At 51.4% G+C, this 130,579-nt stretch overlaps 3 protein-coding genes across 4 annotated transcripts; 2 read left to right on the top strand and 1 right to left on the bottom strand.

Annotated features, from left to right (window-relative positions):
- Positions 1 to 33,772: 33,772 nt before the first annotated feature.
- Positions 33,773 to 88,799, top strand: SYNPO (synaptopodin). 2 transcript variants are annotated; one of them, XM_043597818.1, is made up of 4 exons: positions 33,773 to 33,881; positions 51,225 to 51,875; positions 78,397 to 80,759; positions 86,008 to 88,799. In XM_043597818.1, the coding sequence occupies exons 2-4, from the start codon at positions 51,470 to 51,472 to the stop codon at positions 86,710 to 86,712; spliced, it is 3,474 nt and encodes a 1,157-aa protein (XP_043453753.1). In that variant the 5' UTR covers positions 33,773 to 33,881; positions 51,225 to 51,469; the 3' UTR covers positions 86,713 to 88,799. The 2 variants fall into 2 exon arrangements, with proteins under 2 accessions (XP_043453753.1, XP_043453762.1); XM_043597827.1 differs by lacking the exons at positions 33,773 to 33,881; positions 51,225 to 51,875 and adding an exon at positions 72,794 to 72,973.
- Positions 88,800 to 90,667: 1,868 nt separating this feature from the next.
- MYOZ3 (myozenin 3) lies at positions 90,668 to 106,544 on the top strand. The gene is made up of 8 exons (XM_043597841.1): positions 90,668 to 90,887; positions 91,088 to 91,241; positions 92,739 to 92,800; positions 99,221 to 99,375; positions 100,344 to 100,424; positions 100,527 to 100,662; positions 101,081 to 101,243; positions 104,261 to 106,544. The coding sequence occupies exons 3-8, from the start codon at positions 92,740 to 92,742 to the stop codon at positions 104,427 to 104,429; spliced, it is 765 nt and encodes a 254-aa protein (XP_043453776.1). The 5' UTR covers positions 90,668 to 90,887; positions 91,088 to 91,241; position 92,739; the 3' UTR covers positions 104,430 to 106,544.
- A 9,478-nt stretch (positions 106,545 to 116,022) lies between these two features.
- On the bottom strand, positions 116,023 to 126,562 carry RBM22 (RNA binding motif protein 22). The gene is made up of 11 exons (XM_043597806.1): positions 126,391 to 126,562; positions 125,894 to 125,947; positions 124,902 to 124,931; positions 123,932 to 124,064; positions 122,592 to 122,692; positions 122,318 to 122,490; positions 120,832 to 121,032; positions 119,217 to 119,381; positions 118,337 to 118,425; positions 117,997 to 118,128; positions 116,023 to 117,146 (listed from the first exon to the last, which is right to left on the bottom strand). Exons 1-11 carry the CDS (start codon positions 126,442 to 126,444, stop codon positions 117,016 to 117,018), a joined length of 1,263 nt encoding a protein of 420 aa, XP_043453741.1. The 5' UTR covers positions 126,445 to 126,562; the 3' UTR covers positions 116,023 to 117,015.
- Between the last annotated feature and the right edge of the window lie 4,017 nt (positions 126,563 to 130,579).

Below are 130,579 nucleotides of genomic sequence, written 5' to 3'. Positions count from 1 at the left end.
CCCCGCCACAGACCATGGGATCTCGGGGCTGTTTTCTGGTTAGGGTCTGCTCCTACCCCCTTCTTTAACAATGTGAAGTGACGAAGGCTGGGCGCCTGTCCCCAGCCCCTCCCACTGCCAGGTTAGCTTCCAGCCCACCTCCAGGAATCCCTTTCTGGAGAGCCTCGTCCTGTTCGGAAGACTCTAGCATCTTGGGGCTGGAAGGGTCCTTTGACGGGTATGGAAACAGGTCCAGAAAGGGGAAGCGGCCTCCTTGGCCGATGTCTCAGAACTGGGTGCACGCGGAGCTGAGAACTGAATCTGAGGCTCCTGATTCTGGGTCCAGTGCTCTTCTTCCAATGCCACACTGCCTCTGAGCCCATCCTTGGGACCCTACTCTGTGCCAGGTTCCTGTCCCTCCCTCAGTCACACCCGTGGTCATTCCAGGATAGGGGACAAACCACTCCTTCCCAGCCAGGGTGCCTTTGAGCCTTCTCAGTTCCTGATCTGCATTTGCAGTCCTGCCTTGCTCTCCCCAAGAGGTCCTTCCCCAGTGTGCGGGGGGCCGGGTCTGGCTGAGCTCTGAACCCGTCCCCTCTTTTCAAGTTCTTCCCTGGGTGGATACTCAGCAGAACAGCTGCGTGTGGGTCCACTGTCCTGCAAGAGAAGCCTTCCCATCATGCTTCTCCTCGGGGCCTTTGAGCCTGGGAACCCTGGGCAGTGTCGACCCCGCCGGGGATGAGGAACAGAGTGTCTGAGGACAGGGTGGCGTGCCTGCTTGACGCCCGTGAACGCTTGCTGGTGCCACGGCCCAGACTCGCAGGACGGGGTCTTCCGTAGTGCAGACCCCAGCATCGTCCCCCACCTTCGAGCTCCGTGGCCTGTGAAGAGCTTGCAGCTCCCACCTGTTGAAATGTACCCTCTGTGTCTGGACGCCTGCTCCCACCTCCGGGAGCTCAGAAGGCCTGGAGGGCAGGCAGCTCCATTTCTCTCCGCCTCTGGCTCCAGGAAGGAGCGGGCAGTTTTGAGACCCTGTGGGACCCTGTGGGAGCAGAGGAAATATTGGAGCATTTTGTCCAGGCCCTTCTGGGAGGCTAGGGACTTGACCTGCCCCATGTTCTAGGTCTATCTGGTCACTGCGACTTCCTTGCCCACTGATGAATCTTTCTTGTGGACCCACTGCCAGGACCTGTGGATATTGGGGAGGGGGACAGATAAATCCCTCTAGGGGCTCTCAGCTACTGCGCACACAGATCCTCCACACGAGAGGTGCAAATGGGTACAGCATCGCAGCATCTTTAATGTTCGCTAATTCACTGTGTTTGGCCAAAAAATAAAAGAGAGAGAGAGAGAGGGAGAAAGAGAAATAGCTTAAGTCATGTAGCTGACTCCACCATCCATTCTGCCATCTTTTCCACGAGCCTTTGCTGGGGGAGGGCACAGGTGTCATGGTCACCTGCAGCTGCCTGAGTCACCTGGAGTTCTAGAGCCGCCCGTAGTGCAGGCGTCTTGTGCTCGGAGGGTGAGCCTGAAGTTTAAAGATGGGCCTCTTCCAAGCCTGTGCGTCGGAGGGCCAGCACCTCCGGGGCCCAGATGAGGGAGCAGTGGTCTGTTTCCAGTGGAGGAAAACTAGGCTGACCCCCCCCCAGAGATTGGTGGTCTCAGTGGGGAGGGGTCCCCCATGGGTTTGTTGGTAAAGGAGCAAGTGAAAACATGTTTTACCAATTCTTTTATTTTGAACACCCAGTACCCTCCATCTAGATTTCAAATGAACACGTTGTCGCATTTGTTTTCTCTCTCTCTCGCTCTCTGTGCGTGTATATTTTTTTTCTGAATTAGTTTAAAAGTAAGTTGCTGCAAATATCATGAGACTTTACCAAAACGCTTCCGCCTGGGTCCCCGAAGAGTTAGGACGTTGTCCTCCATAATTGGCCTGTAGCACACCCAAGACCGCAGTGATTTCCTAAGAACATCCGCTGTTCAGTCTATATTCACTTGTCCCCCAGGTAACTCATACCTGGTTTGGGAATCAGGATCCTGTCAAGGTGCATATATGGTACCTTATAACTGTGGTTGTCGCTCAGTCTCTTGAAATGCTGAAAAATCCTCTCTCCGCTCACTTTGATTTTTTTAAATGACGTTATTTCTGAGGAGAGCAGGCCTGCTGTCCTGTCCGAGTCCCACATGCTGGGTCTGTCTGATCATTTCTTCATGGTGTCATAGAATATGTTCCTCCAGCCCCTGTCTTGTCAAGGGGAATTCAGGCCGTATGAATTTTTGCCTTTTGTGCTGACTCGACAACTTCATCCCGGCCTGAGATGCCCCTCTGCCGTCACCTGTACCAAGTGCCAAACCGGCAGAAGGGCTGGATGGGGTTCCAGGAGCTCAGGGGAGGGCAAGGGGGTGGCCGTTGCAGCTGGCCCTGGGTGCCCCCTAGGGGGAGGAGGCTGGGCCCTCTGGGAAGGAGATGCCTCTGGCTCAGAAAACCCTGGGCTACCCGCTCTGATCCTGGCGATGGACCACACGGCACCAAATAGAGCCTCTCTCTCTCTCTCTCTCTCTGTCTCCCTCTTTCTCTGTTTTGTGGCCTCCTGGTTTTTACTTCCCGGAGGCCCATGGTCTGTGTGCACTGGAGCAGAGCCAGGCCCCTGGGATGCACCAGGGAAGGGCCTAGCTGGGGAACTGCCTCCCCCAAGCTGTGGTGTGAGGAGAAGAGCACTGGGCTGGAGGCAGGAGATGTGAAATTTCGTCCCAACTGGGTACATTTAGTAGCTGCGTGACAGTTTTCCTCCCAGGGCCTCAATTTCTCCACTTGTAGCATGAGCAGATGGGGCTAAAGCAGGGGTTTTCAAATGTCAAAGAAGGAAGCGGGTCTGCTCTAGGTGAAGTGAGGGTGGAGGGCCCAGGCCCCCGCCCTCAAGGCAATGCTGGGTGCCTGGTTTGCAGCCCCGGGCTGGCTACCTGCCCCCCCCCCCCCCCCCCCAGGGCTTGCCCTTGCCAGCTCCGACAGCCAGAGATGTTTTTAGTTCCCACAGGGGACGGGCATGGGCTTTGTGAAGGGTCATCGTCAAGGGCCTGGGGAGACTCTGGCTGTGTTTTATCCTAATGAGTTCATCCCTCCCTCTTTCCTTCCTCTCTCTGGCCCTTGAGGAGAATGAAGGAGGAGAGGGTTTTCTATGACTGTGCTAGCTTTTATTATAAGCAAGAGGGCTCCTTTTGTAATTTGTGCATGAAATTCATGTCATTTCCTAGGGAGAGGAGAGGGCTGACTGGAGAGGGTGGGGGGCACACTAGGGGAGCAGACAGAGGTTTCCTTCCCTTGTGTGGGGTGGGGAGAGGGGGGAGAGGGGATGCTACCCAGCTCACCCGATCAGGGCTCTCGAACCAGCCGTTTTGGGTTGTGTTAAAAGTGGGAACCTTCCTCCATTAATGTACAATCTCGAACTAACTGCTAATAAAGTGGGGTTCTATTTGTATGCACTGGTCATGTCTGTCTTGTCTCTCTGAACTTTTTGAAAGGCCTGCAGGGGAGGGGTGGAGATCCAGGGGGTCTGCACCACAGCCAGTGTGGCCACCCTGTGGATGGTGACGGGGGGGGGGGGGGGCGGGAGAAGGCATTTTACTCTTTGATGCTGTTTCCCTCGTCTCTGAGGGATATGGAGGAAGTTGGGCTCACTGGCTGTTCCTGGAGAACTGGCTTAAAATGCAGATCCCCAGGCCACACTTCCCGAGAAGTGGCACATCTCTGGCAGATGTGGAGTGGGGCCCAGCCATCTGCATTGTAACCTCCAGCACCCTGAGGCACCCCTGGCTTTGATCGATGAGTCCTGTGGATTCTAATTAATTTGGAGAGTCCCACTGTCTGAGCAACCAAACTGTGGTTAAAACACATGATTGTCTAGCCTTCCCAGCCTGATTGAGGGCCAAGCTTGACAGAGGCCCCGGCCCACCATCTACAACACAGGGCTCTGGACCTGCTCCCTCAGATCCCCCTGCGAAGCTTTAAAACAATGTACATTCCCGGGCACCCCAAAATCCACTCTTTCAGAACCTTTGGGAGTGGGACCCAGCGAAGTGCATTTTAACCCCCTGATACACAGGAAGATTCGAGAACACTGAACCAGGCCACTGAGTGCGAGCCAGAGAAGGTCCACCGGAACGTGGATGGCTGTCGAGGGGCGAACAAGGGCACACCTGGGAACATAACAAAATGCCAGCCTCTGGGCACGAGGGCAGCACCTGCAGGGACCCTTGAAGTTTGTCAGCTGGGAGCTCGGTACAGGTCGTGTGGTGTCACCAACAGTTTGTGGCTGGAGGCCGCACTAATGGGAGCAGTTCCAGAAGGTATGCTACAGAAAGGAGTCCTGTGCCAGTTAAGGGGGTCAGGCTGCATCAGAGGTTTTTGAATTTTAAAATAGCTAATACTAATTTTTAAAAGAGAAAATTGGAAACCAGGTAAAGGCAGGGGTGCTCCGGTTGGAGTGGGGTCAGGGTCCAGACTCTCACCAGCTAATTCCTCCTCTCTGTCCCCCATACTATCTTGGAACCCTAAAACTCCTTGAAACACATTGTGAAAATCCAACCCAGCTGCTCTCAGAGGCCCCAAGATGCTGCATTTCTTTATTATTTATTTTTTTCATTTTATACATATGGAGAGAGAGCATGAGTTGGGGAGAGGGGCAGAGGGAGAGAGAGAGACAGAGAGACAGAGAGACAGAGAGACAGAGAGAGAGAGAATCTTAAGCAGGCTCCATGCTCAGCACGGAGCCCAATGCAGGGCTCGATCCCATGACCCTGGGATCATGACCTGAGCCGAAATCATGAGTTGGACACTCAGCCAATGGAGCCACCCAGGCACCCCTCAAGATTCTGCATTTCCAATAGGTCGGGTGAATAAAGGCATATTAGACTCTCCTCCCCTAATTGAGGAAGAGTCCAGGGAATCTGATACAGTCTAGGCTCCCCAGAGTAGGCATTTCCCTCAGTGAAGCCCTGGGTCATGTGCATAGAGCAGTGTGTTTCATAATCGTAAAATACTGGAAACAACCTAGGTGTCCATCCACAGGGGATCAGCTAAGTAGCCTAGTGTCGCCACAGGCTGGAACGTGATGATGCAGTTGAAAATAATTAGCTCCGTCTTCAAGTCCTGCCAGGAAAATTTCTATGAGACTGGCCTATAGTGTGACCATTTTTGGAAAGAATGCTACATAGTGTATGTTTTTCCTGGGACTGGAGCCTGCTTGGGATTCTCTCTCCCTCTCTCTTCCCTTTCCATATGCACATGCTCTTTTGCTCTCTCAAAATAAATAAATTAAAAATATAAAGATAGGATATTTGTGTATCATTTTTGGAATGAAAATGGGTTCATAGAAAGGGGGCTTGTAAGGATGATGCCATGAAGGCCACACAGCTGGCCTTGACCCAGCAGTTCGCCGTTCGGCCCCCATCAGAGCCCCAGGCAGTGGGGGGAAGTTCTCGCTTTGCCACAGCTATCCTGAGCACCCGTCAAGATCCTGAGCGGAGGATCCTGACCAGCTGTGAGACTTGCCGACAGTCTCTGGCCCTCGGAGCCCAGCGCCCACATGCTAACATATGGGGGGGTTAGAGCCCACATCAGCAGTCCTGGACAACCCGACACAGTATGAGACGGAGGCAGCTGAACACCTGTGAGATTTCTGACAAAAGCATAACACGGATCTAGCCAGCAGATACATCTCTGTTGAGAGACAATTTGCAAAATAACTGGCCTGACCTCTAAAAATGTCATGGTCGTGAAAGATAAAGGCTGAGAAATGGTTCAGAATGAAGGGAACTAAAGACACCTGGCAATCGCATGTCATGGGTGACCCTGGAGGGGCCCCAGACCAGGAAACAATTAGCTATAAAGGACCCTATAGGGACAAGTGGCAAAACGTGAACGTGAACTGTGTGGATTGGATGGTAGTATTGTATCAGTATTAAATTTCCTAATTTTAATTATTGTTAAGAGTCTGTAATTTTTCTCAAGAAGTTCACGCCGAAGTACTTACAGATAAGGGGGGAGAAATGGAGTTTGTAGTTTGACTCACCCTCTAGTGGGTGGTTTATCCGGTGCAGTCTAGACTGTGTCCACCTAGGGGCAGTCTCACCCCAGCTTCTCACAGCTAGAGTGTGGGAAAGTCTCCACCAAAGGTTGGGCTGGTGGTTAACGGAGGTGGGGTAATAATATTATAAATAATAACATCAATAAATTATGTGAATACTACAAAGCATTTCTCAGTGTGTCAGGCAGGCCCTCTGCTTGTTAAGGACTACCTCTTTTAACCCTCGCAACAGCCCTCGGAGGTAAGTATTAGCATCATCCCCATTATATAGATGAGGAATCTGAGGTTCAGGAAGGTTAAGTAGCTCTGCCAGGATCACACAGCTGGAGTCGTTGGTCTGTGAGGCCCCACAGCCTGAAGCCCACGGGGCTCTATTGTGCAAGCTCAGGCACGGAGCAGGGTAGAATCTACCTCTACCCCACATTCGGTCCCCAGCCACTAGGAACTCTGGACCCTGGGTTCCCAAACATCCACCTGTGCCAGACAGGGACACTTCCTGCCTCAGCATCAACCGAGCGGTTCCTGAAATTCAAACACCTGGCCCTGCTGCTCCAGATTCTGATTCAGGAACTCTGGGAAGAGACCAGGAATCTGTGCTCTACCAAGTTCCCCTGGGGTTCTGTCGTATCATCAGAGGCCGGTGTGAGAAGTGAGATGATTCATTTTCAGAAATACCAAATAAAAACTGTGCTGATTACCAACAGGTTTACAACCTATTGGAAATATGCATGAATGCCCCCCCCCGCCCCTGCCCGCAGCCGATCACACACACACACACACACACACACACAATGGAGCCCCAAAGCCTTAGACACTTCATTTCCTGGTTCTTCTTCCCCTCTCCATTTCGAGGGGTTATTTTTTGCAGGCTTTGCAATGAGCATGCACCAAAGAACTGAAGTCTTCGCATCACTTCAAGGAATGTTCATTTGTTCCCATCAGACTACTTGTTGCCTTACATGGGCATAAGCCACTTCCAGTAAGGCTGTAACCTCTGTAGTGCTCAGCCAATGAGGAATCAGGGGAGGGACTTGCACGCTAGGAGATAAATTGCCTGCTGTAACCACCGAGTGTGCTTCTTTGTCAGACACCTGCTCTTAAAGGAACGTTCATTGAAGCCTCGCTTCACTGTGCTCCGAGGCTCCGTGTCCCCCCATTGATTGGGGCGGTGGGCTTATTTCTCACAACCAGCAAGTCTTGGTCATTTCCATCCAGCATATTTTCTTCCTGCTCTCTACAGCCCCAGGCTGTGTGCTTCTAGGGTAGGAGATAGGCATGGATCCATCCCTGCCCCAGATGATGTCGAAAAAGTACCGTAAATCTCTTCTCTTTCAAGACTCTCCCTTCCCCTCCATTATGACTTTTTTGGAGGCTTGTTTTTCCTGCCTGTCAAATCCACAGCCCTTAAATCTCTCTTCATACAGGAAGTCTTCCTGGCTTGCCTCTCTATACTCTCTGATCACAGATATCCGTAGATGGTCATTAAAAAAAACAGAAATACAAGATTGAAGAGTATGATGCAATAATATATAATATGATGTTTAGGTTACAGTGCAGATAATTTTATTGTAGCATATGTTTATATTATCACATGGTATATATTTTTATTATATTAGTTAGGTATATCATAGGCATTTAGTTCCAGTATATACATTTAGGCATGATGTGGTAGAGCTAAGAAGGCCCATTTAGTCTCTTAGTTCCTCTCTTCCCCATTTTACAGATAGGTAAGTTGAGGCCCCGGGGCAGGTAATGGGGCTCAGGGGACCTTGAAGATCCTTGGTCCCCAAACCCCCTGCCCATGTGGATATAAGCTCACCTAAGACTAACGCACCAATATTCTAACTGCCTGGCTCATAGCAGCTTGTGGTCTAAGGAGGGGAGGCGGAGGCACGTCCTCAATGGCTAGCCCAGCCCCCACCCAGCCGTTAGTGTGAAGGAGGGCCAGGCCCATCTGCACAAGCTGGAGTCAGTTACCCAGCTGTTTATGGGTCTTTGCCTCTGGTGTTTATAGTTCCGCCTTTGGGTCTGCTTAGCGTCCCCGCTAATTAGAACAGTACTCCAGGAGGCGGCGTGGGGTGCCGGGGGACCACTGATGGGGAGCAGCGGGCTGGACCTGGGCCCTGGCTTCTGCCTCGCCTTGCTCCCACAAGGATTTCGGGCCTTTTTCAGGGACACGGAAAGGACAGCACGATGGCGCCAATTAAAATCAGGTGAGAAAACAGGCCTGTGGGGGAGGGGAGAAAGTGGAGGCAAGACAAAGGCTACAAATTCGGGCCAAATCTTGGGCCAAATCTTTCCTTTTAAGAAAGTACCCTTTTTTTTTTTTTTAAATCACTAAAGTTATAGATGTCAATTGTGGAAAACTGAAAACATACAGACAAATGAGAAAATGAAAATGTGTCCCACCACTCGGGAAAACCACAGTTCACGTTTCAGGACTTTGCCCTTCTGTCGGACGTGTAAAGTTGTTTTTGTAGAAATGAGAAAACACTGGCATTCTGTTTCTCAAACCTCTTCTTAACCGTAACAAGTTGTCCACATTTTTACGTGTTATTAAGCGTTTCTCTACTGTAGCCGATCATGTCATTTCCATTTTTTTATTGTGATATGAGATTGTTTGAAAGAATTGCAAGCACCAGGGAAGTAAACAGAATCTGAAGCATGTGTCCTCTTGGTCTGGTCGGTGGGGTCACGCTTCTAACTCTTTGGTGGGACTCCTTCACACATTGTCCTCCACACGCTGTATCGCTGGGTCACAGTGGATTTCAATGATCCCCCCTCACTGGACATTGAGGTTAGGCACCCCGCTGTGGCTCGAAGCCTCCAGGCAGCCGGGGTGTTCAGAGAAACCTGACACCAAAAGCAGATCAGTTTCTCCCAGAAAAATCTCATCGGTGCATCGTCGGGAGTGACGTCCTCAGCAACACGCTGGTGGGAAACCAGCTGCTTCCTTGTGCGGGTCGTGCTTGTTTCTATGTTTGAAATTAATACAAGGAATTCACATTTGTTTCAGAAAGTTTTAAAAATACAAATCAGCCAATCCTAAGACAATTGAAATCACTCCACACAGCAAGTACTGCCCACATTTTGGTGTATACAATCATAAAAGCTGCAATGTTTATTGGATGCTTGGTCTGTGCTAGTCTCACTGTGCTAAGTGCCTGAGACGTCACAGGACCAGAGTCCTTCCTATTTGATAGATGATGCAAGTCTAGCGTTTAGGTTTGGAGACTTGTCCATTGTCTCCTGGCTCTAGTGTGCCAAGTCTGCCCTTGGACCCAGGCTTTCTAGCTTCCAAGTCTATACACCTACCCTACAACCCTACTTCTTCTTCTTTTTTTAATGGTTACTTACTTATTTTTGAGAGAGAGTGAGCGAGTGGAGGAGGGGCAGAGAGAGCGGGAGACAGAGAATCCCAAGAAGGCTCCACACTGCCAGTGCAGAGCCCAATGCGGAGCTCGAACTCACAAACCCTGAGATTGTGACCTGAGCCGAAATCAAGAGTCGATGCTCACCCAACTGAGCCACCCGGGTGCCCCCCCTCCCCCACTGCTTTTACATATCTGCCCAGAGGCTGGTTTCCCTCTTCCCACATTAATGTTTCATAATCTGCTGGTTTTTTCTCTTAGTGATAAATTATGACGATCTTCTGGTGTCATTAAAAATTCCTCCTTATGGGGTTCAGTTTGTGAATGTACCATACTGTATTTGATGGCTGAATATGTGCATTGTGTTAGATTTTTAGTACCATAAACAAAGCCACGCTGAATATTTATGCGGCTTAACCCTTGAAGACTGTCCATAGTTATTTCTACGAGGCTGCTTTCTCTAATGGCCCTTACTGACCCATCACACCAGAGGGCAAGGGCGTCAGGGTGGCCAGGGGGCACCCGGTGAGCTGTGCACACCCAGCTTCTGGCTGAGCTGGTGCTACTTGAGATGGATATTCTGTCCATACAGAAAGCAGCAGGAAAGTCTTGCTCTTTAAACTGTGCTCCTGAAATGGTTTCTCAGTGGAGCGCAGGGAACCACTAAAGGGCTGAGAGCTAGAAATGAACTGCTCAGCAAATGACCCCCTTTTCTCCACAGGAGGGCAGCCCACTTGACTCCATAGATGGCTGAGTCAGAAAAGGAATAAGAGGGGCGCCTGGGTGGCTCAGTGGGTTGAGCATCTGACTTTGGCTCAAGTCGGGTCATGATCTCGCAGTTTGTGGGTTCCATCCAGCCCTGCATCGGGCTCAGCCCTGCAGAGCCAGCTTGGGAGTCTCTCTCTCTCCCTCCCTCTCTCTCTGCCCCTCCCCAACTTGCGCATGTACTCTCTCTCTCCCTGACTCTCTCTCAAAATAATAAATAAAAGAAAAGGATAAGAGAAAACCAGTCTGAAAAGGTGGCATCCCATCTCCAACAGAGGGGATTCATTTCCTTCCCCTGCAGATCTAGATTAGATTCTGAATTTGGGGCCAATCCCACAGGAGGTCCACAAGGACCCAGGGCTCTGCTCCCAGAAACACCTGAGGGGATGCCCTGGAGCCCGGTGCGGCAGATCGGGCATCCTCGTGCACAGAGTGCTCGGTTGGCTGGGATTTGGGGGACTGGCTAGCCAGGGTGGGGCAGGAGAGGGTTCCAGGCAGGTGAAATTCTGGGCAAAGCCTGGAGGAGAGGGCTGGATAGCCACGGGCTGCCAGCATCCGAAGGGTCTTAGCCTGGAGAGTGGAGGCGGCGGGGTGGTGAGGAAGGAGGGGTGATGAAGCTTGAGGCTTTTGTGGGGTCCACGGGGCCTTGTCCACGGGGTAAGGGGTCTGCCTGTTATCCCAGTGCTGACAGGACCCGCATACCGGTTCAGCGCAAAGAAACATGATGAGGTTTTTTTTGCCCCTGCCTCCCTCCCACCTCTCTATTCTCAGATGCCCAGAGGCCTCCACTCCGCACCGGACTCTGCCTGGTGGTGGGCGGGAGGCAGGGCAGAGGACGTGGGTCATTGCGCACCCCAGACTGGGTCACTGGAAGCTCTGTGGACGGGAAAAGAGGCTGAGCGGGGACGCCAGGAAGCACGGCCCCCACCCGCCCCGTCCACGAGAGACCCTCAGAAAATGAGCTCTCATCTCCGTTGGTGGTGGGTGGGGGGGTGCCCCGTGCCGGCCACCCATCGCACGGTCTCACATCCCAGCTCTGCGTCTCGCCAGCTGTGTGGCTGTAGCCTGGTCACCTTCTCCTTCTGAGTCATAGTTTTATTGTGTGTAAAATGGAAACATCCACAGAAGGAGGCACGGAGGGCAGCCTCCACTCAGTACTCAGTAAACATTACTTATGACTTGTGCCGGCTACCCTCAAGCTCTCCTCTCCAACAGGGCTGGGGTGCGGCGTCTCCCCCCTTCACGGACCTGGGGCCTGCTTCTAGAGCTCCCTGTGGGAGGCCCCTTGGCCGTGTGGAGGCGGCTGGCGGAAGCAGCTGATGGCAGCCTCCCCCCTTCACAAATGAAGTCGCCTCCTCTCCCTTCCCCATTAAATCGAGTTTGTGAGCCTCCTGCTCCCGGTTCCCTGACAGGTGGGACGCCAGGTACAGAGCACCTATTGTGTGCCAGCCCCTCACGGCGTGCTGGGCATCATCTCCCTGAATGCTCACAACTCCCTGATGGGGCTCGTTGCTCCCCTTTACCCGGAGACCTGAGTCGAGGCCTAGAGATGTCTGGCGAGTTGTGGGTGGCCGGGCTGGGACCTCACCCCGTCTGACCACAAGGTCCTGGCTCCTCCCTCTGTGCTGTCCTGCACCCCCGACTCGTCCCCCACCTGACGTCCCCTTGCACTCCTGCCTCCCCAAGGGTGCCCCACCTGGCTGTTGTGTGCGAGGTGAGCCCCGTGGAGCTCTCACAAGGCACCATTCATCCCGCAGGCTGCTGATTGAAACCATGTGTGGTGTAGCCGGCCAAGGTGGCGGCAGCTCCGGAAGCCAAGCCTGGCCCGGGGCCTGTGGGCCCTGGGAGGATTGGGGGAGGAGGTCCAGCTGACCTGCAGGCCTGCAGGGCTGAGGGGAGCTCCAGGGCAGGACTGGCCTCCTCCTCCACCTGTGTAGCCACCAAGGGGACCCTGACTCCTGGACCCAGACTGGGGACTTGGGAGGCTCAGAGGCCCCCTCCATGTGAGCGGTGGGGGACTGGGCCCCGAGGCTTTCCAAGACTCTCTTTGGCAGGGTTGGGCGCTAAGGAAGGTGTGCGTGTGTGTGCGCGCATGTGTGTGTCCGCGTGCTGAGGTCTGTGCAGGGTACCCTGCGCCCTGGGACTCATGGTCACTTCAGGATTTCAAAAGGACGGTTTGGTGCAGTGATTAAGACCACAGGCTCTGGAGACTCACAGACCTGGGTCTGAGTTCCATTTCTGCTGCTTCCTAGCTGCAGAGGCAGCTGCTTAGCCTCTCTGAGCCCTTCTCATTCACCAGATGAGGCCTGAGGCCTGATCAAAGGGTCTGAGCAAAGATGGAGCCACATTGGTTGGGGTGGGGTTTTGGGTGGCCGTGGCTGGCTCTGCTGAGATGCCATCCCTAGATCGTGGGACCTAGGACCTCTAAAGGCATTTTGGCTCTAACTCCTGACCTCTGAGTCGTGGCCTGTCTGGGAGTTGGGAGGGTGCTAAGTGTGGGGTGTCTGTGTTTCCTCCGGGGCCTGAAGGCTCCAGTTAGTGGAGGTGAGCAGGGGAGCATTGGATCCCCCGCTGGGGTGAGGTGCGGCTAAACTAACCATCCCCTCCCACGCCAGGAACAGAGCAGGGCATTGTTCGCAGGGCCGCCTCCCTGGCACTGAGGCCCCCACAGGAAGGGGTGTGCAGGCCAGACTATGGCCAGCACTGACCACAGTCTTGGCTAAGCCAGGACTCTTCGGGGGCCTGGTGTCTCAGAAGACGCTCTGGTTTCCCGAGGAAAGCACGTTCTACTGGGCAACTCAGGCCTTGTCCAGCCTGAGGCTGGTGACAGAGATACTTTGAGGGCCTGTGGTCCTGGGTGGGTGTCTCCCACAGGATGGCCCTGGGACATCCCCAGGGGTGGGACTAGCCCCAGAATAGGAGCTCCCTGGAGACAGGCATCCCTGGGCCCCACCCTGTGCTCCAAGGCATGCAGGCCCTCCAATGTCCAATCCAAAAGAGCCCTGCCCCTCCTTACACAGCACAATGCTGAAGCCAGGAGGAAGAGGGTGTCCATGAGACACAGGGCGTTCAGGGGCAGAAGGTCAGCGTTTTGGGGCACCCGGGTGGCTCAGTCGGGTAAGCGTCCGACTTCAGCTCAGGTCATGATCTCACGCTCCATGAGTTCGAGCCCCGCGTCGGGCTCTGTGCTGACCGCTCAGAGCCCGGATCCTGCTTCCGATTCTGTGTCTCCCTCTCTCTCTGCCCCTCCCCTGCTCGCTCTCTGTCTCTCTCAAAAATAAGTAAACATAAAAAATAAATCAATACAATTAAAAAGGAAAAGAGGGTCCGCGGTTTCCTTTGGGGGCGGACAGCTGAGGTAAGGGGAGGCGAGAAGATGGCTGTTGCGAGGAGGGGAATCTGAGCGGATGTGAAACAGCTCTCCACTTCCTGGCTGAGCGACCAGGATGCCCACCAGCCCTCTGTGAGCCTCCACCTGCTTCTAAAGCAGAGGGGAGAATCTACCACAGGGGGCTGGCTGTGTGAGGGCTGAGGAGGATCGGGTAGGGATGCAGGACCTGGGGGTGGTGAACAGCATGTGGGGGGGGGCAACCTGGGTTCAAACGTCAGCTCCTTCCCTCGCCACGGTGTGACCTCGGGCCAGTCACTTTCTTCTAGAAAAAAAAGTTAAAAAAAAAATCTTCCTCATGGGACTGTTAGAGAAACCAATTAGCTGACATGTGGCCATGGGCTTGGCATCCCATTTGGCCCATGCTGTGTTGGTCCATTTAGTATGCCAGCTTGGCCAGGCTACCGTGCCCAGCTATCCAGTCAGGCACGAACCTAGCTGTTGCTGGGAAGGTATCTTATAGGTGTAACTGTAGTCCATAAACGGTTGACGTTTGGTGAGGGAGATTATCCTAGATAATCTGGATGGGCCTTAACTGAATCAGGCAGAAGACCTTCAGAGCAGAGCCTATGTGTCCCTGAAGAAGAGATTCCACCTGGGCCTGACAGCTGTATGAGGTAAGGTTCTCCAGAAAAACAGAACCAAGGGAATGTATTTGTGTGTATGTATACACACATTCTATTGATTATGTATATATGTGGTGTGGTGGCAAGCTGATGGTGTAGTTCCAAGGCCTGAGGTCCAGGACAGCTAATGTTTCAGTTCAAGTCCAATGGCAGGAAGAAGCCAATGTCTCAGCTCAAAGGCATTCAGGCAGAAAGAATTCTCCCTTACATCTAGGACGGTCTGCCTTTTTGTTCTTCAAGCCCTTCAACTGTTTGATGAGATCCACCCGCATTAGGGAGGGGAATCTGCTTTACTCAGTCTACGGATACAAATGTTAATCTCATTCAAAAGCATCCTCAGGGAAGTTCCCAGAATAATGTTTGGCCAGGTATCTAGGCACTCCAGGGCCCAGATAAATTGACATAAAGTTAGCCATCCCATACAGATTTCCAACTTGCTAACCAGCCCCTTCCATTGTATAAGCCAATTGCTTGCAATAAATCTTTTGGTGTGTTCCTCCTACTGATTGTGGTTCTCTGGCTGAGCCCTGATTGATACATATAGTAAGCTACAATAAGAATAATAACCATTATTGTCATCTTTGAGAAGTCCCCAGCAGTGGGCCTGGACACAGTAAGCCCTTGGCAAACACCATGGAACAGAAGTCATGTCAGTTTCTTCCATGACTCAAAGGGATCCAAGCACCAAGGACAAGTCCATTCCCAAGACCCCAGCATGGGCAGCCTCATCACCCACCCCCCCTCCCCACCCCCAGCTTCCCACACAACTAGGCTGGTGTCTGTGTGTGTCAAACACACAGAAGAGCAACCAGTCACATAGCTTCATTACACACCTCTACTAAACACTTCACATATTAACTACTTTAATCCTCACAACAGCCCTCTGAAGTAGCTACCAGAATTCTCCCCATTCTACAGAAGGGTAAATTAAGTCACAGGGATGCTCATTGTGCACCCAAGATCCTTTTGCCGTAGCAAAGGAGCAGGGGCCCAGCCGGAATCAGAGTCTTTATCCTGCTGCTCTTGTGACAGCTCTTAGCCTGCTACTTTCTAGAAACTGAAAGAGGTTTTCCTGTGACAGTAAACAGGTCCTTTTATGTTTTTCCTCGTTATAAGATAAGTGTGTGTCTCCTTGAATTTTGATCTCAGGTTGAATTCCAGCTTTGAGCCTTCATTGTCTGATTCCTCTGTGTACCCTGGGTATCTGGAACATAGTAGGTATATAATAAGTGTTAGTTGTTTTATCTTTTTTCTGAGCTTCAATTCCCTCTGTTATATAGTGGGGTTCCTGATGTATTTCCTCCTTGAGCTTTCAGTTGTCCAATATGTTGATTTCCTTCTTTCTCATGGGATTCTTGCCACTTACCTTGTGTGTGTGTGTGTGTGTGTGTGTGTGTGTGTGTATTCTCTCCTGATAGCCCCTACCCTCACCCACGGTTTGGGTTAGAAGGTGAAGAAAAGGAAGCAGGGGAAAGGAAGGGGCGAGATGTAGGACAGGAAGAAGAGAAGTGCCAAGACAAGGGTGTCTGCTCTGGCTTCTTCCCTCAACACTGTAATGGAGATTGTAGTCAGAATTACAAAGCAAGAGGGGAAAAAAAATTAAAAAGAGATCTGGATTGGACGGAGGGAAGTAAAACTAATCTTTATTTACAGGTGACATGATCCTGTACACGGAAAACCCTAAGGAACTCATTAACGAACTATTAGACCTAATAAATGAGTTCATCAAGGTGGCAGTTTACAAGAGCAATATGCCAGAATCTGTTGTGCTTCGGTACATTTGCAACGAGCAATCCAAAACTGAAATTAAGAAAACAATTCTTTCACAGTCGTTTCAAAAAGAACAAAATGCATACAAATAAATTTATCAAAATAAGTGCAAAAGTTGTCTCTGAAAAGTAGAAAACATTGTTGGAAGAGACTGAAGAAGCTCTAAATAAATGGAAAAATATCAGATACTCATAAATTGGAAGATTCCACTAATATTACTAAGATGGCAATACTCTCCAAACTGATCTACAGAGTCCATACAATCTCCGTCAAAACCCCAGCTGACTTCTTTGCACAAACGGATAAGCTAATTCCAGAGTTCATATGGAATTTCAAGGGACCCAGAATAGCCAGAATGATCCTGAAAAAGGAGAATAAAGTAGGAGGATTCACATTTCCCAATTTCAAAACTCACTGCAGAGCAGCACTAAGCAAGACAATATGGTACCAGCGTAGGGCTAGCCATTTAGATCAATGGAATAGAACTGAGAGTCCAGAATTAAATCCACATCTCTGTGGTCAATCGATTTTCAACAAGGCTGCCAAGACCATTCAATGGAGAAAGAACAGTATTTTCAGCAAGAAAAGCAAGGAATGAGCTTGGGTTTGGAGATCAGGCAGACTCTGACTTGCTGTGTCATTCTGAGCAAGTGAGTTAACTTCTCTGAGCCTGAGTTTTTTCATTTGTTAACATGAAGATGGTGAGAAAGTGCTCATCTCCCCGGTCAGGACACATAAAATGTGTGAATTGCTTAGCTCAGATCTGGTCCCTTGAGCAAATGCACGGGCAGGGCGGGAAGAACAGGGCGGGACATACCAGTGAGGGTTAGGGTCAGTGCTCCTCCCAGGTAGCCCCTGGGGAACCCCTTCCCCCAGGAAAAGTCAGGGCCGGTGGGGTTTGAATCTGCAGACTGAGCTTGGCGGAGCTCTGTGGGTTGGTAATAGACAGGAAAGGAGATTCCATTACGCAGGAATGTCTGGGGAGGGGGTGGGGAAGGAATCGGCTTCCCTCCTAGCACCAGCCAGCCCTGCAGCCTTGATTGATGTGCCTTGCACCACAGCAGCAGGGCCTGGCGGAAGGAGGCCCCTCAGCCGCCACTCACCCCTCCTGGAATGAGGCCAGCAGCCAGATGTTCCTGGCCTTTGCGGAGCTGGGATGGGGGCAGGGAAGACCGGCAGTGGGCCAGGGGGCAGCCGCCCAGATGTTGAGCCTCTGCCTCCTTTTCCTCAGCAGCTGGGCTCAGGTGGCTTTTGGTTCTGTTGACCTTTGGCCAGTGGCCGCGTCTCCCTGGGCCTTGACCCTGTTCAGAATTGGGGATGCTGGTCCTCACCCACCCTGTCCTGCTGGGTGAGGCACGCAGCTGCCAAAAAAGAGCTTTAAACTCCAAAGAGGAAAATGTCCCACCTGCCCAAGGCTCTTGGGATATTCTGGCCAGAGCCACAGGCAGAGGTGTGACCTGGGCCTGGGCCCTCCACAGGGTGGGGAGATCTGGGTGAGGCCCCTGGATTTGTGGTTTGAGGAGTGGGTCTGAAGGCAGATTCTGGGTAGGATGGTGGTGTTCCATCAGCAGGTGCTAAGATCCATCCAGGATTTATTGCCTCACGTGCTCCCCTCAAGAACCATGATTGTAGCAAAGGGCACACCATCGTCTCTGGCCTTCTAATGATTTTGGTTTTAAATACATAATAATTGGGGCGCCTGGGTGGCTTGGTCTGTTGAGCGGCCAACTTCGGCTCAGGTCATGATCTCGCGGTCCGTGAGTTCGAGCCCTGCGTCGGGCTCTGTGCTGACAGCTCCGAGCCTGGAGCCTACTTGGGATTCTGTGTCTCCCTCTCTCTCTGCCCCTCCCCTGTTCATGCTCTGTCTCTCCCTGTCTCAAAAATAAATACACGTTAAAAAAAAATTAAATACATAATAATTAAAACAGGAAAAAAATACGTAAGGAGCAACAATAAAAGAGAACTAAACATTCCCCCCAAGATTCACCATGTATGATTATTAACTACTAACACGGTGCAAATTCTTCTTTATTTATATTCTGTGTCTGTGGATATAAATATTTATGTATGCATATTTTTCAATAAATGGGCTCATCACACACGTCTAGCTCTGCAACCTGCCTTCCTCCACTCAGCAGCACGCTGTGAACATCTGCCCACGTTCAGAAACGTGGATCCACATCGACCTTGCGGCTGCCTTTTCATTATGCAGCTGCCTCATGTCGTTGGCTTTGGGGAAATTTCCAGAATGTCTCTCAAATGGACAGTGTCGCACTGAGTCTGTCTGTACCTACACCTTTGTTCGCATGTAGTTTATTTCCTTAGGATGAATTCCAAGAAGTAAACTCGGTTGACGAATATGTCCTGTGGGGGCTTTGAGGGACATACAATCAAACTGACCTTCTGAAAGCCTGGCCCCATTTAATTTGCACGCGTGAGCCCTCGTTCCCCCAACTCACCTCATGTGTTTCATGCTGGAGGCTGCCTTCCACGTCCACCCTGGCCTGGCCCCACCTTTGGAGGAAGGTGGTGGTACCTGCGGGGACACTTGGCTGTCACTGCCGGCCCAGGGACACATCTTTCCCTAATGTTCTCTAAAGGACACCAAGGAGTGGGGACGTCCTGGACTGGAACTGAGGAGAACTTGGCTAAGTCCTGTCTGGTCCTCACTTTGCCCACCTGCGAACTGGGAGAACCCCGTATCACAGTTCTCTCCAGTGCATATAGTCCGTGGATGACAGCACCCTCTTTTGTAATCCCACCTGGCCGGCAGCAACTTCCATGACTTCGTGTAGGGACTGTGGCAGGCACAAAGGCAGACGTCACTCCTGAGCACTTACCACAGGCACAGTGCTGTGCAGTGATGGGTCTGCTTACCGCCAGACAGCAGCGGCTGGGGTCTTAGAGGACCCGCCTCCTTGGTCCCCGGGGAGAAGGAGGTGTGACACAGCCTGAGGGGTGACCTCTTGGAGAAGTGTCGGGGGGGAGGGGAATGGACTTAAAGGTGACCTCTCAAGGGTTCCTGGAACCCAAGAATCCCGTGAACTGCATGGAACCGGCAGCTTTCACGACGTTCACGTGTACGCACTCTCATCCAACTTCACACGCAAACCCACACATCAGCTACTCGGGACAACATTCCAGCATTCTCTTCCCTTTCACAAACACACACACGCAAACTGAAGCCTACGCTCCTCTGCCTCACACTCAGATACACCGTAGTAACAACAGGATAACAGTGATTTTAATAACACATTCATTGAGCATTTCCTACGTGGTGGGCACTTCCCGCCCATCATTTAATGCCCCCAGTAGCGGGCACGATCATTAGCTCCACCGCACAGAGGAGGGGGAGTAGGTCACCTGCCTAAGGTCACAGAGGTGGGGAGTGAAGGAGCCCCGCCCTCGGCACACAGTGGCAGCCCCCCTCCCCGCCACTGGATGCACCCTGACCCACCCCAGCTCCCTGCAGGCTGCCTTCCCGCCCAGGCTGCTGGTGGCCTGGCCGAGGGAGCGCTTGCCGCATGAGTGCCTCCAAGGCTCACCCAGCCCTTGGTACACAGTCGAACAGACCAGGCTTGTCCAGACTCCGGCAGCTGGAGACACAGTAAACCCAGTCTGTAAACCACCTTCTTGGCTTCTCACGTAGAACCAGAGCTTCCCCCAGACCTGCGTTTCTGAACTACAAGGGCAGCGGCACCCTCCCTTCCTCCCTTTACCCTCCTCCCCTGCCCCGGCTTCATCTCCCTTGATCTCCTTCCTTGCCCTCTCAAGCCAGCCTTGAGGACTTACCTGTGCCTGGCCCCGAGGTCAACACTGGACTGTAGCAGGGAGAGCAGCCCGGGTTCCATCCTCCAGGGACTGACGACGGCTCAGCCGGTCGGTCGTATGAGGCCCAGAGGACGGGCTCGCTCAAGGTCACACGAGGAGTGGGCGGCAGAGTCAGACTTAACAGCCACGTCTCCCACGCCAAGGCCACGGCTTTTCTTGGGGAGACAAGCCCACCGGGAGGACTAATGGTGCTGTGCTCTGTATACGTGGCAGGAGCTCAGAGCAGTCTGAACCCTAACTGTAGCAACAATGGCACCAGGCATTTTATATGCCTTCTCTTATTTACTCCTCCTGATAGCCCAATAAGGCGGGTATTATCATTACCATCTTTCCCCCTTTTAACAGGCAAGAGAACCAAGACTCACAGCTGGTCAGAACTCAAACCCAGGCATGATTCTCCAAAGTTCAAGCTCTCTCATGAGTCTGCACTGCCTTGGGTGATGAAGGGGCTGTGGCACCCGACACGTGAAGGCTTTGGCAAGCTGGGATTTGAGCAGGCTTTTAAAAGGATGGGAGGAGGGCGATGGCTAAATGGGCAAGGGGCACTGAGGAAGACACTTGTTGGGATGAGCACTGGGTGTTATACACAGGCGATGAATCACTGGAATCTACCCCTGAAATCTTTTTTCCCCACTACATGCCAACTAACTTGGACGTAAAGTAAAACATAAAAATAAACAATAAAAAAATAAATCAAAGGATGGGAGGAGAGAGGGGAGCATCCTGGGAAGTAGGCCCAGCTTGAAGTCAAGGTACCCGTGAGCCCTAGCTCACAAGGGGACAGACAGATCAATCTGAAGGGAGCCCAGCAAGCTCTTGACCTCAGATCCTTTCTTGAAGAAGGAACTAATAGATGAGCCTGGCCCTCGACCTTGGTGTGGAGTGCTCCTGGGGACTGTGCGGCGTTGGCCCCAGAGAAACCACAGGAAGCCCTGAGCTGGGCAAAGTTCTCCCTGGTGTCATTAACCAGGTGCCATGGAAGGAGGAGCCAAGAGGCCCCTAGTGACTGTGCCACCCCTTGGAGAGGGACACTGCCGGGTCAGGTGCAGGAACCAGGCTCCGAAGCTCCTTGGGACCCACTGGCATCAGGCTTCCCGGTGTCCGGGGCAGCTGCAGGCCAGCGTGCCAGGCTGGCAGAGGTGAGTCCTGGGCAGAGGCTGGAAAGTGGAGAAGGGAGAAGGGGAATGCTACTTCCGCCATTCGTTTCTCTCTAGGGTGGGCAGGCAGCTGAGCCCAGCGCTGTGATGTGCTCAGTCAGATCCCCAAACCATAGGATTTAGAACCCAGTGCACTATGATAGAGCCAGTGGGTGATTAAGTCAGGAACCTTCTAGCCCACAACCCTTCACTTCCCACCGTGATTACTGGTTAACCGACTCCTCCTCCTTTAGGTCTCGGCTCAAGTGGCCTCTCCTTGGGGAAGCTGCCCTGGTATATCTGCCCTCTGGCCCCCACCACACACCGGAGGTGCGGTCAAACTCCTTTGGAATAGCACTTCTAGAACTGGGGCTTTTCCTAGCAGAGTTTGTAATTATGTTCTCATTTGTGGGATTCTTTGATTGATATTGTGCCCCTTCTAGCTGTAAGCTCTGAGAGGGCAGGAGGTGAGTGATTCATGGTCACCAGAATGTCCACAGGCTCTGGCATATAGTAAAAACACACGAGCTATTTGTTGAACAAATGGGTAAGTGGGCAGGTGTGTGTGTGTGTGTGTGTGTGTGCATGGATAGGTGAGCAGAAGGGTGAATGTGTGGAAGGACATGTTAATGAATGGCTGCTGGATGGTGAGTCGATGAATGGATGGGTAGAGGGACAGATACATGAACGAAAGCATAGGTGGGCAGAAGTTTGGAATGTTAGACTCTAAGAATATTAATAATCATGAAACTCCAGGTTGCTAAAGTCCGATACTTTTAAAAACTGCATTATACACTTGGAGTAAAACGGCTCAGCATCAAAATTAGAAGGAGAAATTACAGAACTCAACTCCCTGTGATAAGAGATGAGCAGACAGATTCAGAAAAGTGAAGTAGATTTGCCCAAGATCACCAGTTAGGTGACCCCAAGTCCCTGTTTTCTGACCATTGTGCAAAAGAGCCTCTGGGAAAGGGGTCAAAGTCCCAGGTTCCAGTCCTGTCGCTTCCGCAGTTTCTGTGTGACCTGGGACAAGTCAATGGGCCTCTCTGTTTCCTCTTTAGAAGAAAAGGTTACAAAATCTAGGGTTTTCTTTGCATTCTTGGGAAGACCAGCCTCCCTGGGCTTGGCCAGACCTGGGTACAGATACCCTCCCCCCACACCTTTCGGAAAGCCCAGTGGAGCTCTCGGAGTGGATGCCAGGCCCCTGGGGCAGAGGGCACTTGAGGCTCCAGATCTGGAGGGGCAAGACCAGCCTCCATGTCCCTTTGAGCTGGCCTGACCATCAGCTGTATCTCAGTGCGTGCTTTTGCACTCTCAGGGAGGGGGCCATGGGGCCCCTCGGTGGGTTTCTGGCTCCACATGCCTTGTGTGGAAGTTCTTCACCGACCTGGACCCCTGTAAGCCCAGCCCCCGAAGCTGAGGAGAGGTGTGTTTAGTTGGGGAGAAACCCCCACCAGAGTCAGCCTTGGGCTGTCGGTCCCAACCTTGAGGAAAAGGGATTGTACGTGTTGTCTAGGAAGGGGGCTTTCTGCCCCGGAAGAAAGCAGGCATTAAGTGTACTCTCAGGCCCCAGACACAGGGCTGTGCAGTCAGAAGAGGAAGGGATTCTGGTGTGTGTGTGTGTGTGTGTGTGTGTGTGACAGAAACAAGAGATAGACCCGGTGGCAGAGGTATGGGGTGGGGTGCAGGAAGGGGGCAAAGGACAGAAGAGGAGGCCAGGGTGGCAGTCACAGCGACTCCTGGGGCCATAAAGCCAGGCTGAAGCCTTTGGACTTTATCCTCTAGAAAGTAGAGAAACTTTTTTGGCTGTTGTTAAGGCTTTCACGTTTTGGGGTTTTTTTTGACACTAAAAAATTCATGTTGCACGCTCATTGTAAAAAAAAAGGAAAGAGTACCACCAAATGCTCAGTAAAATCTAAGTTTCCCTTCCCCTCCCCCAGAAGTGACCCCGACTGCAGGGCCTTTTGTATCTTTGAAGCAATATTCCAGGCTATATTTATTCAATGTATCCATCCCTCCTTTTGACACAGCGGAAGCATATCACACACACCATTCTGCCGCAACGTACCCATTCGGGTCATTTCCTCGCCTGGATTTTACTGCCGCGTGCTGCTCCACTGTGTGACCACTCTGCCCTTCGTTCCCCAGTCCCTACTAGGGACAATTTTGTTGAGGCTTTTGGTTCCACAAACCATCCTGGGATGAATATATTCTTGTGCATATCCACTTGTGGGCACATGGACTGGTACCCACTGGATAGGTTCCTAGCGGTGGTATCACTGGGCCTAAGGGTACAAGTACTTGGCACTCAGCAGACATCACCAAACTGCCCCCTGCAAGTTTTGATCAGGGGGATGACAGGCTTCCAGCATCCGGTCAGTGGTTTCTGAGGTAGGGGGCGGAATGAGCAAGGGATCTGATTATGAGCCACAAGGTCTCAAGGTTGAGGGGACCGTTTAAAAAAAATTTTTTTTAATGTTTGTTTTTGAGAGAGAAAGAGAGAGAGAGAGAGACAGAGTGTGAGCAGGGGAGGGGCAGAGAGAGAGGGAGACATCGAATCCGAAGCAGCTTCCAGGCTCAGAGCCGTCAGCACGGAGCCCAATGCGGGGCTCGAACTCATGAACCGTGAGATCATGACCTGAGCAGACGCTCAACAGACTAAGCCACCCAGGTGTCCCAGGGGGGCCTTTAAGATCTTAAAGGATCTTCAAGTGTGCATTCCCTTGGAGCCCCTGTGAGCTCCAGGCTGGGCTCGGTGGCTCCCTGCAATGCCTCGAGGAACTTGGGAGGAAGGGGCCCCACTGGATGTGTTCCTTTGCCGTGGGGAGACGTTCCCAGGCCCACAGCCCTGCACAGGACCCGCATCCCCCACGGCGGCCGCAAGCAGCCTAGTGGGGAGAGGACAGGCTGTCGGCAGCTGTGAGGGGCCCGAGTTCAGCCAAAACCCGTGCAGAAGGCTGCCAAGAGTTTCTTCTTTTCATTTCTCCAAGTCTTGTGCTTTGGGCCGGGGCACAGTGTCATCCTCATGTTTCCTATTACTTTACAAGACTCCCATCAAAGCGCCAGCCGTGCAGGCCCTTTGATGTCTGGGCCGATCCTGCCTCCGCCTCGGGGAGAAGCATCTTTGCTGAGGATCAAGAGGGGAGTCAAGCTGCGATGGTCCCCAGGCCTTCCCTACCTCATGTGCTCCCCCAGCTCCACTCCTGCTGGGACCCCAGGCTCCTGGGGTGGGGGTGGGGTGGGGGTGGAGTGGGTGGAGAGACCAAGGCCCCTGTGATAGAGCCCAGAAGGGGATTCAGGGGCCCAGAGAGGCCAAGGGGCCACCCCAGGCCACACAACAAATTGGTGAAGTGCTCCCTCTCAGATGGTGTCCAGACATGGGGGGGAGGCCATGAAGGGGATTTCTACTGTGATCGAGCAGAACCTGGCAGCCTTTGCTTGTTGGTCTCTCAGTCCCCCATCCCCCCACCATCCCCCCACCCCCCTCTTATTTCCTAGAACCCTCCTGGTGCCGACACCCCGTAACTGAGGCTGGAGGGGCAGTGTGGTATACTGTGTCACCTTGTTGGGGTTCAGATCCTGGGATCTGTCCCTTTGAGCTGTGTGACCTTGGTCAAGTTACTTAACACCTCTGAGCTTCAACTTTTTCCTCGGTAAAACAAGATGATGACAATTCCAACCTCAGAGAGTCCTTGTGAAGGGAACTGAGAAGATTCCTGAAAGGACTCAGCATAGTGCCTGATACGGAGACTCAAAAAGAATACTCCTACCATGGTTGTTGTTGATGATGGTGACAACCAAGGAGTGGGAAAGGGGTTTCTAAGCAGAGGGGGCTGGTGTGGAGTAACCCTGCTAATCCAAGACCCCACCACTGTCTAGTCAGGCTCCAAGGAGGGGCTGGGGCCATCACTGCCTCCAGGGAATGAGATCCTCCTCTGCTCCTCCCCTAAATCCCCACCTCAGATTCCAAGGAGGGTGTGGGGACGGATGGAAACAGGGTGCCAGGCTTAGGGTGGGGGCACTGATGAGGTCTGGACCAGGAGGCTCAAGAGGAGACAGGGGAGAACTGTCTGGGAGGACATGGCCCTGTAGCCCCGACTCGGGAGGCAGCCAGGGTGGGAAAGGGGGGTTGGTTTTCTGGCAAAGCTGAAAAGCTTTGGATTTGACTTGGAAACACATTGAGAAGTCCCTGGCGGCTGCCTCCGCCGAAACGGCCCCTCTGAAGTTGAGCCCAGGCTGGGGAGGCTGTTTTATATAAAGGGGCTCAGGGGACCTCAGTGATGGAGGACAGGCTAAAACCTCTCCCTCAGAATTGCAACACATGCCCCCTCCACTGAGCTCCCACATCTCCCGAGGGCCTGCCCTGGAGGCTGGATAATTCTCGGGGCCAGGGGCCAGGGGGACCAAGTCAAGAAGGAGTCAAGTCAGGGCGCCTGTGTGTCCTAGGAGCTCACAGGGGGGGAAGGGGGGAAGCCCCTCTCAGATAGTCCCTTGGGTTCTACCTTGGTTTTGTGTCATATCTGTGTTTAGCCTGTGATTTTACTCATATGACGTTTTTCTTTAAATTGACTCCTTTTTAAAACTTGAATACGTTTCTTTGAAAAGGAACTGTATATTGCTACTGTAAATGGAAGACTTCTAGCACTTGCCATGCAGAGCAACCGTATTAAATAAAACAAAAACAATGTCGTTCAATTCTAGCTAGCCTGAGACTTGCTCTCTCTCTGATAAAAACGAACAAATGAGTTTAGCAAATGCGACAGGAAGACAGGCTAGCATCCAACTAAGACTGCCTCCTTGAGTAGAGGAGAAAATGTCTGAAAAAAATGTTAGATGCCCAGTTAAATTTGAATTTCAGATAAACAATGAATAATATTTTTAGTATAAGTGTATCCTAAATGTTGCATAGGCTATACTTACACCGGAAAAAAAAAATGAAATTCAAATTTAACTGGGAATCCTGTATTTTATTTGCTAAATTCCATTCTCTCCTTGATGAATGGAAGACAGTTTTTAACGGAATAACTTCCTCACTGCTAAGAGATTAGATATTTCCATGCAGTATCCTTATGCCACCAAAAATAATCTGGAGAAAACCTGTCCTGATTCAAGTTGGAATTAGAGCAGGCAGCAGCAAAGTAGTGTGGGGATTTGAAGGTGGCTGTGCACTTGAGTGAAATTCTGAACAGCTCCATGAGGAAGAGAGGTGTGGGGTTTGGGTCCTAGTCAGGGACCAGTGAGTGCAGGGCCGCACCTTTCCCCCACTGACCCCAGGACTTGCGGGACAGAGGACACCCCGCAGGGATGCAGTCAACCCTGCTCTTAGGGGACAGAGGGGCATGTGTTTGAGGAAATGTGGCTTGTGAGCATGAGTGGCCCTATGTGTTTGCTCAAATCACACCTACTTAGGACACAAAAGAGCTTTTGAGGGCATCTCCTCCATCACCTCCCCCAGCCCCTGCCCATCCCACGGGGAGATCTAAAACTTACTTGCACTTCTCCAGTGACGGGGTGCTCACTACCTCTTAAGGCATCTCTCTCCATAGTTAGGTGGTATTGACCGTCAGAAAACCCTTCCTTAGCCTGAACAGAAATCTGCCTTCCCGCTGAGTCTGTGTAGATTCACTTCGGCCCTCTGAACAAAGTCTTCCTTTTGCCCCAGGACAGTCCTTCAGAGATCTGTAAGTCATGAGGGTAGCCCGCTGGAGTCTACTCAGACCCAGCTCTCAGACTATACCTCTTAAGGCTTGACTTCTGACTTCCTCACTTGCAGGGGCACGTCTTAGGGCTGGGACAGGGTTGTTGCTTGGGGTGGCCCTACTTATGTACTATCCTTAGGAAGAGGTTGTGCGTGGAGAATGCTGGGAATGGAGATGAGGCTAGCACCAGGGTGGCAGGGAAGTGTCTTTCTTGCGGAACTGCAGGGAGATCTGGGGACACGGGGCTCTGTTCCCTGCTCAGCACCTAATCCACTGTGCGGCTTCAGGCAAGCCCCCTCTCCTTCCTGGGCCTTAGCTCTGCTTTATGCACTGCAAGCGACTTGATCTATTCTTATGGGTAAAACCCCTTGTGCCTGTTCTGAGTGATTGGTGCCCTGGCCGTTGGAGTTCCCTGAGGGAAGGGTGTTAGGCAGGGTGTGGGGTCAGCGTGGAAAATGGGCAGCGTAATGGACAAACACAATGGCATTCTGGGAACTGCCTGTGTGCCAATCGTGGCCTAAGGGGCCTGCCCGCTCTGGCAGTACGTGGCTCTGGAATGACAAAGCAGGACAACACAAGTGATCAGTGAGGTCCCATATGGGGGAGGGGCCATCCCTGCTGGGAGGAAGGAGGTGTCTTCCCCCCCCCCCCCCCCCCGCACGGTTGAGCTGGCCCTGGCCTTGTGTCACTCCATCCTGCAGACTTTCACACGTGTGTCAGCCCACACCCTGCCACCCGGACGGCCAGAGGACAGAGGTGCTCTGTGGAGTCCTGCGAGCAGGCCAAGGCTCATGGCCTGAGGCTGGTGTAGAAGGCAGTGGGGGAGGCTGGCTGGGCGGGGCTGGGGGTGCAAATGGGGCTTCTCTGCCAGGGAGAAGGTCTTTAGGAAACAAAAACTCGAGTCAGAGCTGGGGCCTGGCTGCTACACAAAGGGGCTTTCTCCTGGCCCTGCCCTTCAGGGCCCGGAGGCTGAGTGAGGGGGAAAGCTCAGAGGGCTCATACTGAATCTTCAAGCTGGGCAAGGTCTCCAAAAACCAACAAGTCCGCCCCCTGGCCTTCGGAGAGGCCTTCCTCACAGATGGCAGATGGTCAGAGAAGGCGGGCGTCCTGCCACCTCCCGGGCTCTCCCCTCTGGTCCCTGTTTCTGCTGCTATCTCACTGCGTGACCTTGGCCAAGTCCCTGCCCATCTCTCTTGGCCTCAGTTTCCCCAGCCTCGTGAGGAAAGACCTGGATAAATGGTCTCCCTGAGCCCTCCTGGTCTCTGAGACTCCCAAGTTCTCAACAATAAGAAGCTCTAAGAGTTTACAGAGCACTGTCCTATTTCCTGCTTAGTGTATCTCTTAACAACCTGGTGGTTAGTGAGGTGGATGTGGTGAGCTCTACCCCTCCAATTTTTTTTAGATGATCAAATGGAGGCTCAGAGAGAGGAAGGGGTCCTCCAAATTCACACAGTGAGGAGGCGGCTGAGCCAGTCTCCTGTGGCGGTGTCCAGACCTCCGTCTGCCACCCTGGCGGTTTGTACCCTCTCGGGGTGCAGGGAATGAGGGCACAGGTCAGACCAGGCATGATTGCTTCCCTTACCTGTTTTCCACATGGATTTCTATGTAGGAAGTATTTTGTGGGAAAAAATCGTTGTATATAAAAGCAAAACAAAACAAAAAAACCCAGAAAGCCTTATGCCCTCCTTGGACTTCTCAGGTGGAGTTGAGAGGGACCCCTCCTTCTCGGAGGCACAGGCCACAGGACCCCTTCTCAGTGGCACAAGCTCAGGCAAGAGCTTCCCATGGCTAATGGAAATGAAAGGGATTTGCATTAAAAAAATTTTTTTTAATGTTTATTTATTTTTGAGAGAGAGAGAGAGAGAGAGAGAGAGACAGGGTGCGAGTGGGGGAGGGGCAGAGAGAGAGGGAGACACAGAATCTGAAGCAGACTCCAGGCTCTGGGCTGTCAGCACAGAGCCCAAGGCAGGGGCTTGAACTCACGAACAGTGAAATCATGACCTGACCTGAAGTTGGAGACTTAACCGACTGAGCCACCCAGGCGCTCCTGCACTTTTTTTTTTTTTTTTTTTTTTTTTATCAGAGACATTTAGCATGATGGCGTTCGGGTGGAGGTTGGGAATTTTCATAACACATAGAACCACAAAGAATGAGGATGTCAGTGTCACAAAGTGTTCATGATGGAAGGCTCTTTAGAAACCATCTAGTCCACCCCTCCCTCCCTGCCCTTTACTAAAGGGAAACAGAGGCCCAGAGAGATGAAGGTATCTGGCCCAGGTCACACAGCATCAGTGGCAGAGATGGACTAGAACTTGGGTCTCCTGACTTCCCCCACAGTTTCAGCACAGGCCATTTGCTGAGGAAGCAACAGGGTAGAGGGCCAGGGAGGGGGAAGAAGAAGAGGGGGCTAGGGGCCTGGAGACAGTCAGACAAAAGGTATGTGGGGTCCAGCCGCCTGCTGATAAGAGACCCACAATGCCACGCCAAAGGGATATTTTATCAAGATGTAATTTTTCCCGCTGCAGACACTATTTTCTTTCTCGTGCAGACTATGCTGGCCTTTGCGATAAGGCGCCTAGACATGCTCACACTAAGGCAGCCAAAACATGAGGCAGGAGGAAAAAAATTCCCTTCTTAATCTCCCCCCCCCAGCCCACTCCCCCCCCTCGTTTCCTCTCATTCTCTCCAAGTTCTCATGCCCCCCCCCCACCCCCTCTACCGCCAACCCACCCGCCTGGCTGGCCTCTTCCTGCCTTCCAGTAAGCCAGCCCAAAGGAGCCAGGAAGGTATGTAGCCCAGAGGAGGTCAAAGGAGAGAAGTGTGGAGGGGCTTCCCCTGGGAAAAGAGGGCCAGGCCACAGGCTCTCCCACCACCAGTGAGGACCAGGCAGGGTGTGGCATGGGGTGGTGCATGTTATTTATGGGTTTGTCACTGGAGCCTTCTCCCTCCAAGCTCCCCACCCCCTCAATCCCTGCAAATGGAACACACAACTCTCTCTGGTTGGGTGGTTTAAGATGGAGGTGATTAGAGTTTTCCCCATCTGAAGATTCCCTACTCCGTCAGCACCCTGGGTGCTGACCTCCTAATCTAAGGACTGATGGGAAACTCTAAGGAAAAGGCTGCCCTACCTCCTTCCATCTAAAAACTCCCAGACTTAAGAGATCTGACTAGACAGGAGATCTGGGACCAACTAGTCACTGATGGACCAGTCTCTTCTGCTCTCTAGGCTCTCCAGGCCTCAGTTTCCCCAACTACCTGCTAAGGGGGGGGGCGTGGTTTGGATTCATATTCTGACACTAAAATTCTACTGCTGTATTGTTCACAAGATGATGTTCTAACCCAGGCCTCCTGGGTGCTTGGCACATTGGCTGCATGGCCCCCATGTATCAGTACCCCGCCCCTGCTCTGCTCAGGAAGTCTACCCCGCCCTGCACATCTGGATGGAATTTACCCCCCAAAGCAACTCAATTACCGGTGATCTGATCAGGACGGCTCATGTGTCAGAGGGGGCCCTGGTGAAGGTTGCTCTCCCAGAGATGAGGGTTCCTGGATGTATCGTCCACCCTTCTCACAGCCTGGGTGTCCTCCTGGGGCTGCTGGAGGGACAGGGCCTGGCGGGGGGGGCAGTGTCCTGATGAACAGGGAGTTGGGGATCCAGAAGGGGTATCACCTCCTGCTCTGTCTCAGGCTCCCTATCCATTCAAGACCTGAATCAGCATATAAAGGCTAGAGGGTGAAGAAAGATGGTGTTTGAATTTTAGACCAGCTGGTCTGGCTAAGTGTCCAGCCATGGAATCTTTAAGGGTGGTAACCCTTATGGCTTCTCTTTACCTTCCGATCCCTAGCAGGGAGCCTGGGTGGTAAAGGCTGGTGCTTACTTGCAAGGTTGCAGTAGTGAGGGTTGGGGGTACAGTGCTGTGTCTTAGCAATCCCTCCTTGGGAAATTAAGGTGATTCCTGCCGTCTTCCTGTGGCTTCTACTAAGTTGGTAAGTGGGGTGCAGTGGGCTTTGGAGTTTCCTATTTCTTCAAGTCTGCATTTAAAACCTCTTATGCTGAGCCCGTCGCTAAAGAACTGTTTTCCTGTACTTTGAGCCTCCCTCCCCCTCACCATCCACATACACAGGAGGGTCACCCAGCCCAAGAGATCTGGGCTTCGGCGTGCTGTGCCTATCAATACTATAGTAACCTCCTGGGAGCCGGGGGCCACCAGATTGCCAAAAGGATTGGAAACAGAGTGAGTCATGCTTATCGGCAGTGGAATCGCGACTCAGAGTGCCTACTGCCCGCCAGGTGACCCACCATGGTCATAGCTCCGCAGGAACTAGGCTGGGCTCGCCAGTCTGAGGAAACGGTGCACGCACGCACACACACCCATGCCTTGCCTCCTTCCATCACTGAATCTCACCGGAATCTCAATCCGGCAACTATTCCCTGATGCCAATTAAGAACAAAGCGCTGAGCTTAGCTCTGCTCTGCGGAGAATGAAAAGTCTGAGGCCAGATCTCACTCCCCCAAGGGCTCACCCTGTCGATGGGGATAGAAAACAAGCCAGTTAAGAGCATAAGCTGGAGCTGGGCAGGCCACGCTTGAATACCAGCTCTGCCATGGACAGGTGGGGGGCTTCAGGCAGAGACTTTAGCCTCCCCACCAGCCTCAAAACGTTGTTCGGTTGTCAGGAACGAGCAGGCAATGCACGGAGCACACAGTGCCTGACACAAAGTGCTCCATGAATGGCCGCTTCATTATTATCTTGTGAAATAATTAGCATTAAGACAATAACCTCTCAGTTACCTGGAAACCTTCTTCCCTTGCAGAACCCAGCCTAGAACTCACATGAAGCTTCCCTTCTGAAAAGTCCTCTGAGCTGTCACCAAAGCTCGCAGGCCCTTCTCGTCAGTAAGCTGATGACAGAAGTGAGGGTAGTGCTAGTTTGGATCACTCGGGGGCAGGAAAGCTTCCCGAGGCCTGAGGATGCCGGGCTGACATGGGTGGAGGGTCTGGGCTGGGAAAGAGTGGGGAGGCTCAGGTGGGGACCAGGTTCCCAGGGGTCTTGAATGCACCTCTAACTCACTGGCTGCCTTGGGGCAATGGGGGAGCTGCTGTGGGGTCACTGTGGGTGGGGGAGATGGCAAGATACAAGGCCTTCTTCAGGAAGCTGACTCTGGGGACTAATGCAGGTTATGGTGAGGGCCACCGGCTGGCAAGGAGGCCAGTCGGGGCCCGCTGGAACCCAGACAGGATTTAGTGCCAGGACCTATCCACAGCACGAAATTCCAGACAGGAAAATCACCACGTACTTGGCAAAGCCCCCCCGCCCTTCACATCCTTTATATCATGTGATCTTCATAATTCAGTGAAATGGTTATCTCCACTTTACAGCGGAGAAAAGCTGTGTCCTTAAAGAAGGGACCTCACTTAGCTATTAGTGGCACAGTGAGGCCAAAACCCCAGGCCACCAGCTCCTGCATCAATTCTCCATTCCCATGGAGGGTTTGAGGGTGCACTGCCTGCCGATTCTTATTAAATGCAGAGACATTCAAGAACAACATAGCACTGCACAGTCTTGGGGCCAGGGTGGGGTTCAGGCGATGAGTGAGCCCCTAGAGGGTTCTAAGCACTGACTCTGGAGTCAGGGAATCCTGGTTGGAGGCCCAGCCCCATTACTTACCACTAGTGTGGCCTGGAGAAGCATCCAAACCTCCCTGGGCCTCAGTTTCCCCTGAATGTGGAGCTGTCTGCCACAGGGGATGCTCTTTCTTTTCCACAAGCCCTGGGAGGGAGGAAACTTGTCTCATAGTAACTGTCAGAGCCCCCATGCCTGGCGCGGGCCTCAGAGCATCACATAAACTGTCAGTGTCATCATGATCCATCATCCACATTTATTCTGGGCACTTGCTATGTGTAGATTGCTCAGCTAAACGGATGGTGAGACCGTTGGTGAACCCTCACAGGAGTGGGGAGCAGAGGCCACCGCTGAGGGTGAATAAACATCAGTGGGGGTGCTGCAGCCCAGGAGGAAGGGGCCCTGAGTAGGGGGAGCTGGGGAAGAGCTCACCAGCAAAGCATGCCAACAAGCACAGGGTCTGAAGACCCGGTTCAATTTTCCACTCGGCTGTCATCTTGCCATGTGATTTCTGGCCAAGGCCTGGCCCCTGTTTTTCCTCCGGGAGAACAGATGGAGGGCACAAGGGACTGGGAGCCGAGCTGTCAGGGAAGGAGTCTCCCTCACCTGAGGCCTCCAGGCCTGTTGGGATCTGCCGGCCTGAAGGGGATTTCCTGGGGCCGGCCCAGTTCCCAGCCCTGCTGACGTCTGCTCTGGATGAGTGCCCAGAGTTGGGGGGGGGGGGGGGGGTTGCCCAGAACAGCACTCCAGTGGGAAAGGCAGGCGGGCACTCTCCCAGCCCATACCTTGGCCCTCCCTCTGGGGCACTGGGGTCTCCCCACCCCCAGCCTGAGGTGGGGAAGCTGGGGATCCCTTCCATTGAAAGAAGAAGGCACTGCCCCTTGGCTCAAGATCCTGATTTGCTGTGTGACCTCAGGCAAGTCTCTGCCCCTTTCTGGGCCTTGGTATCCTTTCTCTGAAACGAAAAGGACAAAGATTTCCAAGCTTTTTTGGAACTCTGACACACTGGGATCCTGCTGGGGGTTGGCGGGCGGGGGGCTAGGGGGTCCTGGGAAAGAGAACCAGGATGGAGGCGGGATTCCAGGGCCTTGCTTCCCTACTCCGAAGTAGAAGGTAGAGAGGATGCGGGGAGGGTGACAGGAGGAAAGGAGCCCCACGGCCTCCAGGTGGCTGTAAGAGGGGCAAGGCGAGCTGGAGGTTTTGGAAACATATTTATTTTTAAGTGTCCGGTGTCACTGGGGGCTTTCTCTTTGGGTTTTGAAATGCTCCAGAAGCGAGCACTCTGCATGTGCGTGTTTGCAGAGTGGAATATGGGCTGTATTTATTCATCCTTTAGCCGGAGCCCTTAAAAATATAGACGGCTAATGTCTTCAGTATGTATGAAATATCCCATATGCTCGGAAACAAAAGGGGCTCTGTTATTAAAGTTTCATTTCCACACGCCCCCTCCCCTCCCTCCCGCCCGCCCCCCTGACACCCTGCCCTCCTTCCATCCAGCTCAGCCTCTGCTCCGAGACAGAGCGAGAGCGAGGAGGCAGGCTGGCAGTCGTGGCCGGAGGCCCCGGGCATAGCTGGTCCCTGAGCGAGTGGGTGCGGATTCTGGCTCCAGGTGAGGGGGAGACCTTGGGAGAGGAAAACAGGGTCTTCCTGGGGAGAGGGCCCTCTGGGGTCGCTGGTGTGGCCAGTGGAGGAGTGGGGGTCGAAGTGGTCCTTCTTGGGGGCGCCTGTGGGGCCGGGGCCCTGGCAGGGCCCGGCTGTCTGGGACGGAAATGCCCGTTCTGCTGCTAACTGAAACCACATGTGTCTCCCAGGCAGCGGGACAGAGACGCCGCCAGGCCTGGGGCTTGGGACTGGGGGGGAGGAAAGAGGAAGGCTGGCCCCGCTGTGTGCCCAGGGTGAGTGGGGGGTAGGAAGGGTTGGGGTCATTTGCATCTGCGCAAATGAGCGTGCGTCAAAAACCGCGCGTGAATGTCTGAGTTGTGTGTGTGTGCATGTTGTGTGGATGAGTGTGTGCGTGTGAGCGTGTCTGCAGGTCAGTGGTGGCCCTGTTCACAGGGCTAGATTGGCCTCCCTCTTCGCCTCCTCTGGCCTGCCTTGGCCAGAGGCCTGGGTAGACTTCTACCTATCTCCCTGAGCCTGGGAGCCTGCTGGCTACCTCCCAGGAGGGTCTTCGGGGGGTGAGAAGGCACCCCAGCTAAGTTGGTGCCGGTCCTTCCATGCGGGGACACCCCCGTGGCCACCATCCTCCTTCGCGCCTTTCCCTCTAGCCCAGTTCAGCCTTCTTACACCCGCAAACCTGTACCTATTTCCCAGAGAGAAAGGCTGAGGCATGGAGCAAGGAGCTAACAGCCCCCTCTCCCATATCTGTCATCATCTTTTTTCAGAGCGCTCATGCCCAGGAGCATGGCATCTTCGCTGTAGCCATGGAAGATAAGGAAACCAATCCCAAGGAAAAGGCCAGCTTTCCCATACCGTCAGGGAGGCGGCTTGGGGGCTGTCAGCTCCAGGAGGGGTCAGAGAATAACTGGGACAAGGGCGAGGCCTTGGAGAAAAGGCTGGAGCCTGCACTCCGATTCTCTGGCAAACAGGGGCACCTGGGGGCCTCAGTGACCTGAGTCTGGGGTCTTCTCTCCCTAAGGAGTGAGACTCTCTGGGAACAGAGCTCTGGGATCTGGTGGTGGCCCTGTCACTAACTTGCTGTGGATGTCGGACAGGTCTCCTCCCTTCTCTGGGCCTCAGTTTTCCCCATCTCTACAATGGCAAGTTTGGGCCAAGGTAGTATTTCCCAAAGCGGTATGTGCCACCCTGGGAGCTGGTGAGATGGGGCCACGTGGACTAGTAATCTTCATTTTGACGAGGCTTGTGTGTTATTTTCACCGACATTAGGGAAAAATACATAAAGATACATTAGATGAAAGTTACAAACTGCTCAAATGAATGAAGGCTGGGGACTGCCAGATGGTCCCTGGGGTCCTGTCCATTTTGGCCACAGGCTTTCTTGACGCTTTTACCATTTTAAATGCTCAGAAGAATGTTGGTTCCGGCTGTCTGGGACCCAGTGTGGTCTGCTTATAAACCATTTTTTGGCCCCCGCAAATGAGCAGTTCTGTAATTCTGTGATTACAGCAAAAAGTCCAGTTGTCACAGTGCGTGCTTGTGCGTGCGTGCATGCGTGTGTGTGTGTGAAGGGACTGGGGATGGAGTCAGCAGAGCTGAGAAAAAGATCAGCCTGTCCCAAGGTCAGGGCTGGGTGCCCAAGGTCAAAGGCAGGGAGTTTGGGAAAGAGATTGTTCCCTGACTGACATTTTCAAGTGCTTTATCCGGCCTCAGCCTTGCTTTGAATCGCTGGGTTGGGCGGGTAGGTGAGGGGCCACCCTGGCTTCAGCCTTTCCTGCCATTCAGCCTTGGCTCCCTGGCTACTTGGCTGTGTTTAATGTGCCAACCCAGGACCACCCCCTGGGAGGGGCGCACCAGGAGGATGCAGGGGGTGGGGCTTCTGAGACTGTGTTGCTTGTCTCATCCTGCAACAGGCAGAGGGCACCACACATTGGCTCGACGATGTGAGCAGCCTCCTTGGGTGGGAGGGTGGTGGGGGCCAAATCAAGACCCCTTCTTGGGGAGGCAGCAGGTGAAGAGGAAGGAGCCCAGGGTAAGCTCCTTGCCCCCCCAAGGCTTCAGTGTCCACACCAGGCTCTGGAGGCATTGTTCTTAGCGAGGCTGCAGTAATTATCTAGCTCTGTCCGAGGAGGGAGCAACATCCTTCTACCTCTAGAAGGTTCTTGTTCCTCTAGAGGTGTGCTTTCCAGGGTGTGGGGAGGACCTTGAGAGTTTTGGGCTTGGGCTTCTTGGAGTAGGGGTGGGCCACATGGAGTTAGCCACCGTCCTTGGGACCAGGTTCCTTTGCGGCCTAGACCAGCTGTTTCAAATCCTGGAGAAGCAGCTGGCCAGGGTCAGGGGCACAGTCCCTGCTTACAGAACTTATCACATTTCAATTGGCCTTCAGCGGCCTTGTGCGTCCTATGGAACTGCTAGAGGCTACACCCAAGGCCAAGGGCAAACAGAGGACTGCTTTATGCTGCACTGGCCAGCTTTCTGGGCATCGTCATAGAGAGGTCTGCCTGAGCAGAGAGTGGGCGTTGGCATTGCTTAGTTGGGAGGAATGGGCTTTAAGGAGCAACCCCTTCCTAAAGAAACATTCCCATTTAGCAGATGGAACTTTTCATACGACCAGGGTCCACTTACGTGCGTAACCCTTGTTGTGCTAAACGGTGGGTTCCAATGAAGGCAGAGGATTCGAGTTAAACCCAGCCGCAGTGATGCCCTGGGCGCCCCCCTTCCTTAGATTTCACCTTGATTTCCCTTTCCTGGGTTTGCTAGAGGCAGAACGTGGAGGGGCAGCATGTTCCCCATAGAGTCACACATAGGTCTACCGGTGATGATATCGACTTCAGGCAAAGGAAAGCTGGAGCTTGCTGTGGGGTTAGGAAAAAAGAGAAGGAAGAAAAGTGGTCAGGTGGACCTGTGCTTCGTTCTTGCTGCGGCTGTGGGACCTCGCCGGGTTACTGCACCTCTCTCAGCTCTACTTTCCTGGTCTGTAAAATGGGTTGTCATGAAGACGCCTGAGACGATGGGACAGAAGCCACGGCACACACTGCACCCAATAAGTGGAAGCTCAAAGGTGTCGGGCCTGGCAGTGACTCTGCTGACTTAAGAGCAGGGTGTCATCACCACTTCACGAGGGGGAGGACGAGACCGAGAGCGATTGCCCTGAGATGAGGGGAGAGTGCTAACTCTTTCCCAGCCTTGGGCTCCAGGCCCGGCCCTGCTCCTACTGGCCCTGTAACTTCAAGCTGGCCACTTAACTCTTCTGTCAGTTTCCTCATCTGTAAAACTGGGGCAGGGATCGCACCTACTTCGTGGGGCGTCAGTGGGGGTCAAGTGAGCCAACCTAAGTAAGTGTTCAGTGGATACTCACCTGGCTGAATGGAACCCTGGAGGCCTGAGGCCTGGGAATGGCTGGCCTCAGGGTCCCTTGCCCCTCAAATGCTCTCAAATAGTCCTTCTGGTCCCTCGGTGGCATCACAGCCCTTATAGGTAGTAGGGCCAGGTGGTCAGAAGCTTAGGGAGCCTCAAGAAGACTCCTCTCTGGGGGCTGGTTTCAGATCTCCCAAAACCACCTCCTGGAGGAACCCTGGGCCCCAGTCCCGGGCAGTGGGTGGGTTGGTAACAGTGCTCTCCGTTGGCATTGCCAGCAGGAGAGTAGGGCGGCTTCCTACAGGAGGGAACCGGGAAACTGAGGCTCAGACAGGAAAGGGGCCTGTATGGGGCTGTGGCAGGGAAGCAGGGTCTAGAAAACCTCCTGCGGAGGGGGAGGGGAGGGCCCAGTACCTACCCTGCCAGGGCCTCCCTCCGGCTCTGCTCACTGGAAGCAGGAACCAGTTAAAGGGGAACCGGAAAGGAGAGAAAGAAAGCAAACAGAGTCAGAGAAAAGCCTGGAGCTTGAAGCACTGGGGTTGTTTGGTCTGGCGGAGCCACCTCCTAGGCCACTCCCAGCAGCACTGCACAGACTCCAACAGCCGCCCCACACGCGTGCGCACCCACACATACACACAGACACACGCAGATACAGACACACATGCAGACACACACATGCACAGATACACACACAGATAGATATGCACACACACACACACACACACACACAAGACAGACATACACACACACGCACGCACATGGTGCGGCAGCTCTGGCTGGAGGGCAGGTGCTGAGCTGGAGGGTTTCTAGAACCCCTGGCTCAGCCCTTCACTGCAACCACAATAACACTTACCGGGTACTTACTGTTGAGCTCAAAGCCCTTTACTTACATGAACTGGTTTAATCCACACAGCAGCCGGATGAGGTGGGCGCCGTAATTAGCCCTGGTTTGCATATGGGAAACCAGTCTCAGAGAGGCAAAGTAACTCAGCCAATGACACGCAGTTTGTGCACCGCTGCCCCCTCCCCCCGCCCCCGCCAAAGCAGGTCCCCGGAGCACAGGGCCCATCAGCCAAGTGCTGCCCCACTGGGGGGGGGGGGGGGGGCACTGGGCTGTGGCTCTGCTCCAGGCACCGCGTTCAGCACTTTCACCCCCACCGTGCCTGCCGTGTGAAGCAGCACCCCGAGGCTGCCCTTTCCTCCGGCCCAGGGAAGGGAAGCGTCCTGCCCTTGGCGACAGAGCGTAGAGGCAGCAGGGCTGGGATGCCTCCATGTGTGCGAGCCAAGGCGTCAGCGGAGAGGAGAGGGGGGGGTCGGAGACGGACAAAGAATCACATCCGCAGCGTTAGCAGCGTTAGAGCCTCCTCCTTCAGCACCTTCTGCCCAAGCTCCCCTTCCCCCACCCGCCCCAACCCCCAAGACTGGACCTCCATCCTCTCTCTAGACCTGGGATTCCAATGCCCCACACCTCATGCTTGTTCAGCCCGCCAGCCCTTGCCTCAGTGTGTTCTGAGTTTCCTTAATGATAGCTTTGGATAACTGTTGACAAAACACGTTTCCCGTCCATTATTTGATTTCATCCTGTATGTGCGTGTATGTGCCGGACGGGGTGGGGGGAGGCGTCGGTGGTGACTATGATTTTCTTGTATCTTGACTCCATCCCTCCCTGAGAACCCTTTCCACAGAGGGTCAAACTAACCGAAATACATATCGGAGTCCTCCCCTGGGCTCGAAATGCCCACAGCACAGGTACAGGATGCGGGAGATGTGGTATGAAAGTGGAAGAGGTCTCTGGGATCCCTGGGGACAGTACGACCCAGCAGAGATACCACTGTTGAAAGAGGGCGAAAGGGCTACTTTGATGCTAGGCTGCACTGATCATGATAGAGTATCCGAAGTGGAGGTGGTGATGGGCTTGCCATGGTTTGTGCTGCTTTGGTTTTCCTGGAATATCGGGGTCTGTTCCCTTTGGAGAGTCTGACAGACCGGACTGACAGTAGAGGAGGGTGAACAGGATGGGGCGGGGGCGGGGTGCCGTGTGGAATAGTGTGAAGGGACTGATTTAGCTTGAGGGAAGGGATAGAAAACAGGGCTGAACTTGTTCTGTCATACTCAAGACGATGGGGCTGAGCTCCATGGGGTGGGGTGGAGGGGCTACTAGAAGGAAGATGTACCCTCTATAGAAAAGGGGTGCTCAAGACAGACTGAATGAGCCGTCCCTGGGGAAAGGGAGGCCCCCGATACCAGAAGTGAACAAGCTGAGGCTCAGGGCCCTGAGGGAAAGGCAATTCAAGAATCCGATGGGGGCTTTAGCCCTCTCCCAGTCCCACTATTCGGCCAATGCGTACCAGTGTCTCCTGCCTTTGGCTCCTTCCACAGGTGAGCTGAAGTTAAGGGGTCCCCAGGGAGGCCTGGGCACACTCCCTTAGCCAGGTCTCTCCATGCTTCATGGCCTCAACCCCTCCCCCACCCCCTGCCCTCCAGGATCAAGACACAGAATCTTTCTCTTTTTTAAATGTTTATTTATGTGTGAAAGAGAGAGAGAGAGAAATTGAGTGGGAGAGGGGCAGAGAGAGAGGGAGACAGAGAATCCCAAGCAGGCTCCGCACTGTCGGCTCAGAGCCTGGTGCGGGGCTCGATCTCACGAGTCGTGAGATCATGACCTGAGCCGAAATGAAGAGTCAGGCCTTTAACGGAATGAGCCACCCAGGCGCCCCCAAGACACAGAATCTTGGTAAGATAGATCCACAGACTTACCAGAGTTGAAGGAACTCTTGGCAAGTGTCTTGTTCAACCTCTTCACTTGACAGAGGGGTAAACTGAGGCAAGAGAGGAGAAACAGCTTGCCTGAAGTCGGTGGCTCACAGGAGATGGCAGATCATAACTTTAGCTTGAACCCAGGTCTCCAACCCTAGGTGCCCACCTCCCTGTACTGCCAGGTCGCTGATGAACTGACAATCTGATTCCCCACCCCCGTCAGAGAAAGTTTCCAGGCGGAACCAGTCCACCCCTTTCCCACACCCTATCGTGTCTCTCATTTGAGATCTGTGCTACATGCATTTAGTGAGCACCTACTAGGTGCCAGGCATTACAGTAGGTCCTAGGGATGATAGCTCCTGCACTAGAGCAGGGAGCGTGCCTCGTCCCTCTATCCCTTACAGAGTGCTTTCCATGATCTGCAATTACCTGGCTTATTTATTCAACTACTACTTTGTCGTGTGTCCTACCATGCCCTGCCCTCAACATTTCCAAGTCCAGGAGACTTGTCCCCGCTGTACTCCCAGCTCCCAGAGCAGCCCTGGCTCACAGCACATGTTTAAAAACTGCTTGCTGAATGAATGATTGAATGAATGGCAGTGAGCAAAGCTGACACCGTGCCAGCGCTTGTGGGACCAGAACGACGACCAACACTTCCTGGACTTGTCCCTGTGCCTGGTATGGTGCTAAGTGCTTCTCCCATATGATTTCATGTAATCCTCACAAGTCCTAGGAGGTGGTTCTGTCATTGGCTCCATTTTACAGATGGAAAATTGAGGCTTAAAGAGGCTAGGTAACTGCTCACAGCCCTTGTCCCCTCCTACCTTGTGTTATAAATATCCAAGCCACTGCCTCATGTCCTCTTGCCCATGCTGGACTGCTTGAAGGCAGGAGCCCCATCTGCTTACCTTGGTTTCCCCCCCACACCCCCCAGTGTCCAGCTGGCCCCTGGTGGCACCTTTAAATGCTCATTATATTCTGTTGGGTTGAATGAAAATTCAGTTGGGTTGAATGAAAAGGATATGGTGGAGAAGAGATGAATGGAAAACACTAAGCAAGGGACAGACAGCAGCACAGAGCAGTGTCAGCACTGGAAGCCATCTTCAAAGACCACTTCATCCAATGCCTCCTTGACCCACATTCAATTTCCTACCTCTAGAGCAGCCTGCCAAGGAGTCTTCCAGGCTCTGTTTGTTCACTGCCAGTGACAGGGAGCTCAGCCCCTACGGTGGCATGAAATAATCCAAGGAAATCATTTAGCTGTGTGCCACATGGTCCCCTGATAGCTGAATTTTCATGGGTGCTTTCTCTGTACCAAGACACTGAATCCACACCAAAGTGTAAGAGGTAGGTACTATTGGGGTGCCTGGGTGGCTCAGTCGGTTAAGAGTCTGACTCTTGGTTTCAGCTCAGGTCACGATCTCATGGTGTATGAGTTCGAGCCCCACGTTGGGCTCGACAGCACAGAGCCTGCTTAGGACTCTCTCTATCCCTCTCTCTGCGCCTCCCCCACTCACTCTCTCTGTCTCTCTCAAAAATAAATAAATAAAACTTAAAAAAATTTTTGAAAAAAAAAAAAGAGGTAGGTACTATTATTACCCTAATTTGACAGATGAGGAAACCAAGGCACAGAGTTATAGAACTTGCCTAAGGTCTCACAGCTGGTAAGTGGCAGAATACGGAATAGAATGTGAAGCCCAGGACTGTGGCCCTAGGCAGTATGCCCTCCTGACCTCTATGCCAGCACCGTTTTGAAATAATGTGAGTACATGTCATTTCAAATTGTCTAGCAGCCATCCTAAACAAGTAAAAAGAAGCAGGTGGGGGTAAAAAAAAACCTCGTGGAATTTATTTTAATAATACATTTATTTAAAACCAAGATAGCATCGTCCTAACATGTAATAAATCTTTAAAAAGTTATCAGTGATACATTTTACATTCTTCTTCGGGGACGAAAGTTTTGAAATCCGATGCTATCCTTTATTCACAGTACATCTCAATCTGAACTTGCCACATCTCGAGTGCAAGTAACGCACGCGGCTAGCGTCCCCTGGATCAGACTGTCTGTCAAGGTGCTTATGTGGTACCTCCTAGTGCATAGGAAGAATCCAATACATATTGGCCACTATTATGATTATTTTTGCCACTGATTTTCGTTGGTGGTGGTCCATGGAAAAGCTGGGCTGAGGCCCCAAGCCCTTGGCATCGGCTCTTATAGCTCTATTCTTAATCTGAGTCTTTCAAGCCAGCAGTTTGCTGTCTCCCAGGCTAAGCCAAGCTTTGTGGATCCTTGGCCTGTGGGTTGAGAAAAGCCAGCCTAACTGTCTCTAGGAAGGGCGGGAGAGGCCTATCTCCTGGCTGGCCAGCTAAGTACCAAATGAAGTGAGGCCCCCTTGGGGTTTATAGGCTTGTGCCCCTCTGCTGTGGAGCGTGTGGGGGGTCCAAGAGCACATCTGGAAGGGAGAGGGCAAAGGCCCTCCTTCCATGGTCCCTGGAAACAGCATCTCCTGCATACTTTAGGCAGACTGGGCCTTTAAATAGAACAAACAAACAAAGAAACAAAAGCCCCCATCACTGCCCCCTTCTCTCTCTTGGTTCCTGGATAGCTGCTAAGTACATACAAAGAGGCAGGCAATGTGAGCCAGTGGTTCCCAGCCCTGACTGCATATTAGAATCACCTGGGAAGCTTCAAAATAGTACATTGGTGCCTACCTCCATAGGTTGTAATTGAACTGGCCTGGGGTATGGCTGGGCCTTTGGCGTGTGTAAAAAATCCTCAGGGGTTCTACCGTGCAGACAAGTTTGGAAACCGCTGTGCTAACCCTTAGGGGTACAAGCTCATTTAGCCTTCACAGTAGGTATGATGCAGGTGTGGTTATAGCTCCCACTTTACAGATGGAAAAATGGAGGCTCGCAGTGGTAAGATAACCCGCCCCCCAAGTTCAGCCAGCCAGGAAACAGGCACAGTAGGGATTCACCAGCTATGGTCTTAACCAGTAGTGTGCTGCTAAATGTTTAACAACTGGCTCTCTGGGGTGGGGGTGGGGGGTAGCGGGGGGGGGGGGGGATGGCGGAGGGGAGGGGAGCCTGATTTGTAGCACCCGCCCATCTCTATGGTGTAACAACTCCCACCATGGCCAATTTTGAACTATCAAAGTGATATCTCTGAGTGCAGACTTGGGAAGAAATTCACACAGGTGACTGTTGGGTCAGGATGGCAGGCTTCAGCACGTGGCTGGGCCCCCTGTCTGCATGGGGAAGGGTCCCATCGAGGGGGAGGTAGGTATCATTAGTAATTTCCTCAATTTTTAGTCATAGAACTTTCTCAAATGAAAAATTGAAGAACCCCAATACATCCCACAGATAAAAAGCAATATGTTGTTCGTAGAAGCTTAATTTATTTTTTTAAGTTTATTTATTTTGAGAGACAGATAGACAATCCCAGGCAGGCTCCACGCTGCCAGCGCAGAGCCTGACGTGGCGCTCGAACCCACGAACCGCGGGGTCATGACCTGAGCCGAAACCAAGAGCCGGACGTCCAACCAACTGAGCCACCCAGGCGCCCCAGTAGAAGGTTATTTTATAAACTTAAATTATAATATCATGTGTTTGTGCAAACTGGACTCTCCCAGGTGACCCCTCAGGGCGGGGTGAGGGGGCACTTATGAGCATGGATGGTAGGTGGCGTGAGGAACGGCCTCTACTCAGAGCCGGGAGACCCGTGCTCCAAGCCCACCGTTGACTCTCACTGCCCCTGTGGCCTTGAGCAAGTCCCTGCTCCTGGGGCCGCCATTCTCTTGGGTTTCCAGGAGACAGAACTGCATGTAGGACCTCTGGGGTGTGGTTTTTCAGGCTGGCCTTGACCCTGCGGCATCCCCCACCTGACCCCAGAAAGCCTTGGTCCTGTATTTATAGCCATGACTTCAGTCTCTCCGGTTCTGCCGAAGCTGGTTCCCTGGCCCACATATTTATAAACCCAGCAGGGCAGAAATAGATGTGACGTGCATGGGACTTGGCTGATTTTGTGAGCAGGCTGGATTTGGCAAGTCCATTTGGAACGGGCTCGAATCCTCCAGCATCCTGGGTGCTGCGATTCATGGGTGATCCAGAGCTGGAAGGGCACTTGGAGACCCCAAGCCCAGCTCTGTACTTGTCCGGTTGTGGGTCCTCAAGGCCTGGGAGTGGAGACATGTGGCGCAGGTCACAGAGGGTATGGCAGAGCCATGGCCAGTATGAAGGGTTCTTTGCACTGACCCTCAGAGAACCCCCAGATGGCCAGCTCAGCTCCCAGGCACCCTCAAGTCCTGGCTTGTTGTTTTTCTGCTCTGGAATCATGGGTAGACTCATACTCCTAGCCTCTATTTCCCCATCTGTTAAATGGGAATAGTAGTAGGTACCTGCTGCCTACCACTAGTAGGTAGTTATTATGGGGAATAAATAAGATCACAATTGCTATAATGTATGAGCTCAGTGCCCAGCACATAGTCAATATTCAATAAATGGTAGCTTTTATTCTGATTATATCCCCAGTCACCCCTTGCCAAAAATAATTCTAACAATAGCTGCATCTCATCAAGTACTTATGCACATCACCTGACTTCATCTTCACAACTCTATGACATCATCATTATAATCCTCAAGTTCATTGCATAGCAGGTGTTTTACACCGAGGAGATACTCTCAGTTTAATGAATTTGGAAAACAATGTTTTTCAAAGAGATAATGCTAACATGCAAAATCATATTTGTATATCCAGGATTATAAAAATACTCAACCCTAAACGGCAGATGTGTTCATAAGATGAAATAAACAATTGCACAATCAGAATATTAGCATAAGAAATAAATCTCCCAGAGGTTTGCACGCTTACGTTCCCGAGTTTGCCACCTAATGTTGATTTTATGTATTTATAATTGCATATGAGAATTTAACGTAATTGCGAACTTGAATACATATGCCATAAAAACACAGAATGGCGTCTGTCAAGGTTTTTCACATTAATATCACTGTTTTCTCTGTCCTAATAATACACCGCAGTCCCTGGTTCTCTTTCCTGCTTAATTATTTTTCCATTGTACTTATCACCATCTGACATAGTTTCTTATTTATTTATCATCCATCCACCCCAACTAACATGTGAGCTTCACGTGGGCAGGGTTTTTCTCTTTTTTGTTCACTGTGTACCACCCGTGCTTAAAATAGCCTCTGGCACATAGCTGGCATTCAGTGAGTACGTGTCGAATGAATGAATGAATAAATGAATGACTGAGTAGCCATTCTCCCAAGAAGGCAACTGAAATTCAGGGAGACGATGTGACTGGCCCGGTTATTGTGAGGCTGCACTGAGGCCTGGCTGACACTCATCTCTCCTGAGAACACCCAGCGAGCCCAGCTTGGGGACCTCTTCCCAGCCCCTCACCTCCTGCCAAGCGATCGTTTCCTGACGCCTCTTGAACTCCCCCCGCCCTGCCCAGCTTCACGTGATGCCCACTGGACCCTGGCTCCATCTGCCCCAGGAGGTGGATGAGAACAGAGGAGAGGAGAGATGTAGGGAGGAAGGAAGAGAGGTCACAGCAGGCTGGGCAGCCAGGGCAGTGATAGCTGGAGGCTGAGGCAGGCAGGAAGGAGGCCAGGATCGGTCAATCTGTCCTGCAGCACTGGAAGGAGGGGTCAGTCAGTAATGTGTGGCCACTACTTGCATATCTCTCTGGAGCTGACTTCAATCACTGGAAAATGACGGAACAGGGTGAATTCAGGGATAGTTTCAATCTTGCCTGTGAATACCCCCACCACCACTCTGCCCAAGGCCTTTTGAGCTGGGGAAACTGAGGCCCCACTGGAAGGAAGTGACTCTTCCAAGAACATAAAGCAAGATAATCATGAATGCTGGGCTTCCTCATGCCCAGCTGTTCTAGAGGTTGGGGGGCTTGGGATTCCCCCTTTGGAACCATAAGGAAGAAACCCCCCACCTTGGCTCCCATCCCCTCCTTGGAGAGAAGCACTATGACGGGAACATACTCTCAGCTCAGATTCTTGAGGACAACAGAAGATCTCTTCCTAGTGATGGGGGAACTCAGCTCTGGATGGGCCAGACACTACCCCTCAAACTACTCCTGATGCTGAGGTGCTATCGGGCAAGGGTGGGGTGGGCAGATGAGCCCTTTGCACCAGATCTGACTTACTCCTTTCCCCAGGAGAAGTCCATTTGTGCCCCTAGGCTACACGTAAAGCTAATGCCTTGGTCACCTCGCACTCATTATTTTGATAAATATTTATTGAGTGGCTACTCTGTGCCAGGCAATGTACCAGATGTTGGAGATAATCTCCTCCCTCTCTCCCTCCCATCCTTCCTTCCTTCTCATTCATTCATTCATTCATTCAGTATTAATTACACTACTGAGGCAGTACAGCCTTATGGATAAGACTGATATCTGGGGCTGGACTATCAGGAGACGGACCCTGACTCATCCACTTACTAGCTGTGTGAGCTTGGCAAGTCACATAGGCCCAGCTTCCCTATCTGTAAAATGGGGATAATAATAGCACCTTCCTTATAGGGTTGTGATGAGGAGGGAATGAGTTACTGCACACTAAGTGTCTGGAACAGCACCTGATATAGTAAACACGTCATAAACATCAACTATTATCTTTGTTGTTATGTGCCTGGCGCAGGGCCAGGTGTTGAGGAAACTGCTCCAAAATGTTCCTCTGGCAGGAATCCCTGCACGCCAGCCCTTGTTCCAGCCGCCCATCCTCTCCTCCCAGCCCCACCCCAAGACCTCGGCCTTGCAGTAGCTCCCCTAGTCCCATAGGGCCGCCCTCTACATCACCTCTCAAGCCAGGAGGAGAGTCCAGGCAAGTGAAGCCTGTCACACTTTGGTCTTCCAGCCTTACCTCCCTCTGCCCTGCCACACGTACCCTAGCCTCAGCCTCTCCAGGCCCACATATTTCTCCAGATTCATCCCCAAATCGTCCTGCCTTCTTGCCTTCACCGGGCCTTGATGGATGGATGGTTTCTTCCATCCATCAGAATGCCAAGCACTTCCTATCAAGGTCCTTCAAATCCAACTGAAGCGTCATCATCCCCAGGAAGCCCTCCTTCCTTCCCCTCAGCCAAGAATCATGAGATCTGCCTCTGAACCTGCATTTCCCTCTGTTTGCAATTGTTGTTTCTTTTTTAAGTTCTGTGAGCAATGGGGCGCCATGGAGGGTCCTTGAGCAAGTGAGCAAGACATTCAAAGCTGGGCTTTAGAAGAATGGACTAGACCCCATAGAGGGTGGAGACAGGAAGAGACTGCAGGTGGGGAGCCCAGGTGTGGAGACTTCTGGGGCAAAAAGGCCTTCAGAGGAATGAGGGTCCAGTCTTCCTGGGCTGCTCCTCCCCTCTCTGCTGCTTCCATGTCCCCACTATAGAATCAGCAACTCTGATTTCCCCAACATGACTCACTAAATCACTGGGACAGTCAAAACTGACTCTCCATGCTCTGACCCCTGAAATGTACGGATCCTCCGCACCCCTCACTCCCTCTACCTTCCCCTGCAGCCACAAAGCAGGCTGTGGGCACTGCAGTCGGGGAGTCAGGGGAGGCCAGTGCTGCATACTCGCCTGGCTGTCCATCATCCCTAGAGCCCAGCAGCTGAGAATACAGTAGTGCTCCTTTATTCCCTGCTGAGTGAAGGAATCAGCCTATGTTTTCCAACTAATCCCTACAGCAACCTTTGGACATAGGCCCTATCTTAACCCATTCTGCAGCTGGGAAAACTGAAGCTCAGAAACATGAAGAGACTCACCCAGGGTCAGGCGGCCACTGAATGCTGGAGTCAGAATTTGAATCCGATCTGATCCCAAAAAGCCAGTGTCCTTCCCTCATCACACAGGGAACAGCAGGAAGAACATGAGGTTCCCAAGGCCATGTTCCCTGGGCCCACTCTCAGGAGGTCTCGGCAGCCCCTCAGATCTGTATGCACGGGGACCATAGAGCATCTGATGCTCAGCTCAGCTCAGTACCCTGTTTGGACTCCTGGAGGTCAGGAGAGGGAGGAAGGAAATTGACCCCTTGGGGTGGAGCAGGGCTTAGCTGGAGGCAGGTGCCTGGATGCCTGGATCCTAGTACAAGACTTGCATCTGACCTGCCGTAGGACCTGGGTGAGTCCTTCCCGGCCCTGGGCTCAGAGTTGCCCGTTCGGAGAAGAGGACAATAGGTTTGCTGCCTTCTGCGTCGGCCCTGCCTGCCGAGCCTCCGTGCCCTTAGAGCCTATGGCCAGATGAGGGATGTGGATTTGAGGGAGCTGGCATTAGAGGACCCCCCCACCCCATATTTCTGCCAAGGTTGGAACTGGCTCTCTCCTGCCCACATTTGGAGATGTGCCCACACAGACAGGCCCCCTGCAGGGGTTCCGGAGTTAAGTCGGCAGCCACTGAGAGCAGAGGGTGAGAGCACAGGGCCCAGCAGCTGAATTCACATCCTGTTCTACCACTCACCACCGGTGTGCCTCTGGATTTGGAATTTACCTCTTCTTGCCTCAGTTTCCTCATCTGTAGACAGCACTCACACACCCGCCCCCCAGGAGTGTTAGGTAAAAGGCTTGGCCACACACTAGCAGATGCTCAGTAAGCAGCAGCTGCCCTTACTGCTGTGGGTCCTGACCACCCTGCCCCTGCCCTGGCCTCCTGAGCTCAGTGGGTGTTCCAGGGCTCAGGCCGCAAGGGGCCTGCCCAGGCCCCCCAGCTGGGTTGGGAGTCCTCCCTCCTCAGGAGGGAGCCTTGAATTGGAGTGCTCCTGCCAACCCCTCCCTCCTGGCTTGGCAGCGTGAAGACAACGCTGGCCAAAAATATTTGTGTGGGTGGTGGAAAGTTAACTCTTCCGCCTCTCTCTTCTTTCCTGGAAACCGTGGCCACCGTCAAATACAGCAAAACAGAAGCAGAGATAGAGCGAGGCGAGGCCCCTGTGGCGTGTCAGGGAGAGCCCTGCCCCCCACACCCACTCCTGCCTGTTGCCATCTGGCTCTGTGATGGTGTGGGTGGCGGTGGTGATGGGGGAGGGGGGCTCCAAGGGCCTAGAATCATGGCACCCTGCAATGCCAACGTTGGATGGACCCTCCAGCATCATGTGGCTCAACCCTGCCATTGTGCCTTTGGGCAAACGGACTCCAGAGTACAAAAGGCATCTGCCCAAGGTCGCGTGGCCAGTTAGGTCTTTTCAGAATTCTACTGGCTCTTCATGAGATTCTAGGATTCTGTGACTCTCTAGTGGCGGAAATCTGGCAGGAGCTGGTGAGTTCAAAAAAAGCATGGAGAGGGAAGGGCCCTGGACCCATCTCTTCTCTTTGTGTCCACCATCACGGTCAAGGTGTCAGAGCTGGGGACAGATGGAGCCCTGTCACTTACTAGCTGTGTGACTTAGGCAGAAGTCACTTTGCTATCTGAGCCTCAGTTTCCTTACTTCTGAAAGGAGATAGCAGTACCCCTCTCAAGGGGTGGTGGTGATGATTTATCTCCACAACCTGAGCAAATGGCCCAGTATGGCGTAGGTGTTCAAATACCGTGAGTGCCCGTTCTTCTCTGGGCAGAAGGCTAGCTTCTTTGTGTTGATTTCCCTTCCGCTGCGGCTGCTATAACAGGTGCCTGTTATCTTTCCGATCCTGATGCTTGTTGGCCTTTCCCTAGTTGGCACTGGTTTGCCCCAGGGCCCGGTAATGTGCTTATCTTGCCTCTTACCTACCACACTCTCCTGGCACAGCTCCAACCAAGAAGCCAAGGCCTTAACCCAGCCTGCTGGTCTCAGTGGTGGCAGGGGTGGGGGGGGGGTAGGGCTGCCTGGGGGTGGAGGCATGACCTCCAGGTCAAGTACCACAGCAGGTAAGGTCAGTGTAAGTCCCGAGGTCACCAGTGTCCAGACTTTCACAACTCAGGGTTCTCACTATCCATGGGCCAGCCAGGGTGTGTGTGTTTGTGAGTGTGTGTGTATGTGTGTGTTAGGCGGGGGGTTCTTCTCTCCTCATTTTGCAATAGGACGAGTGGGATTCGGAGTGTGCGCACTTGCCCGAGTTCACACCGCTAAGCGGAGGTGGAATCTGTTAACCAAGATCTATAAATCCCAGGGTTTCTTCCCAGTGTACGTGGCCACTGGCCATCTTAAGCTCTACCTGCCCTTCCTGGGACATGGACTCCCGATCTCTATTAACGAAATCACCCCCCCCCCCCATCACCAGAGCAACAAACCTGGTTGCGCCTAGGCTCCTCCCTCTTCCTCCACACCCACTCTCCATCTGCCTCCCAGCCCAGCCAGTTCTCCCCGCCTAGGTTCCTCTCCCACGCACCCCTCTCCACATCCCACATGCCCTCGCTCCGAAGCCATCATCACTGTTAACATTTATAAATAATCCTACTGTTATTATTATGGTTCTTGTTATCATTCATTACTCCCCCCACCAGATTTTAAGGCTTCAGGAATCAGAGTACCATATCTTCTTTATCCCCCATTGTATGGTGTCTGGCAATAAAAGCTCAAGACGTTTTTGCGAAGTCAAAGAACAGCCAACACGTCTCGAAAACCATACTGAGTCCTCTGCACGTATTTTCTCACTTGGTCCTCCATGGGGATGGTACAGTTCCTATTTTGCAGACAGGGAAGCTGAGGTTCAGAGAGGGCAGCTAGGCAGGTGGCCGAGCTGGGGTTCTAGCTCCAAGCCTGGGCACACAAGCACATTGCTGCCCCGTCCCCCTTGGTGCACACAGCCTCTTCCGTGGCCCCCTGGCCCTAGTCTTGGGTCCTCCGCCCCACGGTTCCTGTGATTCCTGTGCTGTCTGTACCTTTTCTGGCATGTGAGAGAATGTTTTCTAGGCGGTGCCCAGTTAAGTATTTTTAAATAACTAGATATTTATTTAATGGGTCTTGGGGGGGGAAATGACTTAGCGTGACATACTTGTGGTTTTCCTGTGATTATGGCTTAAGATAAGTCTAAAGTGATAGAAGTTAAGTTATTTAAAGTTGATTTGTGGAAAATAGTAAGCAAATAAAGTGTCCGGTGGCATAAGGATATGGTGAACATCTGGGATGTCGGATGACTGAAGCTTGGGACTTGACTGTGGGTGTGTGAGACCTGTACCTCCAAACCCCAGCCAGTTCTCAAGGCCACCTTAAGGTGGACAAGTCTCAGAAATTCAGCCCAGAACACCCAGCATACGGTCTCATCTGCTGTTTCTTTTCTCCCCGTGCAGATAGATCATCTTGAAGGAGAGCCTCACAGACCAGACACAGGTTGAGAGGAGGGCTTGGGGGTCCACCACCCGACCCAGCCCAGGAGGGCCCCACAGTTGGACCTTGCCGCAGCTCTGTGAGTTGGCTGAAGAAAAGAAAGCTGCAGAGAGCCAGAAGAGACCCCTGGAGAGGAGCAAAGACGCGTGCCCGCACAGGTGGCCGGCCTGGCCCCCACTTCTGTGCGTCTCTAAGGAGAGGCAGCACCATGCTGGGTCCCCACCTCCCACCTGCCCCCCTGGGACCCAGCGAAGACAGGCCCACTCCCTGCACCTTCCGGATCCCTGATGGGAGCTACAGGTGTCTGGCCTTGGAGGCTGAGGAGAGCAGCGGTGAGGAGGGCCTTCAGGGAGAGGCAGGGCTCACGAACTTGGATGAGGACAGGGTGGCCAGCAGGAATGGGGACAGCCCTGCCTGCAGAGCCACCCAGGGGGCACCAGAGCTGCCCAAGGCCCTGGGCATCCAGGCACCCAGCCACTCCAGAGAAGCACAAGGGGGGTCCCAGCATGATAACAAGGCCGGCCAGGACGGGAACGCGGTGAAGGCTCAGCTGGTGATGACAACCAGCCCCGGCCCCAGCCCCAGCGCGGGGCCCAGGGTTGCCCAGAAACCAGGTAAGCTCACGTCCCTTTTCCCCTGGACTGCCAGAGCCCACTGGGGACCCCACAGGTCTCCTGACCATATCTTCCCATGATCCATAACAGTCTGCCACAGTCCCACAGACTGTGGGGAGACAGGGGAGACTGGGATTCCGTGCCACATCTATGCCCACTCTTTTCTCTGCCAAGGGGGGCCCTGATATCATGCTTGGTTACACGAAAGTCCATCCCTCACTCTGTCTGCCCTTAATCATTCATGGCAACAAATGGCCTTGGATTCCAGGCAATGAAGGGGCAGGACTGCCTCTCATTGAACATATTGAGTGTGCCGGCTACTTGAGGGTGCTGGGGACACAGCACCGGGCAAAGCAGACATGGTTGCTGCCCTCATGGGGTTTCTGAGGTACAGACTGAAGCCTTTGATCCAAGCTGACCTCCTAATTTTACAGATGGAAAAACTGAGGCCCGGAGTGAGGAAGAGACTGCTCCAGGTCTCTCGGCATATTGGTGACTGAGCTGGGCCCACATTCCTCACCCAGGCTCCAGTTTCCCATCTGTTAGAGATGACAAAAGCAGGACCCGTGTCACCTGGGCTGAAGTGAGGACCCAAGGACAGTGTATAGGGAAGAGCTCAGTATCCACTGGATGGAAGGAAGGAGTGAATGAACAAATGGAGAAAGAGAAGGAACAAAGGAAAAAAGGAACGTAGAAGGAGGGAAGAAAGACAGGAGAGGGGTAGGGAAGGAAGAGGGGAAGGAAGGAAGGAAGGAAGGAAGGAAGGAAGGAAGGAAGGAAGGAAGGAAGAAGGATGGAAGGGAAGGAGGGAGGGAAGGAAGGAAGGAAGGAAGGAAGGAAAGAGGGAAGGAAGGAAGGAAGGAGGAAGAAAGGAAGGGAAGGAGGGAGGAAAGGAAGGAAGGAGGGAAGGAAGGAAGGAAGGAAGGAAGGAAGAAAGGGAAGGAAAGAAAGGAAGGAAGGAAGAGGGGGATGAAGGAAGGGAGGGAGGGAGATAATTTTCCTACAGGCTGCAGGAGTCAGGAGCCAGCAGAGCAGGGCAGGACAGGGAAACCCTCACTGAATCACCTCCATTGCCTGGGCCCATGGAAACACTGAAGTGGGTCCAGATGGAGAGGACGTGAGCCAGGCCATGCTTGCTCAGAAGGCAGCTGCTGCCAGCAGATCCTGGGGGCACAGGGCGTGTGGGGGACACAGGCCTGGGAGGGCTAACGCGTCAGGAAGCTGAAGGAACACCTCATTTCTCTGCAGGCATTGCTACCGCCCTGGTTGGCATCGCACCAGCCGTCCCGCCCACTCTCTTTTCTGAAATAATTTTCTCCAGGCTCTGATCACCCCCCATGGCCATCCCCACCCCACACCCCACCAACTCCACCATGCTTGGGTCACACAGAAAGCTGGGCGGGATCCAGGAGATGTCTTCGATGCATCTAGGGCAAGAAGAAGGAGGACCCCAGGAGCGCCCAGCAGCCCTAAACTTGGAGGTGGGCCCTCACACCAGAGTAGCCCCAACTCAGGTCCCCTAGAGCCTGAAAGCCCTGGGACCTCCTCCTTTTCCTCTTACAGACCACGGCTGAGGGTCAGGAGACATGGGTGCTGGTTCTGGACCTGATACGAACCAGCCAAACCCCAGCAAATCGCTCCCCCTTAGAGAGTTGCAATTTCTTCATTTGTGAAAATAAAACAAAAACAGGGGCCTCTCTACCTCACAGAGCCATTATGAGGTTTCAGTGATCTTAGACTGGGGTAGTGTTTTGGAAATGTTAGGTGATCCCGTGACAGATGTTAATAATAATTAAAATAATCCTCAACTCCACAGTATAACAGCTACTATTTGTTAAGCCCTTATGTGCTAAGCCCACTGTGCTAAGAGCTTTATATACATCACTTCACGCAACTTCACAGTAATCCCCATGAGGGACATACTATGATTATCTCCATTACACAGATGAGAAGGTCGAGGTTCAAAGAACGTAGGTGCCTTGTGACTTATCTAAGACTCCTGGCTAGTAAGCCGCTATGCCATGATTCAACCACGGAGTTTTTTGAACATGGGACTTTGTTCTTAGCCATCGCTGTATTCTGGATTTACAAGGGGAGTGTACTGTCTGCTGACATCCTGGAGTGGAAAAGACCATGGGTGAAGGGAGGAGAGGGGCCACATTTAATGAATCCTGTTAGCCTCTCACACAGAGCTAGGTCATTTCTTACCATCTCATTCTCGTCGATCTTACCGTATAGGTATAGTCTTTCAAGGCAGGTATCACTCTGCCCCTTTTACAGGTGACACAGCTGAAGCTCAGAGACCCAAGTCCCTTGCCCAAAGTCACACAGTCAGTGTTGGAGCTGAGACTGTGATCACGGTCTTCTTCCTCACAGTCCCGTTCATTTCTTTCTCTGACATCCAGCCAGATGGTCTCCAGTTCTGTCCTGACCGTTTCTGGGGACAGAGGGCGCAGGAGGGACCTCAGGAGGATGTCTCAGGGAAGTCTTCTCACGGGTGCGAGCAGGAAGGAATCTGGGTCTCGCAGGAGAGGAGAAATCCGGGTGGTCGTGCGTCAGAGCCCACACTGGCCTTTCTGCTCCCTCGGGAAAGGGAGTGGCTAGAGTCCCTTCTCTCTGCCTGGAGATCCGGAGGGAAGAGGCCTGTGGGGCTGCCAGGTTATTAGTGGATTAGGGCTTCCTTTTAAAGCTTCCTCCCGGTACCGCCAAAGGATTATAATATAAGCATCTTCAGACAATTACACCCGTCCTTCCGCAATTATACCTGCCTCCCTTGAGTGCTCCCTGGCAGCTTTAAGTATGGGTCATGGCATCTTCGGCCTTGGGCACCCACCACTTGGGGTGGGTGGGTACGTGGTGCCATTGCTCTAAAGCCTGAGTACCAGCTGGGCAGGGCAGAACGGGGTCCTTGGCAGGCTAGGGGAGCAGGGGGTGCAGGGAGACGATGGGGGTAGCAGCCTGTGGCTCAAGTCTCCTGCCGTCAGCTGCTGCCAACGTGAGAGAATAGATATGAGAAGGCAAGTGTGTAAGGCTCACGGCTGGGCTTCCGCCAGTGGTAGTTGGTCCACGGCTCACCAAGACAGCCCTGAGCTACGGCCGCAGTCCTCATCCTCACCGCAAAGTCTCAGCTGGTCAGCACTGGCAGGGCTCATGGAGATGATTGTGCAGATAATCCTGAGGAGACTCTGAAGCCCAGAGATGGTAACAGACTTGCCCCAGGTCACGCAGTAAGTTGGTGCGAAGCTAGAGCTGGAACCCAGGGCTCTTGCCGCCCCCCCCCCAGTTCAGCTGCCACACGCTGTGCTAATTGCTTTGTATGGGTCACTTCATTTCACCCTCTAAACACCCCTAGGAAGTTCACGCCTTTCTTATCTCGGCCTCACAGATGAGGAAACTAAGGCACAATGACTTTAAGTGACTTGTCAGAGTCTCAGGCCTGTGGGTGGAGGAGCAGAGATTTGAACCCCAGGAGGTCTAGGCCCATGCTTTCAACCACCTTCTGTGCTGCCTTGTCTCCATGGAAACAAGGCAGCAGGCTGTGTTCTTCCACCCACCTAGGGCTGGAAAAAGGTTGTTCAGGCTCTGGAGGATGGTGGGGGATTCTGCCAAGCCATGTTCCCTCCCCCTTGGATACACTTAGGGAGACCTGGGACCCACTGTTGATCCAGCCCCTCCTTCGTCTGTGGCTTTGGGAGAGCTGCCTTCCCCCCTCTCCAGGCCATTTGTCATTGGGGGCCCAGGCCATCTAGAGGGCTCGGGGGCCTTTCCCACTCGAATGGACACTGCTCCGAGCCTCTAAGGTGGGGATGAAGGTGTGGATCTGGCTTGTCAGATGCACCTTGCCCCGACCATGTTTCTATGGTTGAGGCAGAGGAACCCCCGGTCATGGTAAGAGCTGACAGTGGTTACTGGGCCAAAGACAGGATCCCTGCTCTTTAGGCCTGTGCGAGAGAAGGTAGAAAGAGCAGGAGGCTGGGCAGGATGCCATCCACACCCCCTCTCAATCCCACACTCCATAGTGACCATAATAGGAGGGCAATGGTGCAGAAGCAAGGCTCACAGGGTCACATATACCTCACCCGTGCACCCACACACATGTTCACACCCCCATGGGTGCATACACAGACATATGCATACCATGTTCTTATGCAGATACGCATGTGTATATAATCACATATCTGCACACGCATGCATGTACGTGCCCTCAGACACCTACCTATCCACACGTGGGGTACACATGAGCACACACACGCACACCCCTCACTCAGGCATGCCTACCTTTCACCTGTGACACATGACATGTATCAGATTTGCATACACAGCTACAGTCCCGCCTGAAAACATACCAGTACACATATTCCTTTCCTCAGATACAGGTCAAAAGCATGTTCTTCTCTCCATTTTCTTTTGCTCACATACCCACACTTTAAAATCTCTCCTGCATGCACACATTCTCTCCTGTAGGCATATCCACTCTTGCACACCCACCGTCAAACACCTACGTACAGACTGAACCACTTTCTGTCCTCCTTCCTCTTCCCCATCTCTTTCTCTTTCATACCCACCCACACAGTAATTCTAGCTTCTCTCCTCCCTCCCTCGCTCCCTTTCTCTCTCTCTCTCTCTCTCTCTCTCTCTCTCTCTCTCTCACCCACACAGTTTGTTTCCTGGTTTTCCACAGGCTGGACTATAGCCACTTTTCTAGCACATGGGCTTACAAGGCAGGCAATACCTTGCCTGGTGCCAGTCCCCAGGACCCTCTCTCTCCATGTTTCCCACCTCCACTTGTGGTGGCCCCAGCACAAGAGCAGCCGTGGGGGCAGAGGAATTCTCTGCAGACCATGAGGCCAACCAGTGAAGAGAGATGGGAGCAGCCAGACAGGGTTTGCCTCTCTGTCACCTGACCTCCTGCACTCTGAGCCTGCCCACTGGGGACAGGGGATGTCCCAAAGCCAGGCCACCTGCAGCTTAGTGTTTCACAGAACCTCTGGTGGGGTGGGGTGGGGTGGGGTGGGCTTACATGAGCCCATGGCTAACTTCCTCTAGCAGGAGTCTAAACACAGAACCTTGATATGAAAGACAAATGCAAGTGGAACCACCCTGGTTGAAGGGGTGGGGTACTTGGAACTCCAGGAAACTTTGGTGAAAACCCAGGCCAACATTCTTCCAAGTGCAGTTACTTTTGTTTCAAAATTGGTGGGAGTGTGAAGGGTGCTTGTTATCAGTACTGTTTCCAAGCCCACTGCCTCTTCACCACTGGGAGGATGTGCTAGAATGTGGGAATCTCCGCTTTTAACAGCATCTCCCCCTCCTCCCCTCCCCCCCCCCATTCTGATGCACACCGACCACTGTCATGGGGCTCTGCTGAGCTCAGTCTGAATGGCATTTAGTTCAATAAAAAGATGGGGAACCGAAGTTCAGGAGCCACACAGCATCCCTATTGCTGACCTACCAGTGAAGTCAGGGCATGGCCCCAGGCCAGCGGGGAGGTGACGACCTTCCTCAGTCCCCGTTTGCCTAAGTCCTACTAAGGTAGACAGTTATTCTAATCACCAGGGCTAAGAAGGGGGAGCGAAGATGGGCCTGAGGGGCACCGCATCTGGATCTGAATGGAAAGGGGCTGGAGAGGTGGGAGTGGTGTCAGTTATGGGGCCGGAATCACCAAGATTTAAAAGAGGGGTGGTTGGAGGGTTGGGGTGGGGGGAAAAGAGGGGGAGCTGAAATGGATGGAGAGACAGAAAGAACTGGGTGAAATGAAAGCAGAGGGATTTAGGGACCGACCTGGAGATACAAAAAAAGGAGGAGGAAACAGAGACACAACAAGGCAGCAGAGTGTAGCACAGGGAAGGAAAGCGGGCGAAAAGGGAGACCGCCAGGATCCCGGGGCCGAGCCCGCGGGGGAGGGAGTCGCACCTCCGGGGGCGGGGCGGGGCGGGGCGGCGCTAGGGCCCCGGGGAGCGGGCGGCAGGAGCGCGGCTCGCCCGCCCGCCCAGCCCTCCCGGCTCCGGGCTCCCAGCTCTGGGTCCCCGAGAAGCCCGCTGGGAGGTGGCGGCGGCGGCGGCGGCGGCGGCGACGCGGAAGGGGCGCCCGGCGCGGGGCGGGGGCGGGGGCGGCGGGGGGCTCGGGGCGGGGCGCACTGACGGACGCAGCCAGGTGCGCGGAGGCGACGGCGCCGGTGAGCTCGGGGACCGCGAGCGGCGGCTGGAGGTGAGTGAGGGGCGCTGGCGGGGCGGGGGTGCAGGTGCCGAGCGGGCCTCGCCCCTTCCCACCTGTGCTGTTCCCTGTGCCGCCCAGGTGGAGGTGGCACATTTGGGCTCCGGTCCCCCGCGCACAGGGTGACCTTGGCTGAGTCGCTGCTACACTCCGGACCTCAGTTTCCCCATCTGTACCGTGGGGCGGGGTGGGAGGGGGCGCTGGAGAAATCCCGAAGCTCTCGAGCAGCCCCGGAGCGGGAGGACGCCCCGACGCGGTGAAGCTACTTACCGGGGCTGCGCTGGGGCTCCGGCCCTCGAGCCCCAACCCGCAAGCACATCGGGGGCCGGGGCAGCGCGGGCCGACGGGTGGGCACCAGACCGACGGGTCTGCGCCCCCTAGCCGGCTCTGGGAGAGGCGGGCTGGGTTTGGGCCGGGTTGACCAACATGGGCGCCCGTGGGGTAGCAGAACGGCGTGTGCTGGCTTCGCGTCCCACTTCCCGCGGGCGGGGCGGCGGCGCAGTGCTCTGGCCGAGAGGGCGAGGCTTGCGGGGACGCGGGACCTTCCCGCCGCGGGGACCACCGGCAGGACCCCCTGGGGAAATCGAGGCCCTTCCTGAGCGCCTGGGGGCAGAGGAGGAACTGTCCTAAGGGCTCTACAGCAGATTCTCACAACACCCCGACCATTCCCCAGTTTGCCAAGGTGAGAGACCATGGAGGTGAAGTGAGTGGAGGGCGGGGTTCCTTCCTAACCACTGCCCTGTGGATCAGGGGCTCCAACCGGGCCCTGACAAGACCTCTTTGAGGACTCTGGGGGGGGGGGGGGGAGGGAAGGGTCTCCCTTGCTCCCTACCCCCACCCCAGTTTACGGGCTTACCCTAGATTGGGACAAGGGCCCCCTGTGTTCCATGTCTGGGTTGTCTACAAGGGACAAGAGTGAGCAGGAGAGCACCAGACCACCCCACCCCCCACCCTACCCTGACTGACAAGTGGCACTGGAATAAACCAACTTGCTGTGTGATCTGGAGGCGAGTCCCTGTCCTCTCTGCGGTGAGAGGGTGGGCAGAGTGACCCCTGAGGGGACAGCTGCATTAGAGACAGCGGTGACCCTGCTGGGTGGAGGGGCAGTCGGAGGGTGCCTCACCCCTGTCATGTTGCAGGGTGTAGGGTGAGGCTAGACACTGATCAGAGGGACTAGGGTATGCTGGGGTCAGGGACTGGAAGTCGTGCTGGTGCCCACCAGCCTGTCACCAACCCCAGGTCTGCCCCCATCCTGTGCTGGGGGACGGAGCCACAAACCAACCACCATATTACCTCAAGCAGTGGGATGGGACTTCTCAAGGGAGTTCAAAAATGCCTTTTGGAGTGGGGTCCCCTGCCTCTGTCTCTATATGAGATCTTGGTTTGGTTCTTCCTCCTCTCTGGTCCTCAGTTTCCCCATCTGTACAAGGGGAACGGACTAGAATCACTCTATTTTGATATTCAGAGAACTTCCAAAAGGCAAGTGTTTTGCTGCTGTGCTACCCTGGCTCCCACTGTTTTCAGGGTGGCCTGCAGTGGCTAGCCGCCCCCCTCTGCCTCCCCAAATTAAGCTGGCACCTAAATTAAGCTGTGATTGGAATCAGCTTTAATGGTTAAAATAAGGCCTTTAACCCCTTCCCTCTCTTGTTAGCTATTGCCCTTCCCCTAAGGTGAACAAAAGAAAAAATCCTGTGGCATTCAGGTGCCTGCGGCTCAACTGAGCCCTAGCCTCTTGGGTCAGCACTTGATCTAATCTCCCCAGTCTAGAGTTGGAGGGACTGAGGCTGCAGAGGGGACGAGATCTGCCCAGACTAGTTCTGTGAGTAGAAGGCAGCAGAGCCCCCTTTTCTTGGGACAGAGCAGCTCCTTGATAGGGGAGGGGCGAGGGGCAGAGGAGCATCTGGAAAAATGGGAGGAGTGCAGGAGGAAACTTTGCTATATGTCCTGTCACCCCGTGCCTTGTGTCCGTGGTTGACACTTGTCACCCTGAGCCTACTTTCAGCTCTGGGAGGTGGACTGGGCCTGGGTCAGCACACTCCCTCCACCTGCCAGCGCTGCCATCCCAGGGAGCTGTATACACCTGCAGGCCCAGGGGCCTGGCCTGGGAGGCACCTTTTCCTTCAGGGCAGCTCCCAGGCTTCCAGACATGAGCTCATCAGAGCTGTTGATGCCAGGAAGGGAGGGACCAAGGGGGGAAGCAGGCAGGGCTGCCTAGCTGGGGGAACTGCAGGCCCCCAGGGAAGTGGACGGGTGGAGGATTTGCAGGCTCTGGCCCCCATTGTCATGTGGAGGCAGTGACAAGATAGGCCAGCAGAGGGTCAACTGGGGTGGGGGTGGGGATGGCCAAGTGCCCTGGACCGCAGTGCAGGGACCTGGGTGTTCGCTGATCTCTGCTGCTCGCTTGCTGGCTGTGTGACCTTGCGTGAATCCCTTGCTCTTTATGGAGACCTCAGTGTCCCTGGATAGCAACGAGATGGGGTGGGTTCTTAGGCACCAGGGTTACAATAGTGAACAAGGCAGGTCCCTGCCCTCAAGGAGCTTGCATTTTAACTGGGGAGATAGACAAGAAAAAGAACAGCAAAGAAATAAATAAGGTATTTTCAGGTAGATAAAAGTGGTGTGTGTATACATATATATATATATATATATATATATATATATAATTTTTATTTATTTATTTTAACCCATCCTGCTAAGATAGAGAACAGTTGGAGGGGCTACTTTGTGTTGGTGGCTAGGGAAGGCCTCCCTCACTCCATTGGAGTAGAGACCTGAGTATTATTTGAAGGAGTGGTCATGGCTGGCTTCATGGAAGAGGTACCTCCAAAACTTGGGTCTAGAGATATGGGAGGGATTTGGTTGGAAGGAAGGGTATTTCAAAGGACAGTAAATGGTTTACATGAGGAGCTGGGGTGGAGGTGGGGTAGCCATTGGCTCTAAGTTATGAAAATGCCTTCATCCCTCACGCTTCAGGCTGCAGACCCAAAGGAGCCACAGGCCTGTGCTCTGGTCAGAGGAGTGGCTGGGCTCTGCTGAGTTAGGCCTGTGTATGTGTGAGCTCATAGTCCTTTGTGAACTGTCCCTAGATACTGGGGCTCAATCGCTACCCAGTGTGGCCAGAGGGGGGAATCAATGTGGGGACGGCCTCCAGGCCCTGTAATTCCAGAGGCTTACAAAAGCCCTCTCTCTCCAGAATGAAATCTTTACCAACTGGCCACTGCCTGAAATTCCTGCCTCCTAGCTTCATCTTTTCCACTTGGTGAGGCAGTGTCTTATAGGACTGTGACTCCCCTCCCCTGCCCTCCCCTGTTCAGCTTCCCAGGGCTGCGGCAGGTGAAACAAAGTTCAGTCTACTCCTATGTGACCTGCTTCCTGCATGGCTGATACACGGATACGGTGGCTAGACCCCTGGGTTCTCCTCCCGACTGGCTGGGAGGTCTTAACCCTATTATATAACCTCTCTGGGCTTTTGTTTCCACATCGGTAAATAGAAAAAATAATAAGCCCTGTCTTTATTGTTTTGAAATTAAATGATGGTAAATGCTTTAAAAAAAAGATAAGTATTACTTATTAAATAGTATGATCATGTTTTGATCTCTGTTAAACTAGCAAGCCTTTGAGGAGACAGACTCTAGCTCAAGACTCACATCTCAGTATAAATTTTTGATGTTTGGCCAGGAACAGGTTTTGATGGCGGGAGGACGGGCACAGCACAGTGGAAAAGGGCCTGGACCGCACTTCAGGAACAAATACTTGAACCTCCAGTCTTAGCTGACTGGCTGGTGGTCTTGGACAAATCACTTGTTTCCTCTGGGGCTCAGGCTTGGGTTCTGAGCTGCTATGAAATGGGGTAGGAAGGATGCGAGGGGATCATGGGGGTGAAAGAGCTCAGCAGACACCGAAAACATGGGGCCAACAGGAGGGACTAGGAAGGGGCAGGCTGGATGAGCCTCACAGACAGGAGAGTAAGCTGACTTGAGACTCTTATGCCTAATCTTCTGGAATAAAATCTCTTGGAGACTAAGAATGTTCGACAGATAAAAACCAAAGTTCTTGAAAACTGGTTGCTATTTATGGTTACTTACTATGTGCCAAGGACATTCTAAGTTCCTTACATGTCAACAACTCCTTGAAGTAAATACTATTATTATCAACATTTTACAGATGGGAAACTAAGGCACAGAGAGGTTAAGTGGGCTTCCCAAGGTCACACAGCTGGTGAGTGGCCAGATTCAAACCCAGGCAGTTTGGCTCCAAATCCTGGGAACTTAACTTCTGCATAACACAATCTTTCCTGTTTTAGATGGAGCGCCAGAGGCTCAGAGAGGCCAGGCCACCTGCTTAAGAACACACAGCATTCCTCTTTGATCTTCTTCATCTCTGTCCCTCAGGTTTTGGAAGGAGGAACCTGAGGTCTAGGGTCTGGGGTTCTGAGGTTGGCCCTTAAGCCAGCTGAGCCTCTGTTCTCCCCACCTGCCCTCCTCCCCTGGGAGTAGGTCAGGGAGGATCAAGTGTACCCTGGGAGGGCTGTGGGCACGGAGGCTCTGCCAGAACCTGACGAATGGGCATCATCAGTGTCATGGAGCTCGAGTGAATCCCAAGAGCTTGCGTTGTAGTGAACTCCTGTGGAGTCTGGCATGCGTCCCATCACTATACAGATGGGGGAAACTGAGGTCAGACAATCCAAGGACCAGCCAGAGGTCACACGAGTAGGAGGTACTCTTCCTCCCGAGCCCTCCTGTCCTGCCTTCTGGGATGCTTAGTACTTGTGGGCTCCAAGAGGAGATGGGACTTGGGGACCTTCCCACTGATCCCCAAGGTGGCTCAGCCAGGACACGATTCCTGATATGGGGCCCTTTGGGAGGGCACATGGAGTTGGGGGATGGGGAGGGTGCCGATTAAAAAATAGACTGTCACGCGCATGGGGAACAAGCATGCCACCACCCAGCCTGTGCCAGTTGGCTCCCCCATGCCCAGCTGCCAGGCCCCACTCAGGGCTCCCACTGGGGGCTCCGCCCACCCCACCCTGGCTCTGGGCCTGAGGCTGAATGCTCTCCCTCCTCCACCCCTGCCCAGCCTCCAGGCAGATGGTGCTCTCACTGAGCCTGGGTGGGCTTGAAGCTTAGCTGTTGGCTTTAAGCTGTGCCTGTGGGGTCTGGTGTCACCACACACTGACTGTGTGGCCTTGAGTGGGGCTCTTTCCCTCTCTGGGCCTCAAACACAGACAGAGTAATGCTACCAATTAAAGCTCTTTATAGCTTCCAAAGCCTTTGCCAGATGCCATCGCCCATTTAGACCCAAAAAGAGCGCTAGAGAGAGACCCACCGGCCTCGGAGAGTGATATGACCTGTGAGGCCCCCTCAGCTGGAGAGTGGCAGAGCACAGGACTAGAGGCAGATGATCTTGCCAACCCCAGTCCTGTACAACTTCTTCAGGGTGAGCAGGGCCAGAAACCACGGAGGTGGGAGGCTTTGCAGTAGTGACGTGAGCAGTGTTTTCATCCATTTATTCCCTCATCCCGTCAACAAATGTTTATTGAGCCCCAGCCGTGGCCTACACACAGAGGCAGGGACTGAGCGGAGCAATGACAGCCAAGGTCCCTGCCCTCAGGGCTGCTAACCACCATCAGTCAGGGCAGACTGACGCTTCAAAGATACAATGGAATTACAGATGTAATGAGAGTTTGGAGGACAGGCAGAGGAATGCAGCCTCCCAAGGCGGGCAGCCCTCTCCCTGAGACCCGTAAACAGACCTGAAGGATAAGTGTGGCCAGAAAGGGACAACAGAGAGGGTAAGGACGAAAGGGCTCTAGGCAGAAGCAGCAGCCACTGCCAAAGCCCTGGGGTGAGGAAGTGCGTGGGCCCTGTCTGAGCACTTGAAGGAGGGCCAGCTCGCCGCCCGGAGTGCATGGCGGGGAGGCAATGGGGGGGAGAGGAGGAGCGCTGCTGAGGCGTGTGGGTGCAGGGGCAGCGGGGCTGGTCATGCAGGGCCTGGAGCCTGCCAAGGGGTCCGAGGCCCATCCTGGGAAGGAGGAGCGGTTCCCAGTGCTGGTCTGGGAGGCTGGTCTTGCCTTCTGGCTCCTTTCCCATGGGTCTGCACCCTGGCAGAGCCACCCTGGGGGCCTTCAGCACTCCGCCAGCTGCTTTACCCAACAACTGAACGCACAGTGCTCATCAGGCCAGCTCATCCTCTCAGTTTAATGGCTGCCTGATGCATCGTGCCTTCCACGAGGTTCTGTTGGCCCATCAGGGCCCAGATGCAGGTTGCTGAGGGCAGGGTCTTAGCTACTCGCTCTAGCTGAGTGCCTCTGTTCAGGATAATTCTTGTTTCCTTTTACTCCTGTGGGAGCCCGCGGACCCAAGGAGGTCTGGCTCGTGGCTGAATGGAGGCCTGCCCCTGGACTGCCTGTCACTGCTGTCTGTCCCCTGCCCCACACCAAGCATCACCTTCCAACCCCAAAGCCCCTCAGGGCCAAACCCTAGGAGTCAGGTGGCCTGTGTTCTGAGCCCAGCTCTGCTGTATGCTCTTGGGCACATCCCTGCTGCTCTCTGGGCCTCAGCTTCTCCGTCTGTATCATAGGGAAATACTCTAGTTTTCTGTGCTCGAGGTACAGCCCATGGATGCAATATCAGCACCACTCGGAGCTTCTTAGAAATGCAGACTCTCAGGCCTCACTCTAGACCTCCTGAATCTGAATCTGCATTTGAACCACATCCCTGAGCAATTATATTAAATGTATATTAAAGTTTGAGAGGCACTGTTCTAGGTCAGTCACTTTTAAACTTAAAAAATTTTTTTTAATTAGGGGCGCTCGGGTGGCTCAGTCAGTTAAGTGTCCGACTTTGGCTCAGGTCGTGATCTCATGCATGGTCCGTGAGTTCAAGCCCCGTGTTGGGCTCGGTGCTGACAGCTCAGGGCCTGGAGCCTGCTTCAGATTCTGTGTCTCCCTCTCTTTCTGACCCTCCCCTGCTCGTGCTCTGTCTCTCTCTCTCTCTGTCTCAAAAATAGATAAAAGTTAAAAAATTTTAAACATTTTTTTTAAATTAAAAGTTATAGAATCTTCTTTTCTCTCTGAAGTTTTACATAGGAAACCACCCATAAGAGAGGAACCACCCACTCTATATTTATTCACATGAATAGGGAGGGGAAGAGTGTGGAGGGGTGGTTGAGGCCTGGGCGTATTAGGATGGGCATCAGAAGGGAGGAGGAAAAGAGACCAGGAAGAGGGTGGGGGTGGTGCTTGTTCCTTGTCCCTGGAGAGCCCCTGACCAGGTGCCTCTAAGAGCCTTTTCCACTCTTACCTCCAGGGTCCTTTGTCTTATGAATTTGGGAAGGTGGGCTTGGAAGGAGGGCACTTGACCATCCACAGCCTAGTGACGTCTTTCCCTTCTCGTCCCCATCTTGGTGTCCTGTTCTCTTCCCTGTGGAATTCCTGAAAGGGTAGCTGCTGCTATTCTTAGCATGACAGGGTAGTGAGGAGAGAACATGCTAGTGCATTATTTATGCCTCTGAGTCAACAGGATTACATTCAGGGCTCCAAGAACACCGCCCTCCCCGGATGCTGCTTGTTGTCACTGCCTTGGCAGAAGGGGGGGCACTTCCCACGACCCATAACCCATCCCTTCTGTCTCTGACCATTCCTGCTCAGTGCCTTCAGCCTCCAGGCTGGGAGATGAGTCAGGAAATAGAATGGTAAGCTGGGACGAGGACTGAGTTGCTTTGGAGATATCATCTCTACATTCATTCAGCACGTATTTACTGAGCACGTATTACACGCAGTAGCCGCGGGCACCCTGGCGAATGAGGCAGAGTCTCTGCCTCCAGCAACTCACACTTTAGCCTATGAGTTAATGGTGCTGTGTCATCACAGGAGCCTCTGTGCCAGGCCTGAAACCGGGTGCTTAGCACATAGGAGACCTAGCCCTCACAGTCACCCTGCAGGGTAGGAATTAGGAGACCCCTTTACAAAGGAGGAGACTGGGCACAGCATTTATAAGACTTGCTCAAAGTAGTGATCTGCTCAACTGGGGTTTGAACTCAGGCTGACGGGAAGAGAAGGACCACACCAGGTCAAATGGTAGCATGTAACGTTACGGCTTTGGAAAGCCACTGCCCTGACCAGTGAGAGGAACACTATGGCTAGTTAAGGAACTCAACTATCTGAGGCTGTCCTGTTCTCAGTGAACCCTGAGAAGTCATGTGTGTCCAGAGTTTTCGTAAACCTGCAGTGGAAGGACAGGTGCATTGTGGGCCGGACATCAGAACCATCGGGGATGAGGGATAAGGCCCCAGGGTGGCACATCTCGTGAGACTGAGCCAAGGTCTGTGAATGGGAACTGAAGACCTGCATTCTGGGAGATCCTGGCCAGGCCCCTTGGTCTCTCTCTGCCTCAGGTGCCTAATCTATAAAATAGTGTAACAATTCCTGCTCTGCCTCTGTCTCTGATGGATGCGAAGGTGCTGGTAGAACTTTAAAAGGGTGCGTGTCCAAGGGATGGCGTATAATTCCGTAAATAAATATATTTTCTTAAGTGCATTTTTTGTTGACATTATGGGGTCTTGCTAGGTACCCAACTGTGCTCCAAGCATTTCCCCATATGTCAATTCACTTCCACAAACATGTTTATAAAATCACAGGCCCAGTGGGTCCCCAACGTGGCTTGCTTCAGAACCCCTCAGGGGGACTGTTAATGTGGATAATCTGTGGTCTGGGTCTGGGGTGGAGCCCAGGAATGTGCATTTGGGAGACACCTCCCGAGGGATCCTATACCACTTACAGGATTCTGATCTGGGCCAGAGAGGAGATGTGCTCGAGGCCTCATGATGGGTTGGAGACCAGACTGAAACTGAAAGCCAGACCTCCGGCTCCCAGTCTGGCCCTTTCTTGCTACTCTTCAGCTGCCCCTCCCCGCCGCCCCAAGCAACCTCAAAGGATGAAGCCAGGGACCAGGATTGTGACAGGCGATGGTGCTGGAAGCAGCTGGTGGCATTTACAGTGCTCCCCGAGGCATTTTACGTGGCTTGTCCATTTAATTGCAGTATGGGGAGAAAGGGGGACATTCTTCGGAGTGACAAAATCCACTGGCACATTTGAGTATCAGGTGGTAGATTTTAATGTACCCCTAGAAAGAGGAAACCATGGCCGAGTTGCAGAGAGCCTGGAGAAGAGAATGTGACCCACCAGCAGTGCACTTCACATTCTACAGCAGCACGTGCCCTCTGGGCAGGGGTTGTCTGAGAGCTCAGTCACCTGGAGACCGGGCGGGCTGGTGGGAGAGGGATGCATGGGCCCTCCCACGAGGCGTATGCCTGCTGCGTGTGGATCCGTGCCAGCCTGCCACCTGAGGACCTGTGCCTCTCACCCGCATGACTGCAAGTGCTTGCAGGTCACGGGCAGGTTCTGCCCGCCCTGTGTGTGGGTGTGCAGGCGAGCCTGCGCACACTTTGCCCCCTGTAGTGCAGGTGTGAAGCAAGCAGAAGGAGGTACGGCTGCAGTCTAGGCTCTGGCCAGCATGAAGAAGCTATTGAGAATGCGTGTGTTGCAGGGTGTGCGTGCACGTGTGTGCACAAATGGCTGCAATGCAGGGGGATCCCTAAGACCCTGAAGGGCGGCGGTAGAAGGGCCATTAGAGAGCTTGGTTTCTCCATCCGTGCCCCACCTCCCCATTAGGTGCACCGTCGTCGTCAAGCCTGCCAGGTGCGAGCGAGCCTGCCTCGGGACCTTAACACCAGCTGTTGCCTCTGTCTGCTCTCTCTTCCTAGACAGGCACGTGCCTCACTCCCTCACCTTCTTCTCTTCTTTACTCAGGTGTGACTTCTCAGTGACTTCCATCACTCTATTTACCTTTGCAGACCACTCCCCACCCCATGCAGTTGGCTGATGTCTTATCCCTGCTTTATTTCTTTCCATAACATTTACCTTCTGACTTACTCGTATAGTTACTCATGTATTTATTATCTTGCTCCCCTACCAGAATGCAAACAGGGATCTCTGTTACTCTTCCTGGCTGTGAACAGTGCCTGGCCCTTAGTTGGCGTGCAGTAAATATCTGTTGAATGAATGAGTCCATGCACCACCTATACTTATTTCCTTTAAATTCTCTAGCTTTCATTACTGAAATATCTACTTTTACCTCTCCCTAAGCAGTAATACACCTTTCACAGGGCTGACGTGTTCATTATACCCCTCTGCCAATACACATGTGAAATTTACATAACTCTTAAGATTTCATATTATCAGGGTACCGTTTAGATCCTTTTGCTGCCACTGGAGGTATAGGGGCACCGTTCTCTAGGAATCACTGTTCCAGTCCAGTCCCTTCTTGGAACACACAGACAAACTGAAGCCCAAAGAAGGTCAGGAACTAGTCCAGCATCTCACCCAAATTGTGACAGGACAGATACCAAACCTCCTGGCCTCCAGTCTTCTGGACTAGACTTGCCTCTAAACTGCCTTTGTAGTTTGAGGGACGAGGGGAGGGCAGCGCTGGGTGATCTAGCCTCTCCTCTGGCAGCAGAATCCTCCTGCTGGAGGGGAGCCAGACCGGCCTGGTAATTGGTGAATGGCATAGGGGGCATGGCAGGGTCAGCAGCCTCCAGCACACCCAGGGCCACAGTGCCCTCCAGGCTGTGGGGCTGTGCACGGAGAGGTGGGAGCAGCCTTGGCTGCACCTTCCCTTGTAGGACTCTTGGATCTGGGGCCACTCCAGGGCGGCCTGGACACTTACATCTAGCAAGAGGCAAACGTGGGCTTCAAACCTGGTTCTCTCTGCCACAGCACATTAGCTAGAGATTGACGCTGGGGTGCCCTTGCAGACAGGATGCTGGGGGAGGAGGGGGTGTGACGGTGAGGGCAAGTTGGGCTGTGTCTGTCTGACTGCGAGCAGAATAGCAAGACCAGACCCACAGAGGGCTGGAGAAGGGAGGACAAGAGAGAGACAGACAGACAGAGCCTGAGCCCAGCAGAGTCATGCACAGGTGGATTGTGCAAAAGGCTGACGTTAAATCCCCCTCAGGTGTGCACAGTAGTTTCTACTGTAGGAATCACACTGCTGTAGCTCACGTACTCAGCAGCGACTCTGCAAAGCAGATCTCATCATCCCTGTTTTCCTGATGAGGAAGCTGCGACCCAGAGAGGTGAGGTGACTTACTAAAAGTAGCCTGCCAGTGGTACGGGACGCCTTGCCGCACAGGGCGTGGGAGGCGCACAGGCCGCACCTCTGGCTGGACTTGGTAGAGGAGGGCTTTCTGGGAAGGGCAGGCAGGCTGAACGGATGTGGGAGTGAGAGGCAGGAGCCGAGGCCTCACAGCACTCGCTGGCCAAATAACCTTGGCGATTCCCCAAAACCTTTCTGAGCCTGTTTCCTCATCTGTCAAATGGGTTCAACCGCACCCCCAGGCCACAGCTTGCAAAGAGAAAATAAAACAACATACCAACGTAAGGATGATACTAAAACTGAATACCTGGAACGTAAGAAGTGCCCAGTAGACAGCAGCCTGAGTGATAAAAGCCAGGGGAGCCCTGTCCTGACAAGCTTGCCCTCAGCTGTCACCTGCCCTGACCCAGCGATTCCCAGAGCCTTCTTTGGCAGGTGTGAGCGAGCCTGGGACCCGAGAGCGTTGGCACAGCCCAGTGAGCCGCCAGGGGAGGCGGATGAGCACGCCCCTGGGGACCGGCAGCCTCCGGGGGACAGGTAGACAGGAGACCGACAGGCGGCCTCCAGGGGACAGGCAGCGGTCCCCCGAGGCTGGGGAGCTCCGGCTCCTTTCTCTGTTTACCCCGCTCTGTGTCTCCACCACCGAGCCCTGCCGTCATTATCATTCCTCCTGCGTTCCTTCTCCCGGGCTATTTATTTTTCTGTGAGGAAGGAATGTGGGGAATTTACCACAGGGCGCTGGCCTTCACTTTCGCTGCAGCGGCCTCTTCTGTAAGAGGGAAGCGGCCCAGACAGATGGCTGAGGACTCAGAGGCCGAGAAGGGTCCCCGGCCGATTCCGAGGCCCCGGCGGAGGGCGGTTATGTAACCCACCCGGAGGCCCCCCCGCCCCCCCCCCCCCGCCCCGGGCAAGTGGCGCGGTGCCTCCCGTCCCGGGCATGCGCCCTGTAATGTACACAGTTCCGAGGAACTCTCCTGGGACCATCCCTCTTCCTTTCCATCTGGTCTTGACTTGGGGTAGGGGTGGTGGAGGGGCGTGGGGTGGGGGTGGCATTGAGCCTTCCAGCCTCTGCTGGGCTGGCCCCTTGCTTGGAATGCCCCCACAGCTCCATCTTTCAAGATGGAGGGCATATGCCACCTCCTCCGGGAAGCCTTCCTGGATTCCTTCATCCTAATTAATCTCTCTTCTAGGTTCTGTGTTCTCTGCACTTAATGGAATATTGTGCTCTTAGGTCTAACACTGTGATTTGAGGTTTCATCTCCCTCTTTGCCCCCAGAGGTGTGGCTCCCTCCCTCCTTCCTTCTCTCCTTTCTTCTTCCAGGATCCAAGAAGGTCTTCCAGGATCTTCTAGATCTATGATCTAGAGTCTAGATGAATCTGAGATCTAGAGGCTGTCTCCCAGGATGAATGGTGGGGCGAACTGGGAAGGTGATTTGGGCTGTGGGAAGGATCATCCTTCAGTCACTTATTTCCTCAACACTTACTGAACCCCTCCCAAGCGGCGGCCTCTGCTGAGCCTGGGGCCTCCAGACAGGATGGAGGCCTCGCCAGCCCCAGCTTGCTACAGGGCCAAGAGAAAGGGCTGCATCTCGATGCAAGACCCAGCGTGCTAGGCCCTGGGCTGGGTGCTGGAGACCCAGAGATGGCCTAGGCCCACCACACCCCTGGCAGAGGCAATTTAGGGGAAACCATCTCCATCCACCCCCGCCCCCAGCTCACTACCTTTTGTTTCCTGGAGTAAACATTTTCTCTGGAAGGACAGGGTGTGGCAGTCCTTTCCGTACTCCTAAGGCTCCCAGGGCCAGGATGATGGAGGCCAGGCAGGCCTGGCTTACCAGGGCTGGATTGGGAGGTGGGAGCCTGAGTCTGAGCTTGGTTCTCTGTGAACCAGTCCCTTCCAGTTTGCTGTGCACCTGGGGCTGAACCTGACTCTCTCTGGGTCACCATTTCTGAGTCCCTAAAACTCGAATTGTAGATGAGTGTTTAGTCCAGTGGAGCAGGCAGGAGAGAGGTGGCGGCTCCCAGTCCTCGGCAGAGGACCCCACAGCAGAAGTCCAGCAATGAGCAGTGTCCGTCGCCTAAGGGGATAGCTGCCAGCTGAGGCCCATGCCCACTTGAGAGCCCTCTTCTTAGGTTCCCCCCCAACCCAGCCACCAGCCCTGCCTGATCCCAGCCCATTTCCAACAGGGAGATACCAGGAGTTGGGCCGGGCCTGCTTCCTCTGGGCCTGGGTTCCTGAGCTTTCTCAACCTATTGCTTCTTCTGACCCCCTTCTGCTCTGAGGCCCCTGGGCCAGCTTGAGCAGAGGTGGAGCACTGATCTAGGAGTCTGGATGGATTGGTGAGGGCTTCCTGGAGGAAGTGGCAGCAGGGCTGGGCCTGGAACCGTGGGTGGGGGAAATGAGTGTGCTTTGTAGGCAGAGCTCTTCACAAGGAGGGGCCCGGGCTTGGAATCAGACTCCCAGCTCCGACTCAGCTCTGCCTGCCCCTTGCTGGCTGGGAGACGGGGGGTGAGTTCTCTGATTTTGCGGCTCTCATTTTCCTCAACAGAGGTTAGGGAGCCTCCCCTCTGAGTTGCTGTGAAGGTTCAATGAGAAAATATATGCTAAACCCTTAGCTCAGCAGCATCTGGTGCTCCTCACACGTTGGCTATTGTCATCCCCATTGACTTTGTCATTATTCTGCCAGCACTCATGGAAAGTACGGGGAACAAGGGGGGAATACAGAAGTGAGGCAGTTGAGGCCCTGCCCTGCCCCGGAGACTCTTGCAGTCTCAGGAGGTGAGGGGGTGGGGGGAGATGGGGGGGGGGGAATAAACCTAGACTGTGATTGCTGCAAAGCAAGACCTTGGGAGGGAGGAGGCAATGTGACCCACGTGGTAGGCCCTGGACTGGGCGCTGGGCCACCCTGTCTGAATTCTGATTGTGCCACTGCCTAGCTGCGCCTCCTTGAACAGGTCACTTCACCCCTCTGAGCCGGTTTCTTCTCTAACATGGGATGAGGGTTGCTGTAAATGAAGCAAGGACCTGGCGTGTGGTGAGCACGCCCTGAAAGGTAATTCTCACTCCTATGAATAATATGCAAAGTGATGAGGTTATTAAGTGGTGCATATAATACATTGGTGGGTCAGGGGAGGCTTTTTGGAGGAAGGGGTGGCATTCCAGTTGGGTGGGAAGGCTGGGGCGTGTACAAAGGATGTGAGACAGAGAAGGGTTCCTGTAGAGGGGTCGGCACAAACCACAGAGGGGAGGCAGGAACTCACAGGGTGGGCATGAGAAGCACGGGCCATTGGATTTTCTCTGGCCATTGCTGAGGGCACAGATAGCAGGTTAGCAAGCTTTCAGGCAGGCTCTGGTGTCGGGGGCCCTGAATGCCAGGATGAAGACTTGCTGTTTGACCCTCCACATCCTGGGGGGGCAGGAGAGAGAAGTGAGTGAAGCCAGGCAGAGGAAGATGAATCTGGCAGCATGGGGCGGGTAGATTGGCGGAGGAGAGATTGGGGGCGGAGAGGCCATTTAAAAAGCTGTTGCAAAATCGGTTTTCCTGATAAAGAGCTGGGCTGAGTCATCTGTGGAGGAGAGAAGTCACATCCAGCTTCTCCGTTGCCTTCGATGTGGGATTTTCCTCTCTTTGTCAGCGAGGCAATTGGCTGCCTTTCCCGGAGGCTTTGAGAACCGAGGCCGGCTCAGCATCCAGGGGGAAGCTGGGCTGCAGAGAGGACCCAGCTGGAGTGAGTAAGATGAGCACTCGGAGGTGCCTTTGTGGTTTGGGGTGTGTGACTTAGGGCATATGGCATCCCTCTCTGGTCTCAGTTCCCCTCTGGGCATCGAGAGAAGAGGCATGTGAAGACTTCTGCCAGCCTGTCAGTGGCAAGGCTGGAGCTAGGTCTGGGACTCCCATCTCTGTTCTTATGCATCTCCCATGTCCTGGCAGTCCTCCTCACCTTAGTATGAATTATTCTCCTCCCGAGAGGAGGGCTGGCAGTCTGCCACAATTCAGTCAGGTTGCACTCACTGGGACTTCGGCGTGGATGGAGAACTCCCTAGGGAATGGAGGCTGTGTCATTTCCTCCTTTCAGCCCGGAGGATATGGGGCAGGGGCTGGCAAGGCGGTCAGGCCATTACTCAGGCCCAGTTCATCTTCCTGCCCCCAGCTGAGCCAGAGGTTGTGCAGCCAGCCATTGGTTCCTTCCTGACCCCAGCAGGGGGGCAGTTTACCCAGCCTGTTTACCTGTCCCTGTGCCAAGACTCCCGGGCGTCCACAATGGGCTGCCTCCAGCCAGTCTCTATTCCCACCTCTGGCTCCCTGTCCCACTCCACCCTGCTTGGGGCCTGGATACTCCCATTGACGGCAGCCGTGTGAAGAAGCATTTCCTTGAATTCTCTCCCTGTCCTGACCTTCTGCTCTGGCCTCCCTTCCCTTGCCCCACCTCCTTCCTTCAGATCCTGGGTCCAGACAGGCCTGGTGGTCAGCAGACCAGGCAACTACCTATAGAAGTGACAGGGGTGGGAGAAAGGGCTTATCCCTGCCTGAGCACAACTGGAACTTGGGTCTCCTGACTCCCAATACCATGCTGTTTCCACTCCCCTGGACTTTCATCTCCTAGCAGTCATTTCTACCTTAGTAAGAATGAGTTTTCTCAGCTCTTCTCCTGACAGGCAGAAGGGAGAGGATGCATGGGTTGTTCTAGGCAGCTGAGAGGGGAGAGGGCATTGCTGGGGACATCGATCATGAGATGAGGAAACAGGCGGTTCTGCAGACCATTATCCAAGAGCACTGGACCCAAAGTCTGGGGCTGAAAGGCGGAACGGTTAAGAAATGAGACTCTGCAACCAGACTTTGAGTTTTGGTTGGAAAGATCCGAGCCCTGCTACTTGCAAGTTGTATGGCTTTCGACAGGTCTCTCTGAGCTCCAGTTTCATCAGCAAATTGGGGAGCATGTTAGTGCTTACCTCTCGGAGTTTGGGGGGAGAACTGAATAGGGTAATGTGTGTAAAGTGTGCGGCACGACCCCCCCGGGCTATAGTGAGGGCTGCCTGATCGCAGCAGCCACTGTAGCCCTTATTCTGACGGCTGTACTTGGGGCTTCTTGTCCCCCAACCCACTTAGGGAGTTACCCCTGTTGGAGCCAGTTCTCCTGACCCCGGGCAGCTCTTCCTTGTATCTACCCTCACTCCTTCCTCTCCTGAAGGCCTGTCTTCAGAGCTCCCGATCCAACGTCCAGGGTAGGTCTTTCAAGGGCCAGCACCCCAACCTGAGAAGAGGGGGTGTATGGCTGGCACAGGAACAGGCTGCAGCCAGGCAGATGGGGGGCTCAGCGCGATACCTGCCCCCTATGGCCCTTGGCTGCCTCCTGCTTCTCTAGCATCAGGGAGCACCGTCTTGCACCTGGCTGGCCGGGGCTTGGCCGGGGGCAACAATTCCTACGTCTGGGGAATGTTGCATGGACCTGCCTTCCCTGGCGCCCTGCAAGTGGGGGACTCTGGGGTTGGCCCAGCACCCTTCTCTCAGCGTGGTTTGCGCAGGGTGGCAGAAATCATCTGGATTGCTGGCAGGGTCTTGCCCAAGCCTCCTGCCGGATTCCTTTTCCGTGGAGTCACTGCGGGCTGGGGGTGGGGGTACGGGAGCTTCCTTGGAGGCTGGACTCTCTCACCCCTTGGCCTTTTCTGCTGCCCTCCTCTTGTCCCAGAACAGCAGCGCGGGGCGGGGGAGGTTCCAAGCCCAGCCCGGGGGTCAGCAGACCAGGTCCTGGCCCGAGGCCCACACTTCTCGAAGCTTCTCGAGAAGCCTCCCAGGCCAGCTTATCCCCAAGGGCCCTTCGTGCTCTCACATTTGAGCATTTTCTAAACCCATGGCGGCCTTTAGAACCAGTCTGGGGATAGGATGGAAGCAGAGAAGTAAAAAGAAAAACAGGAAAGTGCAGGGACATTGGGAGGTCTGGATTATTCAAACAATGAAGCACTTTCCGTGAGCCTCACACTGTGGGAACCCGTTAGCCAGAAAGCCTGGTGCTGTCTGGAGTCTTGCGGGGGGGGGGGGGGGGGGGTGAACCAGCTCCACTACTTTCTGGCTTTGTGACCTTGGGCAACTCACTTTCCCTCTCTGAGCCCTGGTTTTCTCATCACTAAAAGGCGGATAATAATAGTTCGCGCTTCCATAGCTTTGTTGTGGAAATTAAATAATATGTAGAATCAACATTAGCAATTGTCGTGGAAGAAACATTGTTGGAGCTACACAGGTGTTTATCCTGACCATACCCCAGGGGGATATGATTTGTATCTGTGACTCTGCAGGACAGTCAGGTTGGAAAGAAAAATCTGTGGCAGTAGGGGACAGAACCGTGTCCAGAGGTCGGGAGCTAATGTAAGGAGCACTAATGAGTAGAAGGCACCTCTTTAGGGTAGTGAGCTCCTTGTCGGTTGAGTATGTAAACAGAGACTTGTAACTCAGGGGCATGGTTTTGGGGACACAGGAATTATGTGGGCAGTTGGACCTAGTGACCGCCATCTTTGAGATTCCAGGGTCCCGTGATTTGGGACAATAACCCCTCCTTCTCCATAACTCTGGAATGCCCTGCTGTGTGACCTTGAGAGAGTCACATTCCCTCTCAGGATCCCGATCTGTGGAGTGAGTCTCCTTTGCTAGAAAAAGCTCTGACCCCTCCAGGGAGTAGAGAAGGGTCACCAACGAGCAGTTTCTCCCAGGGAGCATGAGCCCTCTTGCCCTGTCCACTGGGCCTGATGGCAGCGAGCAGTGCTGGCATTCGTGACCTCATCGCAGCCTCCCGGCCCTAACGTCAGTGCTCTTATCACTTCTTCTCAGTCAAGGAAGCGGGCTCCGAGAGGTGTGGTAACTTGCCAAGGTCTCACAAGTAACAAATGGCAGAGCCCGGACTTGGGCCAGGAGTCCTGGTTGCTAAGCAGGGCAGAGGAGACGAACATTGTGTGAGCCACGAAACCTCTCAAGGCCCTGCTGCGTGGCTGACTCGCCCCTACCTACGACCCCCCGCACCCACGGCAGCGGCCTGGCCCAACCTGCAAATCCCTCATCTTTCATGGATGGGGTGATCCAGGCAGGAGAGGAGCCCTACCAGAAGGGGGCAAGCGTCAGGGACACATGGGGCAGGTTGTTCTGGACCGGTGGGCACGGGTGTGTGTGGGTGGGAGCCAGATCCTGATGGGAGGTGGGAAGGAGGAGGTTGGGGCCAGAGAACCTCTTCAGCTATGCTGCTCCACGTGGACGTCTTTGTTGACCCTAGTGTGAGCTCTACTCTGTGCCGTCACTCTCTGGACCTCAGTTTCCTCACCTCTACAATGGGGGTGGTGGTCAAATAGCTCCTCTGGAAGGGCCCCTGCAGCTCTGGGAGTCCGTGAATTCTGAGCCTCGCTGGCAGCATGCCTAGAAAGACTGTCCCTGGAGACCCATTCAGCATGTCATGGCCAGTGCTAATGAGGGCATGGTAGGAGGGAGGGCAGGGTCAGATTCCTCAAGAACTAATTAGCTTCCCACAGTAGGGAGGGCTGGGGGAGGATGACGGAGGGAGGAATTTTCCCAGCCACTGACTGAGCTGGTAACCTTGGCCACAGGCTATCTCATCCATCTTCCCATTGGTCCATCTGTTCATTCTTTGTTCAATAAGCATAAATTGAGCACCAACGGTGTGCCACCTGGGCTCTGGGGATTGGAAGAGAAACGGTTGCCTACAGTGAACTTACAGATTAGCAGGGTTTGACCCCCAGCCTGATCACCGACCTCGGGCCCCAGACTCCAATCCTAGACTGAACCTGTCCTGCAGTGGCACCCTACAAGGTGCCAAAGGGAACTTTGGGGACGAGCAGGCATCTTGAGCATGGGTTGTGAGCCCAGAGGGAACCGGTGCTGACTTTCGCTTGGCCACTCTGCTGTGTGACTGTGCGTGAGTTACGTACACAGCCTCTGGACCTCATTTTCCACTTCCGTAAAACAGGGGCAAGGAATGTTGGTCTCCTAGTGTTCTTATGAGGACAGAATAGACTAATGCAACGTTCCAGTACGGTTGCTGCTGAGATTAGCCCAATGTATTACTTTTACGATATTAAAATTTGAGAACTTTAAAATGATTATGGGAATAAACATGGGAGGAAACTCTATAAGAAGAAACTAGTAACCGTGGTTACCTGATTTGTGGTGTGGATGCTCGGGGGTGGAGGGACATTTTTTTACCGCACGCTTTTTTGTTTTTCTCAGTTTTCAGCCCATGTGAGTGTATTACCTATTCTAAAAAGAGGAAGTGTTAGTGTTAGCAAATGACTATGCCGTGAAAGTGTAAAGGCCCCTAAGACAGGCACATAGAAAATGTCCTGGGGGTTCATTCATGCATTCAGTAATACCTACCGCGTGCCCGCTTTATCCCAGGCACTATTGTAGGGGCCAGGGATAGAATGATGACCAGGTCAAGCAAGGTCATACATAGTCCCCTGAGAGCCGATGTTCTAGATGGGGAGACTGATGATAAACCAGGAAATGTGTAAAGAAGGTAATCGCAAATGATGGTGGATGCCATGAAGGAAATGAGACAAAGGGATAGGATAGGGGAGAGGAGAGTTGATTAGAGAGGAAAACCCCTCCAGAGAGGGAACATTCAGGTGAGTCCTGCATGGCAAGAAGGAACCGACATGGTATTTCATCTGGGATAAGATCATTCCAAGCAGAGAAAAGAGCAAGTGCAAAGGTCCCGGGGCAGGAACAACCTTGGCATTTCCAAGGAATTGAAAGAATGCCAGCAGGGCCGAGCCCAGTGAGTGGAGAGGGTGGTAGGGAATGGGTCAGGGATGTAGTGTGGCCTCTCCTGCTAGGGTGAGGTGTTCTTGCAGAATTTAATAAAGTACAGTATCAATAACCTTCAGGGAGAAGCCAAATAAGGGGCCGGTTCACCCTGAAAGGGTAGTCAGGGGAGGTTTTCCCACAGGTAGGTGGCCTTTGAGTTGGGCCATGATGGTTGTTGGGTCAGGGATCTTTCTGAGGAGAGGGGATTCCAGGGACTAGTGAGTAAAGAGCAAATCCCAGAGGAAAAGAGCATCTGTAGGAGGGGCATGGTGGCCATCTGTCTGTCTGTCTCTGCTCCCGTGGTTCTGCATTCCCATTTGCTAACTGGACCTCTGTCCCTCTCAACAGCATTGGCCCACAGCACCAGCCTCACTGAGAAAGATCTGAAAGAGGCCAAGGCCCGGAGCCAGCAGATCGCGGCACAGCTGACCACCCCGCCCAGCTCCAACTCCCGAGGCGTCCAGCTCTTCAACAGGCGTCGGCAGAGGGTGAACCAGTTCACCTTGGAGAACCCTGGCCCGAGGGAACGGGAACGGGAACGGGAACGGAAGCCCAGCCAGGAGTCCCTCAGAGTGCCCCCTGCCGGCCCTGCGGGCTACGCCTCCGGGCTCGGCCTGAGTCCCACCTCACCCCCTGAGCCAGGCCCTCCAAGGAACAGCGACCGCCAGAGCCCTGACACAGGGGTCCCCGCTCACAGCATGGAAGGGTGCTCAGAGAAAGCCAGCTTGCTGCGGCACCTGGAGAAGGTGGCCAGCGAGGAGGAGGAGGTGCCGCTGGTGGTTTACTTGAAGGAGAACGCGGCCCTGCTGACAGCCAATGGACTGCACCTGTCCCAGAACCGAGAAACCCAGCAGACCCCGCCAAGCCCGCCCGCGGCTGAGTCCCACGGCCCAGCTGTAGACGTCAACCAAAACGTTTCCTCACTCAGCACCACCCTTATCACGCCAGCCTCTAACAGCAACCACAGCCTGCCAGACGCAGACCACGCAGACGTCAACCAGAACCCCCCTGCCACTGTCGCCCCGCAGAGCCAACAGCCCTCAGAAAGCCAGCCCCCTCCCAATGGCACCGTGTCAGATTCCAAACCCAGCACCCCGTGTGCCAGCGGGCAGCCCCCCGAGCCGGCTGCAGAGGTCAAATCCAGCACCCTCCTCATCGATAAGGTGTCAGCTCCACCTACCAGCACCAACACCTTCTCCAGAGAAACTACTCCCGTCTCCAGCTCTGGGATCCCAGCCCCAGATTTCACGTCCAGCTGCCTGCTCATCGATATGCAGCCGGGCGTCCCAGCGGTGTCAGCGGAACCTGAGCCGTCTGGGTGGGCAGCCACGCCCACGCCCACCAAGCTATACAGTGAGGTCCACTTCACACTGGCCAAGCCCCCATCAGTGGTCAACAGGACCGCCAGGCCCTTCGGGATCCAGGCTCCAGGGAGCACCGGCCAGGTGGAACGGAGCCCCATGGTAGAGAGACGACATCTCGGGGAGAAGGCCCGGGCTCCCCAGCCCCCAAGTGTGGTAGACAGGAGCCCTCGGCCACAGAGACATGTGATGTCCCACAGCCCCATGGTGGAGAGGAGGCCCGTGGCACAGCGCAGCCCTGCCTTGGAGAGACGCCCCTTGGGGAACTTCACCCCACCCCCCACCTATGCTGAAACCTTGTCCACGGCTCCCCTGGCTTCCCGGGGCAGGTCTCCCCCATCCTACTCTGCCCTCTACCCCAGCTCTGACCCCAAGCCTTCTCACCTGAAGGGCCAGGCAGCTCCAGCCAGCAAGACGGGCATTTTGGAGGAGTCCATGGCCCGCAGGGGCAGCCGGAAATCCATGTTCACCTTCGTAGAGAAGCCCAAGGTGACCCCGAACCCAGACCTGCTGGATCTGGTACAGACGGCCGATGAGAAGCGGAGGCAGAGGGACCAGGGGGAGGTGGGTGTGGAGGAGGAGCCCTTTGCCCTGGGGGCCGAGGCCTCCAACTTCCAGCAGGAGCCGGCACCCCGGGACAGGGTCAGCCCCGGGGCAGCCGAGGAAGTCCTCCCGGAGTGGGCCTCGTGCCTCAAGTCCCCACGCGTCCAGGCCAAGCCGAAGCCCAAACCCAACCAGAACCTGTCTGAGGCCTCTGGGAAAGGGGCTGAGCTCTACGCCCGCCGCCAGTCCCGGATGGAGAAGTATGTCATCGAGTCCTCCGGCCACACCGAACTGGCCCGCTGCCCTTCACCCACCATGTCCCTGCCTTCGTCCTGGAAATATTCCACCAATGCTCCTGGTGGCTTCCGGGTGGCATCCCGGAGCCCAGCTCGCACCCCGCCTGCCTCCCTCTACCACGGCTACCTGCCCGAGAATGGGGTCCTGCGCCCCGAGCCCACCAAGCAGCCGGCCTACCAGATGCGGCAGTCTCTCTTCGTCCTCTCACCCATCAAGGAGCCCGTCAAGGTCTCTCCGAGAGCCGCCTCGCCCGCCAAGCCGAGCTCCCTGGACCTGGTGCCCAGCCTGCCCAAGGCCGCTCTCCCGGCATCCCCGGCCCTGCCTCGGCCCTCCCGCTCCTCACCGGGCCTCTACACCTCCCCCAGCCAGGATGGCCTCCAGCCCACGGCCGTGAGCCCTACCTACAGCAGTGATATCTCCCCTGTGTCGCCCTCCAGGGCGTGGTCTCCCCGAGCCAAGCAGGCCCCCAGGCCCTCCTTCTCTACCCGGAATGCTGGGATCGAGGCTCAGGTGTGGAAGCCTTCCTTCTGCTTCAAGTAACGGACCCTGCAGGGATCCCACTGCCTGGCAGGGTCCCCTCTCCGAGGGCTGGATGGAGAGCAGATGTGGCTGGAAGTGGCACAGAGCTGAGGGTCAGGAGTATGGGGACCCAGGGCTCAAAGGCTGATGCTGCCACCAGCTAGCTTTGTGACTTTGGGCAAGCCCTCTCTGGGCTGCAGCTGCTCCTTCCCTGCCACAAGGGTCATGAGACTCCAAGTCTGAAGGATCTGCAGTCCGATACCGGATAGCAGGGAGGGTCACGGAGAGAGAACTCCCTTGGCAGGCCGAAATGAGGCTGGGGGGCTTCCTCTGGCCTTTGTGAGCCTTAGGGATGCCAGCGTCTTGCTGGGGAATGGCCTAGAAGGGGACCCTAACACGGGCTTCTGGAGCAAACAGCCTGCCAGTGCCTCTGTGCAACCAGCCAGCCAAGGGTCTGCCTCTTCAGCTGCCCCAGCTCCCGGCGTCTTTCTGCCTGTCGCTGGCTTCTTACCTGCACAGGTCTCTCTTCCATCTCTGCCTTCTGGACACCGATTCCTCTCCGCCGCTTCAGAGAGCTTTGCCTCGGCTGCCACGTTTTCTCCTCTCGTGGGTTCTTCTGCTGGACGAGGACTTAGCCTGCCACTGCTGTCTGATGCTTTTCTTCCTGCCCCTCTGCTCAACCCGCCTCCGTGCCCTCTCCAAACACCTGGCTCCACTTTGGGGATAGCTAGAGCAGTTCATCCCAGACCCCATCTGGCTGGCCCTCAGTGTGCTAGGGCGTGCGAAGTCCCGGGGGATCCCTGAGAGAAGGGGAACCCTGTAGAAGGATGTGCAGATGTGAGTGTGCAGTGAGAGAGCCCCCCACCCCACCCCGCTCCCCGCCCGGGCAATGTATCCATTGGCTAGTTTGGCTTCAACCTCAGCCGAGAGCTGCCCAGTTAAAAGCAGCTATCTCCGCGCAGTGGAAGGGGCCCCAGGGAGAGAGGCTGGAGAGGAGGGTCTGGTCCCATCTCAGCCTCCCCTTCACTATGTGAGTCTAGCCCAGTCACTTTCCCTTTCTGGGCCTCAGTTTTCTTATTTATATAGTCAGGGCCCTTCCAGCTGTGACAGTCTTCGAGGATTGAGGATATAGGCTGGTGCTTCGAGAGAAAGGCCTTGTAAGTGATAAGACAGTCCCCTGGAAAGAGAAGGGGAGGGAATGGGCTGTTGCCATAGAACCGTTGGAGATGAGAGGTCTCTGTAAGGGCGTCCTGGGGAGGGCGTGGCTGGAACGAGCTGCTTCAGGAAGCCAGGGGATCAGAAGCCTTGGCTGGGACGGCACAGGCTCAGGGTGGCCTAGAGACAGTAGAAGCATGGCAGGGGCTTGGGCAGGGGCCTAGCAGCTCAGTGGGACAGAGGAGGAGACCTTAAGGCTTTGAGGACAGGGCCAGCACTTAAGAGATCTGGATTCTACCAGATTAATTCCGTGTGTATCTTTGGGTCTCAGTTTCCCCGTATCGTGAGGGTGCTGAGTCAGGTAGTGTGAGATGCTCACCACCTCTGACACCTTTGATGTGATGCAGCCCCCAAACCAGGCTTTGTGGGCAGGGAGAGAATACAGACGCAAGAGGCAGAATTCGGGTGGAAGCTTCCCAAGGCTGGGGGCCGAGCACCACCCACTTTCTCTTCCCCAGCCCTATTTCTGGGCTCCCCAGCGGGGTGAGGGGTGGTGGAGGCGGTGCCCATGCTGGGCTGAGCCTGCAGTTTTCGTGAGCTCTGGGCTCGTCTCCATGGGAACAGGGGGTGGCTTCCTAGTGAGTTCATTCTGCCCAGAACTTTGGGGGCATGCGTGGGGGAGTCGTAAGTGAGCTAAGCTTCTTCGTGCTGGGCCCCTCCCAGGACAGAGCGAAGCCCCTACCCTGGACCCCTGCTCCCTTCTACCCCCTCCCCCCACCCCCAGGGCCAGCAGTGGAAGAGGCCACCCTCCATCCTGCAGCTCCTGCGGCCAGGCTGGCTGAGCTCTTCCCCCAACTTTGTTTTCTCTCCTGTTCTCAATACACTCGGCCTCAAATCTGTCTTGCTTCTTTCTTTCTTCCGCACTCCCTGGCTGGTGGTCAGGACTCTCTCCTTCCCAATTCTGGCTTGGGAGGTGGGGTGGGACGACCCAGTTACCGTGTGGCGTGTCTCCGAGTACTGTTTGAATCCGCTGCGTGTCTGGATCTGCCGTGTGTATAGATGTGTGCCGGCTTGGAGGCAAGGGCTGCCTCTCTCTCGTCCCTGGGTCAGCACTTAGGGAACCATAGTCCTGTGGAAATCACATTCTTCTGTTTTCTCCTTCCTTCAGAGTTTGGCCAAAAAGGCTGTGGAGCATAGGGAAGACCCACAGCCCCTTACAGTCCATGTTTGTTTGAGTTCTTTAAAAGTGGAATTAAAAAAAAAATTTTTTAATGTTTATTGATTTTTGAGAGAGAGAGAGAGAGAGAGAGACAGCCTGAGCGGGGGAGGGGCAGAGAGCAAGGGAGACAGAATCCAAAGCAGGCTCCAGGCTCTGAGCTGTCAGCACAGGGCCCGATGCGGGGCTCGAATTCATGAACTGCAAGATCATGACCTGAGGTGAAGTCAGACACTTAACCAACTGAGCCACCCAGGAGCCCCTAAAAGTGGGATTTAAATGCCTTGAGCCAGAGCATATACTTTCTGGTTCCCTCAGGCCCCCTCCTCCTCTCCCTGTTATCTAATCTGGCAATGTCCCATATTTGTCACCTCCTAGCTCCCGAAAACAGAGTTTCTGCCCCTGGTGGAGAGGAGCAAACTGCCATCAAGAGAAGTGGGTTGTAGTCCCAGATCTATACCTGACTCCTTGTGTGACCTTAGACGACCCCTCCCACCTCTGGCTGGGCCTTAGTCTGCCTTGCGTCCAATGAAAGGATTGCAGAAGGCAATCGGGGAGCTAGCTCTGCTTGGTCTCTGATGGTTCCTTTCTGACGACTCTGTTCAAGCCTTCACCCCACACACATGCCCTGCGATGGGGCTGGGGCTGGGTTAAGTGGGCGCTTCTTTCTGAATCTTCACCCATGTGCATTTCCAGGGAGTTCTGGCTTATGTAATGCATTGAGAGCTTTGTCAGAAAGTGAACAGTCCTGATTTCTCACAGCTTTTTTGTATTGTGCACCCCACCTCCCCCCTCCGCCCCCCGCACAGAGAGTCAGTACCCAGACATGGCAGTTCTGATGAGGTCAGGCTCTGGCCTTCTTCCAAATGGTGAGGAGCTGCTTACCACTGCCCCACATTCCAACCCAGGCTCGGGAAGTCAGGCTAGAGCCACTTGCTGGCCCAAGCCTTCCCCTTGTGGCCACCAAAGGCAGACATAACCCTTAGAGATTTCAGACAGGTGTGATAAGTCTACCTGCCCTAGCCCGCCTTTCTCCTGGCTGCAGAGCCCTGGATGCTTGTTGATGGGCTGGGATCATGAACTCCTGGCCCCACTTCCCACAGCTGGGCTGACTGAAAGCTTCCTGGGATATGTCACAGCCAGAACAGCTCCCAGCATCTCTGGCTCACATATACACAACTCTGACCCTGGGAGTGAAAGGGGTGGATCCCACGCTGAGCTTTAACTTTCCAAGTTGATGATTGGGGTCTTGGATGTCCCCAGGAGGTCCCTAAGGGCCCCTCCAGCATTACTATCCCATGAAAAATCTCCTATTGGGACGGCTGTACAACATTTTTCTTTAGGTTTAAGGGACCCCCTTCTGAGTCAGCCCATCTAGTAGCTGCTGCATTGGATGGAGAAAACATACCTTTTGATTGGGAGAAATCGGATTCTGATTGGATGAGAGGCTGACTGGCTTGGCTGTGGCTGGTTACTGATTGGGTGAAAGACTGGATCTTTTGAATGAGTCTGGATTTTGATTGAGTAGAAGACACTGAATGGACTGGCTAAGTCTGGACTCTGAGGAATGACTGCTGGTGAATCTGGGTTGGATTGAAGGCTGAGTGGACTGGTTTACTGCTGCAATCTGATCGAAGAGTTGGATGATTTAGCAGATACAAGCTGGGCATGGATTCCGAAGCCCAAACCAGTGCTTCCGACCGCCTAAGCATGGTGTAGCCTTTGGATAGGAGGTGGTCACCCCCACACATTTCCTGGTGGGACAGAACACAGCAGGCAGTTTTTTACACCTCTGACTTTCATCTTCATCCTTGTACAATGGGTGTGATAATGCCAGCCACCTCATCAGTATGTTGTGAGGATCCAAGGAGAGATACAGGATGAGACTGAAACTTGTAGGCTGGAAGGTCCTTAAATAGGTGGGAAACAGGTACAGTAGTATATAGCAGAGCCGTGCTTTATCATCTCAGAGATGTTCACCAACTCAGCCCCACCAAATCCACACTCCCTGCCCCATGCTGACAAGAAGTCCAGTCGGGGGATTGTGCCGTCTAGGGCAGAATGAGCCAACTCCCTTTGGTGTCCCCATCTGTCACTGGGAACTTCCTCCCTGCTCGGGGCATCCAGGGAAAACTTCGGAGGTGACCATGGCAACCTGGCAAGAGGGTTGGGACTAAGAGGGTCTTTCCCTAAGCCCTTAATAATAATGATCAGTATTTTTGTCTTACCATTTTAAGATAGATAATACAACCATATGTTTCAGAAACCTAATCTTACATAGAAAGTAATACGCTAGAGCTTTACTCCCACCCCCCGGGGCTGTGTACCCCACCCCGGTGGCCCCATTTCCTAACAGAGACCCACTTTGGTGAGTTTCCAGTGTATCCTTCCAGTATTTCTTTCCGGTAACTAACACCTCCTGAGCCCTTCCTCTCCTCCAGGGCATCTTCCAATACATGAAACATTCTTTTACACGAGTTATCTCATGTCACCCTCACAACAACCCCCTAAGTCTAGTGCTGGTATTATACCCCCATTTTACAGAGGAGGAAACCGAAGCCCGAAGGCTTCCAGTTGCTTCCGCGGCTGAAATAACTTGCCCAAGTTCATTCAGTAGTAAGTAAAGGGGTCTGTCTCCAGAGCGAGCGTTCTTCACCACCGCTCACCTGCCTCCCCGTTGAGCGCAGGGACAGGCAGCATGGGCTGAGAGCCGGGACCCCTGCGTTTTACTGCAGGCCCTATTCCCCTGACTTGGCCTGGCTTCCCGACTCTGTGCAGTGGACAACCCAGACTCGGTCCCTCCCGAAACCCCGGTCTAGAGGACCCCTGCACTAACGCCTGCCCCCGCCCTCTCTGCTCTCTCCCCAGGACCGCCGGGAGAGCCTGCCCACCTCCCCGCCCTGGACGCCGGGCGCCTCCCGGCCCCCCAGCAGCCTGGACGGCTGGGTGAGCCCGGGGCCGTGGGAGCCGGGCCGCGGGAGCAGCATGAGCAGCCCCCCGCCGCTCCCGCCGCCGCCGCCCATGTCTCCCTCGTGGAGCGAGCGCTCGGTGTCCCCGCTGCGACCTGAGACAGAGGCGCGGCCTCCCAGCCGCCAGCTGCAGGCCCTCCTGGCGCGAAACATCATCAACGCGGCCCGGCGCAAGAGCGCCTCCCCGCGGCCGGCGGGAGCCGAGAGCCTGCGGCCCTTTTCCCCGCCCGGGGCGCAGCCGCCGCCGCCACCGCCGCCGCCGCCACCGCCGCCACCACCGCCGCCGCCGCCACGCCTGCGCTCGCCGAAGCCCGCCCGGCCCGGCCCCGTCGCCGCCCCCGGGGCCACGTTCTCCCCGATCCCGCGGAGCCCGCTGTCTGCCGGGCCCTCGCCGTGCGCCAGCCCCCGGAGCCCGTTGCCGGCGCCGCCCAGGCCCTTCCCTTCCCGCCGCTCGCCCACAGACTCCGATGTGTCCCTCGACTCCGAGGACTCCGGCGCTAAGTCGCCCGGCATCCTCGGCTACAACATCTGTCCCCGCGGGTGGACCGGCAGCCTGAGGCTCAAGCGTGGCAGCCTCCCCTCTGAGGCCTCCTGCACCACCTAAAGCCTCCCCCGCTCCCGCTCCATCCCCACCCCGGGAGGGCTGAGCCAGAAGAAGAGTTGTGGGGCTTGGTAGCTCCTGGCACCACATCCCCAGGAGGCCTGGCCTCTTTGGACAAGGGGTCAGGGGAGTAGAGCTCTGGGCCTGGGGCTGGGGTAGTGATCCAAGTTTGGGTTCTGGCCCTTATTCGAATCAGTCATTGTGTGACCCTGGGCAAGACCTTTGCTCTGTCCGATCCTGGGCTTTCCCATCTGTTTAGTGGGCCTTTGGCCAAGGCAATCTTCACAGGTCTAGATTCCCCCTCCCCTCCCATCAGCACACACACACAGACACACACGTGCCTTGGAAGAGGTAGGGTGTTGTGCACGTGGACCCCTGGGCTTGCTGCATGCAGTCCGGGGCTCCCTATTCCTCCTTCCCTTCCTGCCTCTGCTCTCTGGAGTCTGGCAAACGAGGGGTGTGTTCAGAAGATCCTAGGCCTAAGTTCCCTGTCCAGGCCCTGGCTTGACCATCCGCCTCCCTGGCACCAAGTCCCAGGCAGGAGCAGCTGTTTTCCATCCCTTCCCAGACAAGCTCTATTTTTACCATGGTGACCTTTAGAGAGGTCTCCCAGGCCAGCTCAAGGTGCCCGGCCGGGCTCCTCTGGAGACAAGAGATGGGAAGATCCCTCCTCCCAGATCCCTCTCATGCTTTCCCCACCTCAGCTCAGACTGCCTGGGCATCTAACCTGCTGCCAGAGAGGAGAGCTGTAAGGGGATGACTTCTATCCCCAGCCCAGGACTTGGGAGTCCAGGCATGCTACAGGTGCCTCCAGCCCATCTGTCTTTTCTGGGCCCTTCCATGGCAAGTTCTGGGCTAAAATCTGAGCTGGGGAGAGAAGAGTTGATACAGAGCTATCCGCTACCCTGTGGTTTTACCTGATGGCCCTGAGTTTGAGGTTGCCCACTTGGAAAGAGGGAGGCAAGAGTTCCTTGTTATAGGAGGTATTCAAGCAGGAGCCAGGATGCATAGAGGAGATTCTAGTAGGAAGGGGATTGGCTCAGATGACCTCTGAGGGCTCTCCCAGTCCTGAAATGCATTCCGTGGTGTTAGGAAGGGAAGGAGATTGGCGGCAGAGGATTGGCTAGGCAGAATTTGGGGGCAGATGAGAACGGGTGGGTGAGTGAAGGGTTAGACTAGAGTCTGCCTGTGTTTCTGGCTCCTTAGGAAATACCGCATGCTTCAGTTTTAGGCCACAGTATGCATATCCTGCCCAGATGATGGGCACCGCTTTGCCCCATCTCTTTCCCACTACACTCTGGCCTAGCTAGTGCCCGATGCCCGGTGACCTCGAGAAGCCTGGCTGCAGGCCCTGGCCTGACCCTCAAACCTTGGTGGTTCTCATTCCAATCCCCAGGAGGGACAGGGCATGGGAGAAATGTGGTTGAATTCTATAGTTTCAGCCTCAGGATACTAAGAGCAGGGGAGCATGGGGGGTGGGGCTTGGAATGGGCTGAGGATCAAAGAGATGCAGGTGAAAGGACACCAGGATGTGGCTAAAGGTGAGGGAGCGAGTGTGATTTGGGGTTAGAGGTAGACTTACCCACGCATCAGATGATGTTAGACCTGGAACCCTTAAGTGAGGCTAGGGAAAGCTGGGCCACGGTGGGAGAGAGTTGGGAGGGGGGCTTTGGAATAAAGGAGTGATCCCAGAGGGTGCCTAGGGCCTAAGGATTGGGAACATAGGCCCTGACAGTGGGAAGGTAAAAGGGTGCTCCTGCTTGGTCAATGATGAGTGACCACATTTACCAAAGTCCCCATCTGTTTCAGGGTTCCTTATAGCATGGGAGACTGGGGCTAAGGGCCTCTTTCAGAGAAAAGACACTATTGGGCCCCTGGCTGATGCCAAAGCATAGCAAATCCACTTCTGCCTGCATTTCCCCCAAAGAACCAGCAGGAGGCAGCCTTGAGAAGCTGCAGTTCTCCTGGCTGTTCTCTCCCTGTCACTGCCTTCTCCCCGCCCCTATCCTAACCCACTAGAGACTGCCTGTGTTCTGCCTCTTGCCTCCTGTAGAATTCATCTCTGGCCCTCAATAAATGCTTCCTGTATGCTTCTGCCTCCTGTGTCATTTTCGGCTGTGTCTAAAGCCCCTCCCTTCTCCCCATGGAACAGTCCAAGGGGCTCTGGGTGGATGAGAATGTTTGATACAGGTGGGACGGGAGCTCGGGGAGTAGCGGCCGTGAAGAGAGATGGGGAACAATGGAAAAACTCCAGGCCATAGATGAAGTCCCAGGGTTGAAATCTTGATCCTGTCATCTACTAGCTGGGTGACCCTGAATAAGGCCACTCCTTATCCAGCCTCAGCTTCCCTGTGTGTGCAGAATGAGCTGGGCTAGGTGATGTTTCAGGGTGGTATTTCCCAGGCCGTCACCACAAGACACTGTCACTGAAGCAGGCAGGGCCAAGCGGGGTCAGGGGCCAGTGCTCCGGGGCTGTTTCTTCATGGCAGGTTGGGGCTCCATGCAGGAGGAGAAGCCCCTACAAGAGATCCCATGTGAGTCCAGATAACCCTAGTGAGCTCAAGACCCAGATTATCTGGAGTGCTTCTCACCTGAGGGGGGTGTCCTTTGTCTAGAGAAGGGGATTGTGGCCCCACTCCCAGGTGAGGCTGAGCCTGCCCTGGGAACATCCCTCTCCTTCCTCTCTAGGAGCTCCCAGCAGGGGCTGGACGCAGGATCCTAAGGGGCAGAATGTGGACCTCCTGCGGGCCACAGCAGAGCCCAGGCTTCTTCCTATGAGTGTGTCAGAAATACACCCTCTGGGTGGCTTAGTCGGTTAAGCGTCCGACTTCGGCTCAGGTCATTATCTCGCGGTTTGTGAGTTCGAGCCCCGCGTCGGGCTCTGTGCTGACAGCTCAGAGCCTGGAGTCTGCTTCAGATTCTGTGTCTCCTTCTCTCTCTGCCCCTCCCCGACTTGTGCCCTGTCTCTCTCTATCAGAAATAAACAAATGTAAAAAAAAAAAATGCACCCTTGGACAGTCTGTCCCAGCATATGGGTACAGGTGCTGGCCACCCCGGGGCCCAGCACGTTCTTGCCGGTCCCACCCTTCCCTGCAAGTGACCCAATCTTTATCTTCAGCTGGAGCCCCTCCTGGGCGCAGTCTCCTACTGGTGATTCCCATTCCTGACACCTCAAATCAAGTTTATCCCAAACTGAGCTGAGCATCTGTCCCCACCCCAATCTGTTCCCCTTTTACCTTTCCGAGTCACTCAAGCCAGAGTGGTGTTTTCCTCGCTCCCCACATCCAGCCTCTTAGCAGGACCTGATGATTCCCCAGATACCCCTCAGGTCCTTCTCCTCTCCGTGGGCTCTATTCCTACCCCTGTGCAGCCTCCCCATCTCCCACCTGAGCACAGCAAAATCTTCCCGCCTCCAGTCTGGCCCTCTGCCCACCTGGCAGCCAGAGATATATTTGGAAAATGCCAATCTGACCTCGGCATTCCACTGCTTCAAATTCTTCAACAGCCCTTTATAAAGCACATCTTCCTTTTGAAAAACCTGCTGTGATCTGGCCCACCTGTCTGCCTCATCTCTCAGCCCCACCCTACCCATCTCTCAACGCTGGGGCCAAGTTCTGGCTCTGCTTGAGGACCCCTGACACTGTTATACACAATGTGGCCTCCGCCTGCAATGCCCTTGCCCCTCGGCCCACTGAACTCCCACTGGCCTTCCAGGCCCAGATCAAATGTCTCCTCTGGGAAGCGCCTTCCCCACCCCTCCACCCCCAGGCCAAGCTGGTGGCACCCTCCCCTGGGTACTCCCAGAGCACTTCCCATCATGCAGCGCAAAGGCTTGTTTACGGGTCTGACTTGGGCCTGGCTGAGCTCCTTGAGGACAGAGCCCTGCCATATTTATCTGCACTCCATAGAGAGAGACTTAGAGAATGTGAGAAGGTGGAGGGAGGGAGAGAAGGGAGGGAGGGAGCAGAAGGAGGAAAGAAAGGCAGGAAAGAAAAAAGGAAAGAAGAAATGAACAAGTCAAGCAAAGATACCAGGGGAGAATTCATTCATTCAAGCATCCATCCATCCATTCATTCATTCAACGAATATCTATTGAATTCCTATCAGGCTCCGTTCTAGGCACTAAGGATACAATTAGCAAGCTCAAGTGACTGGCAACTGACTCTCAGCATTTCCAGGTGACTTTGGTGTGTGCATATGTGTGTGTGTGTGTGTGTGTGTGTGTGTATACAAGCCCTTCTGTCTGCAAGGGCCTGCTGCCGGGGCACCTGTCTTCCCTGGGGCCTGGTGCTTTTAGCATCTGTCCCTGGATCCTGTTGCAGCCCGAAATAAGGCTGTGAGCCACGACAAGGCAGTAACGATTCTTGATTCTTCTCAGCTGAGGCCAGAGCCGGCTGCAAGGGCACACCCGGCTCGGACTGGACCGAGGACCACTAACACCTACATGACTACTCAGCTCTCAGCTTCCCGACAGAGGTGCTAATCTTGAGGGTCTGACCCTCCCTCCTGCACACTTCGGTTCCATCTCTCAGGTACCAGGATCTTAGGGGAGCTCGAGGAGCTTCGGGGCATGGGCAGAGAGCATGAGCCCCGGCCCCCAAGCAGAGGAAGGGCCCTGCGGAGAGGCTGGGGAACCGGGGGCCTCAAGGAAGCTCAGTGCCTGAGTTGGGAGCGGAGAGATTCTAAGCTCTAGGCCACTTTAGGTTGAATGAGGAGGGGTGGCTGGGATTCGAGTTGGGCATTGGTGATGGCTCTGCACAGCATTTCAAGATCTTTAGGCTGTGGAAGGGAGCAGCGTCCGTGTGTGTAAGATGAGAGCCCTTCCCAATGTCCGTGCCTGTCTGTAAGGGGGGTGTTTATCAAGAAACAGACCTGTGCACTGTAGACTCCTGAGTGGTCACGGTCAGAGCACTCTCCCCTAACTCATGGCCCTCCCCCCAAAAACCTGTAGACATGCTCATGTCTGATACAGTTTGTGGGGCGGGCAGGGGGTTGTGGATGCCCCAAAGTCTATCTGTGGATCCCATGATCTAGCTCACCCTCCTTATGTAATAAGGGCACATAAGAGGAACTGAGGCACAGAGTTGGAGAGCTACCTGCACACAGTTACAGAGGAAGTCAGGGGCACGGATTGGACTCCAGGTTGCCCAGTTCAGTGCCCACCGACCAGGGGCCATGTGTGGGTGTGGGGTATAGATAGAGGCAGACTTTTTTCCAAAGGAAGGAGTGTAGAAAAACCTGGAAGCAAAGCACAAGGGTGGGTAGTCTGTCAGGAGCCTCAAGGGCTCTGCCTTCTCTCCTGGGGGCAAATCAGGGAATCTGGACTTGGAGCCTGCAGGGATCCTCTGGGGCTCTAGATCTCTTTTTGTTTGTAAATCTCCTCCAAGATCCCTGGAAAGTGCCATGAGATGCAAATTGGGGGGGGGGGGGGATGGAGGAGGAAAGAGAGAAGGGGTGAGGCAGAAGAGAGCCCCCTATAAGTCAGCTGAGGGAGGGGGCATAGGGAAGGGGGGCGATGGGTCTCTCAGCTTCCTTGGACCAGCCTGTGCCCTCAAGCCTCCAAGCCAAATATTGGGGATAAAAGGACAGGACCAGCCTTGTAGACCCCAGACTGACAACCCATCCATTCCCCCCTCTCCCTGACTTAAACTTCCATCTTCTTTCAGCCTCTGATTAGAAGCTCATCTGAGTGGATGACAGTCGTCTGAGACCCCCACCTCCCCTACCCCTCATGTCCCAGAGATCAGCCCCTAAAGAAAGAGTGCCTCCCTGACAACCTGTGAAGCACATTGTGTGGCCTCTCACACCTTCCTTGCCTTCCCTGGACCTCAGTCTCCTCCTCTGTACACAGAGGCCCCAAAGCCCTTTCCAGCTCAGACAGCCCTTCCTTGAGACTAGGGTGGACCCAGGCGGTTCAGGGCTGAGGCTGGGTGGACCAGGGACTGAGAGGAGGTCTGGCAGGGACTAAGAGGAGGTCTGGGGGTGGATGGAGGAGGGCTGGCCCATTTGCAGGCATCTCTCTTCCACAGGATGATCCCTAAGGAGCAGAAGCGGTCCGTGATGGCTGCCATGGGGGACCTCACTGGACCAGGTAAGGTGGACTCAGCCCTTGTGGGTTCCTCTGACCCCATCCTTTCCTGGTCCCAAAGTGCAGCCACGCAGGCCTATTGGCCTGAGGCCCGGGCAAACAGGTGTGAGTTCCAGGCCAGCCCTGAGGGAGTGCCTGTGGAATCTGCCACTTGGGCTGGGAAGTTTCCCGAAGCATTGGGAGGGGCCTTGCCCTGACACCCACACACCCAGGAGCTGAGACTGAATGCCCTAGACTGGGCCCTGGGCCCAACTAAGTCCTTACCTCAGCCCCAAGTTGAACACTGCGGGTTCTGGTCCCAGATCCAGCCTAACCGTGGCCCCAAGCTCCCCGTATACTTGCCCTTGCTTCCTGTAACTGTGGGTTTCACCGAGCCCCTGTGGCAAGAGACAAGGTGGCGGGGAGAGTAAGGCAGGCTGGCAAGAGCAGACTCCCCAGGGTGACTCAGACCATTTCACTTAAAAGCCAGCTCACCCAATGAAGAAATCATCTAAAACACATGTGTATCACCATAGAAGACCCCTCTGGAACTCTCCGCGTAATTCTGGAGTCTGTTCATTTGGCCTACGTCAGGGCATTTCAAGTACTTAAAAAAAAGAATTCAGGCAAGTCCTAGCTCTCAGGCTTTAGCGTGAATGATACTGAAGTGGTGTTGCGGGTTCAAGATGCAGAGTCCCAGCCCCTACCCCCAGGGATTCTGATTCAGTGGACCTGGAGGGGGGCCACACATTCACCTTTCAGGCAAGTGTCCTGGTGCACGTGGACAGTGAACTGAGCTCCGGTAAACCCTCATCAATGGACACCACTGCGGTTTTGCCCCGTGCAGGGTTCTAAGAAGTATTTAATCATGTTGAATGACTTTTTTTTTTAACGTTCTACTTATTTTTGAGAGACACAGAGAGACAGAGCGCGAGCAGGGGAGGGGCAGACGGAGGGAGACACAGCATCCGAAGTAGGTTCCAGGCTCGGAGCTGTCAGCACAGAGCCCGCCATGGGGCTCGAACTCACAAACTGTGAGATCATGACCTGAGCTGAAGTCAAACACTTAACCAACTGAGCCACCCAGGCTCCCCTAACCATGTCATATGACTTTATATGTGAGTGGTCCTAACCTGTTTTGTGTGTTCTTGCCTCCTTTTGTTGGCATCAAGTTTTTCTTTTTTTTAACTTCATGATTTCAAGTGCTAAAATATGCCTTGGTGAGGTGTTGATGCTCTAACTAGAAGAACCAGGCAATGCTTTATCTTTCCCTTTGTCTAAGTAATTAGTTGCAGCCCCCCCAAATGTGGACACATATCATTTATGCCAGACTGGAAATGTATATGTCGTTGACTATCGCTAGGGTATTAACGCAAGAGAATTCTGAAACTAAAGAAAAGTAGAAAGAAAAAAAAAAATCTCATAGTCTCACCATCAGAAGACAGCACTGTAAAGTGATGATAATGAAAACACTTACCATTATTATGTACTTACTCTGCATCAGATCCAGTGCTAAGGGCTTTTATGCTCTATGTTATACACATAAACAACAACTCTGTAAGTTAGATATTATTGTCTCTGTTTTGTAGATGAGAAAACCGAGGTTCAGAGGAGCTAGGTGATCATGGATGTAGTAGTCAGTAGAGCTGAGATTTGACTCCAGATCTCCGTCTCCAGAGCCCCTTCCTTACTACACGGTTGTACAAATAATACATCCATTTTATAAGATAGTCAGACAAAACAGACATGAATGACTTTGAAAGTGAAAGTTCCTCGTAATGGGACCATCTGGAGATAACCACTGTTAGCATAATTGTGTAAATCCATTTTCCGTTCATATACAAACGTATTTATATAAACGCAAATACATGTGGGCTAAGTACTATACGCTGGGTTCTTTAGCTTGCTTTTTTTTTCCCACTAGCAGCGTACCAGAGACTTCTTTCCCTCCTGCTATGATTTCTCTCTCCACCCCCTCCCCCTGCTCCCTCAGCACGTAATATAGTCAGCATATTGGTACACACACACCTTACTGGCAGTCGTGAAGGCTCATCTCAGGTTGGACCCTTAGGAACAGAGTTGAAGATTCTCAAGCAAGTGACTTACTGAGGTTGGACTCTCAGGAGGAGGGAAATGGGAGCGGGAGAGGGTGGGGGAAATTGCTAAGCCAGGATATGGGCTCATCTGTAGCCCAGGTTCAGTCTGACCTTGTGGGGGCTCCAGGCCCCCAGAGTCCACAGAATTCACCCTGCCGTCAGCGAGGGGGCCATGAGCACTTCTGCTCAGCCAGGCAGCTCTCTGCAGAAGAGGCCAGTTGTGACACGGAGCCACTGATAAAGGACATCTGGGCAGCACCCCCACAACACTGATGCCCGGTTTTCACAATCTGAACCCTCACTGCCGTAAACATCCTTGTATACATGACTTCAGGCATGCTTATTCAACTTTTCTCCCTAAGAATGAAAGCCTAGAAATAGAATTGTTTCCTTAAATAGATTTTATCTGTAACTTTTTTTTTTTTTTACTGTCAAGGTCAATTCAGCTGGATAATATTTGACAGTACGATGCCAGGGGACTTTTTATTATATATTTCGGTATAAATAGTCTTTCATGCTTTTAACTATGCAGTACCTTTTCTCGTTAAAAATTAGTGTGATTTCCAGCCCTCCTCTTCCTATGTCCTGTATGTAGTCACTACTAATATTTGGCACGTCTCCATGCAGATTTTTCAATGTGTGCATAAACAGTACTTATTTTTTAAAATATGAGTGCAGTCCTAGAATACAGATTCTTCTGAAACTTGCTTTTTTCCCCCTCTTACCCTACAATGGATCTCTTTCTGTTCCTAACATGTAAAAGGTGCGCTCTCTTCATTTGCTGAAAGAATGAAAAAAATCATCAGCCTCCTTTTTTAAAAAGGCTGTTTGGATCCCATCGAGTGGAATGAATCACAGCACCTGCCTGGGCCTCGATGCCGCCTGGTGGCCACATCAGGCCTGTCTCCCCGTCCCGTACTATTCTCTTCCACAACGTTGGCAACCTCTCTCCCCAAACTCCCAATGCCTCCTCCCCTATCCTCGTTCCCAGCTGATGACCTTGCTTCCTATTGCACTGAGAACTACGGAACCAAAAGGGAACCTCTGTTTGGCGTTCCCTGTTTTTCTTGCCCACGTGGTGGCTGACCTCTCCGTGCACGTGTCTGAAGCTACCCCTTCCAGTTGGGCACCAGATACCCTCCCTGCCCCTCTCTCCTGCCCAAGGACATCCTTCCATTCTGCCCTCTCTCTATTGCATTGTCAAAATTTCCCATCAGCCAAAAAGCATGCTTTTACTTCTCCCTCTTAAAAACAAACAAACACCCCTTGACTCTACAGATGCCTCGGGTCCTGTAGAGCATAACTCCTCAATGTTGTTGTCTATACTTTCTCCCCTCCTCGCTCGCTGTCTTCAACATTTTATTAAGCTCATTTCCAAACACACAAAAATAGAGAGTGCAAATCCCCGTGGCCCTCCTTTCATTCCTGGAGTCCAAAGCAAAACCCAAAGAGCCTGTCATTTCATCAGGCTCAGGAGGCATCCAAAATAATGAAAAGAGGGGGGTCTGGGTGTCTTAGTTGAGCGTCTGACTCTTGATTTCAGCTCAGGTCATGATCCCAGGGTGGTGGGATTGAGCCCCACATTGGGCTTTGTGCTGAGTGTAGAGCCTGCTTGAGATTCTCCCTCTCTCTCTCTCTCAAGTTGTTAGCAACTTTGGCTTGATAACCAGTGCCACCATCAACTTTCTTCAGTTTTCTAGTTTGTTTTAATGAGCATCCAAAGAAGGACCACTGTTTATTTGGTGGCCGCGTCTCTTAAATCTCTTTTAATCTATATCCTACCCCCCGCCCTCCCGGTCCTGTCTTCTTCTTCTTTTTTTTTTTTTTTCCATGTCATTCACTCCTTTGAAGAACCCAGGCCAGCTGCCCTATAAAATGTCCCACATCCTAGATTTGGTTCATTGCTTGCTCGTGGTGTGGCTAAAATGTTCCCCTGTCCATTTTCTCGTAACACTTTCCAATAAGGTTTTCACGCCCAAATACTCCATGGAAACTACTCTTGTGAGGGTGACCAATAATAACCCCATGACAGTAAAGAGGACGGCCAGTATTCGGCCTTCCTCCTCCTCACTGAGCAGAAGCATGTGGCTTCGTGATCAACCCATCTTCCCCGAAACACTTTCATCACTTGGTTTCCAGGGCCCCACACTCTGGATTTCCTCCTGCTTCACCGGGCTCCCCTTCCCAGGCTCCGTGGCTGGTTCCTCACCTCCTCCGTCTGAATGCGGCAGGCCTGGAACTCAGGCTTGGGATCTTTTTACCCATTCTCACATCCCCAGTGATCTCATCCAGCCTTCCGGCTCTACATACCGTTTATAGAGCTGGAACACAAACCTCCGTGTATCGGATTTTAGAGATGGACAACTCTGGCCACGCTGTCCCCCCCGTATCCCTTTCCTGTCAGTGCCCTCACCACTCCGTCACTCCTTGCCTCCAAAAGCCTTCCCTTGTTGGGAAGTGTGTAACAGTATGTGTTGGGCTCTGAAACCATTAAGGATAGCCTGGAAGCCCTCTCCATGGCTACGACGACTCGTCCTAACTTTGAGAAAAGAAGTAAATGTAATAGTCTTCATCAAACAACAAAGACAATGACAAATACCGTTTGTAGGCCCACGATGCCCCAATGTGTATCTCAGGTCAGTTTGTCCCGTGAGCACTAGGCTCACATATCTGGTGCCCTCCTCGGCTTCTCCGTTTGGGTGTCGTCGAGGTTCTTCAAACCTTATATGCCCAATTCTGCAGGCAATTAAGGGGATTTAAATATGGATTAGGGATTGTATGAAATAAAAATGTGTTCACTCGCACAGGTGGCGATCTCTTACTATTATTTAAATTCAAGTTAGTTAACATACAGTCTTGGTTTCGGGAGTAGAACCCAGTGACTCATCTCTAACATGTGACACCCAATGCTAACCCCAAAAAGTGCCCTCCTTAATGCCCATCACCCATTTAAGCCATCCCTCTCCCCCCTCCCCTCCTGCAACTTCAGTTTGTTCTCTGTATTTAAGGGTCTCTTATGGTCTGCCTCCCTCTCTGTTTTTATCTTGTTTGTTTCCCTTCCCCTATGTTCATCTGTTGTGTTTCTTAAATTCCACATATGAGTGAAATCATGATATTTATCTCCCTCTGACCTGTTTCGTTTAGCATAATACATTCTAGTTCCATCCACACCGTTGCAAATGGCAAGATTTCTTTCTTTTTGATCGCTGAGTAATATTTCATTGTATTCCAATATACCACATCTTCTTTGTCCATTCATTAGTTGATGGACATTAGGACTCTTTCCATACTTTGGCTATTGTTGAGAGTGCTGCTATAAACATGGGGGTGCATGTGTCCCTTCGAATTAGCATTTTTGATTCCTTTGGATAAATGCCTAGTAGCGCAATTGCTGGGTCGTAGGGTAGTTCTATTTTTAGTTTTTTGAGGAACCTCCATACTGTTTTCCAGAGTGGCTGCACCAGCTTGCATTCCCACTAACAATGCAAAAGAGATCCTCTCTCTCCGCATCCTCGCCAACATCTGTTGTTGCCTGGATTGTTCATGTGAGCCATTCTGACAGGTGTGAGGTGATATCTCATTACGGTTTTGATTTGTGTTCCCTGATCATGAGTGAGGCTGAGTATCTTTTCTTGTGTGTACAGGTGGAGATCTTCAACTGATAAAACCAAGTCACAAAGCTTGTATAACTATGACTTCATTTTGGCTGAAAACTCATACATGAATAGGTAGTCTTTAAAAAAAGATATGAACAGACACACACTAAGGTGTTAAAAGTGGACATCTCCAGGTGATAGAAATGGCATTTTTCTCTCTCCCCTTTATATCTGTATTTCCTAACTTTCTTCAATGCACATATGTGCTATTTTTATAATAATAAACGGCTATTTTAAAACTGAAAGAACAGACGTCTAACACTGAACTCCTGATCTTGCCCCCTCTCACCCTCCTCCTGCCCTCCCCGCCTCAGTGAGCAGCTGTGCCTTCCTGCCAGTGGCTCAGGCCAGAAAGTCCCCCTCCTCCCCTCGCATGGCTCACACCCATGGCTTACCGTTAGGAGATATCTACAATCTGACCATGTCTCACGGCTCCCACCACTGTGGGCAAAGAGCTGCCGAGGACGTTCGTGGAAAAAATACAAATGGCCAGAGAACATCTGGAAGAACTCAGTTTCACTGAGTGTCAAACACATGCACATTAAACTCTGTGAGCTCATTTCTGCCCCCCAGGTGGGCTAAGATTCCGCGGCATTGTACTGGAGCTGCTCAGAGGAGGTCACTTGGAGGCTGGCAGCCCCGAGTGCCCTGAGGGTTTGGTGGTAAGAGCTCCCTCTGGCCTCTCTGAGCAGTCCCTTTGCTGGACCTGGGCAAGAAGCTGAGCGTGCCCCAGGACTTGATGATGGAGGAGCTCTCGCTACGCAACAACAGAGGATCCCTCCTCTTCCAGAAGAGACAGCGCCGGGTACAGAGGTTCACCTTTGAATTTCCAGCCAGCCAGAGGGCGGTGAGTTAGCCCCCACCGTGCTTACCGGGGAACTGAGGCTCGGTGAGCCTAGAGCCAAGCCTAGAGCCAAGCAGCGAGTCAGATGAAGACCTCTGGCCCCCGGGGAGCCCCTCCAGCTCCAGCTGGAAAGGCTGTGACGTTCCCATCGGCTTGAGCCCCTGACTTGCCGTGTGATCCTAGAAAAGTGTTACCTCTTTAGGGCGCCTCTCCGTAGACGCAAAACAGAGAGCGGACCGGGCAGGGCGAGCTGTGGGGCAAGGAGGGCACTCTGGCTCCTACAAAAAGTGCTCTGGGCTGAATTGGCAGTGAGCAGGATTTAGATGAGACTTGGGCTTGACCTCAGAGAGAGAACACAGAGAGAGAGAACGGAGAGAGAACCTAAGAGAGAGAACGCCTTCTCTTCCTGCCTCTAGAAGAAGGAAAAGGCCAGAAAACGGTCTGCTGGTAGAGACAAGAACGGCTTATTCTCAGGCTTCAAAGAGTCCACAGGTAGTTTCAGTCACTCAGGGGCATTCCGCTCATACGCCACTCCATTTCTGGACTAGACAGGGGGTGACTGAGAGGGGACGATGTGGCAGGATGCACAGGAGTAAAGACGACAAAACACCTACCTTCGCGAGGTGCCTGAGACAGCGCTAGCCACGCACTTCACATGTATCATCTCGTTTCATGCTCATAGGGCCCTGTGAGCTGATATTATCATCATCAGTACTTCCATCTCACAGACAAGGAAACAGATTCAGGAAGGTTATCTGGCCAGGGTCAATATTAGAATAGCAACTAACATATAGAGCCCATCTCCCTGTCCCTGGCACCGAGTTTAGCGTTCTACGCTATTAACTCATCCCCCCTACCCCTCATCCCCGGGATGTGGGCACTAAGATTATGCACCCCTCCCTTTTTCAGTGTTGGGACAACCCTGGATCCTTGCCCCACTGAGCCTCCCTGTGGTCTATTTGTGCCCACAGCTGGTGGACCGAAGCGCCAAGGGGAAGGTGACGGGAATAGCGGGAACAGCGGAGGCCGGCCCCCTTCACGCCCAGGGGAAGGTGAGCGTGGAGGGAGCCCCGGGAAAATGGGGGAGTTCGGGGGGAAGGAGCCAGGCAGCTCGGGCCAGTCTGCGGCCTCTGAGTGCCCGCTCCTGTGCCCAGGTTGCCAATGGCCCCGAGGGGCAGAGCTGCAGTTCCGAGCTCCACATCTTTCGGGCCACGCCCGGGGGCCCCGAGGTGGCCCAGCCCTCAGCCTTCCCTGCGGAGCGCCCCCGCAGCCCCAGCGCCCTGGCACCAGGTGAGTTCAGCTCCGGATCCTGGGACCAGGGCCGGGGGACCCAAGCGTGGCAGTGCTCCAGGGTGGGGCAGGGACAACACCCAGAGGGCTGTCTAGTCCACCTCCCTGACCCCCCACACCCCTCCACAGATCTAACACAAGCCCAGAGAGGCACAGCAACGTCCCCAAGGTCACAAAGCCAGCCAGAGTCTACGCCCTGACTCGAGATGCCGGTCCTTCTTGCTTCCAGGGGTGGGGAAGCCTCAGTCCCCTTTGCTGGCGCAACTTTGGCTTTACATCCCTCCCACTCCTCTATCCCAGCTTCAGATTTCCCTCCCCCAACCATAGCCACCAGGTGGGCGGGCGTGGGGGCAGAGGGAGAAAAGCCCCCCGGGTGCCCCAGCCTGCCTGCCTCCCACACACCCTGCTCCACCTCCAGGCTATGCCCAGCCGCTGAAGGGCGTCCCTCCGGAGAAGTTCAACCACACGGCCATCCCCAAGGGCTACCGCTGTCCTTGGCAGGAGTTCATCAGCTACCGGGACTACCAGAGCGATGGCAGAAGTCACACCCCCAGCCCTGCCGAGTTTCGAAATTTCAACAAGTAAGGATGGGTGGGCAGCTTGGGGAGAGGTCCCTAGGGGGTGCAGGTGCCTGGCACAACACAGTAGTGGCTGCATTTCCCAAGCCCTTGGACATGCCAAGCTCTATCTGAACACTTACACGTTGATTGAGCTCTTGGTAGAACTCGGTAGAACTCTTGCCTCAGCACATAGTAGGTCCGCAGTAAATGTACAGGGAGTGAATGGGTGAATGTGCCACACATCTCGGTTTCTGCACACAACAGGGTGGGGACGTGCCTCAATGTTTTCTATTTCGCCAGTGAAGAGACCCACTCAGGAACACCGACAACCTGCCCACAGTCACGAGGCAAGGAGCAGGGCTGGGATCCAAGTCTGGGTTAGTCTGACTCCAGAGCCCAGGGTCTTATTCTCCCGCACTCCTGGTGCCACCCCTTTGATGGATATCCTCCCTAGGTGGGGGCCCTGGATCTCATTACTCCTAGATCAGCTCAGCCTTTTCCTCATGTTCATCAATGGTCTGGAAGAGGTCTAGAAATGGCTTGAGATTCTATCAGAGTGGGGGACAGCAGTGAAACATTGGACAGCAGAGGTGAGAGCCACAGAAGAGTGGCTTGTACTATTCAGAGCATGGGGCCTCAACGTGGGCTTAAATGCAGACTCCTTGCTTAGCTGTGTGACCTTGGGCAAGTGACTTAACTTCTCTGAGCCTCCATTTCCCCGTCTGCATCATTACAGAATCTCTTCATAAGTTTGTTGTGAGGCTGGCATGAGAAGTCATAGGCAAAGTTTCTGGCAAGGAATAAGCTGTCGATAAACAGTAGCTATTGGTATTAGGAGTAGTAGTTACAGGCTGAAATGATGGTTGGAAAAGCTACTAGGGAGAACTGAAAGGGATAAATTTAGTGTGCTGACCTAGGGGCCCAAAGACAAATCACAGGAGTCAAGACAGGAGTCTGGCACTGGAGGAAGGCCTTGGGCTGGGGGATGCATTTCAACTGTAGTCGGCTTCTTCAGTCTGATGCTATTTCTGAAAAATGCTCCTCTGGCTTTGGCTGCATTAAAGTGAGAAAGGGGAGGGTCCACCGGAGGAGGCCAAGGTCCAGCTCTTCTGGCTCAGACCACATGCGGAGACCGTCTGACAACTGGGGGTGACCAGCACTGAAAAGAGACTGCTCAGAAGGGAGGTGCTTGCCCTCAAACAGCTGATAGCCAGGAGGGCCCCTACAGGAAGAATTGTGCCCAACAGGCACCGTGTGAGCCACGAGCCATTGGCAGACGTTCTGGGGTTTCTGCCAGGCGAGACTGCGTTCTCCCTCCTCCGGGGGCCCTCAGCTCCTGCCTGCCCAGCTATTTAAAACCCTCAGCAGACATTCAGTCCCGGGCGCCGGCTTCCAGGCTGGCCAAGTCGAGTCATAGCCCCATCTATCTCACACTGCAGCTATGACAGGCTGAAGCACCTTCCCATCAGCAGAAGGAGGACCTTTGGGGGCCCTGAGCCCAGGCCCCGTCTGAGACAGAAGGGCCAACTGAGGCTAAGAAGGGGGGGAACAGCAGTGTTGGTGGCCAAGCTGTGCTCAGGATCCAGGGCTCTGGGCTTCTAGTCAAGGGCCGAATCGTGAGGCCTGTGCAGCTTGGAAACTGCCCAGCCTGTTCCCACAGGGCCTGGCTGTTGCCGCCACAGCCGGGGTGGTCCGGGCAGAAATGCTATACTGGCTGGAACCCAGGCCGGGGCCTGCGGTCTGCCTTTCTACCCCTGGGGGGCAAACACTCCCCCATTCCCATTGGTCCTGGGCTTCGAGGAAAACACTACACAAGCAATGCTTTTTAACTTGTCTTAAAATGAAAAAATTTTAAAAATAACATACTTATATTCTCTTAAATAAAGACACACACACACACACACACACACACACACACACACTACAAATAAAGAGAGGGCCCTTTGTTCACCATCCTCCAATCCCAGTTCCCTTCCCAAATGGAATACCGTTGTCAGGTTGGTGTGTGTTTTCAGATCATTTTCTACCAGCAGCTACATTCTGATAGGGGATGGGATTGTTTTATGGATAGTGGGCATTTTCATACTTTGTATTTCATCATGTAACTTGCTTGCCTTTTTGACTCAACACTATGCTTTTGAAATCTATCCTACATAATACAAACAGATCTTTTCATGCCTTTTAAGCTGCTGTATGGTATTCCACCATGTGCATATACATTTGTCTTGTCCATTTCTCTGCCGTGGACATAGGGGCTGTTTCTGGTTTGTCACCAATCACTGCTTGTATCCGTTTGTCTGTGCACGTGCTTTCCTAAGCCGTATGCTCACAGGTGCAATTGCTGGTTGACAGAGTTTGCACATGTTTAGGTGAAAAAGATCCTGCCAAATTGTCCTCCAAGGGAGCAGCACCAATTTACCCTCCAACCAGCAGTATCTAAGTGAAACTTTGCCCCCACCACCTCATCAACTTTGCCCCCTTATCAAAATATTTCTTCTTACCAGTCTTATGGGTGACAAATGGTGCGTCTCCTTTATAAACTCCAAGCAGGCTCTGCACCGGCAGTCGGGACTTGAACTCACAAACCATGAGATCATGACCTGAGCTGAAATCAAGAGCCGGTTGCTTAACCAACTGAGCCAACCAGGGGCCCTTCTCAGTGCTCTTTCTAATCCTCTCTTCCCTCTCTAATTCTCCCCTGTTCTAAGGGGAGATGAGCAGAGCAAGGAAAAACCCCATTCCAGCTCTTTTGGCTTCTGGAGCTTAATACTTAAGGGGTACCTAGAGTTTTGTCTGGGACCAGCCAATTCTAGCTTTGAAAATTTCATTCCCATTCCCAAGCAACAAGCCATCTGCACTAGAAGGAGACTGGGGAATGGGCAGAGCCAGAGAAACCTGTTAAAGACAGTACAAAGCCTGGAATAGGTGGGGAAACGGAGGCCCAGAGGGAGGCACGGAGGGGGCCCCACATCGCATGTCAGTGCTCTGCCATCCCTCTCCCACACAGCCCACCTCTTCTGCTGCTCTTCTCTCCTCAGGACCCCGGTGCCCTTTGGAGGACCCCTGGTTGGGGAGACTGTTCCCAGGGCAGGCACCCCCTTCGTCCCGGAGCTCATCAGTGGCTTAGAACTCCTCCGTCTCAGACCCAGCTTCAACAGAGTGGCCCAGGGCTGGGTCCGCAACCTCCCCGAATCTGAGGACCTGTAGCCCCAGCCTGAATATTCAATTCCCTTATCTTGGTGTCCGGGTGACATCTTGGAGCCAAGACTTGGGGACAGTCCCTAAGTGGGGTGTGTTTCCAAATTTCCCGGGGACGATGTTTTGAACACAGATTTCTGGCCTGCCCCAGACTTGCAGCATCAGAATCTCCTGAGTCGGGGAATCTCTATTAGTAACCAACACTCCCAGGAGACTCCAGTGAAACTCGTCCATGGTTTGTGTCTTTAGGAATCCAAGCCACCAATGAATTCACATCCATGCCACCACCCCTCCCTGCTCATGTACTCCAGCTTACACTCCTCCGGCGACAGGGAGCTCACTAGCACCTGTTTACCTGTGGATAACTCTGATAACTAGAAAGCTTTTCCTTTTATTGAGATGCAGTTGGCCCTCATTCATGTGCTAAACATTTGCTACTTACCTACTATGCACTGGACACCCTGCCAGCCCCAGGGAGAGTGTGTGGCGAATACGCCCAGGCGGTGGCCTAGAGGAAGAGAGGACAGTAGGGAAGACAGCTTTGGAAAGCAGTAAATCGTGTTAATTTTCCCTACAGCACACTAACTGGGGAATAAAGTGTCGTGAGGCAGAGGAGGGGGTCCCTACCCCTGGGTGTGGGTTGGGGTTCTGGGCCGCTTCTCAGAGACTTTGAGTGGGACCCCAGAGGAGGAGTGAGAGCCGTCATGGGAAGAGGGAGTGGTGGGGAGGGCATTCCTGTCGAGTAAACCAGCACGTGCGAAGTGCGGAATTGTGCACAGGTGGAGGTGTTCTGGAGAAAGGAGAGGGCTGTGTTGGAGGGGTGAGGGCCACCGTGGGGCGTACTCTGCTAAGGAGATGGGGGCAGTTTTTAAGCTGGGGAGTGATGGGTCTTGCTAAGTGGGGCAAAGACTGGAGAGGACTGAGGCCGGGAGCCAGGAAGCCTACAGAGAACAAGGTCTGGACTAGGCAGGTGGCCACGGGGATGGAAAGAAGGGGCACGCCTCTGGCCACCTTCTAAGACAGGTGCAATGTGGGGCACCTATAAGGACTCCTTCTTTCTTTTCTCCTTCTGCTCACCATCCTGAGCAAGCCTCAGGGTAAATCATGTCCTAGTTTCCAGCAGGGGTAGTTCAAGGGCTGTGCTCTAGCTCATTCAGAAAAGGAAAGAAAGGAGTGCCTCTCAGTTCAAGTGATGATGGGGAGGACAATGATGACGATGGTGCTGGTGGCTGCTTTTTATTGGGTGCCTCAGTGCTTGGGCTGGTAGTAGACTCTTCACATGTCCTATTTCTTATTTTCAGTACAACCCTGAGGAAAAGGTATGGTCCCATTTTACAGATGTGGATATCCAGGCTCAAAAGAAGCGGCTTGTTCAGGGACAGAGCTAAAATGGGAATCTGTCTAATTCTAGTGGCTCTCCCTTTTCACTCCACTGGGTGGCCAGGCCAAGGCCCACTCACTCTGGAATCATCTAAGCATGGTGTCCCGCCTTAGGGTTTAGAGGTAAAAAGTGCACGCTGGGTAGTCAGACCAGATGAACTGCTACTGTTAGCTGTGTGAACTTGAACAAGCCATTTCTCATTGGTGGGCCTGTCTCTCCCCCCCGTAACATGAGGGCAAGACCAGAAGCCCTGTGTAGGGTTGTTGCGAGCACAGTGATGGCCACATACCTAAGAAGCTCTCAGTCATTCTTAGATTCCGTGCAGCCCCTGCTCTTGACTGGAAGAGATGTTCTTGTAGCAGATGCAGCTTGAGAAGTTGTCTGCGAGAGACCATTGGGATCGGTAAAGCTTAAGCCTGAAGGAAAGCCTCTGATCACTGCAGGGCTCCCTCTGGACATGAATTACCTCCTCACCACCCCCCCAACTCCCCGCACCCCGCCTCCTTCTCTTGGGGACCCCCTCTCTTGGGGAGATGAGAAGGTGAGAAATCCAGCTAATTCCCAGGGTGCATGGGGATAGTGGTTGCATTTTGTTCTGGACTTCTACTTCACCCCACACATTCTCAAGGGGCCAGCAGCCCATTAGACTTGCTTGCAATTAACGTGTTGTCTTGAGTTTGGGGGCTGCTGTTTAAAGCCATGTTTGCACGAGCTGAAAACCAACCATTAAAGTGTCTGCCTCTGCTGTGTCCTGGAGGGTGATGGCCACCACCAACTCCAGGAGAGGAGAGCCTAGCAGAGCCGGCTGCTCCCAAAAGCAAATCCTCACTCTTTCTTCTTCTGATAATATGACTTTCACTGATGTTGTTTAAAAAAGAAAGGAAGAAAGAAAGAAAGAAAGAAAGAAAGAAAGAAAGAAAGAAAGAAAGAAAGAAGAAGGAAGGAAGAAAGAGAAAGAAAGAAGGAAAGAAAGAAAGAAGGAAGAGAAAGAAAGAAGAAAGAAAGAAAGAAGAAAGAAAGAAAGAAAGAGGAAGGAAGAAAGAGAAAGAAAGAAGGAAAGAAAGAAAGAAGGAAGAGAAAGAAAGAAGAAAGAAAGAAAGAAAGAAAGAAAGAAAGAAAGCTTTTTAAATTAATTAATTAATTAATTAATTAATTAATTTTAAAAAATGTGAAAAGATTTGCCCACATAGCTCCTCCCACGCACACAGATAGACTTTCCCAGCCTCCTGCATTCTGCCTGATTCCCACATACTGGAGGTAACCACTGGTAACAGTGTGGACCTTGTAGAACTCTAGAATTACTTGAACCGGTAAACATGGATGTGTACATAGATGCATAGGTACAAAAATATGTCTTTAATGGGATCATACTATGTGCATTATTCTGTATTTTGCACCTTTATTCAACAGTAAGTAAAATTTGGATCCTGAAAAAGCAGGCCATTTAGCCTTTCATGTAGTTTGTGGGCCTAGGAAGCCCTTCATATAAAATCCTATTCTTTGCTCATTCACATAAAATTCTGTGCTTTTGGCTGTTTTGTTCCTTACATAAATAAAATCCCACAGTGATATAGAAATGGCACAGACGGAGTATAGCCACAACGTCGGGAAAGCAGCCATTAGATCCTGCAGCTGTGAAGGTAGGTGAGCTGCAGCCACAGGTAACATCCAGAGACTGACGCACCTTGGAAACAAAATGGCAAAAGCAAAGGAAGGAAGATACAAACATAGATGTTTGCTGATGCAAGGAGGTGTTAATGTAAAAGTCAGGATGGTGTTAACTTCAGGATGAAAGAGAGGGTGGTGATCAGAAAGGGACACATAAAATGCTTCTGGGGACAGTTGGGCAATTTCTGCTACAATTTGGTAATTGTTACATAGGTGTTCACTTTAGAATATTTAGTTGTACGTCTGTGTTTTATGTACTTTTTCTGTACATGTGTTAGGTTTTACCAAAACAGCCCCTCCTTTTAGAAAGGTAATGGGCAAGGGTGCGTGGGTAGCTCAGTTGGTTGAGCATCTGACGCTTGATTTCCGTTCAGGTCATCATTTCACAGTTGAGATCAAGCCCCATATCAGGCTCTGTGCTGAGCATGGAGCCTGCTTGAGATTCTCTCTCTCTGCCCCTCTCCCTCACTCATTCTGTCTCTCTCTCTCTAAAAGAAAAAGAAAAAATAGTTAATGGACAAATCAATGGTAGATCAGATGTACTGAAGGAAGAATTAGTGAACCAGATGTGCCCATAATGCTTCATAGAGAGGTAAAGAGTTAGAAAGTATGAGAGAGAAATTAAAAGACATGGAGAATAAAATGAAAATGTCCAACAATACTGACAGGAATTCCAGAATGTTTTAAAATGACTGGGGTTTTCTCAGATTTGATAAAAGGACATAAATTCACACAATTCTCACCCTATCATGAGAAAGGATATTAAATCCACACTTAAGAACCATTATGGGGCACCTGGGTGGCCCAGTCGATTAAGCATCCAACTCTTAATTTTGGCTCACGTCATGATCTCATGATCGTGGGATCGAGACCTATGTTGGGCTTTGCACTGGGCATGGAGCCTGCTTAAGATTCTCTCTCTCTTTCCCTTTATCCCTCCCCACTCTCTCTCTCTCTCTCTCAAAAAAAAAAAAAAAAAAAAAAAACCATTGCAGTGAGGGGCACATGGCTGGCTCAGTTGGTGGAGTATATGACTCTTGATCTCAGGGTCATGAATTTGAGCCCCATGTTGGGTGTAGAGATTACTTAAAAATAAAATCTTAAAAAAATTTTTTAAAGAACATTGTAGTGAAACTGCAGAACTCCAAAGTCACAGAGAAATTTCAAAAAAGTTGATATTGCCTACAAATTACCCAACACAAAAGCTAGGTTACCTACAAAAGAGTATTTAAAATGACAACCATAATAGAAAAACATCTTCAAGAGGTGAGAGCAAAACAAATTCATTTTTAGACAAATAAGTAGTGAGAGAATTTCCCACTAACCTCTGAAAGAGCAAAAGAACATGCTTTAGGAAGGATCCAGAATAAAAGTATAGAGTCTAAGAAGCAATGGTGAGCAGAGAAATCAATTCAATAGAGAGCAGGAAGGATGAAAAACAAACAAACAAACAAACAAACAAGCAATTAAAGGGACATGAAATAAGGTAGTATAAATACATTCAAATATATCAGTTATCACAATAAATGTAAATGTGTAAAATTCACCAATTTAAAGATAACAGTTTAAGTCAAAAGTAATTCCAGCTCTACGCTTTTCACAAACAGCACTCCTAAAACTACGACACAGTAGTAAAGAAATGGAAAAGGATAAACCAGTTAAATACTACCTCAAAGAAATGTGTTCCAGCCATATTGACATCAGACAAGGAGACTTTCAAAGAGCATTATTGTGATAAAGAGGATCCTTACATAAGGATATAACCAAAGTCATAGTGGAAGATTTAACACAGTTCTTTTAATTATTGATTGGTTATCAGACAGAGTAGGGAATATAGGAAATTTGTACAATAAAATAAAAATGTAGAATACTGCACTGCCAAATTAGAGAATACTCACTATTTTTAACTACTATGAAACACTTTATAAAACGAATACACAAAATTCAAAACTTCCATACATCAAAGGACACTATCAAGATGGTGAAAAGACAATCTACAGAATAAACAGTTATAAACTCAAAGAAAAAATAAATATCCATGCATCCACAATAAATTATTGAATAAATAAATAAATGGGGAGAGAAAAGACAAGTCTTCTTTCTTCCCCACAAAAGACTTCCAAATAATGTATGTAGAAACCTGTCCTTCAGGAGGTGGAATGTAAATCCCATCCTATTGATTATAGATTGGACTTATTGACTTGCTTCCAAAAAATAGAGCATAGGAAGGGAAAAACAGTAAATTTACAAAGGAGAAACCTGGAAGACATCACCTTAACCGAGTAATCAAGGTTAACATCATCAATGATATAACATGATAAGGGCACTTCTCCTTGAGATATTTCCCCCCAGATCTATAACCCCAGGCTAATCACGACAAAACATCAGACAAATTCAAGTCAAGAGACAGGCTGCAAAATAGCTCACCAGTACTTTTCTGTAATGTGGTAGACTGGGTTGGATTCTGGAACAGAAAAAAGGATATTAGAGGGGAAAATGGTGAAATTCAGATAAAGACTTAGTCTAGTTAATAATACTATACGAATGTTTATTTCTTGGTTTTGACAAAGATACCATGGCTATGTAAGACATTAACATTAGGGGAAGCTAGGTGAAGAATAACAACTCTCTGTACATCTTTGCACCTTTTTGGTAAATCTCAAGTTATTCCAAAATAAAGTTTTAAAACTAAAGAAAAAAAAATCCCCAAAAGAAAACTCCAGACCCAGATGGTTTCACTGGTGAATTGTATCAAATCTTTAAGACAAAACTAATAGCAATGTTACATAAACTTTTTCAAAATATAGAGGAAGAGGTAACATTTCCAAACATATTTTACAAGGTCAGAAGAAACTTGACAAAGACATTACAAAAAATTCAAGACCAATACTTCTCATGAACATAAACACAAAAAACAGTATATAGATAGATATAGATATATATCTATATATAGATATATAGATACAGATAGATAGATAGATATCATATATAGATATATGTTATGATACATTATGTCTATGTTGGGTCATAGGGCTTCAAATGGTGATGGTGGTCAAAAGGTACAAATTTCTTTTTCTTTTTTTTAAATATAATTTATTGTCAAGTTAGCTAACATACAGTGTATACAGTGTGCTCTTGGCTTCAAGAGTAGATTCCCATGATTCATAGCTTATATACAACACCCAGTGCTCATTCCAACAAGTGCCCTCCTCAATGCCCATCACCCTATTTTCCCCTCCCCTGCACCCCTACCCCGCCTCCCCCCATCAGCCCTCAGTTTGTTCTCTGTACTTAAGAGTCTCATGCCTTGCCTCCCTCTCTGAAACTATTTTTCCCCCCTCCCTTCCCCCATGGTCTTCAGTTAAGTTTCTCAAATTCCACGTATGAGTAAAAACATAGGATATCTCTTTCTCTGACTGACTTACTTCACTTAGCATAATACCCTCCAGTTCCATCCACATTGTTGCAAATGGCAAGTTTTCATTCTTTCTCAAAAGGTACAAATTTCTTGTTACAAGTTAAGTAAGTTCTAAGGATGTAATGTACAGCATGGCAATTATAGTCAATGGTACTATATAGCATATTTGAAAGTTGTTAAGAGAATAGATCTTAAAAGTTCTCATCACAAGAAAAAATGTAACTATGTGAGGTGATGGATATAAACTGGACTGACTTTGATAATTATTTTGCTATAAATACAAGTATCAAATCACATTGTTCACCTTAAGCTAATACAATGCCAACTGTATCTCAATAAGAGTAGAAAAAATAAAATAAATTTTTAAAAGAAATAAATTATGACGAAGTTAGGTCTATCCCAGAAATGCAAGGTTGCTTTAACATTTAAAAATTGATCAATGTCAGGGCGCCTGAGTACTTAATTGGTTTTGGCTCGGGTCATGATCTCATGGTTCATGGGTTCGAGCCCCGTGTTGGGCTCCACTCTGGCAGCACGGAACCTGCTTAGGATTCTCTCCCTCTCTCTCTGCCCCTCCCTAGCTTGCTTGTTCTCTCAAAATAAATAAATAAACAAACTTAATCTAAAAGATTTAAAAATCAATGTAATTTACCACACTAGCATAGTGAAAGAGAAAACCATATGAGGCACAAAAAAAGGACTGACAAAATTCAACAGCTGTTTACGGTGAAAATTCTCAGAGAATTTGGAGGGCAACTTCTTCAGTCTGATAAAAGGCAGCTACAAAAGAAAATCTACATCTAATATCATACTTAATGGTAACATGCTGAAGTATTTCAGTATTGGGAACAAGATAAAGATGTCCACTCTCACCAGTTCTATTTAATATATTACTCAAGGTGCTAGCCAGTTCAGTAAAAAAAAAAAAAAAAAAAAAATAGAAAAAGAAATAAAAGGCATGAAGATTGGGAATAAATAAGCAAACTGGTCTATATTTTCAGATATTATTCTTACATAGATCATCACAGGAATCTATAAAGCAAGTACTAGAACTACTGAGTGAAGTTAAGCAAGGTCACGGGATACAGGGTTGATATACAAAAACCCATTCAGTTTTATGTATTAGCTGAAATCATTAGAAAGTACGTTTTTTAAAATTCCAGCTGCAATAGGAGCAAATCGCAAAATTCTTAGTGATAAATGTAACAAATATTGCATCAGACCTGTGCGCTGATGATGTAAAATACTGCTGAGAGAACTTACAGCAGACTTCACGCGATGGGGACACGTGCCGTGCTCTGCACTGGAAGACTCAGTACTGTTAAGATGTCGATTCTTCTCAAATTGATCTACAAATTCAACACAATCCCAATCATAGCCCTATGTTTTTTTAGAAATTAACAAACTGATCTTAGAATGTATACGGAAATGTAAAAGACCTAACAAAGGAAAAGCTTTTCAACAAAGAAGAAATGAAGTCAGTGGGGTGGGTTTGAATCCAATCTGACGGGTGTCCTTATGTAAAGGGGGAAATTTGGAAACAGTAGATGTATACACAGGGAGAAAACCATGTGAAAACGGAGGCAGATACAGGGGGTGATAGTTCCATAAGCCAACAAATGCCAAAGCTTGCCAACAAACACCAGAAGCTAGAAGAGGGGCCTGGAACACATTCTCACAGCCTCAAAAAGAATCAACTCTACCAACACCTTGATCTTGGATGTCTAACCTCCAGAAAGGTGAGACAATAAATTTCTGTTGGCTCAGCCACCTACTTGATAATACTTTGTTACAGCAGCTTTGGCAAACTAATACATATTTTTGTATGCTAGACAATAAATGAGACTTCATTAAATAAAAAATCTCTGCTCATCAAGAAAATTGCTTATCATCTTTCCAATAGGAAAGTTAATAGGCAAGCCACAGATGTGAAGAAAGTATTTGCAAACATATATCTGACAGAGGACTAACATCTAGAACATACATATATTTTAAAAACTCCTATAACTAGTTAATAAAAAGACAGACACCCAGTAAGAATGGCCAAAATATTTGAACAGACACTTCACAAAAGAAGATATATAAACAACCAACAACTACTTAAAAAGGAAATGCAAACTGAAACCACAATGAAATACTACAATATGCCCATCAGAATGGCTAAAAGTCAAAAGACTTTTTATATGAAACTTTGGTGATGTTTTGGAGCAACTGGAACTCTTGTTGGTGGGAATGTAAAATGGTACTACCATCTTGGGAAAAGTTCCAACGGTTTCCTTTAAAACTAAATGGGCACCAGCATTGTGATCCAGGAAGTCCACTCTATTTATTTCAAGAGAAATAAAAACATATATTCACCAAGAAAAAAAAAAGTGTACGAGGATATCCAAAGCAGCTTTAATTTATGATAGCAAAAAGTTGATAGGTAAGTGATGGTATAATCATACAATGGAAGGTGATGGTATAATCATACAGTGGAATGCTACTCAACAATAACAAGGAATTATACACATCCTGGATGACCCTCCAAAACATCATGTTGTTAAGAAGCCAAATACAAGGAGTTCACAATGCATGATTCCATTTATGTAAAGTTCTAAAATAAGTAAAACTAATTTATGGTGAAAAAAATCAGAACAGTAGTTGCCTCTGGAGATTGATGGGGGCAGGGTATTGACTAGGGAGAACAGGGGACATTTTTCTGGAATGATGGTAATGTTCTACATCTTGACAGGGATTTGATACAATGTCAAAATTCTTGAGTAGCATATTCAAGATATGTGCATTTCGATCTGTATAAATTTTACCTAGAAAATCTACAAATATTGAACTCAAGTTCATTACATAAATGCTTAAGTGCTTCAAGGTGAAGTATGCTGCTGTTTTCAGTCTACTCTGAAATGCATAAAAAAACAGATTGATGGAGGAATAGACAGGTATGTGTTGAAGCAAATATGGCCAAATGTTAACTGTAGATCTGGTTAGTAGATATGTGACTGCTCACTGTAAAATTCAACCTTTCTGTAGGTTAGAAAATTTTTATAATAAAATGTTAGGGAGAATACAAAGACTTCAGGATCTCTGAGGAGGGTAGCTTCTTCTCATCTTAGAAAACCATTTCATCTCATATTAGTGTTTCTTGGAGGGTGGTCTTTGCCTCACCAACTTGTGTAGACCCACTGAAGGAACTTAAATACTGAAGTTTAAAAACTAGTGTTCTATATCCCTATCCTGCAGGATCTCACTCCATACACAGAGCTTCAGATGCTACTTCATTGCCAACTCCCAAATCTTGGGGTCTTTCTTTAGCTCCAATTCCCTTTGGGCTGGGAAGTTCCATAGGTCTTCCAGCTAAACTTACCAACCCCCACATTGGACTCATTTTCCTACCCCTACATCCCAACCTCACTGTCCTCCCCTAACCATCATTCTCAGTCAGGAAAAGGCACCCTTCCACCCATCTGACCAACCCAGGGACCTGGGGCGGGGGGGTGTCATCTGTCATCCTTGACTCTTCTATTTCCATTTATTTCAGGTTACAGTGGTGGCTCGCTGACTTGTCTAAAACATCTGTCGCATCACTCTTTGCCCCATGGGCAGTCACTGCCTTAATTTAGTTGTCATGATGCAGTGCCTTCTGAGCCTCCTCCATGAGGGGAGCAGCCCAAAATACCACAGGCAACGAGAAGGGTTGGGAGGGGAGGCATTATGACCAGGAGACAGAGGTTAAGTAATGTGCCCAAGGGCACACAGCTGGGAGGTGCTGAAGTGAGGATCTGAATGCAGATCATCTGGCTCGAGTCTGTTTAAACCATTACTCGTTATCAACAAAAATGGGTTTTGTGTTTTTTTTTTGTGATGAGATTCAACTACATCTCTGTTACTCGAGTAACACTAGCTGCTGTAACAGATAAATCCCCAGGTCTCAACACTTTACTATAACAAAAACTCCCCCCATCATAATGCTCTCCTCAAAGCAATGATAAGGAACCCAGGCTCCTTCCATTGTGACTCTGCCATCTTCCTCCCTCCAGAGGAGGGATCATCCTCCTGTGTCTTTAGCCAGATGGGAAAAGAATTCATGGGATTGGGTGAGATGTTTTTACAGACCTGGTCTGGGAATGGCAAAGGTTACTTTTCACCAAGTGCACCCCCAGCTGTGTGCCCTAGAGGAAAAGGAAACGGAGTTGGTTAAGTACCTAAGAGTTTTTGTCAAAATCCAATTGCTCTTCATTCTGATTTACTCAAGAAAGACAGCATCGCTTCTACACTTCAACTTATGCTGGCATATTATGCTTTTTAAAAAAATATATATCCACAGCCAGAGAGTGCAGAAAATTTAGAATCCCCTCCTTCTCGAAAAGAATATACAATTGGAGTCATATATTTACATACATATATATGTACAAATATAAATAATCAAACTTGGCATTATTAAAACACTACACGTAACCCACATCTTATTTACAAATTGGCTAAAAATCTTTTACAGGTTCAAAAGTAGGCCCAAAACAGAAACAAACCCTACCCCAAACGGTGTCAAAATACTTGGAAGTACCCTCACTGATTCACATTTGGCATTATTAGAAATTAAATCAAAGTTTCTAAGTCCTTCTAGATTAATTTTGAAATCTTTAAAAAACAAAAATAAAAATTAAAAAAAAGCAAGCAACCCAGAGGAAGCTCTCTAGAGGAAAAAACAATTTTCTCCAGAGAAGTTAAAAAAGGGTCCTGTGGGTTATGTCCATCCCAGAAATACATAGTTTACCCAAGTGACATGGAACTGGCTTCAGGAAAAATAGACTTTCAGATAATTTTTGCTTGTTTCTCTTTAAAGTGACTTGGATAATATGGCAGTGACTTTTTAAAGCTCCCATTTTTCAACCACCTCCTGGTAGCTCCGTGCCAAGTGCCTTCTGTGCATTCTCTTATTCCAACCTCACAACTAACCACAAGCACTTACGAAAAAGGCCTGGGCCGTTTTCCCATCCTAGAATGGATACAGAGATAAAAATCGGAACAGTCTAAAGCCAAAAACTTACATTTATACATAATTTGATTCTAACTGCTACTGACCTCAAGGTGAGCTACCGAAGGACAAAGCACAAAAATCTAGAAATAAGCCTATGACAACGTTTGGAAAATTGACCCGTTTTAATTTTTTAAAAACAAAAACACACAACACAACATCAAATTATTCTTGCCGTCTACAATTCAGTTATATCCAAACATTCTAAGACCAAACAGAGTCCTCTGCCCAGCAGCAGGGGACTAAGAGGAGAGAGACGCTGAAGACACACGAGGGTGAATGCTAGAGGACAGTCCCAGCCGCGGGCCACAGCCTTCCAGCCCGACGCACGCCGCCACTTCCACTTCACAGTTTGTTCACATGGTTTACAGGAAGCTCTTTAAAATCATTTCATCCCAGACGCCAGATTTCTTCAACAACACAGAGCTCCACGACATCAGTGTTTCCGTCCGACTGATAGGACTAAAAAGCGGTTTTTGTTTTCATCTTGCTTTAGCAGGGCAGAGAAGTGAAACTAGCCGCCAGATGCCTTTAGTAATAAATGAGGAGAGGAGAGGTAAGGAAGGATCTGGGCTGTGCTGGGTGCTGGCTTCTACTTGTCTCCTTGAGAACGTGACTTCCGAAGTGTTAAATCACACTCATGCCACTACAATGATTAGTACTAGTAATCTTTTCTCAGATGATAAAAAGGAAAAGTACCCAATGGACATAAAAATGGTCAAAAAGATCTTAGCGCAGGTCAATTTTTCCCCCCCAAAAAAGATACAAAATGAACATATAATTGGGATGGTAACTCCGTTAGACATTCCAATTCACCCAGTCGCTTGTTCGCCATACAAGTAAGGAGAACAGGCATTGAGTTTTATTAGCAATGTTATAGCAGTAACCAGATGTGTTAATGGCAGCTTATTTGAGGTCCATCAATCCTTGGAACACGTGTAGGAAAGCATGGCTGTCGTTCTCCGACTGCCCACATCTGAACACATTCAGCTACCACGGAAACTACAAAGGAAGGAAAAAATATATTTATTCCAAGATTCATTTACTGGGATTTTTGAGCGCCCTTTCTTCCGTAAAGCCCTGGCGTGCTGATAGTGTGCTAGGGACTGCTGTGTTTCCCAGCATGAGCTCCCATCCTCTGAGGGTCCTGAGAAGGATAGTGGATTGGTCCTGGAGCCCTCATGAAAGGAGGGGGTGGTCCCATTGGGTGGAACATGTGTGGCCCAAAACCTGCAGATGGGAGAGGACAAATTTGTTAGGCTTGCCGTTTCCTGGACAACCTTTCAAACCTGTGAATCTTTCTAAGGTCAAAACCACCTAGCCGTAAGTCAAATTGACAAGGGGCTTCAGAAAATGTCAGTTCACAGACTTGCTTAGGCATGTCTACCTGTAGTACTTCCTTGGCTTTAGAAAGCTTTCCGCTCAGACCAGGTTAAAAGAAAACTCTATAGGACTCAAAGGGATCTGGTAGTATGTCATCTGAGCCTTTGGTGCCTAACACGCCAAGCCTACCAGACAGGATGCAATCAGGATCTGGGAAGTGAGGAAGGAACCAGGCTGATGCCAGATTCTGTCACCACCAACCTCAATGCTTTATACTAGAATGGAAGGTGTTCAGAAACCAGGACTTTGTTACAGAGTATGGGAACTCTGCCACAGGAGAACCGGCTATTTGTGACTTACCTACACTGTTCAGATGGCCACTGACATTTTCTAGAGCAGCGCTACACAAAGTGCTGGTCCTGGAACTGCTTATTACTGCCCCCGCCACCTCAAGATAGAGTCAAATGTAACTTGAGCCAAACAGGGGACAAACTGATGAGCGATCACTATAATCCAGTAACTTCCATTCTGATCATACACACTCAGATCTTTAGAAAACTGGCAACCTTCTCCTCCTTGGCAGGCCAGGGAAAAAAATGAAAGATCAGGGATCCTAACAAATCAGGCTTACTTGCAGACCTCTACGGGGCAAACTCAGAGGATTTAGCCACGATAATGAGGTGTGGAGACAGGACTCTCACAAAGATTTTTCTGGGCTAAATGAGACCTATTTACTCAGAAAGAAGATGGATGTTACCTGGGGGTGGGGGCGGGGCAATACCAGGGGGTGGCGGCAGGGCTATGTTCACCACGGCTGGAGGACCACTTGGGGGTAGGTTGAAGTAGTTGGCAGAGGCTTCTTCTTCCGCTGCAGGAGGAGGCGGAAGAGCTGGAGAAGAGAAAACAGCCAAAGGTCAAAGGGAAGACGACTATGCAACAATGTTTCTACCTCCTTTAAGCCCCGCTCCTGCTGGGGGAAAAGAGTTGCTACAGTAGCCAGAGACCTGCCTGGGTCTCTCCTGACACTGAGGAACAGCAGGGCGGTGTGAGCATTTGAAGTCAGCAAGCTACCCAGTAGGCAGGAAGTTTGCACTCACCTCCTGGCAGTCCTGGAACAGGCTCTAGCTTGATCCCAGAGTCTGTGGTTCCATCCTTCTCTTTTTCTTTTCCTCTGGCTGCTTGGGACCTGGGCGACAGACAGACACAGACAGACACACACACACACACACACACACACACACACACACACACACACACAATGTCAGCACTCTGTCCCACCTTCTCTCACACCTCTGCTTCTCATGTTTCCCAGTCAAATAGAGTTCCTTTGCGCCTTGCCTCCTTTTCAGAGAACACTCTTTTCCCCTAAATGCCACAGTGCAGAGTAGACAGAAGCAAATGTTTTAAAGCCAGAAAGACCTGGATTCAAACTCTGATGGAAATGCTGTTTAAGGACAAGAAGCAGCGACCTATGTGTGTTTGGCGCAGTGCTTAATCAATACACAGGAAGCACCCACAAGGGGCGCTCCTTCCTAGTTCCAAGCTGGAAACATGTTCTCCCTTTGAACCTTCAGGGTATTTCACTTGAGTCTCTCTTATGCAATCATCACTTTCAAACTTCAATTAGCTATTCTCCATTGGACAACCAGCCCCTAGAGGGCAGAAACTAGGTCTAATGCATTTGTAAACTCTCAAATCCAATCTTTCTTGCCCTGATGTTATATTTGGCCTATAATAGCTGGTCACAAAAGGTAAGAACCTTCAAAGGAGTAGATGACAACGGCAAAGCCCTGAATAAATTTCCAAAGCAGGATCCTCCCAATGTCCACAGTGTTAGAGAAGTGTCAGAGAATGAAACATTGTTTTTAACAGTCCTATTGACGTAAACCCATTCACCAAAAGCATACTAGCCCCCAGATAATGAAACACTTCCTTGAAAATCTCAATAAAGACATCGTAAAATAGCCCAATTCTCACCTTCCCCATTTCACATTGAGTCTACGGCCATTGACAATCAACTTATTAAAGGACTTCTCTGCAGCCACCTCTGCAGCCTGCCTCGTGGCAAACTGGATGAATGCACACTGCTGTCTCTGTACGACGGTGATCGTCCGGATCTCCCCAAACTGGTAGAAGTGATTTCTGAAGGGATATAGGCAGAGAAACAGGAGAGTTAATGACACTCCCAGGAGGTTGCAGTGGATTATTCACTCTTGCACTCACTCACACACAAGGCAGGTGGCCCCCTGGCCATCTGCCTAACTACCTGCAGGTAATTCCCCCAGTACCCTGCCCTACTGTGGGTACTACTTACTGAGAGAGAGTAGAAGAAAAATAGTGAGTAAATAAAGGTTTACAAACATCTCAGGGATTGTTCCATGGAGGAAAAGAGGCTCCAGTATCCAGGTTTCGTAGGGACCCTAAACCCTCCATAAGGGGCTGGCAAACTCAGCCCCGCGGCTCATGAGCCAAGAACATTGTAAAAAGTTTTTTAATTAAAAAAAAAAAAAAAAAAAAAATTTTTTTTAAACGTTTATTTATTATTGAAAGACAGAGAGAGACAGAGCATGAGCAGGGGGGGGACAGAGAGAGAGGGAGACACAGAATCCTAAGCAGGCTCCAGGCTCTGAGCTGTCAGCACAGAACCCGACACGGGGCTCAAACCCACAAACCATGAGATCATGACCTGAGCTGAAGTCAGACGCTTAACCGACTGAGCTACCCAGGCGCCCCGTTTTTTAATCTTTTTAAACATTTATTTTTGAGAGATAGAGAGACAGAGTGTGAGTGGGGGAGGGGCAGAGAGAGAGGGAGACACAGAATCTGAAGCAGGATCCAGGCTCCAAGCTGTCAGCACAGAGCCCAATGCGAGGCTCCAACTCATGAACCGCGAGATCATGACCTGAGCTAAAGTCAGACCTTTAACTGACTGAGCCACCCAGGCACCTCTAAAAAAGTTTTTTAAGGCTATGTAACAACAACAACAACAATGAAACAAAAGGGAGGGGCAGGGAAAGCGTCGGCCAGCAGTAGGGACTGTCTAGCTCACTTAGACTGGGTTTAATGGAGACAGGCTACCAAGGGCCGGTTATACACTTATAGGAGATAAGTGGGTAATTGGAAGGGGTAATTTCCATCACTATCTGTCTAGATGTCCCATTGGCCAAGCAAAATACAAGCCAAGAATAATATAAACATAGGAAACAGAAATCTCTTTAAAAAGCCAACAATTTAAACCATGAGAGTTTTATAACTGCCAAGTTCTCCCTCCTTGACATAATTAATCATTCTTGGATATGTGCCATATTTAAAAGACCCTATTTGGCTATTAGGTCAAATAGAATCTCATGTGATTATTATCATGTGGAAGGATCAGGTAAGCACTATAAGCACTGCTGATGAACATTACTATTCTGGCAAGAGAAAGGACACGTTTATAAAAATTCTTGTTAGCATGACTGATTAGCATAACTATAGAGAGGCTAAAGAAAAATGTACTTTGTACAGAATTATCCTGTTGCCTGTGTTTTTGCCCAAAAAAGTATTTCAGGGCAGTTAAAAGCAGAGAGCTCATAAAATTTTATCTACAAACCTTAGATCAGTCTCAGTAATAGTATCGCCTAGACCACCAACATACAGCGTGGTGATAGTCTTGTCCTCTGGTGGGTCCAGACGAGGCATTGTTGAAGCCCGCTTGAGAAGCTTATCTGCCACAGGGTCATTGATCCCATAATATCGGTCTTTAATGTTCTGATCAGCAAGGGGGTCATCCGGATCTGTTGGCTTCTCATGCCTATGGTTCAAGACAGAACAACACATGAAGGTAAAACAAAGGAAAAGAATTTACAGGTTATCACCCAATAGTAGCTACGTACATATACCCTGAAATGCCTTCTGAACTAGAAACCATGGCCATACCAAAACATAAGTAACACAACAAAGCTAACACCAAAAGGATTTACTGTATCACACAAACACTTGCCAGCCTCCTAAAAGCCATTTAAATGACCATCTACAGTAACAGAGTTTCCTTATAAAGAAATGCTTTGGGCACACTCTGCTTCAAAACAAAAAGTAATCAAAACATGGTTACCCTTCTCTAGGGCAATGGTTCTTAACGAACCTGAAGTCCTGCATTCCATGGAGAGTCTCATTAAGGCTGTGGACCAGCCCCAGAAAAAAGTATAGATAATTTTTTTTTTTTTTTTTTTGGTGGGTGTGGGGTTAACCAATACCCAATCAAGAACTTCTGATCCAGACGCTTGGCGGTCTTGACTAAAACATATTCACATACCCGCGAGAGGTCTGGCCATCCTTTGATTTCAACTACACACTGAGATTTAAACCATGACATACTTCTCAGGCAGAAACTTTTAGAGTCAACATCGTATTACATGGCAAAATAACTTAGTTTCCCAAGGCTTGGTTACGAGTAAAAGTCCCATTACAAGTAAAAACAATTTAATCAAGCTCTTCTAAATTTAATAGTCCTAAGACATGAGATATACGACACTAATTGCATAAACTTGTTTATCACATTTTTAAAATATTTATTAAAAAAAATTTTTTTTAATGTTTATTTTTGAAAGAGAGAGACAGAACGTGAGTGGGAGAGGGGCAGAGACAGGGAGACACAGAATCCAAAGCAGACTCCAGGCTCTGAGATATCAGCACAGAGCCTGATATGGGGCTCGAACTCACAATCTGTGAGATCATGACCCGAGTGAAGTCAGTTGCCCAACCGACCGAGCCACCCAGGCGCCCCAAATTTTTTTAATATTTATTTTTGAGAGAGAGAGACAGAGTGTGTTCAAGCAGGGGAGGGGCAACGAGAGAGAGAGAGACACAGAATCCAAAGCAGGCTCCAGCTTCTGAGCTGTCAGCACAGAGCTCGACATGGGACTCAAACCCACGAATTGTGAGATCATGAGCCAAAGTCAGAGGCTTAACCGACTGAACCACCCAGGTGCCCCTAAACTTGTAGATTTTAAAGCAGAAATAGTTTAAGCTAGCATCTCCCATTTCTTAGATGACTAATTATCTAAAAGCAAATAATGAAAATGGAATTCAGCTCTTGCCTGTATGGACACTCCTCTCCTCTCTTACATTCTCCTTTTACCCAGAAGGAGCAAATGTGGGGTCGATTCCTTTTGTAGTAGGGTGTGGTCCGGGCTAGTTTGAGTAGCATGTCACTGGTGGATGTGGCTTTCCCCAACATGCCAACTGGCCGTGTTCCGTCAGAGTTAGAAATCTACAGAGGGATGACAAGTTCAAAAGATAAATTACACAGACTGTATCAATCCACTAGGATTCTACCAAATATAAAATTACATCAAGAAAGTGGCAGCACACCTCTCTCTCCATATTCTGTGTGTAGTATTCTTTGTTGACATCTGACTTTGGCATATCATCCTTAAAAGACAATCCTGCATCCCGAACCTGGATGGGCAGGCCTGGTACAAAGGAAAGGAGGAAAAAAACCTCAAGATACATTTTAAAACAAATCCATATTGAACATGCACATGGAATACAACATCGTTGTTCCCTCCTCCAGCTTTCTAGGTATCAGAGGCTTTATTATTTTTTTAATGTTTATTTATTTTGAGAGAGAGAGAGAGTGAGTGGGGAGGAGGAGTAGAGAGAGGGGAGAGGGAAAATCCCAACCTGATGCAGGGCTCAATCCCATGAACCATGAGACCATGACCTGTGCTGAAATTAAGAGTCCAATGCTCAACCGACTGAGCCACCCACGCGCCCCCAGAGGCTTTATTTTTATTCAAAATCTTTATTACCATCAGGCCAAAACTACCAAAGAGCATTCTATGCAACTGTCGAAATTCCTAAGCTGTCATGAAATTTGAAATGAAGGTTTTAGAAAATCTTTTAGATGAACAAACTTTGGTTATGGTCAGATTTGACCTGTAATTAATGAAGTACCTAGCTTTTACTGGAACAGGATTTATTTAAATAAACATAAAAAGTGGGTTATTTTTAGGCTGGTGTTCTAGATCCTTTGGATAGTCATAGTCAGTAAGAGTCACTATATTCCAGAACCAGAACACTTCTTTTAACAAACATGTAAGTAAATAATATTAAACAATATATAACCAGGACTCTGATTAGCAGCTAACTTTCTTAACATACATAAACTTATATTTTCCCTTGTATTTTATTGTATAGTAGAAACTCTTATTGAAAAAGTATTTTTCTCATAAACAAAAAGTCACTTGTAGTTAAAAAAAAAAAAATCACTCCCAAATTACTTTTAAAATAGGAGCAGTTATAGCACATCAGTCCCCAAAACATAGAAATCTAAAGCACAATTAGCCTATGCTTCTGGTAGGGATTGTGGGAAAGAGCTTTGGATTTTGAAAGAAGCCCAAGGCAAAGAGATTATCTACCATAGGAACAATGCCTTTGCCTCACTTTGGCTACACGGATGTACAGAGAGGTTTGGGCCAGTCCTGATTAATTCCCAACTTTTCCTTAAGTTAAGTTCCTCCCCTTGTCCGGAAGGGCTCTAGGATGGCCTGGCACGATTCTCCTCTTCCTAGGAAAAGCAGAGCACAAAAGGCACTCCAAAGGGGGATCAGAACTGGAGATAGGGTGAGAAGTAGGAAACAAAGACTAATACGTCATCTAGGGCACCTGCATCTGCATGGTTTTAGATCTGTTAGACAGGGCAAACATACCATATTCTAGGTCCAAGAGGCACGTCTGACAGACATTCTTCAATTTACTGCAGGTTTGGCACACTTCAGTCTTCTTGAAACGCATGCGGACACCGGGGCACCAGCGAAATACTGTGAACGGCCTGGCACAGATCTGGAAAACAAAATAAGAGCCCTGATGGTGGTCTGGCCAATCAAGCTAGGGGATTTAGTAACAACAGGGGATTTAAAGAAAGGATCCTTGACTCTAGGGTTTAGAAGAGATCTTAGCAATCATGTAGTCTAAACACCATCTGACATTTCGATTCCATTTAGAACACCCATCCCCAGGAGTTAAAAAATTAACACAGTACAGAAATGAAATACTCAAAAGTCAAAGTCCTCCCCACACTAGAGGTAACCACCATTAACATATGACCCTTAATCTTTTGGGGGGACAGTGGGGAATGCCATATACTCCTTTAAGAATCTTATGACAGCTATGACCTTCCTCCTCTGCTAAAATCCTCACTTGGAAGCTCCTGGGTGGCTCAGTCGGTTAAGCATCTGACCTCGGCTCAGGTCATGATCTCACAGTTCATGAGTTTGAGCCCTGTCTCAAGCTCTGTGCTGACAGCTCAGAGCCTGGAGCCCACTTCGGATTCTGTGTCTTCCTCTCTCTCTCTGCTCCTCCCCAGCTCGTGCTCTGTCTCTCAAATATAAATTAATGTCAAAAAAAAATTTAAATCCTCATGTGCACGGTCAGACAACAACACTCAGTACACCATCTCTGAGGGTTCAAAGCCCATTCACAGATGCCAGGTTAAGAACCTTTACATTAAAGGCCTCACTTTCTTACCTCTCACACTAAACAGTTAACAGTCAGTGAGTACATAAATGATAAATGAAAGTCTGTGAAGCATTGACTTTTACTGGAGAAGCTCAAAGCCCAGCAAATTGAAAAGAAAAGGAAAATCAAATCAAATCATTACTCTTTAAGAGACATGCTTACTTTGCATTCCTTCCCATACTTTTCTTTGGTCTGAAACAGAAAAAAATAGAAAACAGCAGGTTACAGAAAGAAAAAAACTAGATGTCTGCTCCTTCCCTAAATACAATCTAAGAATGTGTCTGGAGATCCCTGGCATCCTAATGAGGTGTGTATCTGTGTGTGGGGACCACCTCTTTTGGGGGGTTGGGGGGGGGCAGGCAGGGGATGACAGAGATATATTCTAACTACCTGCTATGAATTACACTCTCTTAAGAATCTTATGGATCTAATACTGGGTAAATAGGTATGTTTCCACTGCCACAACTCTTCCGCTCACTTCTGGCTCCCAAGTTCTCGCTTAAGAACTAAAATTCCTAATAGTGTCCACAGTCCCCAAATCATGGAGGACGTAGCTATGGCTAGCCCATTTTACAAAGTTTAGTCAGAGGTACCTACTATACCCTCCTGTGCAGACAGTCTGTATACAGTCAATCAAGATCTCTGAGACGGATCACAACACAGCCCTATTCTAATTATTAAATGTTAACTGCTGGTGATTTTACCCTTATTTATAAGGATGGGGTTACCTTACACTAAACAGATTACAAGGTGCAGTGGCCAAAAGGCATTGGATTAGGAATCAGGACACCGAGTTTCTCCTCCTTCCTTGCTAAGGTCCCTGGAGTCAGCCTATCTGAATTTATATCCAAGCTCTGCTCCTTGCTTGCCATACTGAAAAAACATAAACCGTATTTGCCTGGTTAATACACCTCACTCTTAGATAAATGCTCAACAAATATTAGCTGTTGTTATGACTCCTGGATCTCAGGAATGCCGCTGAGTTCCAAAGACAGAATAAGCATGACGGTCCTTTGCAAATCGTCCTGTGTTTTGGGTTAGTAAAGGAGCATCATTGCTTTGGCTTGGCTAGGAGAAGCATTTCACGGACAGCGTGTAGGTAACACAACAATGACAGAACCTGAAGAACTCTCGTTTCACACGCGATTACTCACCATTCGAATATATGGGTTTTCTCCAAGACATGTCTGGCACAGAATGGGGAAGTCCTGGTGAAAGTGGGAAATCTGGTTGAAAGCCAGGCTCGGAAGACCCTGCCATCTCAGCCACACTCGTGGGGACGGGGGGAGGGAGGGGAGGCGAGGAGCGAGGGTGGGGGACAGGGTAGGGCAGGAACCCGAGGTTCTGCACGGGCCCGGTCGCGGGAGGGGGCGCTGTCTGCACTTCCGGCAAGCGGCGGGAAAAAAAGACCAGCTCGAAATGAGAGGAGAGGGCAGGGGTGGGAAGGGGGCAGGTCCCGGACCCTGGCTAACCCCCCTCCCTCCAAGCCCGAAGGAGGGCCGCCCTCCAGCCTCCCGCTTTGGCCGAGCTAGGCCGCAGCGCTGGCTCCTTCCCGGAATTCCTTCGGCCGATCCACAGCCACGGCCCTGCCCGCCCCAAAGAGGCCCGGCTTCGCTGCCTCTCTCCGTCCTCCTCCGGCAGGCATACTCACCGCATCCTCCCAGTTCTGCCTGTTGTAGGTGTTGGAACCCAGAGAAGTCGCCATCTTGAGAGCGTCTGGAGGCAGTGGCGGCTTCCGAGTTGGGAGAGAGGACCGCCACAATCCCGTCAGGCCCCGAGGCTGGTTCCCGGCCCGTTGACGTCTTATTTATGCGTCTTGGGCGCCCTTGGGGGCGGGCCTCGTGCGTCATGACGTCGCCCGGAATTTCTTCGCTGAACAATTGGGCGGCCTGGTGGGTTTCCCTGGTCCTTTCTTTGAGTTGGTCGGTGCTTAGGAAGAAGAGCCGAAGTACAATAGGTTTATTTTAAAATTGAGCGAAAGGATAGAGGAACAAGCAAGGAATGAGGGGATGGGATTCAAACAGCGTTAGCTCCCGTGGAGCGTTTATTATGCCAAACGTTGGGCGAACGTCTTGACGTGCCAGTGTCTTAATTTCTCACAATAAACTCTGTAAAGTTGCCGGTTTTAACAAGCAAAAACACAGAACGTCTAAAGTTGAATTTCAGATCAACAACAAACCATATTTTAGTATAAATATGTCCCAAATAGATTTATACTAAAATAATGACTCGTTTATCTGAAAGTCAAATTTAGCTGGATATCCTTATTGTATCTGGCAAACCACTACCCTCTAGGCAAGTGTGATTGTCCCTGTTTTATAGAAAAGGAGAGTGAGGCTTAGAGCCAGCAATTAACTTGCTTCTTCTGGTAGTGTAGCTAATAAATGGTGAAGCCACAAATACAAAGACAATAGTAGTGTTTTCCCTCTTGAAATTTAAAGGGTCTTATGCATCAACACATGCATCGTTACATCGTTTTTTGAACAACTCACTACTGCACTGCCAATATTTTAGGAATTCAAGCATTCTGTACACTTACAGTGTATCATTAAAATACCTATTATGCTCAAGTCACCACAGTTTGGGTTTTTTTTAATGTTTATTCATTTTTGAGAGAGACACACACAGAGCACGAGCAGGGGAGGGGCAGAGAGGGAGAGGAGACACAGAATCCAAAGCAGGCTCCAGGCTCCAAGCTGTCAGCACAGAGCCCGACGCGGGGCTCGAACCCACAAGCTGTGAGATCATGACCTGAGCTGAAGTCAGATGTTTAATCGACTGAGCCACCCAGGCGCCCCTAAGTCACCACAGTTTTTAAAAAATCAGGTTGAACTTACGTACAGTAAAAGTTTACCTTTTAGTTGTATAGTTATGAATTTTTACATATATTCACTACAAATATAGAATAGTTTCATCACTCCAAAAAGTTTCCTCGTGACCAAGTAAATTCCCCTCTCCTCACACACAGTCCTGACAAGCACTGATCTGTTCTGTCCCTATAGTTTTGTTGTTTCCAGAAAATCATAAGTGGAGTCCTATTATAGCCTTTTGGGTCTGATTTCTTTTTCTTCCAATATAGTATTTGAGAGTCTTCCATATTTGTTCTTTTCATTGCTGAGATTCTTGGATGTACCGGGTGGGTTAAAAAAAAAATCCATATGCCAGTTGATGGTCATTTGAGTTGTTCCAGATTTCAGTGAATATAAATAAAGCCATTATAAACATTCACATACATGTTATTGCATGGACATAGGTTTTCACTTGTAAATACCAAGGAGTGGGATTACTTGATCATATGGTAAGTGTATATTTTCCTGTAAGGCAAAGTGCTTGGATTTAGCTGAGCTTCTTTATGGTTTCTTATCTTTTTTTTGTTTAAGATTTAAAAACAATTTTTTTTGTATAGAAAACTCTATGCCCAGCATGGGGCTCAAAACCGCAACCCAGAGATCAAGAGTCGCGTGCTGTAACGACTGAACCAGCCAGGTGCCCCTAGGGTTTGTTATCGTTTGCTGTTTGGCAAATTCTTAGACATCATTTCTTTACTCTTCTGCCTAGTTTCTTCTCTATCCGGAACTCCAATTACACATATCAGACCACGCGATACTGTCCCATAGCTCTTGAAAACAGTGGTGTTATTTCCTCCCTTTTTAGGAGGAGGCGGTTCAATTATGGATAATTTCTGTTGACCGATCTCCAAGTTTCCTGATTATTTCCTTAGCTATGACAATTCTACTGATGAGCCTGTAAAAGATATTCTTCCTCTCTGATCCTGTTTTTTATTTCAATTTGTTTCTTACAGTTTCCACCTCTCTGCTGAAACATGTTCATACATATTATCCATATTTTCAACTACTTTTTTCAACATATCAATCAGAGTTTGAATCCTTGATAGTTCCAACATCTGGGTCATATCTGTATACGGTCTTATTGTTTTGTCTGTGAAAAATGAGTTGTTTCTTCCTTGCTTCTTTGTGTAACTCAATTTTTTTTTTTATTGAATGCCAGTCATTGCTTATGTAGCAGTAGACTGAGGTAGATGCTGGGAAGTGGGCAGATCTGTCAGGCCACGTGTGTGGGGTTTGGTCAATCTAGTCAGAAATTGAACTGGGGTTGGGTTTTGTTGTTGCTATGGTTGCCTTCCACGCATTACAGATTTCGTATCCTCTAGCATTATTTTGTGCTTTAGGATGGGGTTGAAGAACTTTTCTCAAGTGTTCATATTTTATCCTTAGCGTTCAACTGTCCTGCACACCCGAACCTTAGTGGTGAGTCTCTGTGGCCTTGCTTTTCCCCCAGCAGCTGTTGTTATTAGTTCCTTGCTAGGTCGGTAGTTGGGAATTTGTTGGAGGTTCTTTGTTCCAGTTCAACTTCCGTCTTTAGTGGGTCCTTTGTGGCCAGGCCTCACGAGTGGTTTTTTTTCTTAACATTCCTGCCCCTGCTGTCTATGACAGCCAAACTGTGACTTGTGCCTGTAGCCGGCCTTGTCAGGGAGAGTTTCCTGCCCTTCCTGCAGTGGTAGAACTTTAATGGTATTGGTTGCTATAGATTTTTGGGGCTCAGGACTGAATCTTGTCCTCTGCCCCCAAGAGTAGAAGCTTTTTCTTTTTTTTTTTTTTTTTTATATATATATATTTTTTTTTTTTTTTTTTTTTGGGACAGAGAGAGACAGAGCATGAACAGGGGAGGGGCAGAGAGAGAGGGAGACACAGAATCGGAAACAGGCTCCAGGCTCCGAGCCATCAGCCCAGAGCCTGATGCGGGGCTCGAACTCACGGACCGCGAGATCGTGACCTGGCTGAAGTCGGACGCTTAACCGACTGCGCCACCCAGGCGCCCCTAGAAGCTTTTTCTTACCGTGCCCCAGCAGCAGTGGGTCTTTACCTGTGCCCTGGGGAGACATGATTTTCTGTTCCTCCCCCAGCGGCCTTTTTCTCCTTATGAGGGAGGGGCCTGGGCAGGAGGAGGCAGGCTCTCAGGCCTTTCCTACAGAAGCAGCAGATCTCTATTGCGGCCTCCAAACCAAGGAGGCCCTGTATAGCTCCAGCACTCTCCGCTCCCTGCAGGTCTTTCTCATGAATACCTGGTGGAGATTCTGGAAAGAGCTTGTGAATGCATGCAAGCTCCCTGAGTGTCTTAGGCTCCCAGGGATTTTGTACTGTTTTGTTAGCCCAAGTATGACCGTTCAAACAATTCTTTAAGATTTTTGTTGATTTCCTCTTACCTGCTTATAATGGTCAACACTTCTTCCTCCCATGCTGTGCATGTCTGATCTCTCCTTGGAGGGGTCTGTCCCTCCCCGCTCCCCGCGCCGCCCCCCCCCCTTGAAATCCAAGCTATTTGGCTGCTCTGCCACATCAGCTCTCTGATAGACCCAGTAAAATTTATGACTTTCTCATCTATCCACCTTTTCTTTTTTGAGTGGGGGCGGGGGGGTGACACTCTTTCCAGATATCCGTATCATGGGCAGAAGTGATTTCACTCCTGAGTGATTTCATTTCAAAATATAGTTTAAGAGGAAACTTTCTATCACTTCTGTAAATGGAAAATAGTATCACATATTTAGATGCAGCCTTAAAAACAAATAGAATGAAAATGAAACAGCCTTTTTTTTAGTAAGTAGCTACTGTTGTCTGCCAAAGACTCTGAACTAGAAGCCTAGGTTTAAAAAAGAAGAGGAAGTGTTTAGATGTTACAAACATGAGTATTGATACTTTTTCCTTGATTTAACCAGAAGGATAGGGATAAAAACATGAGGAAAATATTTTTTCACTGGTTGATTCTCTATTATTTAATGTTACTTTTTATTATTTTTTTTAATGTTTATTTATGAGAGAGAC

This window comes from Prionailurus bengalensis, chromosome A1 (assembly GCF_016509475.1).
Source record: "Prionailurus bengalensis isolate Pbe53 chromosome A1, Fcat_Pben_1.1_paternal_pri, whole genome shotgun sequence".
Classification (NCBI taxonomy): Eukaryota; Metazoa; Chordata; class Mammalia; order Carnivora; family Felidae; genus Prionailurus; species Prionailurus bengalensis.
Note: the sequence above shows the minus strand (reverse complement) of the source record. Positions and strands in the feature narration are given on the sequence as shown.

Coding starts and splice junctions, on each gene's coding strand:
- MYOZ3 (XM_043597841.1), top strand. CDS start 92,740: ATGATCCCTAAGGAGCAGAAGCGGTCCGTGATGGCTGCCATGGGGGAC. Junction 92,801..99,220: donor GGGGGACCTCACTGGACCAG/GTAAGGTGGACT, acceptor CTCTCTGAGCAG/TCCCTTTGCTGGACCTGGGC. Junction 100,663..101,080: donor CCCCAGCGCCCTGGCACCAG/GTGAGTTCAGCT, acceptor CTCCACCTCCAG/GCTATGCCCAGCCGCTGAAG.
- SYNPO (XM_043597818.1), top strand. CDS start 51,470: ATGCTGGGTCCCCACCTCCCACCTGCCCCCCTGGGACCCAGCGAAGAC. Junction 51,876..78,396: donor CAGGGTTGCCCAGAAACCAG/GTAAGCTCACGT, acceptor CCCTCTCAACAG/CATTGGCCCACAGCACCAGC. Junction 80,760..86,007: donor ATGCTGGGATCGAGGCTCAG/GTGTGGAAGCCT, acceptor CTCTCTCCCCAG/GACCGCCGGGAGAGCCTGCC.
- RBM22 (XM_043597806.1), bottom strand. CDS start 126,444: ATGGCGACTTCTCTGGGTTCCAACACCTACAACAGGCAGAACTGGGAG. Junction 121,033..122,317: donor GGAGAGGAGTGTCCATACAG/GCAAGAGCTGAA, acceptor CTTGAACCATAG/GCATGAGAAGCCAACAGATC. Junction 119,382..120,831: donor ATTACTGAGACTGATCTAAG/GTTTGTAGATAA, acceptor ATATCCCTTCAG/AAATCACTTCTACCAGTTTG.